This window comes from Thermobia domestica, chromosome 16, assembly GCF_964235325.1.
Source record: "Thermobia domestica chromosome 16, izTheDome1.hap1.1, whole genome shotgun sequence".
Classification (NCBI taxonomy): Eukaryota; Metazoa; Arthropoda; class Insecta; order Zygentoma; family Lepismatidae; genus Thermobia; species Thermobia domestica.
In genome coordinates, this window is record NC_137469.1 from 33,692,455 (window position 1) to 33,836,633 (window position 144,179).

Here is a 144,179-nt window from a genome sequence, read left to right on the forward strand (position 1 = left end):
TCTACTTTCTTCCATTCTAGCTACATGACCCGCCCACCTAAGCCTCCTAGACTTGACGATCCTAACAATGTTGGGTAAACCGTATAAATTATGTAGTTCCTCGTTATGAAGTTTCCGCCATTCCCATTCCCGTTCCTCTTGGGTCCGAATATTCGTCTCAGTATCTTGTTCTCAAATACTTTCAGTCTATGTTCTTCCCTCAGAGTAAGCGACCATGTTTCGCAACCATACAGAACAACAGGCATGATTATCATTTAATATATTTTAAGCTTCAATTCCTCGACAGAATTCACGATGACAAGAGATTTTGAACCGAATAGTAATACGAATTCCCTGCTTTTAGTCGACATTTAATTTCTTCGTGAATACGATTTTCGTCTGTTAATATTGATCCTAGACTATTTAAAACTATCCACTTTATCAAAAGTATTATTTCATATTTTAACGCCTTAACTAAGATATATTTTAAAAAAAAAGAAATTCTCAAAACATTCTTATGAATAAGAATTTCTCAAGATGGAAATTTTATCAAAGTTTTAGTTTTATTCAAAACATGATCTTGAATGGGGTAATCTATGATAAGTGTTAATCACTGTTTATGTTTCAAAACTTGGTGTAATTTTTTTAAACGCATACTGTTAGGTCATTTATTTAAAAATAAATCGAAAATTGATCCTTGAAGTAACATAACCTCTAAAAAGATAATTTCTGCTGGTCGAATGGCAATAACGGAGGCCTGTAGTACATGGGGTCCCGGGTTTCATTCCCGATAGGAGAACATTGTAATTTGAATGCATTAGGATAGTTTGGATTCTATCTTAAACTGGAGACTCACATCTCATATAGCCTGTCATGGGCGCTCGAAGGGCGGGGGGCGACCTCCCTGGCTCACGAAAATGTATACGTAATATAGCAAACCACGTATATTAAATACTAGACGTAATTTAGCAACCATGGAGATGCCCCCTAGAAAGTTTTCTTCGAGCGCCCCTGGCCTCAGTGCTAAAAAGGCATGTTAAAACAACAACTATCTAAAGAGATATGAATGATGTATGTCTTCTACTTTAGTCTTTCTTTCGTGTCAAGGCACGACTATTTCCTACTTTTTTTATTCTAAAGCCTGATTTTTTTCCGCATTTGACCTATATGAGTTTTCATCAAACTATGCTAATTCTTAATAAAGGAAATTACCATTGATTTCATTAAAAAATCAACCACCCAATCAGGAAAAGTTAATAATGTTCATAAAAGTTGATTCAATTTACACTGATTCCTAAAGTAGGATGAACCATTCCAAGACAAAGAGAGGAAGGAAATTTTGTCGTTTCAATTTCAAGAATATTTCCAGCAAGGCACAGTTTTTTTTCTTATTCTTTTCTTTTTGGTAAGATTTTGTTTCTAACTCCTTCCACCAGTTCCTTGTAAGAATCTCTTCTCGACGACTTCGCTTTATTACCCGTCCGTACCTACTCACACCAACATCCATGCTGGTGCTGCTCCCAATGTTTGTACGTAGTCAGAAAGCCTCGAACGCAGCTGGATTCCGACAACCTGCCTAGATATCGCAGGATTGTCGTGTGCACTAATTCCACTGCAAATTCCAGGTCTGTCTCTTTTTCCCTTCCCGCTCACTCCGTTCCAAGTAGACAGAATAACCTAACCATTCTCCGCTGATTTTGTTTCCTATTCAATGCAATTACTTAACTACTAATCTAATTACTTATTCATTCTTAAATCAGTTTAACTAATCGCTTAATTTGGCGAGGGAAACTGTAATCTAGTTATATAATGAATTGTCGTGTTCTTGAGTAAACAACCGTCTCTGTCGAATACAAAACAGCATGAGTCAACAAGAAAAGTCAGAAACTTCAGTGGGGGGAAAACTGTCTTCATTCAACGTCCTCTCTCCCCCAACCACCCCCCGTTAAGGAAAGAGAAAAATAAACGAGAAGATAGAAAGTCATCCAATAGAAACGTCTCGTACATACGAAGCAACCAATAGGAAATCACTATTCGAGACTCGCACCCTTCACTACGGTTGGAACGGTAATTGTTTAATGTGACGAGAGACGCAATTGGATTATACAATGTCACATGACCAGCCCAGCTTTTCATTAACGATTGGTCAGATTAGTGAATAGATTCGTCTTAAAGCTTAAATTCAGGAACATACTCGATCTACCTTCTCCCTTTCCTTTCCCTCTCCCCCGCCCAAAAAGTTATTGGTCTTAATGTAATTTGCGGGAGGGGGTTAAATGTTTGATAGCAATTTTATATATTTTTTATCATTGAGGGAGAAGGATAAAAAAAACGTTCAAAGGAATGTTTGAAGAAGGGAAGAGAACGACGTCTTTTCCTTTCGCGAGTCGAAGTAAAATTTGCGGAATTGGTTAGGATCTGGTTTTCAGAGTTTGGGTACCAATCATGGATAGACGAGGTGACATATATTAGATAGCAAGGACAGACAAAGAAAAACTGAGGAAGCAGAAACGCACAGTGTGGGACTTTAGGAAAAGTCTTTTTTTTTCTCTTATATTTTTTTGAAGTGACTCTATCTCTCCTTGGAGAAATATTGATTGAAGTCGACACTCAAATCTCTGTCTTTTGTCTTCCAGGAAACTAAATTCTCTTAAAAGAAAGCCACTGGCTTCATTCACTCAGATCACCATCCTTACCACCACTTACTTCATCTGCTTATATTAAAACGCTATCGACTTCTCTTCTCAAATACGAGGGTTACTCAAAAAGTAGTAGCGTTATTCGCAATAATGATAATAAATAGCCTATAATAATTTATGAGGAACTTTGAAAAATTAGACGACCTTATAATCTATGGTAGACGCATGAAACTTCTATTTTGTGGTGTCATTTGAGGGAGAATAGAGGGCAATGTCCCCATATTATATATATATATATATATATATATATATATATATATATATATATATATATATATATATATATAGGATGTTAATGAACTATACCGACAAACTGTAAGAGGTGATTCCTTACATCAAAATAACAGAAAAAGTTCATATGGAACCTGTGGTGAAAAGTGCATAGTTTCAGAGCTAGGCTGTCCAAAATCACAAAAAAGACAAATTTCAAGAGGCTCTACTTCGAATTCGAGAGGCTGTGGGTGGTGGTCCTTATTAGCGTAAAGGAACTCTCGCATTTGTAATTAAAAATGCATATTTCATTAATGTTTAATTGGTGTACAGAGTATTCCCTGCAGGGTGAAATTCCCAGACATGCCATCAACCGAATTTTGAGATATACACTGATTTTATGATTGGTCCAAAGTAGGCAAAGATAAGTCTTGATAGCAATGAACACGGAATCATTTTGTACAAAGTTGGAAGTGTTAAGGATCGTCAGCAGCACGGTCTATCGTACTCGGAAAATGCATGTTTCAGTGTTTTCTTTCACGCTTATAAGTGGAGAACACGTGAAATATGCCATGACGAAATACATCACATCTCACGTTATTCCAAACAAATACACACACACACAAAGCATGGAGCTGCAAGTTCCTAACACTTCTGACTTCCCTCTGAAATATTGGATGCCCATTGTTGTCAAGGCTTACCTTCTGCCTAGTTTGGACCCTCCTTGAAATCAGGGTATATCTGAAAACTATTAAAAGCATATCTGAGAATTACACCTTGTAGGAAATACCCTGTATAGCTATTGAAAACTGGTGCATTATGAACTTTTGGAATGTGTATGCATGAGTTCTTTTAAGCTGATAAGGAACACCATCCACAGTTTCTGGAATTCGAAATAGTTCCTGTTGAAATTTAGCTTTCTGCGATTTTGAACAGACCTAGCTCTGACTATGCACTTTTCCCCATATGTCTGGATGAACTTTTTGTCTTATTTTGATGTGAGGAATCACCTCTTACAGTTTGTCGGTTTAGTTCAGTAACACCCAGTATATATATATATATATATATATATATATATATATATATATATATATATATATATATATATATATATATATATATATATATATTCAGGGTATTTCAAAACAATTGACAACGTTTGGGGAGCGATTCCTGACACCAAGATAAGATAAAAAGTATAGACCAAGCTGGGTGCACAAATGCTTCCTCTTTCGGAATTATAGACTGCCGAAAACATGCAAAACGAACTTTAAAGGTCCATAGCTCCAAAACCATGGGACCTACCACAGTCGGGTCAAATTTCACTTAGGAACTAATATGTGCCGTCTTCAAAAATCCACGATGCAGATTCCTGAGATACTTCCGCAATAATTTTTATAGAGGAAGTTTGGTTATGGGTATATAATTTGAAGTAATCATCAACTACCTCAACAGTCTATACATTTTGTCTTATCTTGGTGTCAGGAATCGCTTTCCAAACGTTGTTGGTGTTGCTTTGAAACACCCTTTATATAAATCAATAGTATGGTGTAATACTTTACCTATACCGGTGCACCATGTTGCTGTCCACAACCTGAAATTTGAAATGGCGCTGCTATTTTGATACCAGAATTCGCTATAACTAAATTGAACTTGATTCATATTTGACCAGACCATTAAGTTAAAACCAAATTTTAAACTTTAAGGTTGTTATAAGGTTCTCCAGTTTTTTTTTTTTTTAATTTTCGTCGTTCCCAAAACAGGGGAAAACAGAAAAAGTGTTATCGTGTCTAAAACGACTCTAATATGTATTTTTGCTGCTGTTTCATTACTCAATATTTCATTATAAACCTTATACTATGGTATAAGTCATTTTTTGGGGAAATGTCCAGGAGAAATGATTTACCGTTGTAGATGAATTGTTTCGAGGGGATTTACTCAAGAATGGATTGAATTATTTTGTTCAAATTTCATAAGTGAATATTTCATTAACTTTCCTATAATATAAAATAAGTCAATTCTTTTTTTGAAAAGATATCAAGAGATGGTTTGCTTTTAAAGGTAAGATTTTTTAGAATAAATTTCTCAGAAGTGATTCACAAAAGTGATATTGTTGACAGTTCATTTATAAATGTTTTCTTAACATGCCTGCAATAAGAAAGAAATCCTTTATAATAAATTCTTAAGGGTAATTTACTTTTGAATGTAAGTTTTCTTCGGAGATATTTTCTATATTTTGTAAATAAATAATGGGATATAAGTGGAGTAAGGATTAAAAAAAATTAAAACCAGAATAGTAGTTAACTTTTTTGAGTGTAGTTGTGGTAAAAATAAATATAATCTTTCATATCTATGGATGCTTTAAAAATAGTGATTTTTGGATTTCATCCCTTTGTTAGAGTCTATGTACCGACGGTTAAGAGGCATATCTTTCAAATTATCGAGACCAAATTTTAAAATATTATTAAAATAAGATTATGAATAATATTTCAAATATTTCTTTTACACCAAACTATAAGGGAAGTTTAAAAGTAATTGAAAACAATAGTGATTTTCTGAAACACAATACAGTAGTTTCCCGGCTCGCAGCTACCCGGCCTCCGTACTATCCTAGTTTTATTTTATCGTAATTAAATGAGGAAGGCAAGGGGTTGCATTGGCAACATTGAAAAGGCATTGGAAGCAGGCGTCTTCAACGATCCTCCTACTTATTGTGTACAAAATACAAGTGGTAACTGGAAAACAGCAGCGTTCTACTCCTTGTTCATTGTTTCGTCAATGTGTAACGGACCCCAATACAGTGCTCTTGCCGCGTGTTCCTGATTATAACTGTATAGTACGTACAGTACCGTATTCGTAATTTGTTCTTGGGGGAATACGTACTGTATTATAACAATGAGTTTTGGTATAAAAACTTTGTCTTCTAGTATTGGTGGGGCAAAGAAATGAGTTCATAGAACTCCGGCTCATTCGATCTGCCTTTCCACCACATTAGACCGGATACTCGTGAGTCTACTGCACTCTTGTACATTACCATTTTATACATTTTACACTATTTTCAGGGTTTCACGGAAATACTTTGTCCAAAAATGAGACAACTACCAATTGATTGATCTTACTGAGCTAAACAAAGTGATATGCATGAGTGTTTAACCTCATGCGTAGTTTTTGAGAAAATTGCAAGAAACCAATTTCTTTGTGAACCTAAAAATTGATGCTTGTATGAGAACCATGTCACTTCTTAAGGTAAAACTGTGGCACTGAAATATATCCTCATTTTAAAACTTTTTTTTTTTTTTGACGACGGAAACAATGGCTCAGTGGTAGAGCATTTACTTCTAGTGCGTCGGGTTTCTGGTTCGATCCACGGACAAATAAGTTCGTGGTGGACATTATCGTGTAGTGGGTTTACTCGGTATGTACTCCCGTTTGCTTCCACATTTTGTCCAAGCAATGCTTCCATCATCATTGACTTGACTTAATCACTAGTCTCCCTTAACCAAAAGGGCATAACCGTACGACGCTAAACTGATTGATTTCATTTCATTTTCATTTCTTCTTTATGAGATTGGCAGGGAAACAATACACACCATCAGTGGCGTATTTAGGGGGGCCTCCGGGCTTAGGCCCCCTCCCGAAATCTTACTTACTATAGTAAAGCATATGAAATATCTTGCAGAATTTTCACATTTTCAGGCAAAGTCCCCCCGAAACAAAATCGTAAATACGCCACTGCACACCATGGTTAATGAGATATAGCCAAAAACCAGTGGTTCTCAACCTTTTTTGTCTGACGACACACTACTGAACGTCCAGGGCATCGCGACACATTTGTTTAATATTTTATTATTATTGTTATTAATAATAATAATAATAATAACAATAATAATAATAATAATAAATTATAATAGTGTCACCTTATAAGTTTTTATAATGTAATGACTATGTAGTACTGAACATTATTGCTGCCGCTGGAGACGTTGACTGGTACAGTCTATCTCAACGTTGATTTTAACTAATTACTATTAAATTCTTCACGATTTTTAAATGGGACACAATAGTTGAGATCCGCTGGCCTAAAACTATTAACCCTTAAAATTTTAATTTCTGTTTAACAAAAATATTGTTCAGAAACAAATACATACCGTATTTCTTCGAATATAAAGTGACACCTTTTTGTCAGCTTTTAGACGTCGAAAATTTAGGTGCGACTTAGATTCGCTGGCATCTTGGATTCAATGTATATACTGCAATTTACATATTTATTCATTGCACGTAGGTTACAACATAGAATCTACTGCAGTCTTTAATTTGCTTAAAATTGATGACAGACTGCACAAAGATGGTAATCGCTCACGAACAATGAACGTTTCGTTTTACTGATAAGAAAATGCTTATTGAAATAGGAATGAATTTGTACATTATTTCTGCGCCTTAGATTCGAAGCTTTTTCAAATTAGTTTAAATGAGGTGAAATTTCAGCTGCGCCTTAGATTTGATGGCGCCTTATATTCGAAGAAATACGGTATATCAGTGGATAGATCACATTGAACAGAAGAGAATAATATGCTTAAAGGATAAAATTCTCATGAGTAATTTTCGAGAAAATAGAATATGAAATATACACTTATGGCGCTAAAAGAGTATATCGTTCACTTGGCAATAATAATTGAAAGTTTTTTTTTTTTTTTTTTGCTCAAAGAAATTACTATTTGTTTGTGCATTGCATACGTAGGTACCAAAATATACTGTTAACTACCAAGGGCTTCTTAATACTAATGTAAAAATTTTCAAAACCAAATGTTGTTTAGTTGTGTGTGTATATACCATATAACCATGACAAATTAGAGGTATCAGCACTAGTATTTAGAAATGTTTTTTTACTCTTATTCTAGTGTTTCTATTTCATGATATTTTATGACTTGTAAAAAGTATTTTACAAGACTTGTCGTTTTCAGCAATTGGTCCCAGATTGTATCTATTATTAATTGTGTATTTTCCTAACAGTGACACACACACACACATACTTCTTGTAATATTTCATTAACAATTTTAAAATATTGCATAATTAATTTTTCTCACAACATTAGAGATAGATTGGTGATATTAGCATTTTTTGTTCCGATGATTTTCACGAAAATGACTCAAATGTTTTTTTTTATTCTCCTGATTCCTATTTAGTTATTATTTTTTGTAAAAAATATCTGGATTTACTTTCAAAATAATTTGCTCCACATACGCTCTTATCTTCTATAGAGCTCTTCCGTGGCTAAGCGGTTAGCGTACGCGCCTTTGGCGTGAGAGACCCGGGTTCGATTCCCGGCGGGAGCTCATGTGGTTCGGATTCCACGTTAATCAGTAGGTCCACGTCTCATATAGCCTCGCTGCTGAAAGGGACGCTAAACTAAAATCAACTCAACTCAACTCTTATCTTCTATAGGAAGGTCCCCAATCTTGTTATCTAGCCCCTCCTGGTTCCTGAAATGCTACGTACCTCAAGTCCTCTCCTCCTGCCACTCGTTAGTCTGAACCCTTTTGGTCATAGGGTAAAAACGGTCATAGGTAATGAAAAGTGATTTCCTGGAATCAATTAAGCGCCCCCCCCCAAAATATTCCATGTCCACTCCCATCTATCTACTACAATTGGATGTAACGAGAATATACTACAACTTCCGGTTTCAATATTAGACTATACACGCGAAACTCCTTCGTGCAGTGTTCACGTGATACTGCTACTTCTCTTTAATTCATTTTGAATTTAAAACCCTAGGTGTTAGGCATCCCTCTCGACTTTGCAGTAGAACAGGTTTCATACGACAAAGGGTTAGGGCGATCTTTCAAAAAAAACAACAGAATTTTCACTTCTGGAATTTCTCTCTGGTTCCCATTTTCTTTTTTTTAAATTTCTTTTCTTCGCCTCTTTTTAAGTGAATAACGCAACCAACAATATAGGACATTTTGCAGGTAGGGTATTCAATACTCGCAAAATGTTAATTCTTATTTTCAAGACCTTTTGTAAAATAGAAATTTAAGTAGCCGAAAATTCTGACCTGTATTGAAAACTGCTCATCCATTTTTTTTTACTTATGACAGCACATAATGAACAAATTCCATGGCTCTGGATAAGTAGAGTAACAAATAAAACACAGTTCTGACCAGAGCAGAATGAAATATTTTAAAAACTATACTTACAATGTGTTACAGTTTCAAGGACCTAACGTCCTCTTCATCAAACGAGTGTTTGTGTCTGATGAAGAGGACGTTAGGTCCTTGAAACTGTAACACATTGTAAGTATAGTTTTTAATATATTTCATTCTGCTCTGGTCAGAACTGTGTTTAATGACAGCACATATGGGACTAGTTATCAAGTTTATTTAGTGGCATATTTATAGACATAGTACCTGGCTCACTTTTTATTTATATACAGGGCAAGTCAAAATGATGGACCCGATTTCAGAAATTTATTCTCTGAAATCTTATAAACATATGTTATAGTGAGACGTGTGCTAAAAAGGTAAAGTGGTCAAAAGTTTGCTTCAAACATATCGTATGTGCTCTCGTGCCAAATCTTTTGTAGCATTTTGCGGCCAATATTAGCAATTCATTTCAAGCTTACTGCTGACTCCTAGCGGTAGAAAGTAGAAACACTTGTGGAAACCAAACTTTGAAAGTTAATCTTTTGAAGTGCGTGTCTCGCAATAACATATATTTATTAGATTACACAGAATAAAATTATAAAATTGGATTCATCATTTTGACTTGCCCTGTATATTGTTTCTATTTTTTAATGTCTTTAAATTTTCTACTAAAATATAAAAACAATTAGGAAAATAGACAAGAACCTTAATCTCCTAACATTGTTTTATTAGTATTTCGTAGGTTCATAAGTAAACAAATAATAGCCAAATAATGATGTTTTATTCCCTTGTTTCGATTCATTAACGTAAGTAAACACAGTTAATTTATGAGAAGAAAAATACGCAACAGCAAATACTAATTTTTTTATTGATCTTTTGAAATTTTAATGTTTCACTTTGCGGCACGTCCTTCGTCTTGTGGGTATTTCTACTCTGTTCTTCATAATATTATTAAGTATATTCAGTATATTACACGTCCATTTATGTTCTTCTTGAACATTAATTTTATGTTGAATATGAATTAATTTCAGAGAATAACCATTAAACGTTATTTCATGTTTATATATTCACCCTATATATATATATATATATATATATATATATATATATATATATATATATATATATATATATATATATATATATATATATATATATATATATATATATATATATATACAGGGTGTCCATAAAGTCCTTTGCCACCCCTAAAACTCAGAAACGGTGAAATATATGTCAAAACGAGAAAACACCTGTTTAATCATTTCAAAAGTACCACGTATTGAGTGAAACAAAGTTGTCCCAGGTTCCCTTGGAGGGTCCCAGACGAAGTCCAACTCAAAATTTTCAAATAGCAATGAGGTCAAGTAGTATATCGTTTGAAAGCTATTTTCAAAAGAAAAGTGATGGAATAAGTTTCGATAATCTATAGTAAACCTGTACAAAATGGCGCCAGATCAAAATGTTAATACAGTTTGCATTGAAGTCTTTGAGCACTCCTAGAAATCTGAAATGGGTCAACAGATAACAAAACTGAAAAACACATATGCCATCATTTCAAAAGTATTACGTATAGAGGGAAACAAAGTTGCCCCAGGGTCCCTCCGAGGGTCCCAGACGAAGTCCAACTCAAAATTTTCAAATAGCAATGGGGTCAAGTAGTACCCATTTCCTTCCATTTTCTTCATTCACCATTTCCTTCATTTATCATAATCTCTGTCTCCTTTAGCGTAGCCGGCATAATCGTGGGTCGTAAAATTTAAAGATTTCGTTTCATTTTTTCTATGGGATTTGAATGTGGACGCCGTAAGTATTCATCCAGATATTTTGTCTTCACAATTTGTCTGTGGAACTTAGTGGTAGTGTAGTTGCAAAGCATAGAATTAAAAAATAGATTTTCCTTTTTTTAAAAATACAAAATTCAAACAAATGTAAATCAAATAGGAAAGCATCTTCACTTTTCAAAAGCACTTGTTTCAAAATTACCTACTTGAGGGGCATGAGGAAATTATTTTGAGATGATTGATGTGAAGAAAGGTAGAGTTCCGACAAAGTACACATACATGTTGTACTCCACTACAAACTTCCATTACCTGGGATCGAACCCAGAATCCTTGATACCAGAGAAAAGTGCAGTATAAATGAAACATCGTGCACCTCTTGAATTAAAATATATTCCCTCTCTTCTTTACACCTCCTATAAGTATGTAATGAGAAGTTGAGTCAGGGCCGCCCGAAGAAAAGTTTCTAGGGGAACATCTCCTTGGTTCCTATATTACGTTTGGTATTTTTTATTTGTATTAAGAAAATCTTAAGAAATTTAGAAATATACATGGTACATTTTCGTGATCCAGGGCGGGCCCTGACCCTGCTGCTCCCACCTCCGGGCGCCCATGAGGAGAATCAATACAAATGTCAAAATAAAAAGAAAACATATCAAATTACAGCAAACATTCAACATGTTTGAATCAAGATTGCAAAAGCCCCTCGCTTATTAGCTCACGTTAACAACACTTATTTCTTTAATGTTTTGTTTTAAAATATTATTCCAAGAAGAACGATAATTTTGATTTTAAAAAATTCAATTTTAATGCGCCACTTAACATTTCTAAACATTAACATTCGTCAGACGCTATAAATTTTGTTTATCATGTTTCTGCTGCAATAGCCTGGTCTTTCCCCCTCCCCCCTCTTAACAAAAAAGAAAGAAAAACGATGGTTTTAAAAATATACTTCTTTATTAACAAAGGGACAAGGGTTGCAAGAGAAGAGAGGGAAAGCAGTTAAGACGATCCCTTAATTCTAGCGTCTCTCCGCAAAGTGAGTATTAAATGAGGTAGCAACATTTGCTCTTCCAATTAAAACATTCCGTTCAGAATTAGTCGTAAATTAGATAAATTCCGGTTAGTTTAACTCTTGGTCGCTAGGTGGAGGGAGAGGTTCTTGCGCATTTTCCCCAGAAAAGCAAGGGAAGTTGTCTGTCTGTTGGGATAATACAAGCGAGTCTCAACACCAAAATAGATTTAAACCAGGCAAGCTAGTCTCGACACCAAACTAGATTTAAAACAGTTATATACTGTTGAGCTTGCTTCCTCTACTGTATGTGCGCCCGCTCTCTCTCTCTCTCTTCTCGATTCATTTTACGGTACGAGTAACATAAAAGAAAAAGAAGAAGCAAGCATAGGATGCCATTAAACTGGGATGTTTTAAGTCGTTTATATTGGAATGTTCGTTAGAAGTAACAAGATTCATAATTAATTCAGCCCAATTAACATAACCTATCATTTCTTTATTCGATTATTATTACGAAGCAGGATAACATTTTTATCGATCGCTTTTAATAGAAATCTTTACTCCTGTCGTATTCAATCATAATGTAACGCTATATTCTAATTTTCTAACATTAATGTTCTTACTTGATTTGATCCTAATAGCACTTTGTAAACTATCCGAATACTTAGCGCTTTGATTTGATAGGCGTGATACCAGGTTCGAATCAACGTAAGTATACGGAATTTTGGTTTTGACTCTACAATGGTAATTACAGAGCTTCTTGAATGAAAAAGTATTGAGTTCTGGTCAGGCCCGTAGCCAGCTCAAAAATTTAGGGGGGGCGGTAGAAGTTAGGGGGGCCCGACCCAATCATATTATACTTTATCACCATATTATAGTTCATTTGCAAGCCTACCTTGAAACTTTTAGGGGGTCAGCCAAATTTTAGCGGGGGCCCGGCCTCCCCTAGCTCCCCCGTGGATACGGGCCTGGTTCTGGTCCAGAAAGTCAGAAAAAAATGACGATAGGACCCAGTATATTGGCCACACATTACCCAGCTACAGACGTGTTCAAATTATTAGACTCAACATTCAGTTTCTCAATAGTTTACTGTTCGTACAATATTACGTGAGAAAACACGTTCGAACTTAGTCCAAATTACTACTCTGTCCTAATTTCTACTGGGTGTAGCACATGCTTTTCAATATCAATAAAACAAATGCGTACGTGACATTCAAATATAATTACTATACAGAGTGTATATCCACATTGGAAACAAAAAATGAAATGGAATACTTACAAGAAAATGATCTCTCACACAAAGATTGATATTTCGTATGAAATCCCTTATTCTTTATTAGGTCTACGTCTTTAATCCTTTGTGGCATGCTCTGTACAAGTTAGCACATTTTGCCTTCAATTCAGCATCATGATACCGCAAATTGTTGATATCCTCGATCAACTGATGTTTGCTTGTGATGTGCTTCTTCTTTAGCTTTTCCTTCATGAAGCTCCAAAGGTTTTCGATCGAGTTCATATCAGGACTATTGCCCGGCCACAGAGAACACGAATTTCGTTGTCCTCTGAGAATTTTGTCACAGCTTTGGTCCGGTTGTATGGAGCACCATCATGCATGAAGATAAAGTGTGCATCATCAAACCAGACTGCAATGCAGGGAAGCAGTTCTTCTTGAGGAACTTATAGGTATTGGTGGTGCTCCATTGTTTCCTCAACTATATACAGTGTCCCAGGCCCGGAAACAAACATCACACCCCAGACTATGACTGAAGTAGGATGCTTCACGATTTCTTGGAGACATTCCAACTTGAATTTCTTCCCAGGTCGACGTTGCACATATTGTGAACATTCGTCAGACGAAGACAAATGATTCTCCAATCATCAGCAGTCCAATATTCTAGGCCTCGTGCCCATTCGAGGCGCTTCTTTGCTCTGATTGGAGTAATTTTTGCTTTCTTTATTGGCTTGTGTGCTTTTATTCCCTCAGCACAAAGAATCCTTCGAACACTTTCAGGCGAAATGTCTGCATCATACTTAGCCATTTTTATGCTTAAATCTCCAAAAGTTGCGTTTCTGTTTCCCAGAGCCAATCTTTTTAGTTTTCTGATACCTCTTAGCGATAGCTTTGGTTTTCACCCATTCTTAACAACCCTATTTTGCTAATACATTTCCTTCTTGCTCATTGAAACAGAGATTCTACTCACAGATTTTTGCCCTGCCCCAACCCTACTAGCAATTTGTCATTGTGTATATCTCACTTCCGGCAGAAGTGTTTTTGATAACCTTCACTTTACGCTGAGAAAGAGCTCTAGCTTTTCAAGTTATGCCGCGATTACAGGACTTCATAGTATAAAAGATTAACACACAAAACACGTCAAGATCACTTTAAACTGGCCCATTCGAATTGCTGAACGCTTACGACTGCAACCACAACACTTCAGATTGTAAGTTTTTGACAGAAACCACAATAGCAGAAACACCATTTGAGAACTCTCCGCCCTCACTAATGCCATCTGCTGTTCAACGATGATATCACTATTTCAAGTTTATAGTAAATAAATGAAGGATCCTATATTGATACCATTAAATTACATGTTCTAGAATTCCGAAATTAGGACTGCAACATCAGCTTTGCATTTTTCGAGTGTGAGTCTAATAATTTGAACACGTCTGTAATTGATTGGATTATAAGCAAAGTAAATATTGTTTACCTGGAAAACTTTGTACACTGTGTACGGTATGAAAATATTATGCTGACATCCAGCACTTAACACGGAGTACTGTTTTTATCACATGATTCAAACAGGTAATCTTATTGGGAGTTGACAGAAGAAATTTGATTTCGTCGGTACTACAGATGTGAGTTACTGCATCGGAAGAAGATATCACAACAATCAGCCCGGTAGTTATATTATTCCTAATATAAAATTCTACAACATATGAAGTACTACCCGAAAATCGATTTTCTAAAATTAGACAAAACTTTCGAATAGATTATGTATTGGCATAAAAGCGAGCAATATTTACAGAATATTTGTTAATTCGGAAAGATATCTGCAGAATATTAACAAAAGGGTAAGTATTAATTTTTTAGTTTCACTTCGTACATAAAAGAATCAGCCCCGGACATCTGCACAGGAAACTGTTTCACATGCCTAATAAATAAGTCAAAGCTACCTCTATGCAGGTATGTAGCCAGAATTTCATTTCGGGGAGGGACAACGACATGAAAATCTTTCGTGGTTTATGCTTCAGAAACTTACTTCATAGTCTATAGGTCTGGACGTTGCGTCTAGAAAGCACACACATCTAAATTTATTAAACTTCAATTTATTAATTATCTATTGGTAAGAAAATGAGCCTCACATTTCTCTTTAAAGGATAGGCATACAAGTACTTCAAAACACAATGAAATGAATCCGTTCACCAAAGTAGTTTTCTTTGACCATCATTATTCACTTTCTCAAGTACAAATCACAACTAGTACGGTTTTTAAAAATTAAGTCCAAGTGTGTTCTTAATGTGAGGTGTTTTTCTAAGAATTTCTTCTTCTTAACGAGCCGCGGTGGCTCAGTAGTAGGGCGTTCATCTCTGGTGCTTGGGCTCCCGAGTTCGATCCCAGCCCCTGCCAAGTGAACTTTGTGGTGGACCAACACCGTGTGCATGGGTTTCCTCGGGGTTCTCCCGTTTCCTCCCACTTTCTTCATTCCACAATTTCATTCATTTCTCATACTCACCGTCTCCTTTACCCTAGCAGGCATACCCATGGAACGTAAAAGATTTTATTTTTTCTTCTCCTAAAGTATTATCATACCCACATATATATATGCCTAATAAAAAAAATTCTCACGCCAAAGAAAACAAGAAATAAATTACACGTCAGAGGAAAATTTTTACTTATGCTCAATAATGCTGAGTAGGTACAAGTTATTATCTTTTTCAACGGAAAATATTACAAATTCAACATCATTGTAATCCTCAAATAAGTTTGTTTTTTCTTTTATTTATATTGCTCGCTAAATTCGAATCATAATAAACGTCATCTTTACTCGAATCATTAGTAAATTGTAACTGTGTCAATCTTCCCATCATTATACTGCCTTGCAGAAATTCATACTTTACTCGCCCAATTTGGTGGAATAAATCCCTAGAGTACGGTAGTGGATTTACTCGGAGTAATCATGCCAAGAAACACAACTGTCTCCTACTTGCGATTCAGTACCTATTTACTCCGGAGTAACAGCTTAATCTACGGGAGAAACTCGTCTTACAGGTATTAAATTCCTCTCTACTATTGCAATGCTAAATCTGAGAGTGGATTTGATTAGGATTATTATTTTGTATTCTATTTTCCTTTTTCCACTTCCCTCAGTTTTTCTTTTCACCACTTTATACTTTTGTCCTTGACTAAAATTTCGAAGAGGATATGTCCCACCTGTCCCTCACCCTTGGCTATGTCGCTCCTGCATACCAAGTTTGGTTAGAATCGAATGAGGTTTGTTGATAACTACGATATACTGAATAGTGGCCGTGTGATGGTTTATACAGGGTGAGGCAAAAATATGTTCACATTAAATGAGTGTTCTTTTTGCTTTTACTTTGCAAAGTAAACCATGGCGGGCCCATATTCCATTGAGGAGCAAAGGAAAATAGCTGCCTGCATGGAAGTTTTTCACTCCCCAAGCATCGTACAAGAAAACTTCACGCCCTGAATTGGTAGGATCTACGAGAAGTTTGTGAGGACGGGGTCCGTTCAAGTCGATTGCACGGGAAATAGTGGTAGAAAGAGATCTGTCAGAACTGAAGAAATTATCATCCTCGTCAAGGAAGCGATGGTAGCTAACCCAACCAAGTCCTTGCGCAGACTTTCTCTAGAGACTAGCATTTCTTAAAAGTCAGTGGCTAGAATTTTACACCGTGATTAGGAATGAAGCCATACTACTTGCAGATTGTGCAGCATCTCACAAACGCGGACAAGCAAGCACGTATGAATGCTGCACAAATTATCTTGGAAATGATGTGCATGGAGCAGAAAATTTTGTTCAAATTTTCTGACGAAGCAACATTTCACATCAGCGGTCGTGTGACCAAACACAACTGTGTCATCTGGGCGACCGAGCACTCACAGTAATCGGGATTCCCTCAAGATGAATATTTGGTGCGCAGTGAACAAATTTGGAGTGATTGGACCATTCTTTTTCGAAGAAGAGACCGTAAGGGGAGAGAATTACCTTGTCATGCTCAGCACGTTCATAGAGGAGAACGCGCCACTTGCCATTCTCCAGCAAGGGTACTTTCAGCAAGACGGTACCCCTGCTCATTACAGTCAGATGGTTCGGGATTACCTGAACGACACATTCGGTGAACGTTGGATTGGTAGAGGTGATCCTCTCCCATGGCCTGTACGTTCCACCGACCTTGTTCTCTCCCATGGCCTGTACGTTCCACCGACCTGACGCCATGTGAATTTTGGTTGTGGGTCATGGTCAAGGATCGTGGGTATGCCAGCAAACTTAGCAACTTGGACGACCTGAAGGACCGCATCACTCAAATCATCGCTGCTATAATTGCCCAAATGGCCCAAAGGGCCATACTATCAACAATGGGCAGACTCCGTCAGTGCATTCAGCGGGATGGGAGACAGACTGAAACCCTGTAACCGAATCGTTGCCTTGTAATTTCACGTGAGTAAACCCCTATTTAATGTTAACATCTTTTTGCCTCACCCTGTATACGTATCAGTAAAATCAAATGAAAGATGGAAAAATAAGGAAGTTTGTGTATCTTTAATCTCTGAATGTGATTTTTTTTATTTATTCGGGTTCCGCTATATTTCTTCAGTTGTTATGTTTAGTTCAACTGGGATAAAAGTATTCTATCAGCTATAATAATAATAATAATAATAATAATAATAATAATAATAATAATAATAATAATAATAATAATAATAATAATAATAATAATAATAATAATAATAATAATAATAATAATAATATACTTTCTTGTACATTAAAGTTATCTATATGTATCCTTCTGCCTCATTTGGTAGATAGCATCTCCCGTTGAAACATAGGGGCACTGGTCATTGAAAACCATTTTGTGTTGTATATAATGTCCAATTTTAATTGGCTGGCGGTTTCCAGTGGAAAGCATATAAAAGCTGCATCGCGCATTTCTAGTTGTTATTCTCTATTTTCCCTCCAACCCAACCCAACCCACTCACCACCCCTTCCCTCCTCTCTAAGCGTCCATCCTGACTCCCACCGCCAGCAGCGCCTCTAAGCGTCCACATTTTCCCGGCGTTGGAATAAATTTCCCCGTAGCTGGCTGTTAAGTTTTCCATAGCGCCTGGCTGGGCGGCCTTCTCGTGAAGTAAGATAAATCATGGGTTGTTATAGCCAACGGTCAGTAATGAAGATATAGGAGCCATGGTAGAGACTGTTATAGCAGTTCTAGAGTAACATTCACTTATTTTTGCGGATTTTAGCATTAGCTTTCACTCCCCAGTCTCTAGAGCGCTTGGTCAGAGAAGAGCAATGGTTTTAAAAGTTGGAAGCTTTCTTGCGTCGGACTGAGTCTCCGCGAAGTTTTTTTCCTGATAAAGAAAAAAGAATCTATCAAATAAATCACAAAACATTAGACATAAATAGATTCAAAACGCAGACATCGTTGTTCCTTTTAGAATACAATCTCCAAAAGGTTAAAAGGCGAAATTTTCCAACCGCCAAAATATATTTATTGCGCAAGCCGTTATACCATAAGGTTCCACGTTGGCACAAAGCAGTTAGAGAACGTTCTGCAAGTCCGTAGATTTGGATGGACATTCGATATGAAATGAATAGTGATGCTTCTCGCTTGGTGGAACGGAGCGCCCTCTCTTTGGTTCATCCTTCCTCATCCTCCGCACCCTTCCTCATCCTCATCCTCTTTGCTTCGGCCCAACATTGGAATAAGTATGACTACTCTCAAAGAGTTGCAAAAGTATCTAAATCAAAATGTGACGAAGTATTCCTGACTCGAATGCTGCTCTTTCTGCTCAATACTGAAGGCAGAGTTCAACCACGAAACCATATCCTTTATGCAGGAAATTTCCATATCATCAAAATTTGCTCCTGCATTTTACATGTCTCCTGGTATTAAATATGACATTCTACATTCTTCATATACAGTCTTGGTAATAAATATGATTAGAAAAAATATATATATTGAGACCATTATGAAGTCGATATTTAGTATTTGAAAAATCGAATTTGTTCGTAGATTTTAGTATCAGAAATATTTTTGTTTCTATGTGAACGCTAAAGTGTACTTTAAAAAAAATCCTACCTTTGTTCCAGGTTCGTAGCTAGGAGGTGTCCAGGGGAGCTAACGTCCTCTGTGATTATATATAACTTCATCATCTGAAATTTTAAATTGTTTATTTGGATAAATGTGTCCTTTTAATAATAGTAAAATAATGGCATGTGTGTGTGTGTGTGTGTGTCATGAGCTTTACGTATAAAAAAGAGCCACCTACAGAGGGTCACAAAATGTGATAACAGATATATATTAACTAGGTATAATCACGTACGAAGCCATTTCTAATTTTTTTGACTCGGAGGGGAGGGTCCAGGAGATGAAACGTTACGCAAGTTTATTCTCTAGTTATTTCTAAGAATGCCTTGAGCTCCTTCGTGGCTAAATGGTTAACGTACGCGCCTTTATCTTGGGAGACCTGGGTCTGATTCCCGGCGGGGGCTTGTGAAGTTCGGATCCCACGCTAAGCTGAGATCCACGTCTCCTATAACATCATTGCTGATAGGAACGCTAAACTCAAAATCAAGTCTAAGAACGCCTTGCCTTATGCAACCCATATTGCTTCTATGTTATAGGGGTTACATAACAGCGCAAGATAAACAGAAAGCAACGCTAAAGACGCTCACAAGATTAAAATACAAAATGTTAATATAATGATTTCCACCCGTCTTATCCTGTTTCTTACAGCTATTCTTATGACAAATAACGAATCTTACATCCGCTCCATTGGGGCTTATAGCAAGCAGGCAAAGGAATAATGGGCAGAAATATCAGCAATTCAAGTGATGTGTACTGACGTGGGGCAACGAGCGCCAAAACGTCATTAATTCTTTATTTGTGAAATCACTATTTGGCGCAGTGTGACACGGATTGGATCATGTGATGCAGGTGTCCTTGCTTTGTTTGACAGCAGACGTTGTCCTTCACAGGAACTGATATGCACTTGCAAAAACAACAGAAAACATCTGTAAGTTTTATTCAAGGAATGTAATTTTCATGCTCTTAAAATTTCAAATTTTGATACAATGGGATCGTAGCATATTATATAAATATGATCAGATACTGATATGTATATCGTTGTTTTATTATTTAGTAGCAACCTATTAACAGGCTGACCGAAGTGTTGCCAGTAACAAAGGAAAGAAAAATTGTGTTGGTCTCGGAGCAAAGAGCGACGATTTTTGAAAGTATTACTGTTAATAATCTAATAGATAGGTGTTCCGCAGTCACTAACTGCAGGGAAGGGGCTCGAGATCCTACACCATTAAATTTCCTACACGCCAAGGTAAATATTCTCGTCATGAGTTTTGGAGTTGACTTGATTTTAAGTTTAATGTCCCTTTCAACAGTGAGGCTATATGAGACCGGACCTGCTGATTAACGTGGGATCCGAACCACAAGAGCTCCCGCCGAGAATCGAACCCTGGCCTCCCATGCCAAAGGCGGGTACGTTAACTGCTTAACTACGACCGAGCTCTTAAACGTTTTGGAAACATCGGGATTCGACTCCGATATTTCCCATTTGTGTTGATATTGTGCGGTCAGTATTGAGTTGATTTTAAGTTCAGTCTCTTCCAGCTGTGAGGCTACACGAGACGTGGACCTACAGTTTAACGTGGAATCCGAACCACATGAGCTCACGTCGAGAAACCGTTGTTAAATAAATAATTAGTAATGAGCATATCTGTCGCTGTTTGCTCCATAGTGTAGGGAAACAAGCGCCAAGCAATTGTAGACCTGCCTTTATCATTTAAAAATAATACTAACAGTAAGACTTTTTATGAGTTAATGGTTTTATTATGTTGTCGAAGCTATGTATAAGTTTTGAGTAAAGTTTCAGTCCAATGTGTCTAATGGATTTTTATAGTACTTTTCAGGCCTGTAGCCAGCCCAAAAATGTAGGGGGGACCCGGCTGAAGTTAGGAGGGACCCGGCTGAAGTTAGGGGAACCGATACAACCATAGTATAGTTTATTGCCGTATTATAGTTCATCGCCGTTCATTTGCAAGCCTGCCGTGAAATTTTTAAGGGGGTCGGCAAAAATTTAGAGGGCCCCCTTGACCCCCCTGGATACGGGCCTGGTACTTTTCTATATCCATAAGTGTCTAACATTGCCTCACATCACCCTATATGCATTCTGTACCACACGTTTTCCTTGAACTCTGCCAGGATTGTATCACACTGAATGCATCGACTGATAAACGATTTTATTTGTAGTATCTTATCCACCCCTTACTAATTTTTTATCCACCTCAAGGGTTCCCATCTCTCCAAAATCCATAATGAATCATTCATCAAACTTTTCTGAAATGTACCCACTAAAATACAGGTATAATATATAAGTTCAAACTCTCCCAATTGTTCCGATCTCTAATATCTTCCCCTATTCAGATTACGCCCTCGATTAAAACATCGTTGTTGTATGATTTATACATCTTAATAGAAGTTTCTAATTGTTTCCTGGTTTAAAGGTTAATTCTCCGCTCTCTCATAACATTTCGATGATACAATTTGCGTCAAAACTAGGATCGTCAGATTTTTCAGAGAGAAAAAAATGATTTTTTTGGCGATTTATAATGTTCAATATTGTGCATATCGGGAATTGTAACAATTGTTATAGTATTTGCACCGAGTCATTATAGTATTTGCACCTAGATCTACCGATTTCACCACCCAATAGAACGCGAGGGTGTTCCGCTCGTCAACCCCCACCCATCAAATTTTGTCAGTGTCGCCTGTGATATCTCCCGAAAGTACAGTGTTGTCGGATTGGCGACAAGTTCCATTTTGTTAATTGTTTCTTTATTGCGTTATATGTTCATTGTTACTATCCGTGTTATTGTTACCGTTTTAGAATAATTGTTGGTAATTTTTAAGTGCTTTTTATTTTAAATACTCATTTACTATGTCTTCAAAGTTTGGCAACATTGTTGGTGAATTTCAGCTGTTTGACGTTTCTCCAAGTGTGCGCTCGGGAAGCGGCTTCACGAATTGTACCGAAGTTTTCCGATATATCGACGCTCAAGTAAAATATTTCTATGATTGGTTTAGAGCTCAAACTTTCACGACTCGGCGCAGTACTATAGTCCAAAAACCTCAGTTAAACTTAGTACAAGGGGAAATTTGAGGACATGAGCAGACAAACCCTGGTGTGGGATTTTTAATTGGTGCTGCGATCTATGCCTTGGAGTTCATAAATAAAACATGAGACTTAAAAATGTACAGAAAACAGATTAGAATGGTAAAAAGTGGACAAGGTGTGAGCTTAGGAATAGGGTTATGAGCAGAGTACCTCTCTTTGAAATGCGCTGACTCCTGGTTCCTCAGATCAAGGTCTACCACGATTCCAAAGTTTGATTCCGACCCAGACCCGTAGCCAGCTCAAAAATTTAGGGGGGCCCAGTAGAAGTAAGAGGGGGCCGCCCCAATCATTTTTGTACTTCATCAGCATATTATAGTTTATTTGCAAGCCTACCGTGAAACTTTTAGGGGAGGAGAGCCAAAGTTTAGGGGGGGGCGTGGATACAGGTCTGTCCCGACCGAATAAGTTCGATTGAACTCGTACGAAATACGTATAATTTCCTTGGACTTTTGGGATGTAAAGTAAAGAACGAAAAGTAAAACGTAAAGCTTACGGAAATACTTGTTTTTGGCCACCCTAGTTGTCACCACGCTTTTGCAAAACCCTTACTTACCTTCAGGGGCGGATCCAGGACCGATTTCTGGGGGGGCGATGGGTTGTCATACTGCTACTTTTAAGGGCTCCAAACTTTGGGATGGGTTTTATTTATGTATATAAAATAAGAAAGTTTCCTCTTCTGAGGGGGGGGGCGATCGCACCGATCGCCCCCCTCTGGATCCGCCTCTGCTTACCTTGGAAACAGTTGCTTATTCAATTTCCTAACATCATTGTCGTTGGTTCTAACAATTTCATCGCTATAGCCAGGCGCGCACCCAGATTTTTTTATAAAGCTCGGAGTCCAATACTAGAAGCCCTTACGTCTACGTAGTATTTAACGGATATTATTCTGTACCCGATAAGTAATTGTAAAATACTTCTATCTATATTTTCAAAAAAAATGGTAGAACTAGATTGTTTTTATAAGAGAAAAACACAAAGAAAAACACAAATGAAGTGTAAAATCAAGTGTTCATGCTACATTAATAATTTTCCTGTCAAACAAGTATAGTTTTGTTAACAATGTGTACAAATGTATGTTGAAAAAATGAATTGAAATCTTTAAGTTTAACGTCCCACGGTTATGCCGGTTAGGCTAAAGGAGACGGTGATAATGAGAAATGAGTGAAATGGTGGAATGATGAAAGTGGGAGGAAACGGGAGAACCCCGAGAAAACCCACGAGCATGGTGTTTGTCCACTACAAAGTCCACACGGTGTGAGCTGGGATCGAACCAGGGACCCCAAGCACCGGAAGTGAACGCTCTACCACTGAGTCACCGCGCCCCCAAATGTATGTTGAGTTAGGAAGTTTTGGGGGTCCGAACCAGGACCGTAGCCAGCCCAAAAATGTAGGGAGGCCCGATCCAACCATATAATAGTTCATCACCATATTATAGTTCATTTGCAAGCCTACCGTGAAAATTTTAGGGGGGACAGTAAAAATTTAGGGGGGCCCGGCCCCCCTAGGCACCCTTGGATGCGGGCCTGGTCCGGACTCAGTGGAACCCCCGTGAGTGCACCTCGGATTGTATCCAAGAAATGTTTGGCATTCAAAAACCACGGAATAATTTGGACACAATCTGATGTTGTTATATAAGTCAAATCGGCAAGTCTTTACTTTAAGCAAGGCAGTGACAGGAACTGATTCATCTGACCTGGTTCCCGAAGCAGTTTAGGAATCAGATTGAAGTTACTCGACCCGATCGTGATGTAATGTCACGTGGTATTATCATGGGGATAAAGGTGGAACAAAGCGAGCCCTACGGGACTTCTAACTCCCTTCGCCTTTTTTTTTAATCAATAAAGTTGCGTGTAAAAAGTGGATTATATACCACCTAAAGCAGGAAGTAATCTACACCCCCCCAACACCCCCCTAACACCCCTCCAAATTTCTTTACACACACCCCTGGATGAAAAAGGAATACTCCCCCAAATCCAATTGTATCAATCAGTATCATATAGGTTATTTATTACATCAAGTTAAAAAAGGTTTAGCGTTTAGGAAAGAAGATAATATTCTTATTTATTTATTTCACCTCAAAATACGAAGCGACCTCGTTCTCATGTACGGCTTCGAGAACCACATGACCTCATTGTTTCGGGCGGTGTTTCGATAGAAACAATTGACAAAACAGACCGCTGATACCTACCGTCCTGGGCTCCGCGGTCGTTTCCGAGAAAAGAAATTGATGCACAGATGCAGATTACTGAAATTGGCAACGTCTTGAGCGGTCATTCACCTACCTCCTCCTCAATAAGGAAAAATGTGACAATATAGTAGAGACCTGCACGGGCCGAATTTTTCGGCCTGAGCCCAATCCAGCCCGAACGTACCTAGGCCCGGCCCGGCCCGATAAGTTTTCAAAATTCTTGGCCCAAGCCCGGCCTGGGCCCGATAAATTTTAAAAGTTTTGGGCCCGATTCCGGCCCGATAAATTTTTTAAAAAATTAGCTCGAGCCCCAATCTTTCTCAAAATTTAGTATTAAATTTGACCTAACCCTCAGAAACATTTTCTAAACTTTGGTTCACAACCTGACGCTTGCCTCCCGAATGGTACCATTGCCTCCTAGAACTTTGCCTGTCATCGAGAGAACAAAAACTCCATTCCCTGTAACAAAAATCTAACTTAATTGATTTTTAGCATAAAGTGAAGATGGCAATATTGTTTAGCGATAGGCAAAACATTCCCACTCCTTCTTTTTATATTTTGAGTTCAGTGAAGGTCAAGGTCGGAGCTCAATTTACCGCATAATGCCTGCAATCCTCTATAGTGAAAGTGGAGCCGCTAAGCAACACAAACTGTAAATAGCTATTGCATTCATTGTAACATTTTTCACGGACACACTTCTTCAACGTTTGGCTTTATTCCAATTATCGTTTAACAAAAGTCAATAATTATTAAAGAATTGCAATTGATCGGCCCCAGCCCGACCCGACCTCAAGAGAAATCAGTGTCTGCCAGCCCAAGCCCGCTCCGGCCCAAAGAAATAACAGTGTCGGCCCGCCCAGGCCCGGCCCTGCCCAAAGAAATAACGGAGTAGGCCCGCCCAAGCCCGGCCCGCAGGCCAGGCCCGGCCTGTGCAGGTCTCTACAATATAGTAATAAGCCTACACCAGATTCAGTTGGTAAGTGCTACTCTGGAACAGGCTCGCAACCAGAAGGGGGCCAAAGAGGGCCTGGCCCTCCCTAAATTTTTCATGTCCAGTCCAGAGCTCAATACAAAATGCACAATTTAGATATTTATAAGAGAATTTTTAATGACTTGACCCCTCCTAACATATTCATGGACCCCAAAGCTCTGTGGCTGGTTTCGAGCCTGCTCTGCAAGTGGTGTATCAACGGACGGGAGTTACAAGGGTGTAGTCAAGACGTTTTTAGACATGAAGAGATCGATCAAAGTAAAAATTATATATTTTTTAGACTGAGTCTAGTGTTATGCAGAAACGCATTTGGCGCTAGCTTATTTTTTGTAAAGTATATTTTTATTCACGTAAATTCATTGAGCGGAACACGGCTCATAGCGAGTTACTCTTTTTTAACTAAAATTTACTTTTTTTTCAAGTTGGTCACTAAAAGTTACTTTTTTTCAAATTTGTCACTAAAAGTTACTTTTTTTGAGGGGTAAAGTGACTTTTCCGTGTGATTTATGTTTTGCATTGGCAGTTTCCTAAGAAAAATATAAAAACAAATGGAAAAAGACAGAAATTTGTTACTCATTACCTCTTCTGAAAACTTCAGAACTTGCTGCCACATGTGAAACAGTCAGCTTTATTCTCACTTCCAGTGGCGTCGGAAGTATTTTTCAGCTGGGGAGGCAACCTGCTGTCTAGAAAATAGACGCGGGAATGTAACATAAGTAAGATAATACGAATATATGTTTGTAATGTAACAATAATTAGATTTGATTGGTTAATAATAATAATAATAATAATAATAATAATAATAATAATAATAATAATAATAATAATAATAATAATAATAATAATAATAATAATAATATAATGAAGCTGTAAACAGTTTCGTGAGAGTGAAATTTCCATCTATTAGAGGCATCTTAGTCTACATCTTTAGATTAATTAATCCCGTGTCAGTTTGTTTTGGATTTTGGTCTGGTACAGAAATTTTCAACGACTGAAATCAAGATTAAAAACATATAAAATTGTAAAATTTGTACTGCTCACAATGACTGTTTGTAAGTACAAATTTTACTATTTTATATACTGGTACATATTTTTAACTGTATTGGACATGGTCACACGGACACTATTAAAGAATCTTAAAGCTACTTAAATCACTTGGAAATGAGGAAATTAAAATTATATTTTTATAAATCCAGTTCTGGTGTTTCAGTACACTGTAGTATTAGAAATTGCTATTTAGAATTACAAACTTTGTAGCACCTTGTAGTAGAAAGTAACTTGTACCTTATAAAACAGGCTATATAATTAAGTAAAAAAAGAAAAAATATTTTTTTCTACCTACTTGACTTCGTGCCAGAAATGGAAAAATGGAATTTTCACTAAAGAGTTCATAAAATTTATATAGAAAATTCAATTACACTAATTATCCAGAGTTATTTGTATTTTTTTTTACTACACTTACTTCAGTATATCCAGTTTGTTATTACATTCACCTCTCCTCCAAATGTCATTAAATTCATTTCACTTCACACTAATAAAGTACGACACAATTAATAAGAAATAATTCAAGTTTATATTGAATTTTAAGTGCTATTTTGTAATTTAAATAATTGGTTATAATACGCATAATATTTTCACTTACATAATTCTACATTTATTTCTTTTCAAAATTGACCAATAATATCTTTTCTTTCGCTGGTCTTTGATATGAATTCTCTTTCCATGATGTTTAAATCTGGTCGCTACACATATGCAACAACAGGAGATGAGCCAATCTTTCCTGCGTCATGGACGTCCTCAAATGTCTTTATACTACGCAAACAGTAACATCATTTCAGATTTGGCTTGGGGGGGCAAGACCCCTTGATATATGTAAAATTTCGCGTTTTTCACTGACTTAGTACTATTATATTGATAAAATCTATATAAATCTTACTCATGGGGGGCAAATACCCCTCCCTGCCTTCCCTAAATGACGCCCCTGTACGCAAATAGCTGAATGATCTTTCGCAAATGCTCAAGAAGCTGGCATAGTAAGAACGAAAGTCACTAGACGAACAACTTGGTCGAGAAGACTGCGAACAGTTGGGGTTTCAGCACTAATAGTTTTTAATATTCTGATGGTCATCGGCGACTCAGTCGTCATCAAAGTGGATGGAAGCAGCCTGAGCTGAGCTCATAATCTATCCAGGTTAAAATTCGACAAGTGAACTCCCAATTCCTGCTTGAAATATTCTCTTGAGAGAGGCCCACCAGCACATATAGCTCCTCCAGAAAGTATCTTCTAGAGTTTTATGAGTTGTTTGAGGCCTGGCTGATTGAAACGACACCTTTATTTAACAAAGAGTCAATGATTTCGAAGTACACTTTTCGTAGATCTGATACAGGTTCTAGGGTAGCTGCTAAGAAGGATTATCAGTCTCTGCCAACCTAATTGCTGTTCTCTTTGATCTTGATGAAGTGGGCAATTTTAAGTGTAGTATGTCTGCATTTTCCTTTGCTTCCTTATAGATGGTTTCAAATGCACTGTCCGTTCGTTTCTCAGAGTGTTGCTGCTCTTTTAGCTCCAGAAGCAGAAGCTTCAGAATTTTGAAGCACTTTCGCCAGTTGTACGCAAGGTACAAAAGCACGTATACTAACTATCAGAAAAAATATCATTCCGAATTTGTTCATTCTTTTCAAATGTCCTTTTAGAATAACTTTTTGATAATCACCATTTGTATTACTGGTGATTCTTTTCGAACGTGATTTGAATTCGTTTGTAGTAGATTGAAATCTGATTAGAGATTTTCGCCTAACACACCAGCGAGTAGGACAAACAGGCAATAAATGTTTAGGATTACTTTTGTTGATAGTTTTACAGAGTTCAAGAACAATGTCGGCGTGCGTATATTGTCTATCGTTTTGCAGAATCCAGGTTGATGTTTCAAACGTCTTTCACCATGGCCTGCACGTCACACAAAGGTTCGCATTTTCGTGCTACTTCTTGCAATGGAAGATCTAATGCATGAGTACTGCAATGAATGTATACAGCTTTCGGATGTTGAGTCGAAGTTATCTTCTGCACACCACTCACTCGTCCTGACATGATAGCTGCACCATCATGACACTGTTCGCGTATATTTTCTGCATTCAGGTTAAGTATCGTTAGAATATCTTGGATCGTGAATTCTGTTTCCGATTTTGTGCCATGTGGGGTGATCATTTCCATAAATATTTTGTTGGGTTTCATGAATCAGAGTCAATACAGCGCACACAGATACAACTGTTCTTTCTTTGAAATACCAGTCGTGGAGTCGACTATGATTGCATAAAATGGAGACTCTTTAACTTATGCTACCAAGTCTCTCTATATTGCATGTCCCATAATCTTTAAAATTCTTTCAATCAGTGTAGTATAATACGGAAGCCAGCCAGTTATCCTGTCGATTAATCCATTGGTTGAGAACAGACACATCCATTTTTCTTTCATCCAGGAGTGACATCAAATTACCCGTACTATGCAAATGTCCACTGATTGCTTGACCACTGCGAGCTAAATATCTAACACTACTAGTTATTATAAGCAGTGACTGTCTGTCTTATTCTTGTTTACAAACTTGGTCTGAAAGGAGATCTGAAATAGAGGTTCTGTTTCTGCACTCATATCTGAACCCTTTCACTACCACTGGGATATATGTGTCCCATGATACATTCTCAGAGAACCCCTGTAATTTACCACATTTTATTGCTATTAATCGATGTTCCACTGGTAAAGAGAAGCCCGCTAATGGTTCACAGAATTCTTATTAATATTATCCAATAGACAGTAGTGGAAGTGAACGTGAACAATGAAAGTGATAATGGAACAGATGAAAGTGAGGAACAATGTACTAGTGATAAAGAAGTGGTTGCATGTACTGTAATTTGGAAAAGGATTCCGAAATGTAAAATATTTGTAATCATAAATACGACTCAATTGTTTTTCTGACAATATACATTTCATAATTGAAAATAGAAGATAATCATTCATGTCAATACCACTGGAACATAAAGGTCCCACTTAAAAATATCAGAGGGATACATAATGTCCCTCCCTTCCCACATCGAAAAACGAAACGGTGGAAAATGTTTTCTATATATATTTATACATTTGAAAACAACTTAAAATAGCCATATATTAATGTTTTTCACTCCGAAAAAAATGGCAGTGAAAGAATTAAACGAACGGAACGACAATAGAGTTCGCATATGCTCTGAATTATTAATCCTACCTTACACTTTTTCCTCCTCATTATAAATCTTACTGCACTCTGCATATTGTTTGTAAGAACATTAATTTAACCTTATGGAAAATGTATTTAGTTCCTAAATGTCCTGTTACTCATTTAAACTGTTATATTTTTAAAACTTTAAAATCTCGCTCGACGACTCGTTTCATATTGCAGACTTACGATTACTTAAACACCAATTTTTGAAGAATTTACAGTGTTTTCAGAATGTACACCAATGGAAATAAAGAGAATTTTCAATTCTTTTTCCTAACTTTTTCTGTCTAACATGGGGGCAGAAAACGCGCCCGGTCTCTTGTTTCAAAGAGAAAGATGAATCTGGAATAGATAATTTTTTCCACATTACTATAAAAAGCAAAATTTAGTTCATATAATCAGTGTTGTGTGATGTTTCTACAGTCTGAAAGTGAGGAGGCAAAAAGGGTATCTTGCCCCCTTTGAAAATTTCAGGAGGGGCAACTGCCCCCTTGCCCCCGGTTCCGGCGCCCGTGCTCACTTCAGCTTTTATTCTTTCTAAAGCACAGTGGACGGTTGGTCAATGCTTAAGCTCTCAAGGTGGGGTTGAGAACCCTTCTGTGTCTATTTTCTTCTATCATAATAATCTTTTAGTTTTCTCTCGTAATAATTAACGCTCCGTTCAACGTTGTGTGAGTGTGTTTGTGTGGTTCATCATGTTCGTCTTGTGTCATGCTTCTTGTATGTTCTTCTTAAGAGTAGGTGATGAATTTGAATATTTCACGTTTTTGAGTACTCTTAATGCGAAGTTAAATATAATGTCTGGGATGAAGAAATTCGGAAATAGGCCAGTACTGGTTCCACTTACTCAGAAGCTTTTTACATCTGCTAAGTCTGCTTACCGTAACTACAAAGCATACTTTGAAAACCTAAGAAAGGAGGAAGCTCGAAAAGAAGTAAAGAAGAAACCAAAGAACAAACAAAGAGAGAGGTGATGGAAAAATTTACAAAGGAAAAAACGGGCATGATGAGATTTTGGTCACTTTTTTGTGTGCTTTTGGCCATTTTTGGTCACTTTTCCACTATTTACAAAAGAGCATGCCCTGGGATTATTAAAATTAGGGTATATTAAAGAAGACAAAACAGAAAGATACAACATGTTTGTAAATTGAAAAAAAATGGATTTCTGGAAAACAACTAAATCAATGAATAATTTTCTTATGAAAGATATTCAGTGCCAATAACGTAGCCAGGAAGGGGCAGGAACGGAGATTAAGAGATCAAATAATATTACAACAATTAACGTTAACAACAGGGTTAGAATATTAAATTAAATGAAATTGGAACTATGTACAGTATTAATTACTAAACGAATGTGATTTCAGCGTGGGACGAGGGAATTTTTTCCTAATTAACATTTAAAAAAAAAATCACCCACTAAAACTTGCTGTGGTAAATTAATCGAAATAATAGCAGAATTTTGCGAAATAATTAGACTGCAATAATTCGTATGTAATCAATTCACATGTAATTACTAGGTAAAATAGTGGGTTAATTCCTCACAGTGAAACCTTTCTTAACGGGCATCTCTCAATAATGGACATCTTCGTAAGAGAACAAACTTTCTTATTTTTCCATGCCATAAATATGTGTGATGTGGTGTTATGAGAGAGAACCCTTCCTTTTAGAGACACCTCTCATTTACGGACAAATAATCGGTTCCACCGATGTCCGTTTTGAGAGGTTTCACTGTATTACTTAGTTTAGTAATAATACTAAATGCTCAAATGTGCGAACTTACTTTATTGAACCTACCACTGCAAAGAGTTGATATTATTATTATTATTGTTATTATTATTATTATTATTATTATTATTATTATTATTATTATTATTATTATTATTATTAATAATAATAATAATAATAATAATAATAATAATAATAATAATAATAATAATAATAATAATAATAATAATAATATTGTAATAGTTGCGTAACAAAATATACTGTTTTCTTGTTTGAGTTTGTTTAAAAATTATATCACTATTCTGAGATCACACACCCCCTTTTATTTTGAACACCCCCCTAAGTAAAAATTTCTGGCGTACTTACTGACCTAAAGGGACAGCACCAAAGGCACAAATAGTTCAAGTGACTGAGGCACAAACAGTTCCAGAGTGAATTAGGAACAGCAAGGAACCAGTGACAATCTGTGAATAATACTAACAGTGACAGGACATCACCTCCTTGTCAAAGTAAAGAGTTACCGTCAAATCAGCAATAACACTAGTTAACAAAGGTTTTGTTACATAAAAGGAAATACCTGTTCTCAAAGGAACTTTTTGCGCTGAATTCGAATATGTACTCAGTTTGTCTCCATCACGTACGATTTTCCCGTAACAGAGGGATTTTCGGGAAAATCCCTCAAAAATTTCCCTTTTCGTTTATTTTACACCCCAAGATCTTGTCCCCTTGCATATACTAACATAGAAATTATACCTAAGTATACTTTGATTCATATTTAACAAACCCTCCAAGTTTTGTAATAATCGCTTTATTCTTTCTAGAGAAATAAATAAGTTTGTATGTATACTGTGTTTAATGTTTATTGCACCTTATAGTAATGCTTTCAGATCTCTTAAGTTGAGGTAAAACGTTTTGCTTTATTACCACAAACACATATATAAAATATAATACAATATAATTTACAAGTGTGATAATTTACAATAAACAATAATACAAATGTACCAAAAGGTCATGAAAAGACAATCTAAACTATCACAATATATGAAACTTCCATTGGGTTACAAAAACGTACACTACTTCCTTCTTTTGTAAGAAATGTTGCATTCCCTAACAAGACCCCAACAATAGTCCCCCATCATTGAAGGATCCCATCGTCCCTGGTACCTTTTCTCCATTGCCATTATATCTTGGTGGAATCTTTCCCCTGTTCGTCGCTGAGAGCACCTAGGTTAGCAGGAAAGAAGCTGAGGTGGGAGTGCAAAAAGTGGATTTTTAAAGACATTCTACAACCCAACTCTTTGTATTTCTGTATCATGTCCTGTACGATTTCTGTGTAACTCTCAGCTTTGTTATTGCCCAGAAAGTTGCGCACAACACACTTAAATGCTGTCCAGGCAGCTAGCTCAGCACTGTTTAACTTGCTGTCAAAGCTATCATCAAGCATTAATTTCCTAATTTGGGGACCAATAAACACTCCCGTTGAAATCTTAGCATCACTCAGGTTAGGGAACTTATCTCGCAAATACTTGAAATCTTCACCAGATGGGTCCATGGCTTTGACAAAGTTTTTCATAAGTCCTAACTTGATATGAAGTGGCGGTAGTAATATCTTATTAGGATCTACCAAAGGAGCGTATTTGACGTTGCATTCTCCAGGTACGTAATTCACTCTAGGTTCCCATTCCTTCACTTCATAATGTTTGTCATCAGCTCGGCTATCCCATAAACATAAAAAACATTGCTTCGTGTAACCGCACTGCAGTCCTAATAAAATACCAACTACCTTGAGATCACAACATATTTGCCAACAATGGTCCTTGTAATTTATAAGATTTAGCAAAGTTGACATGGTGTCATAGGATTCCTTAATCTTCACTGAGTGCGCAAGTGGTATAGAAGGTTTTTTATTTCCATTATGTAAAAGGACAGCTTTAACGCTGACCTTTGACACGTCGATAAATAACTTCCATTCTTCTGGAACGTAAGGAATTCCTAGCTCCGCCATCAACCCATTTATATCCGTACATACGCACACATTATCTTGCATTGAGAAATAGCTTGAAAATTGAACATGCCTTTTCCTGTACATTGATATGTTCGTTTCTGCATCCAATAAGTTCCACTGCTGGAGCCTTGATCCCAGAAGTTCCGCCTCTTGTTTTGTCAGGTGCAAATCACGGACTAGGTCATTAAGTTCACATTGCCGGATGAAATGTGGCTCGCGAACACAGTCAGGGATGAACGTTGGATTCTTGGATGTACATGTTGATGTCGATGGTTCATCAAGGTCATGATCATCATCAGAGTCTTTCGGCCATATATCTTCCCAGTTGGTAGGGGGCTCGGGAAGTGAAAGTTCTTTTGCATTCTGTTACATTTGATAACAAATATTGATAACCATTTCACGAACAAAACGAAAAAACTTGGAGAATTGTATATATATGTATTAAGATATACATATACTGTACGTTTTAAAAAAAATATACGTTGGAAGTACATTCTATTTTTATACACGTTTCTAATTTACAGAGAGCAATACAAGTGTGTTGTTGACTATTGTAAATATTCATTTTTATGTCTGTGTTTGTAGTAATAAAGCAAATCGTTTTTACCCCAACTCAGGACATCTGAAAGCATTACTATCAGGTGCATTAAACTGTGCACACAGTATACATACAAATATATTTATTTCTCTAGAAAGAACAAAGCGATTTTTACGAAACTTTTAGGGTTTATTAAATATAAATCAAGGTATACTTAGGTATAATTTCTATGTTACTATATGTAAGGGGACAGGAGCTAGGGGAATAAAATATCTAAAAAGGGAAATTTTTGAGGAAATTTTCCGAAAATCCCTCTGTTACGGGAAAACTGTACGTGATGGAGAGAAACCGAGTGCATATTCGAATTCAGCGCAAAAAGTTCCTTTAAGATCAGGTGATTTTTCTCATGTAACAAACAAAAAGTTTAAATTTGTTAACTAGTGTAATAGTGTCGCCTATCCTTATAGAATGAACGTTGAACGTAGGTAGTTTTCTTCGTACAGTTTGACAGTAGGCTGTCAAATTTAAAATGTAGACCCTACATTTACAGTATTTTGTTTTTCACTTTTCTCCCTTGAAATGATTGTCTAAGACATTATGCACTTGTATTTTCCTAGTCCGTACTTGAATAATTACGTACTTGCCAAATTGATGCGATATAAAACGATTATTCATTGAAAATTACGCACCAACGTATGCTACTGTATAGTAGAGTAGAGCAGCGGAGGTAGAGTAAGGTAGGTTAGGTTAGTAGAGTAGCATAAGTTAGATTATGTTAGAAGAATAGTTAAGTTATATTACTGGAGTAGGTTAATTGAGTAGAATAGAGCAGAGTGTTACGTTAGATTAGTAGAGTAGGTTAGGTTAAGTTAGAGTCCTACAACACTTGTAATGGTTTCACACTGGTAATACTATACTTGTAAATATAAAATGCAGCTTTCCCATACTATGCACAAATACTTTAATCAGAAATTAATACGTAGTCAGTCCTCTTTCATATGTGCTACCTCATTTTATCCATCTTAGAACACTTTTAATGATTGCAGACTAGTAACCATCAGAGATGGAGTGGGTCTAGTTTTCTGAGTGGGTCAGTGGGTCTTGGGTCAACAGCATGTGACCCACCATCTACCGTAACCCACTGCGACCCACCACCCACCGTGACCCACTGCAACCCACCACCCAGCATGACCCACTGCGACCCACTGCAACCCACCACCCAGCATGACCCACAGCGACCCACCGACTCAGTCTGACCTACCGACTCACTCTGCTCACTGCATTATAGACGGTATCTTCTAAAGACTGGTAAATTTGTCTGGGTTTTACTTTCAAAACCTTCATTTCCCTTCCTTTTCCATTTGTTTCTGTCTACTTACCTGAAGCATCTAAGTGAGAAAAGAACTTCAGGCACTTTTGGATATTGATATTTGTAATTGTAATAATAGCAATAGGACGTATACTACTACTTGGTTTTCGAGGCCTGTGAGTTTTTAGAGGAGCTAACCAGGCACGTAACCAGGATTTCGTGAAGGGGGGTGGGTCCGTGACATGAAATACTGTGGTCATCACAAAAGGGGCTCGATCACTCTAAACTATTTTACTGGAACATATATTGGTTCGTTTAGCCAGGATTTCGTAACGGGAGGGGGGGGGGGTGACATGAAATTCTGAAGGCCCAGGAGCTCGATCAATCTAAACTACTTTACTATCAACATATATTGGTTTGTTAGGACAATAAAATGAGGATATGTTGGCAAGTATTTTAATAACAAACTATGAAGAAATTTCGAGCGAAATAATAATAAAAAAAAAGTATTGAAAAAGATTTTGCAATATTTACGTCCTTCTGTTTATTCAAATATAACAATTTTCCTTTCGTTATGACCTCAGTTATTATAAAAAGTACATACTGAATACTGTCTTGTAAACTATCTTCTAATATAAATAAAATAAATGTTTGTTTGTGTGTTTGTCTGTCTGTCTGTCTGTGTGCGGCCTGGAACCAGACGAGTGGACCGAGTTACCAAATTTTGGTCAGGGGTGCCTTGGCCCAGGCCCCAGATCAAGGCGAAGTGTTTTTTTTTAATTTCGAAACAGTGAGGTCTCAGGGGGGCGTTTACCGGAACCGGCTTGGGAACCAGACAAATTGACCGAGAGTTACCAAATTTTAGTCACGAATAACTTGGTCCAGGCTCCAGACCAGAGTTAAACTTTTTGTCGAAATTCGAACCAGGGGGGTCTCAGGGAGGCGTTTACCGGGACATGTAAAAGTAGTAGAAAATGACCGATATTTATTTATTTATTTAACAACCACCAGATACAGCTCAGAGGCCATTTTACATTGAATATCCAACAACATTAACAATGGAAAGGATTTGGGAAGGTATCGGCTAGGGCCTGTTTAGTAGGTGCCATCCCGGCATTTGCCTGGTAGGACTGAGGGAAACCCTGGACAACCTCAGTCAGGATGGTAGGCAGCGAGATTCGAAGCCACGACCTCCCGAATGCAAAGGCAACGCTCTACCACTTGAGCTATTAGTGTCGAATTCATATTTTCGCGGTCGCTGAAATCAATGGTGAAACTCCAGTCGCATTAACTTTCAAATTCATGCTATTCGGCTCCGGGCCGGGGGTCACCGGAGGGGGTGAGATACCAAGACATATAAAAGTAATCCAAAATGACTGATATTAGTGTCAAATCCATAGTTTTCGCGGTCGCTGAAATCAATGATGACACTTCCATTAGCGATGACTTGCAAGTATGCGGGCCGGGAGTCAGCGGGGGGTGGATACCGAGACATGTAAAAAAAAAAAGTCCAAAATGACCGATATTACTATTAAATCCATAATTTTCGCGATTGCTGAGATCAATGGTGATACTCCCACAGGCGTTGACTTCCAAATACAGCCCCTGTGCGAAGCATGTGTATATTCAACTAGTTTTACAATATATGCGTTCCTTTCTCTGTTGAATTAAATGCTAACAGAACTTTCTTTCAACATAATTTTTTGTTTTTATTATTCCCTCAACTACTGTCGGTTCCAAATGACAGGTTAAAGGAGCAACAGAAAATTGTCCTTGAAATAACATGTTTGATACTTCAAGGATGCGATGACGAAAAGTTATGATTAAAAATGTCCACGCTGTTACAGAACGGCACTTATGCTTTCGAAAGCTTGAAATCTCCCTGACTAGTAGCAGGAATTCTGAGAATCCCATAACTTTTCTTGAAATTTCAAATTCCCTGACTCTTCCAGAATACCTCGCTTACCTCGCCACTATATTTCAAGTAATACAAATCTCCTCATAAGAAAGAGTAAGCAAAAGCTTCCTGTAATTCTTTTTAATTTTTAACGCTGATTTTTCTTTTTGTCATTTCATTTTGTTTTATTTTTCCTTAATTTTTCATTTCTGGTCTCGAAGGGGGGGGGGGTCCGGACCCCCTGGACCCCCCCCCTTGGCTACGTTCCTGAGCTAACTACTGGAAAAAAATACATTTTTGAATCACTGTAATATAAAAATTATTATATAAAAAATTGAATGTAACCAGGGCTGGATCCAGGATTGTCTGAGGGAGGTGCACCAATAACCAAGGTATATAAAATAACTACCAAAATAACCAATCACACTGAAACTTCAAAGTAACATGTCACAATATTCTTTATACCTGACAACGACAATATATAGAACGGAGGGAGGGATGAATTTTAAAGAGGATCGCAAGTGTTATGCAGGAAAAAAAATTCTTCTCTCCTCCTGGTTTCTGTTTTCTTCCCTACTTGACAAATGCTATATTGTTTTGCTTGGTGAATCCTTTTCCTTCAACCTTTTGACAATCGACAAACTATTACTTTTGCAAAAAATGTGTTAATATTAGTGTGGTGGTTATAAGTGTGGTCGCCAACTAGACGTAAGTTTGCAAAACTCTGTTTTCTTTTAAGCAAGCTTCTCATTTTAGATAGTGCATATTTACAATGAAGGGGGGTGCACGTGCATCTTTTCACCCCTCCTAAATCCGTCCCTGAATGTAACTATGTGTGCCTAATCATCACGGCCAAAATGCAAAGTCAAATGAAATGCGGTGGCTCAGTGGTAGAGCGTTCACTTCCGGTGCTTGGGGTCCCTGGTTCGATCCCAACTCGCGCCGTGTGGGCTCGCGCCACTTTCTTCATTCCATCATTTCACTCATTTCTCATCATCACCATCTCGTTTAGCCTAACCGGCATAATCGTGGGACGTAAAATTAAAGATTTCATTTCATTTCATTTTACTTCTTACTGAGTATTTCAAAACTGACAGAGAAAAATCGTTATCAGACTTAAGTTTAACAAGCAGATTGTAGATGAGGAGTTGCAGAAATCGGGTAGAAGTATTATCAGTTTCCACGACAGATATTTATAGTCGTGGTGAAGGTAGTTTGGGTTTATCAATTTTAGTGTCTATTGTTCGAACTCATGGAATTACAATTATGAGCATACTTTATGGAGATGCTCTCACAGAGGGTACCCGAGCACCTTTATACGCTATGAAAAATTGACTTTTGAAGTCTTTTGTGAGGAAAATACTGTGAACTGAGAAATCATAAACTTTTCTATAGTGTACAGCCAAGTATTTTCCTGCGAATAGAAGTTTTTTTTTTTTTTGAATGCGTTGAGAAATTAACACTTGCAAGAATATTCTCTTAGTACAAGTATATTTTAGGCACACACTAATTTCCCCCCACCTCGAAGTGCTTCAATTTCCTCACTGACAACACTATACCATTTTATATCGTAAAGGTCAGATCCACCGTTATTGTAACAGAGTGATTCTTGAGCGATTGACCGTAGAAATTCAAACTCCGATTAGTGACAATTTCACAGTCTTGTTTTATTACAAGTGTAAACTTTAGTCAGTAGAGAAGAGGCCGTGGAGCATGTGTCAGAGTTGATGACGATGAATTTTGGTGAGTCAGAGTAGATCACAGTGGATGAGAGTGGTTCATGGTGGGTGGTGGGTCATGGTGGGTCACAGTTGGTGGTGGGTCAGAGTGGGTCACGGTGGATGGTGGGTCACGGTGGCTGATGGGTCAGAGTGGGTCACGGTGGGTGGTGGATCACGGTGGGTGGTGGATGACTGTGGGTCGTGGGTCAGTGGGTTGTGGTGGGTGGTGGGTCACGATGGGTTATGGGTCAGTGGGTCGTGGGTCAAGTTTTGATTGACCCACGCCAACTCTGGTAACCATACACTTGTAAATATAAAATACAATTTTCCTATACTGTGCAGAAATACTGTAATCAAAAATTAATATCTAATACACCCCTTTCTCATGTGCACTCGCTCATTCTACATCCTACAACACTTGTAAAGAGTTCAGACTAGTAACCATACAATTTTTAACATAAAATACGTGTTTCATATACTGTGTAGAAATACTCCGCCGGCGGAATTTATCTTAGAAAGTCCTCTTTCATACGCATTCACTCACTTTAAATGTAAAATTACCATTTTGTATTTGTATGACGCCTATTATAAAACTGCACTTAAATATATTTGTTAAAAAGATGTAACAAGTACTACTACATAAGAATCATAATGTCATCTACAGATGCCACTAGTTATGTCTACATATTCGTCCAATATGAACCATCTTCACACAAATTAGAAGGCTAGATGTTTCTGGAAATTTGAAGTTCTTTAGTCAACTGTTGGTTTTAGTGTGTCAAAATGGCGGCTCTACGATCCGGAATCCAAATTTTAGGGCGTATTTCTCGACAACAGGTAAGATAATTGTAAATAAAGTCGAAAATTTTTAGCTTATTATCCCATCGACATTACGTGATAAAAGGTTTGAAGATATAGACATATTTTTTTAAAAAAAGAAAAAAATATACCAAAGCTTTTCACCCAACGAAATCGTCAACTTTATTAAAGGAGGTAATATTTACAATATTTTTTTTTATAATTTCTTTCAATATTTTATACTTGAATGTTATACATAAAATATATTATTTGTGAATTTTTAAATCGAAAATACACTTTCTTACGTAAACACACATTATTGTCTTGAAAAATGTATGATTAAGCCTAATAACCGTTACATGATCCTACAATTGATTTTTCAGTTTGATTTTCTATGAACGATCAATGGCTAATGTTTAGCAGAAAGGGTCCAGCTAATGTTTCTAAAAAAAATGTTACAATTTCGGTAATTTCTGTTCACATTAGGTTAGGTTCGTTTAGGTGAGTTTGGGTTAGTTTAGGTTTGAGTATAAACGGATCATTTTAAACGAATCATAGTGATCCTGACAATTAATATTAGTTCATAATGAATCGGAATCGCTTATAAGGATTTAGGATGTAAATCTTGTGTTAAGGAAGCTTTAGTATAAGTAGTAGTAGTATTAGTAGTAGTAGTAGTAGTAGTAGTAATAGTAGTAGTAGCAGTAGTAGTAGTAGTAGTAGTTAGTAGCAATAGTAATAGTAGTACTACTACTAGTAGTAGTAGGAACGGGTTAGAAGCCGCAGGGGTTGGTTGAGTTCTGTTCTCGATATAAGTAGTAGTAGTAGTAGTAGTAGTAGTAGTACCGGTAGTAGTAGTAGCAGTAGTAGTAATAACAGTAGTAGTAGTAACGGTAGTAGTAGTAGTAGTAGTAGCAGTAGTAGTAGTAGTGACTCTTCCAGTTCCGGTGACAAAGAACTTGGGGGAGCGGGCTATACACAAGCCTTAGTTTAGGTTAGGTTAGTTTACGTTATGTTAGAGTATATTAATGTAAGAGTCCAGCATAATTTTCCAAGAAATGTTAGAATTTCGCTTATTTCTGCTAATATTACGTTAGTTTAGGTTAGTTTGAGTTACGTTAGGTTAGATTTGGTTACGTTATGTTAGGTCTAAATACTTGTATCATCCATTTCTCCTGTAAAATTTGTGGGTTTTGCATGCTTCTGGACCTCGTCTGTTAAACATAACCCCGATCAAATTTCAGTTCATAACGGATATCAAAACTAACTGCAAGGAGTTTAATATTATTTGTTTTGATTTCATACGAGATAAATGATACCAACCTGATCGGAAGATATCGTTAATGACGTATAAGCGTATTTTTTAAAACTTTTCTGCAAACTAATTAGTAAATTTTGAAACATATTTACCGTAAGTCGAATAAGGTGTTTGAGTTTAATAGAATTTCTAATTTTACGTTAACATTATTACGGAATATATGGTTTTTATAGCTTGTACTCTAAATGTAACAAATTGATAGTTGGTTTTCTTTTATTATTATTATTATTATTATTATTATTATTATTATTATTATTATTATTATTATTATTATTATTATTATTATTATTATTATTATTGAAGTTTTAGTATAGACAAGCTGGTGAATGTTAAAGTGTTGTAATTTAGTCAGGGTTATAAATAATGTGCACAGCTTTACTTTACCATTCCCATCAGAAATGCTGCTTTAAAAGAATTGTACATTTCTCAAAATTGCCCTCTTAGACTTCGTAAAACAATCAGAGTGACTAGATGCTCTTTGTGAACGTTTGCTTTCGGAGAACCATTACTAACGTTTTTTTTTTTTTTCAGTAATTCAAATTTTGCAACTTAATTGACTGTGCCTATATGACTAGAGACAATCAGATTAGATAAGATTAAGATAGGTACTTATTTCAAACTCTATTTTCGGTGCAGATTTATAGTATAGATCCATACATACATTCGTTGCATATACATTTATTTTTCAGTAAATTGACTTCCTGTATATGAAACGATCGTTTTTGATGTGTAGACTTGCATTTATTTGTACAGATTCACTTTAGAAGGGCTTCAATGTACAGGGTAATCACAAAGCCCCATTACCCACTATCGCGTGCCCATATATTCATAGATGGTCACATTGTGTTAATGTTGGATCATGGCAGAGGACAGCTTTGAGGTAATGTGACTATTCTTTACTATTTATTCCAGAGTGTCTGTGTACACTATCGTTTTAATAACATACGATGTAAAATTCTCTTCAACATTGCTGGTGTGATGGCAATAAATGCACGTCGGACAGATCGTTAAGTTCGTCAACGGTCTCGTAACGTGTGGCCGCAAGTTTTTGTTTTATGAATCCCCATAATGCATTGTTGCAAGATGACAGATCAGGACTTCGGGGTGGCCACTCCAAAGGTGCAGGCAAATGGACAGAACCACGTCCAATCTATTTATAAGGGAATGCCTCGTTGAGATATTTTCTAACTGCAATAGTATAGTGGACTGGTGCTCCATCTTACTGGAACCATATACAGGACCGAGCAGTCTCCGATCTTGCAGATATAGAATAAACCAATCACATAACATGGTGAGACATGCAATATGATTCACAGCACCATCAAAGAAATATGGATCTGCCAAATGGGTTGCAGACATTGCAACGCATATCTTGACACGTGGTAGGTTGTGTTCAAGTTTTTCATAAAAATATGGGTTTTCTTTACTCCAGAAATAAACGTTTTTGGCTTTTGCACTGCGATATATATTGCACACTCGTCCGCGAAAAGCACTTTTCCCCTCGAAGGAAGAGTTGTAAAGGCATCGACATTCCACTGTAAATATCCTTTAGGCCAGGGGTTCTCAACCTTTTACACTGGCGTACCACCAAATTATTATCGCCGTAAGTTGTACGTACCACCAACAGCGGCTGGCGTACCACCAGTGGTACACGTACCACAGGTTGAGAAACCCTCCTTTAGGCTAAAGGATGGAGATGATTAACTAAAGTGAATGATTGTGAACTTAAGTATTTGTGTTATCCTACCAGGAATCGAACCCGAGACCACATGAAGTAAGAGCTCACGCGCTAGCCACTAGACAAGCACGAAGGGCTAGAGTAAAGCAAGTTAAGTTATGTCTGTGAAATTAAATCTGAAAGTTCTACTGAATATGACAAACTAGCAGAATGCCCGTTCGCACGGAAAAAATAAGTTTTATGGTAAATACTTGACGTCCCAAGATTATACCCTTTAGGCTAAAGGAGACGAATGACTAATGAAAGTGAATGATTATGAAAGGAATTTGTGAAATGAAGATGTGGGAGGAAAGGGAGAATCTCGAGAAAACCCACGGACACGATTATGACCACGAGTTTCAGGATCAAACTCTATCATCTTCGATAGGGTTGCTCACGACGAAACAGGAATTAAGACTGTCTCGCATTGAAAAACTGTCGTGAAAGTGATATCTCATGTCGGGAAGTGTACTGTTTATATTGATAGAGCTGTCTCGTCTCCTCCCACGGACAGCCCTTGCTATGATCCCTTGAACGTCATAATTAGTTGCCTCTCTAATTATATGTAATTTCAATCAGTGGTGTATTGAAAGGATACAGAGCTTCCTCCCCTTCAGGAAGTCGCGGTCGGAAAGAGGGATTGCCGCCGTCGACGGTGGCAGGCCGCCAGAGGCAGCCGGTATCCATTCGCAGCGGCACGACGATCTACTTGTTCAAAGTTGTCGACCTTTTGCCGAGGCGGCAAGCGGTCGAAAATCGTAAAATAAAATGCCCTTTGCCGACTGTTGCCGACCGTCAGAGTCGGCAAAACAGTCGGAAAGGCCTCTTTCCGACTCCTTATGCCGGCCTCTTTTCTACTGCGGCGCCGGCGCATTTACTGCGCCTTTACGGCTGTTTGCCGGCTGCTAGGCAAGACAACTTTCCGACGGTGGCGCCGGCGCATTTAATGCTCATTTCCGGCTGTTTGCCGAAAATCGCGCTGAAAGACGCCAGCTTACGGCGCCGGCAATCTAACCGCGGCATGGACATATTGTCCGACTGTAGGCGGTAGAATCCTGATGGGGCTTCAAATACTTATAAGTTACCACGGAATAACACTTCACAAATTTAGGCTAAACGCATACTGAACAGAGGACAGGACAGGACAGCCAAGCCGAGGCGCAGTACAGGAAACTGTGAGCAATGGAACAAAGCCTCATCCGCGTACTCACCAGAGCACGCGCTAGATAAAGACCTCTCCAAGATTTTCATTGACACACATGGTCAATGAACCCAGACCTCTCTCTCTCCTCATCCTCTCCTGCCTTTCTCTACCTCGGGTTGACTGTTCTGCCCTCTGGTCAATATGAAGCTAGCCTTACTGCCATCTCCGTAACACCACCTTGCCATTTTCAGTAAACGAAAGCTCTTGCTGTACTACTGATTTCAGTATACCATGGGAGATTCAGATAAAATCATTTATTTCAGAATTCTAAACTTTTTTTTTTCGTAGTACCACTTGGTTGTCACTAAACGTCTAGTGTGGTATACTTCTACGTAAGATTTCTCTGAATGGAATTTTAATATTTTTTTTCGACAGTCTGTCGGATTAGTATGATATTTAAGATATGTTAAATCTGTGGTAAGAGCTCTTTCGTGACTAAGAGGTTAGCGTACTCGTCTTTGGTGTGGGACACCCGGATTCGATTTCCAGCGGGAGTTAATGTGTTTTGGATCCCACATTAAGCTGTAGATCTACGTCTCATATAGTCTGGCTGCTGAAAGGGACGTTAAACTGAAAATAAAATAAAATCAAACATCTGTGGTAAAAGTATTTCCAATCTCAATGATAATGCTCTCACTGTCAGCGAAAGTGGACGAAATTATAGTCACACATAAAAAAGACGAATTAATTATGGCCTGTTCCGTCCATCATATTAATTATTTTGTTCCGTCCATCAGCCATCGTTCGTATCTTCTAGTATAGACAAGGGCGCCCCCCCCCAAAAAAAACTCCTGTGGGTCCCCCTATTGTATTTATGAATATACAATATTTGGCATAATTTGAATGCAATTTGTCTTAAAATCCTCATATATATACCTTCTACATCTGAATGCCCTCCCCCCAAATTTACAGAGAAATCGGCGCCCTTGAGTATAGACAAAAAATTATATTACATTGAAAATAGTGCATGGTATGTTATAATAAGTTAAGTTTGTGCTGGGTAGTTTGGTATTCATTGTTTAAAATTTTAGATTTTAACATAGTATTTAAGGTACTCCATTTCGAAAGTATGCCAAAAATTGCTTTAGAATGTCTTTCTTTTAACAACGAAAAATCTATATAATTTTCTTTTATCATTATCATTCAAGTGGTTTTCAATATTAAAATCATTTTCAATTATTTTTAATTGTTCTACACTTTACTGGTATTCTGTCAAGGGAACTTAGAGAATTCAACAGAATAGAATTACATTTCCCAAAATATAAGAATAGTATTTAAATTTCACGATACATTTGTGCTTTTATTATACATGTTGTACTTTATTGTTCAGTAGTGAGTTCTATATTTTAATAATTCCTGTAAACAATGTTTCCCAACCATTTTTAATTGATGACATACTTTACTAAGAGTCTTCGACCTCACGACACACTTAGATTAAATTAGAATTGAACATCGTAACTGTTCTTGTAGGCGTTGACTGGTACAGTCTCTCTCCAAAGTGACTTTACCTTATTGTCAGGGGATAGCATTTTAAAGAGCAGTTTTCACAGAAAGAAGAGAAAGCCAAAGGTGTTAAGAGGCCTCACCCCGGCGAAATTAAAATACCGCTAATTTTACAGTAATTATGTGATATCTTCAAATAGATAAAAGATAATCGAAATGTGGAACAAGAGCGCCCTAGACAATATCATTTTACATGAGATACCGTTATCACAACTCACTTATCTGCTTTCAATTTCGAGCCATTTTGAATTCGGCGTTTATTTTCGCGTTTCTAACACGAAAACGGAAAGCTCACTAGGTGACTTACGATAACGGTACCTCACTCAAAATAACATTGTCTAGGGCGCTCTTGTTCCACATTTCAATTATCTTTTTATCTATTTGAAGATATTACATAATTACTGTAAAATTAGCGGTATTTTAATTTTGCCGGGATGAGACCTCTTAAAATAAAGCGAGGAAGGGACAAAAACCCTCAACTATTTTCACAACTTTTTTTTTATTTAATTAAAAACAATTTAATAGAAACTACAGTGAAACCCCGATAACTCGGAGCTGAAGGGAATAGACAAAAATTGCAGTTATCGAGTAATCAAGGTGGCCACAACAAAAGTTCGAGATTCCGTGTTCCTTATTAAAAGTGACTATATGACCTCGATAACTCGAAGTTTTGTTTGTTCAACCTCTAGAACTCGAAGTTGTGCAAGTTCCCCAAATTACTAGCATATCTAGACATGAGTAAAACGCAATTACAGTACATACTAGCAACAATGGCAGGACTGCAACAATGACAGTTACGTAAAAGCATAGAGTTATAGGTTTGAGTTATCGAGATCATATCAAGAGAAATTCGAATTATAGAGCTCTGCTGCATGAGGTACTTGGTTCGATCCCAGCTCGCGTCAAGTGAACTTTGTGGATTTTCTCGGGGTTCTTCCGTTCCCTCCCACTTTCCCCATTCGACCATATCCTTCATTTCTTATCATCACCGTATCCTTTAGCCTAGCCGGCATAATCGTGGAACATAAAACTTAAAGATTTCATTTTTTTCGAATTATAGAGGTAAACTTTGACTTGTAGAGATTCGAAAATACGAAAGTTCGAGTTACCGAGGATTTAAAATACAATTATAAAACAATTAAAATTCGACTTTAATTTTTAAACATTCGACTTATAGAGGTTATTTTCACATTGAGTGTTGCGGAGAGTTCAAGGGAATGTGAAAAAATTCGAGTTATCAAAGAAATCGAGTTACCGAGGTCCACCTGTACTTTCCTCTTTCTGTAATATGCAGGTTGTTTCAAAATGAATATCGTGGTCTTAAGGCTTTGTGGTATTTATTACAATTAACTTACTACAATTATAAATAATATATCAAATGAAAGAGCAACTCAAACAGTTTTGTACGCACGCATGCGCATGCACTGTTTCCTTTGTCTGCGATTACAAAACGCTAGTAGCAAAGATGGCGACTAGTGAGCAGAAAGCTTTTTGTGGTTTAGATGTTGCAAAGACTGAGTCTGTAGTTACAGTGCACCCGTCTCTGTAGAGAATTTTAAGGAGACGCTTACAACTATATCCTTATCGTTTGCAATTGCTACGAGCTCTAAAGCCTACAGACTACGGTTTATGAGCTAACTTTGCGAATGAAATGTTGTTGCATGACGATGAAGATTTCCTGGATCGTGTCGTGGTTCAATGATGAATCGACAAGTCACTTAAGTAGCGATGTGAACACTCATAATGTTCGCATCTTGGGGTTAGCAAGTCCCCACGAGATTGTACAGTTCCAACGAGACTTCCCTAAATTTAAATGTGTTTTGTGCCATATCTCGGCGGAAAGTTTATGGGTCTTATTTCGCATGGCCTCCACGTTCACCAAATCTGACGCCCTGCGATTTTTGCCTTTAGGGATTCATATAGGATCATGTGTATGTGCCTCCGCTACTAGTTAACCTACCCTACTTAAGAAAGAGGACTGAAGCAGTTGTTGCAACACTTACTTCAAACGCCTGATCAAGGTTTGGGAAGAACTCGCGTTTTGAATGTGTTTTGTGCCATATCTCGGCGGAAAGTTTATGGGTCTTATTTCGCATGGCCTCCACGTTCACCAAATCTGACGCCCTGCGATTTTTGCCTTTAGGGATTCATATAGGATCATGTGTATGTGCCTCCGCTACTAGTTAACCTACCCTACTTAAGAAAGAGGACTGAAGCAGTTGTTGCAACACTTACTTCAAACGCCTGATCAAGGTTTGGGAAGAACTCGCGTTTTGAATGTGTTTTGTGCCATATCTCGGCGGAAAGTTTATGGGTCTTATTTCGCATGGCCTCCACGTTCACCAAATCTGACGCCCTGCGATTTTTGCCTTTAGGGATTCATATAGGATCATGTGTATGTGCCTCCGCTACTAGTTAACCTACCCTACTTAAGAAAGAGGACTGAAGCAGTTGTTGCAACACTTACTTCAAACGCCTGATCAAGGTTTGGGAAGAACTCGCGTTTTGAATGTGTTTTGTGCCATATCTCGGCGGAAAGTTTATGGGTCTTATTTCGCATGGCCTCCACGTTCACCAAATCTGACGCCCTGCGATTTTTGCCTTTAGGGATTCATATAGGATCATGTGTATGTGCCTCCGCTACTAGTTAACCTACCCTACTTAAGAAAGAGGACTGAAGCAGTTGTTGCAACACTTACTTCAAACGCCTGATCAAGGTTTGGGAAGAACTCGCGTTTTGAATGTGTTTTGTGCCATATCTCGGCGGAAAGTTTATGGGTCTTATTTCGCATGGCCTCCACGTTCACCAAATCTGACGCCCTGCGATTTTTACCTTTAGGGATTCATAAAGGATCATGTGTATGTGCCTCCGCTACTAGTTGACCTACCCTACTTAAGAAAGAGGACTGAAGCACTTGTTGCAACACTTACTTCAAACGCCTGATCAAGGTTTGGGAAGAACTCGCGTATTGACTCGATGTGTGACGTGTGAAGAATGGTGTTCACATTGAACACTTATAGCAAAAACTGTTTGAGTTGGATGTTTTATTTATAATTGTACGTTAAATGTAATAAATACTACAAAGCCTTCAAACATCGACATCCATTTAGAAACACCCTGTACTATATGTGAAGTAGACTTTATACCTATATTATTTATAGAAAGGCAAAACATAAGTACCGTAATATGAGGCTACTTTGATACCTTTAGAACACGTAAAACTGGGTAAATTTAGAACACGTATTCTGTTATGGCAAACAAAAAAGATGTTTGGTAACGACCGAAGCGTGAAGTTCGGAGGGGCGGTAAAAAAAAATGAGTTTCATTCAGTCAAAGAGGTACCAGAATTACGTATATGTCAGAGGTGTCGAATGGGGCTACTACGACATTCACGTTCATATTTGAGTAGAATGAATGGAAACTGATGTAGTCTGAAAGAAAAATAACAGTTTCGTGCAGAAAACTTACGGATATCCTTATTTGTGTTACAATGAATGTGCGCCTTAGGAATGAATGTACAAAGTGGGTACACAGCAACTACATATTACACGAGATATAAATTAACGGAGAATAGGGCTGGATTAACCCATCTGAAGGCCCGGGCCTAGAAAAAAATATGTGGCCCTGCTGACTTCATATAATGCATTTATGTGAAAGTACAGTAGCAAAGTTAAGGGAATATGTTTGATATTTTTGGTCATATTTTATTTTATAATGATGATTTTATCTTCATGATTATTAATTTTAGATAGCCAGTTGAGATTTCAATCAGAGTGGAGGCCCGGGGCTATAGCCCCCTAAGCCCCTCCCTTAATCCGGCCCTGTCGAAGAATTTCACCGGGAGTACCAAAAAACAGAAAGAACACAGAGGCAGAAATAAACACAAATGTACAAAGACAGAACAGAAACAAATGTCCTGTATAAAATCTTTGTTGTTTGTACAGTCGCCACTACTGTAATTGTCCCATCCTGAGAATCGTCGCAGCGGAGATTAATGTAATTTCCATCATTACAAGGATTCCAAGTTCAGCAACTGCATATTACATACTCAACCCAGTCAGTTGCAACCAAGGATCTTATAAAATAGAGAATTTTCCCCCATATATATCTTCATCCTATTAAATAATGAAGCCAAAAAACAACCGAGCATCGGCACGTCTGATTGGCTGCTCTCGTTTCCGACATCGTCTGATTGGCTACTTTCGTTTCCGCAATGTTTGTTGGCTCAAAACATTGCGATCCTATTGGGCGGGGTGGCAAAACTGTGACGTATGACTTCAAGATTTTGTTGTAAGGGCACATCCTCTATTTTATAAGATCCTTGGTTGCAACCCTTAATTCCTTCCGTTTACGCAACAAATACCGCAAATTGATGTAGCCTTGGTCTTTTTTAGTTCTACGGTCACCCGGTCTTGACCTCCGTTGCGTTTGAGTACCATAAAGACAGGCAGTTAGTGTCTTACGTGGGGATGCAGTACTGCCAGAGCTATAGCTAGAAGAGAGCGAGCGAGGCGGTTGCCCCGGGCGCAGATGGCAAGGGGCGCCAAATGAGCAAGAAGAAAGAAAAGGTGCGGGAAAAGAGAAAACGACGCGGCGCCCCGTAAAATAATTGGCGCCCTATTAAATCAATATTGTTATCAGATTGCAAAGAAATACATTTGTTAAAAATTTTCTTTCTCACTCCGCTCGCAACTAAAAATTTTCAGTAAGATTTACAATAAGATTTTACTTATTACTTAAAGAAAGTTACTATACAGGGGTGCCCACAAAGGGGGCTATGAAACTGCGTCATTGAAATATTTGGGGGGTTAAAAATCTATATAATATGTTTGGGGGTGTAAAAATTAATCGAAAAGATTTTTTTCATGGAAGAACACCTACGGATAGACAATTGAGGGGAGTGCGTCATGGACATGAGGGGGTGGGCACCACTATACTATATACAATTTGTTACTGATGATGGATATAGAAGGTATCGAGTAATGAATTATAATGTTCGCAGAAGCGTTTCCAAAATAGGAAACGATCAGTCTGAAGTACATGTTCAGCGTGTGATCGTGATGAGTTTTCTTAGATAATCACGGTTTTCTTCGCAATCGGATTAATCACGATGGTGAGAATGAAGGTATGAAAATGAGTGGAGTGTAGAGACACGCAAGATGCTGTTTGTGCGGAAATATTAAAAATTAAGGTAAAGAAGGGGGAATAACAACATATTCAAAATCGTAGAGTAGGGCTAAAAGGGTCAGAACTTAACCTAACGAATTTCGTCTTTTATAAAGACTAATCACTACCAGTGTTTTTTTTATTCCATTGACATGTGAAATGGGTTCCAATTTGACGGAATTTATTCGGATTATTTCTCCAGCAAACTAGTTGTATCACCAGTACATGTTTTCTGTGCATATGTGTCAGTTGTCCTGTGTTTTATCTATCTACATACAGACAAAACATAAACCTTCTAAATTTCCGTTATATTTCACAAAATATTTTTACCATAAGAAAAACTAACTCACTAACTAACTCTATGGCCTATAGAACCCCGAGGTTCAATACCGCATACATAAAACCTCTTTAATGACTTCTGTCCTTACCCAACTATATCCAATTTCTACTTTGTATTTCTATTTCTGCGAGATTTATCTTAATATTGTCCTTCCATCTGCGTCTAGGTCTTCCTAATGGACGTTTTCCGATTGGATTTCCAGTGAAAACTTTGAAAGCGTTCTTACTTTCTTTCATTCTCGCTACACAACCTGCCCATTTGAGCCTTCTAGACTTAATGACTATAACAATGTGTGGTAAAGGATGTAAATTATGCAGTACCTCGTTATGAAGTTTCCGCCATTCTCGATTGTCGTTCCTCCTGGGTTCGAATATTTGTCCCAGGATTTTATTCTCAAATGTTTTCCATTTGCGTTTTTTTTTCCTGGAAGTAAGCGACCATGTTTCGAAACCATACAGAACAACAGGCATGATTATCGTTCTATATATTTTGATCTTCAAATTCCTCGACGGAATTCGCGACGACAAAAGAAGTTGAACTGAATAATGACAGGAATTCCCTCCTTTCAGCCGACATTTAATTTCTTCATGATGATTTTGGTCTGTTAATATTGTTCCTAGATACTTGAAATTATCCACTTTATCGATAATATTATTTGATACTTTGACGCATCCATAATTGACAGTATTACGATCCTAGTGAACTTCCATGTATTTAGTTTTCTCTGCTTTTACTTCTATCCCTGCACGTATTTAATAATGTCTGCGTTTCTTTCTATTGTTCTCCTATTATCCCCTATTAAATTTACAGCATCAGCGTACGCCATAACCTGGTGAATACCATTCAGTTCTAGGCCCTGGTTGCTATCTTTGATTTTCCTTATAACGTACTCCAGAATAAAGTTGAATAATAATGTTGACAAAGCAGCTCCTTGTTTCAAGCCATTCTCGACGAGGAAGCTCGTGGACAAGAATTTTCCTTCTCCGATTTTACTTTGGGTTTCTTTTAAACACATCTTAATTAATCTAACTAGCTTTTTCGGTATTCCAATTTTTGCAAGAATGATGTATAATATTTATTTCCTAATAGAAGCATAAGCCTTTCTAAAATCAAAAAATAATTGATGTACCCGGGTATTCTAATTTCTTTTCGAGTATTTGTCGAATGGTAAATATCTGGTCCATAGTTGATTGATTTCGTCTAAATCCACACTAATAATCTCCAATAATTTCATCCGCGTATGGGATCAATCTCGCTAATAAAATGTTTCAGAGGGTTTTATAGGATGTCGACACAAGAGAAATTCCTCGATAATTATTACAATTCGCTTTGTCACCTTTCTTGTGAATGGGAACAATGATTGATTGTCTCCACTCTTGGGGTAATTCCTCCTTTTTCCAGATAAGAAGAATGAGTTTGTGTATCTTGTTCCACAATTTTCCCCTCTAGTTAAAATTAACCCAGCCGGAATTTCGCCTACACCCGGAGATTTTTGTTTCTTTAATTTCTTTATAGCAATTTCTACTTCTGTTCGGCTAGGCTCTGAAATTTATAGTTCTGCTGTGCATTTCCCTTTCCCCACAAACATTAGTTTTTGGCTGCGTGTTAAGCAAACAGTCAAAGATATCCTTCCATCTATTCAAGATGTTTTCTGTATCAATAACAAGTGTTCCGTTGTCTCTCTTTAATATATACGCGCCAGGTTTATACCCTTTCTTAAATTCGTTGATGCCCTTGAATATGTCTCGACTTTTTTTTCTTTTACTATTATCTTCAAGTTCATTAATTTAAGCTTTCAAAAAATCGCGTTTCTCTATTCTTAACATTTTGGAAATTTCCCGTCTGATGTCAACGAAATTTAGTATAGTTATATCATTCCGATTTTATAGCCAACGCAGTTTCGGCTATTTTCCCTTCTCCGTTATTTTGGTGCATTTCTGGTCTAACCATGATTTGTTTCTACATATTTCCGCATGCCTCAATTTTTCTCTTGCTGAAATTTTAATGCTTTCCATAGTTTGAACCCAACTGTCCTCAACATTAGTGCTCTCAAAATCTTCTAAAAACGAGAATCTACTACACTTCAATCTGGTTCTCTTCTAATTTCTTTAAACTAAACCTCTCCGTTTACAGATGTTGAATATTCTCTTTATTCAACGATAATCTCTCTCTCTTGTTATCGCTGCTACCAGATAATGATCAGTGTCACAGTCGGGTCCTCTGAAGCAGGGAACATCAATTATGCTAGACTGTCTTCTTTTATCTACTAAAACGTAATCAATTTGATTGTATGTTCTTTCATCTGGCGAGGTCCATGTGTGTTTATGAACGTCGCGATCTGGCCATTTTGTTTTCTTCACGATAAGGTTTTTGGATATTCCAAAGTTAACGAAACTAACGCCGCCCGCCGTTGTCATTACTTCCCTTATGCAGACTATCTGTTCCTATAGCCAGTTTGAAAATATCCTGTTGCTCTACCTTCATATTGAAATCATCTAATAGAATTTTCATATGGTATCGCGGGACTTGGTCTAATACCCGTGATGCTTTTTCTTAAAAAGTGTATTTTATATCGTCATCCTTATCTTCTGTGTTGGGGCATGTACATTCAAAACAATGTCACACCACCAACCCTTAAGAGTAATAAAATAAAGTTTATCATTAACAAATTCAACCCGTTTAATTGCTGATATTAGAAGAGTCGAAATTAAAATGCTACTTGTGTGGCAACATACAGAATAAAATTACAAAAGTTTGCAATTATTACTGGAAATTAATGATGTCACTCATTTCGAACATTTTAAAAGCACATAGTTTCTCATGTATTGAAATTTCGTTTCTTATCGATAGTATGAAATATTACAAATAGTTGTACTGTAAATTTCCATAGCTGATTTCCAAGTGGACTTCAGACCTGTATACAACCAACGGTAGGATACTTTTGACAAGTTTAACAGAAAGCCAAAATACGCCTCTTGAAAGCAGCTTATTTGTAAAAGAATACATAATGATTGCTTTTGTCTGTTGGAATGGTCTGTCCAAGCAGCATGAAAAAATCAACATAGCATAACAACAAAAGCTGCTTCTCTTTTGTATATATAAAAAAAAAAACTTTGATGTGGTGAGTTTAGAGGAGCGCCGAATTCTATTTCGCCCCGGGCCCCGAAATCTCTAGCTACGGTTCTGAGTACCGCACCACTGTTTGATTGCTGACGAAGAATCCTTTGTTGTGTCTAATTAGCCTCGGTCCCCATGTTGTTAATGTAAATGCGTTTCTATTAGCAAGTAAAACACCTTTGTAGATGGCTAAGTTTCTTTCCATATCCACAGAGACCAGTGAGGCAAGCTTCGTGTTTACTCGGAATGTCAACCGTGTAAATGTTTCAAATTCGACAACATTCGGACTGCGTACCGAGACTCCCGCATTTACTCGGCCTACGGTCTTCCACTCTTCATATCACTAACGTATATATAATCTTAAGGGATTTCGACACATCACCGTCTTATTATAACAATTACAACTCCAACCATTTTTCTTGCCGCAGATTTTCTTTCCTTCTAAGGGAAGCCTCGAAAACCGCTGAAATATACGTATCTTTAACACATTGATCGCCATGTGTATCACAGGTGATACACACAGCGTGTTCCACCTATGCCTCGTGTATCATTTCTGATACATAACGAACGTTCTTTTCACCGCCACGTGTACACGATCTGATACACAGGCTGGTATATTTAACACATCTTACCTGTAGTTAGGGCGCTGGAAAATCATATTGTAGCAGTAATTCTGGCGCAGTTGAATACTTTTCTTTAAGTAGGTATTCCGTCTACACTTTGTGTATCATTTCTGATACACATCAACTTGGCGCTGACAGTAAAATTTACAAAAAAAAAAAAAAAATACTCTGGCGATCAATATGTTAATTAACATATTTCTGCTCTTAAGGGATTTCGAGATATGGCCACTTATTTTGACAAATGCAACCCCCAACTTTTGTTGCACCTCTTTCTTCCCACTGAATCACGTCCTTAATTACTTTAATTTAAAGCTTAATTATAATTTCCATGCCTCTACCTTAAAGGATTTCGAAATATGGCCATCTTATTTAAATAATTACAACCCCAACTCTTTTTCTGGCCCGCCTTTTCCCTTCCTTTATTGAGGAAATATTAAAACATATATAATTCCCACCCCCTTTTCTTCCCTTCTAGGTCAAATATTTAAAAAAAAACGCTGAAAGATATATCTAATTATTTTAAATACCAAATTTCGTGTCTCTGACCTCCAGAGATTCTGAAATATGAACATTTTAAGACAATAATTGCCACTCATATTTCTCCCCCCTTCCCTGTCGATTTCCAAAAATCCATCTTTAGTCGGGATTTAGATCACAAGTCCTATGCCCTGTTCAAATTTCAAGTTTCTAGCTTAAACTGTTTCATCTGGGCGTTGAATTACCTAGGAAAATACGTGTTTCAGTGTTTTTTTTTTTTTTACTTAACCTAGAACAGTGGTTTTCAACCTAACTCCTATCACGATCCCCATTTTATCACATCCTTTTGCCAGCGACCCCCTTATAATTTCTGGCTCGTAATAAGTTTGTGTGGGATTTTTAATATATCTATTGCGGAGATCTCACGATATTCATTTATTTCTATAATAGTAGAATCCATTTCTTGTATACTATATAGTGGATACAGTAACTTCCCTAAAAGCGAATGGATTAAAACCAAATTTGGTAAGTTCATTCATTATTACAAATATTGAATCCGATCCGTCATACTGTTTCAAAATGTTGGCCGTTTGAAAATTTTAAAACTTTATAACTCCCTTACTTTTGGATCATATGATAAAAAATAAAGTGAAACCCTTTCGCGACCCCCAGGTTGAGAAACCCTGACCTAGAAGGAAGGAAAAAGGATTGGAGTAGTCCACTAAAATGCCTATACGAAATGTTTGATTTCGAATTCAAACGTATTGTATATAAAAGACGGAGGAAGAGAAACGCAAAATAATGTCCACGGTATTACGTACAGGTATTTGCTGATATATATATATAAGAATTACAAACTTTCCCTCAGTCAAAAATCCTAAGGACGCTCCTAAACCAACCAAGACTCATCTTGAATTTATTTTTAGATTTCGTGATTACTGCAAAAATAATTTAAAAGCGAAAAAAAGTTCATATAATATACATATTGGTTTTTACTATAGTTACGTGTTTTATGATAAAAGAAATAAAACTTATTTGTATGCTCATTTTCAATGCAGACGGGATCTCTTTCTCCTTGGAATATCTGCTTTCATCCTTGAATGGAACACTCTGCCATCTATTGCGCGGAAACTAAAACACTTGAAATTAAGAATCATGGAAAAACATGCTCTTATTGTTGTATTTTCTTTTTACCAATAATGAAAGAAAAATACGTTATTGTTAAACAGGATAACTTCCTTATTAAAGTGAGACTTAATATTACTTATCAATTATTTTTCTTGTACATACATCTAGTTAAACACAGCACACAACCAGAACGCTAAGACAGGTGGGAGCAGGGGAAAGGGCGCCGATTTCTCTGTAAATTTGGGGGGCATTCAGGTGCAGAAGGTATATGTATGAAGATTTTAAGACAAATTGCACTCAAATTATGCCAAAAATTGTATATTCATAAATACAATAGGGGGCCCACATGAATTTTGTGGGGCCCAGGCCCCTTCGGCCCCCTTCAGGATTGACACCCTTGAGCAGAGGCATCGGGCTTTTAAAGTTAGTGAGGATGCTCTAATTCACAATCCGCAACCGAGAGTCTTGGAATATAGCTACGTAGAATATCCCGAGGTTTAGTGGGAAGGGTTCCGGGTGTCCCCTTTGGGAAAATTTTGAATATTAATCCTCCTGAAAATGCACTTTTCGGTACTTTGAATGGTAGAATTTTCATTCATTTTTTAAACTAATTTTTACACAGTGTAAAATGTTTTTGAATACGAGTATGGCGGTGTAACCAGGGATGTTCTAGGGTTCTAAGACCCTATCTTAACTTTAGTAACGCCATCCTGAACGCTAAACTTTCGATTTATAGATTTTTGAAAGGAAAGAAAGCAAATGCAGTTAGTTAAATAGAACAAAATTTAACGCATATTTTTGTGTAGTAATAATATGTACGCTCACGTAATTAACCCTAGAAAAACCAGGGGGATCAATTTTGCCCGCGAGTTCTTTTTTTTATTTAGTTTGTATGGATTAATATGTATTCAGGATTCTCTTTTTTTGTTATTGTTCCTTTTGATGAAATGTTCATTTTCGCTTTTTTCTCAACAAATATCCTACATGTTTTTTTTTTTTTTTTTTTTTTTTTTTTGTAAAAGTAATAATTCATGTTATGCGGCCGATTTGACAACCACTTGGTCACAGGTGCTACCCATCTTAGTTTTCCCCTTGCATTACTTTTTAAAAAAATATTTGTTTTCTCCTTTATACAAACACTTAGGCTTTCATAGAACTTATCAAGTGTTAGTTTATAGTACCGGTACTAGTTTTCTGCATAGATTATAAGAAATTTGGTATAATATTTAAGCAGTTTTACGCACTGTATTTAGCTTTTTTTTTTTTTTACAAATAAAAAGCACAATTCCTTGAAAAGTTTCTTTTTATGAAATTTGTATTGTACAGTCATGCCAAAAGAAATTTACTCGCCAGAAGCGGCTGATATTCATTCGGCAGATTAGTGAAGTGTATGGAGAAAACATTATGTGCGAAGGAATGGTATGAAAATGGGCCTTTAAAGATGGCCGCACAAATGTTCATGATGAGGAACAAAGTGGGCGAACAAGTCTTCGGTGATGACAGATGATTAAAAGCTCTAAAGTAGGGATGGCCAGATCCGGATATTTTTGGATCCGGATATCCGGATCCACTTGGGTCCGGATATCCGGACACTGGATCCGGATCCGAAAAACGGATCTTGGATCCGGATCCGAAAAAATGGATCTTGGATCCGGATCCGAAAAAACGGATCTTGGATCCGGATCCGAAAAAACGGATCTTGGATCCGGATCCGAAAAAACGGATCTTGGATCCGGATCCGAAAAAACGGATCTTGGATCCGGATCCGAAAAACCGAATCTTGGATCCGGATACGAAAATTCGGATCTTGGATCCGGATCCGAAATTTCGGATCTTGGATCCAGACCTGAAAAACCGGATCTTGGATCCGGATTCGAAACTCCGTGTCAGAAAATTCTGGTGTTCCGAATCAGCAAAATTTTCTAAATTATTGACAAAGTGATTTTCATTCCTATGCTTAAAATAAGATTTTAAGACACTTTTGGTATCTGATCGTGTGACAGCCTTGCGTTCTCTTCATTCTGTTAATATTTGGTTTTCGTGCCTTAATATGTCACAATTACTCCAAATTTGATTGAGTAAAACTTTGAACTTAGGTGAGAGCAATCTCATTGTCAGATTCGATTCTAGTGGAAATACTTGACCGAAAAGGTAGTAAATCTTTTTTAAAGCGGTCGTCCTGATGGAAATTTGTCTTTTGTTTTCTGTAACACTAGTCAAATGCTGGGATGAAACCTTAGTCTCAAGCCCAAGCTTCTTCATTAGGCTCAGGCTGCTTAATTTTCTAATTCTTTCTGAGTTATTGTGGTCACTGAATGAGGCCATTTTCTAGTCGTGATGGGCTAGGCCATTGCTAATAGAACAGCCCATAAAATATAGATAAAATCAAATTAAGGAGCAACTTCCTTTTCTTGCTCTTGATGAGCTTTTTTTCTTTCTTTAAAAATACGTTTCTCTGTGACCGTACCACTCCAGTGAGAATTAAGAATTGTAGTAGAGATAAAGTTCTAAATGGCAATTAATGTATCAAAATCAATGTATTAATGTACTGTATGTGTATACAAAATATCATATGGAGCCTCGAGCAGTAACACGTATCTTTGTAATTAGTAATCCACTACTATTAACTCTGCATAGGTTGTATAAGGAGCTATATCATTCATGTAAACACATAGGCGGATGCAGGGGGAGGGTGAAAAGTCGTTCGCCTCTACCCAGCGCCACCATTAACAGTGTACTTTAGTAGTAATTTGTGGCAATTTCAGATCATCTAAGTAATTTTTCACTGCTAGCATCCCCAACCGCCCCCTAAGAATCCATCCGCCCCCTCCAGGAGTCCGTTCTGGATTCGGCCCTGCGCAAACATAATATACAACTCATTCAAGAGTACATTTTGGTAGCTTTTTAAAATTTGTATCTTAAAAGATTGTCATTTCTCGTGGCTACTTATGCAATTTTGTCCACAGGCATACATGCAATTTCCAGTCATTACGCAAATACATTTATATACTTAATACCTCGGCTAGTTGGGGGCTTCGCCACTAGACCCCCGTTACTAGGGCCTCGCACCACAAAAACCTCTAATCATAATCAATTTAAAAAGAAATGTATGGGGATTTGCCCTTAGATCCTCTGATATCTCATTTGATCGGCCTATGACCTCGTACCTCATAAACCTACAACCATACCGAATCTCAGTTCAAATATCAAATTGTATGTAATAACATTCCGGTATCCCGAGACATACCGAATTTCAGTGCGAGAACATGGGGGCTTTCCCCCCAGCCCACACATTTGCTCGGTCTACGGCCTTGCACATCATACGCCTGCAAACATAACGATTTTTTAAGGGGGCGCGGTGGCTCAGTGGTAGAGCGTTCACCTCCGGTGCTTGGGTCCCTGGCTCGATCCCAGCTCGCGCCGTGTGGACTTTGTGGTGGACAAACACCATGCTCGTGGCTTTTCTCGGGGTTTTCCCGTTTCCTCCCACTTTTTTCATTTCATTTATTTCTCATAATCACCGTCTCCTTTAGCCTAACCGGTATAAGCGTGGGACGTAAAACTCAAGGATTTCATTTCATAACGAATTTTTGTTCAAATAACAAGTTTCATTTCTCTAACATTCCAGGATTCCGAGATATAAAAGTCTTTTCTCCCCGCCCCTTTTCTTCCCCTCTAAGACATACATAAAATAACGCTTAAGTGCGTACCTAATTATTTCAAATGTAAAGTCCAAATACCAAATTCTATGCTCCTAACCTTCAGAGGTTCCCAGATATCGACATGTTATTATAATAATTACAATCCCCACCCTCTTTCCTTTCCATCTCTTTTCTTTTCCTTTTTACTAAAACGTCAAAAAACACTGAAACGCATGTCAAATTATTTTCAATGAGAAATGCAAATACCAAATTTCAAGTCTCTAACCTTAAAGGATATAACATATTAATACAATAATTGTAATCCCCCACTTAATTTTCTTCTCGCACTTTTTCTTCCCTTCTGGGCCACATATCAAAAAAACGTTGAAATACGTATCTAATTATTTTAGGTGAGAAGTCCAAATACCAAATTCCATGTTCCTAACCCTTTAAGTTTCCGAGATATAGGCATATTATTATACTAATTGCAATAATTGCAATTACCACCCGTTCTTTTACTTTCTACATCTTCCCTGCCCCTTCTAATTTAAATATCAAAAACCACTTAAACAAGTATCAAATTATTTTCAATGAGAAACTCAAATACCAAATTTCAAGTATCTAACGTTAAGAATCATCAATATTTTCCACCCCGTTTCCCCCCTTCCTCGTCGAATTTCCCAAAGTCCTTCCTTAGTGGTATCCTACGTCACACAGCCTATAAACTGTCCAAATTTCAAGTTTGTAGCTTAAGCAATTTGGCCTGTACGGTGATCTGTCACTCACTCACTCAGGACTTTGCCCTTTTTATGTAGAGAGATTTAAGATTTTATGGGAAAGCCATGGATGTTGTCCTAAGGCCGCCAGTGTCTTAGAAATGTAATAGCTTTGCTATAAACTTTAAGCAACCAACTGACTGATCTGCGTCTATATGTATTATGTAAAATGCCGCTTATGATATTTATTTTGCTCGTAATAAAACAATAGAAATAATGACGAAAATTCAAAGACATCCATATTTTTAGCGTAATCCTATAGGAGTTCAGATCATTGAATTAATCATAAGAGCCGACTGTATAAGATAGACTACATTAAATTCCAATGTGGCACAAAGAAAATATGCAGCATTACTATGCAGTTTTTCAACGTTATAACTCATTCTGAAAATATTATCATAGGTCTCACAAACAATCGAGTTTTAATCCTAATTCGATTAATATATAACAAAAGGCAGATCTATACAACTACTGACTTGAGATGAAAGTGGCATACTTGTAGTAGGTTTAAAGATATACTAAGACTAAATGATGGGGTGTGCGCAACAGTGGTCTAACCCCGAAAAATGTGAAAATGAGATTTTCATGTAATCTTTTGTCATTTAAATTGAATTGTCTTCCCACTGTTAGATAAAATTCACCTAGTAAATTTTATACACATGGATTGAGTTCTGGGTCTCAATCTAAGGCCTAAAATATTCAAAACAGGAGTCCGAATCTGAACTTCGAAATTTCGGGTGTGGATCCAGGAACCGAATATCCGGATAAGGATCCAATATTCGAAACTTCGGATCCGGATCCGAGATCCGGATCCGTCTGGCCATCCCTACTCTAAAGGCTCTAAGACATCTTTAAAGGTTCTAAGCCATTTCCATATCATTACATCGCTGTAGAAGAAAACAAGTCACCGGTAACCTATCATCATAAGGAGACTTATCCTAAATTATTCATTTCCATACCATTCCATCGCTGTAGAAGAAAACAAGTTACCGGTAACCTATCATCATAAGGAGACTTATCCTAAATTATACATTTCCATACCATTCCATCGCTGTAGAAGAAAACAAGTCAACGGTAACCTATCATCATAAGGAGACTTATCCTAAATTATACATTGAATGTGCATTATATTACTGACCACCCTTGTTGCTTTTCTTGCAAGAATTACAACCGATAGAAAGCATGTCCTTAGGCTATACGCCCATGATACATTCATGCCTAGACGGCCTCATTGCAAACAAGTGATCGTCCCTGTGTTTGCTACATGTTTGTGCTTTTGCACAGTGGCTGTTCTCTACGCTAGGGTTCGATCTCGGTTATCACAACATTCTAAACGGCACGCAATTACCCTTCCCCCTCCAAAAAAAATCAGCAAGAATTTGAAGCATCGCTAGAACAATACCCCAATATATGGTGTGTTTATATATATGGACGGTTCCGAAGATGAGAATTCTGTTGATTTGCCTTCGTTACGGCGACGTCGGCTCAGAATTTAGTCTGCATTAAGTTTACCCTCAACCATGCGATTCACCTTTCGCTATGATGTGTTTATGTGCACTGACTCGCAAAGCGTCTTAGAAAACCTCAACTGTTTTTAGTAAAGATACTCTTGTGCAAGACATTTTTATGAGATGCAATTAACTACAGCATCACGGTTATGTCCTCATTTTCTACTGGGTATTGAGATACGACAACATTCAGAGAAATAAAGTATTGCATGTCAGCGTTCTCTTCCATGCTTTGCTCTCTGTAACTACTTAGCTCAACAGATATGCTCGCACTGACAAGCGGATCGGAACCAGACCAACGAAAATAAGCACCGTTCTATAGAACCTATTTTGAACAATTAGGAAATGCGACGTACTAGTCGCAGAAGTGGCACTTGCGTATTGGACACAATCATCAAACTCATTCCTATTTTTAGTGTTTGAGGTTAACCATTCGTATCGTCCTGCTGAGTATTCGGCACATTCTTGTACAATGTCCAGAATATTCAGACCTCAGAAAATATTGGGTTTTGGTAGATAATGTTGTGCGAGGATCAGTGAAAAAGTTAGTTGCAATGCTTAAGAAAATAAAACAGGATAGAAATTTTACAATAACTTTATTTGTATCGTAAAGTTCCATTCACAGTCTACTTTTCAATCAAATTACCTCCGTTATTTAAGCACTTGTCGAGGCGTGGTACAAGTTTTTCTATGTTCTGCAAAAAAATCCTGTTCACTGTCCGATAACCGTTGTTGGGCTGCAGCTTTCACCTCGCAATCCGAATGGTGTCCTCGCTTTGCAATTTCCTCTTTCAAGTGACCAAACACATGGAAGTCACGCGATGAAAGTTGGTTTCACACTTCCCACCTAAACTTTGTCAGAGTCGCAGTTAATGGTCTTCTCAGCATCGTCAATATCTTTACGTCCATTCTCAAACATGTTGCACCACTTCGCGATAGCTTGACGTGACATTGTATTTTCACCATACACTACATGCAACTGCCAATTAATGTCAGTGGAGTTACACTTTTTCACCCACACAAAACGAATCACTGCACGCATTTCCAATTTGAACGCCACTTGTAGCTGTTGAGACATGTTTACGACTGTTTATCAGAACACTTCCATTTGCCTCGTGAAAGCCGCTACGTCACACGATACAGCTATATGTCCGATACAGCTATATGTCAGCTATATTGCCACACAGTTTCATCAAAATAGCCTTTGACCGAAAATATTTACGAAGGAGTGCAACTATTGGCCTTTCCATGACCTCTGTTTTAATTTTTTGTACAAATGCTTAGTTATTGTATTTGATAATTACTTATTTTGTTTTATTGAATATTTGTTCGAGATTTTATTCTTTTGTATGTTTTTCACAAGTCAAGCTTTTATTTACTGTATTTGTATTTGAAATCCTTTTGTAAAAAGAATTTTTCGGTCACTGGTCTTTTCATACCAGGAAAAAAACTTCGGTGCTGACGTTCTCATTAAACCCTCCAATCAAATAATCAACCAGTTCTGACCTTGACGCTGCCTTTGATGGACCAAATAGGTATTAACCACATCAGTTACGTAATGAATGAGAAATACGTAAAAGTAATTTTAATACTTAAAATAAGAAGTAAATAAATAAAAGTAAATACAACTTTAAATATGTCATATCTATATCTATATCTATATATATCTATATCTATCTATCTATCTATCTATCTATCTATCTATCTATCTATCTATCTATATATATATATATATATATATATATATATATATATATATATATATATATATATATATATATATATATATATATATATATATATAGTATATAGTATATTTGCAATGTAGTTTATTTTTCTTAATCTTGTTTCAAAAGGCCGAAGAAGCTACGGTATTATGGCTCTCCAAAAGAAGCAAAGATCCAGAAATATCTCCGCAAATCCAAACTGAAGAAGCAGAGCCGCCACAAAATTTTAGTGAAAAAGTTTCAACATTAGAAGCCTCTACAAGAAAAGAGTATGAGTTGACGGACCAAATATTCACCGATCCAAACGTTATCGCTCAGACCACACAGTTACCTCCACCGTTGACACAATCTGAATCTCTCAATGAGGATGCGTTGATTAACGTGGAGACAATAAGTACAGTGTCTACTGTAACAGAACACACTATTCAAGATGCTGACACTTCAGCAACACCTGAAGTTAGCGATGTATCTGTTCCAGCAGCTCAGAGATTTCTGGCTCAACAGCACTTATCACAGCAACCTGGACATGCTCTTTCAGGTTGTGTTGTACCGGAATGGTTACTAGATAAAAATTACAACTTACTTCGTTTCAAAGATGTAAAATACCTTATTCAAAAAAGGTTATTCTGTTCCAGTTGCAAAAAGAAGCCTACTAAGAAAAAGAGTTCTTGTCCTGAAAATCCTAAACCAAAAGTCATCAGCGGAGATTTTTGTGAAGAACAAGGTCCTCAGCTTCCAGAAGAGGAAATGAAGAAATTACAATCGTGTAACCTAAGATGCCAATCCAAACCTGCAAAATTCGAGAACAAAGAAAAGTTTAAGTATGGTGTAACACGGTCTACAAGAACAGTTGGATTAAAACCTCCACCTTTCTGTCCTGGTAACGCAATAAACCCATGTTGCCCACCACAAGATCCAGTTTGTCCACCGGAAGGACCAGCTCCATTTAAAATTTTACCGCAAGAGGGAGAGTGTGACATCCCTCAAACTGGTTTTCAATGTGCTAACAAACCAAAGTTACCGGCAAAAAAAGTATGCGAGGAAAGTCCGAGACCTCCGAAGGATGTATGCGAACAAATGGCTGGAAAGACTAAAATAATTGTGCAGGATTTGAACCGACAATGCGAACTTGAGCCTGGTGTTTCTTCTGACCCAGATATCAAATTGAAATCATGTGTTCATGGTTCCTCAAAAGCAAATACTACCATAAAAAGTAGCGTTTCTAGGAGGGGATCAAAGGGGAGTAAATCAGGAGGCTGCTCAGGCTGTGGATCAGGTAAAACTACACAAAATACAGTGTATTTACCAATGGTCGAATCAACGAGAAATGCATCAACTGGTCATTCATCAAGTAGTTGCGGTATGGGCGACAAGGAAAAGCCATGCAAGGACGAAGAAAAACCCAAAACTCCTGCAGATGCATGCAAGCAAAAAATCAAAGAAAAAGAGTTTCAAAGAACATTGTGTAACCAAGGGTACAGATGTACTCCAAAGATATTACCATTGCCTCAGAAATATAACCCTTGTGACCCTCCACCGCCACCAGAACCAATCGTGAGTGTTGCAGGAGTACGACCAGATCATCGACCATGCTCTGAAGATGCTTGTCCGCCTATACGGAACATGAAAATGCTCCCTCTTTGTCATGATATACCCGAGATCGATGATATCGATACGAAATACTTGAAAGTAAAGAGACCACCAGAAATTATCAGCGCTGAACCAAAACGAATGAAAGTGCAAGGAGTTCAACCCACTCGGAAAGCACATTCAAGAGGATTTAATAACGGGGAATCAAACCCTGAAGTATGCAAAACTTCTAAACCTGGTCCTGACAAAGCAGCAGTGAAAACTCCAGATCCTTGTGTTTACACTCCAAAATTACCTGGGAACACAATCACAGAGAAAATAGTTGCCAAGGTAATGAAAGAGAAGATTAGAACTAACCCATTGTGTCAGAAAAAAGAGGAGCCGTGCACCAAGTTCCGAAAGTCTCAAAGAAATGCATGTAAGCAGACCCAACCAACACCGATAAGCACATGCAACGATGGAAAAATCTGCCCTGATCCTCTAAATAAATCTGGACAGCCTGATGGTGTTCCCTGTGTAGAAACAGATTGCAGGAAAGTAGAATATGACACTATATGTGATGAACTGGAAGCCAAGAGAGGACAAACTCCAAAACATTGTCACGAGAAGGATAAAAAATCTGGCGGATGTGACGAAGATGGAAGCAGTAGATGTGGTTCTTCTTCGTGTAAAAAAAAACTCCAAATTTGGAATAGAAGTAAATTTATAGAAATCCAAAAGCAAAATCTAAAAAAAGATCTTCATACTTTATCACAAAATCCAAAGATAAAACGAGAAAATACTGAGAAAAATCTAAAAAAAGAATTAGCTAAAGAAACCAATAATCCGCGTCATAATGTAAAAATATATCCAGCTCATGCTACGATCAAATACTCCGAAAGCGTTGAAAAAAATATTAATCTCGGACGCGTAACAGAAAATACTCAAAATAAAAATAAACCACGATCGATTTCCAAAGCTGCAAAACATAAACATCGCTCCGTTAAAAGTTCAATCAGAAGGAAGAGATATGATTCACAAGCTAAATGTACCGAAATAAATAACACAACCGATTTAACACTTGACGAGGTATTTAAAAAATTCAAACTCGAAAATTTGTTGCACAATATCCAAAATATTTTGACCAAGGAAACAGCTCTGGCTCTGAAAGGGTTATGTGAATCCAAAAACACCAATCCACAAGTGGCCGCTTCAGTTTTAGAGAAGGTTCTTCAGGAAATCAAAGAGAATATAGCAACATTGAAAGCATCCTCACAGATGGGCCAAGAAAACAAGGAAAACGTTCCAAATAAAGAAGTTACCGCTGAAGTCAAGCAACAGTCGAATCAGCCAATTAGAGATATAATTTCAGACATCAATAGACCAAAAACTATCACGGAAAACAGCCAACAGTCTACTTCAATTTCTTCAAGTCAACCTGTCGAAGCTTCAACTTCTAAAATGAAGTCAACTGAAGTCAAGCAGGAAAATATCCAACAAAACAAATTTACTGAACACAAAGCAGTTTGTAAAAGTAAGTCACAAAGAGAAACAACAACTTATCATAAAAAGTCACATGTGACAGCTACTGGATCTAGTTTCACGAATAAAATATCTGAACAGTCAAATAAAACTAATGACCAAATTCAAAAACAGCGTAAAAGAAAAAGATGTACAGGTCCTCAGAAAAATACTTCTTTCAATGAACTATCAAAACAGTTTTCTTATTATGATTCAATTGCTGGAGGAAAGACTAATTGGAAAACATATGAGAAGAATGGAAAAAACAATAAAGCAGGAGCGAATCGTACGTCATATGGAAAATATAAAGAAAAAAGAACGAAAAGTGGCAAATCTCAAATTCGTGAGTCGAACCGGATATCTCAAAGAAAATTATACTCAAAAGAAACAGATAATATGGAAATGTTCTCAAGTAATAAACAGTCAAGGCTTTCAGAACTCGACACGGCAATGTCTAAAGAACTCTCTAGAGGTTCAGGCAATGAATACAAAAGTGATTACAAAAATACTCAGCAAAAATCTTATCTTAACGAGAAAGCCATTGAAGAATATGAAGAAAATATAGGTGCTAAAAAAGAACATACAAATGTATTGAATTTACAAACCAAACAAGGAATCCAATATCACGCAAGTAAATCTACAACGAATCAAAATTATTCACATAATCCAGAGAACAATAAGAGAAACACGAAAGATAATTCTGGGGATTCAATTCTTAAAGACCAAGCCAACACAAACAAAAATAAAGTTCAAGCATCGAGCAGTGCATGTTCTAATGTAGAAACTCCATTGTTACGTAGTTCACGCGCCGAAATCGACCTTCGAAAAGTAGGCACACTCGAGGAGGAAACTGGAAACAGACACCAAATGAAACCAGCAATTAACAAACAAAAGACTCACGAAAGTAAAAGAAATGAAAAGAAAGAAACAAATAAAATGTTAATTGATTCACATAATAAGCAAATTAACAGACAAAACATAACTAAAATTGTGAAAAGTGATAACGATGTACAAGAAATAGCTGACAAACTTCGTCATGGTAAGCAAACTAGTGATACAGTTCATATAAAGAAACAGGACGTCGGTACTAATTCAATGAAAGCGCAGTTTGCAAATGATGCAGACGAAGAGAATAATTTACTAAACAGCTCGCATGCAAAAGCCAATGCTCGGGATGCAGATGGATTTATAAAAGAATCACAACAAACAGAAATTTTATCTGAGGATAAATCATCAACAGGCACTCAAAGACAATCGCATCTTAAAGAAAATGAAGTGCTTATCGATTCATATAATAACCAATGTACTTCAAGTGAACTTACGCAGACTATGGCAAGCTCTCACGAACAAAGAAATGTACTATCTCATCCGAAAACCAGTGATATACACTCAAAAGATCAAAGAATATCTTGTATAAATAAATACACAGTACAAAAGACGCCGTTTGGTGTTGGTTTATATGAAATAACTACATCTGAAAGTAATTCACAAACTGCACTACGCACTCAAATGAACTTTTCAAACTTAAATGAGAATAATCCAGCAAAACTGAAATCTACTCTTGATGGTGATGTAAATAAAACCTCAAGAACATTAAAGAACAAGAACAATCATGAATATTCAAATAATGATAGCAACTGGGAAGATTGCTTGCCGTCGAGTGCAACAGTCAAGACAAAATCAAACGATAAGAAGTTACTAGGTGCGAGCAGTGAACTGTCTTCGAACCAGTGCTCTTCTGAAGATCAAGATTTGTCTTGCGTAGTTAAAGCAGAAATGAAAAGGGATGATTCACGAACTTACCACAGTGATCAGAAATCAAATGTTTACTTGGGTGAAAAATACACTGCAAATTCAGCAAATATGAATAACTCAGAAGCTTCAAACAATATGGAGACAGAAAATAAATTAAGTAATATCTACAACTCGAAAGATATGACTGAAAATCATGGAACTCCAGAAACAACTAAACCAAAGTTGAAATATGAGGAAGTAACAGCAACAAGTGATGAGAAGAATTCAAGAGATTTTTCTACTGAAAGTCAAGTGCAGTATTGTGCTGACAAGAATAAAGCACAACAAGCAAGTTCTAATCAATGTTTGAGGGAAGTGATAACTGACGCCACTATTTTGCAAACTGGATTAGATAATCCAAACCCAAATGTACATTTGAGTGAAAGACACAAATTAAAATACCAGCATTGTTCAAAGAAGTCTTGCTTTGATGACAGAGAAAATAGTAATTGTGAAGGAACTTCAAATAACGTGAATAATCATGAGTACAGCTGGAAAGATGTGAATGGTAATTCTATGTTGTCAAAAGCAACAGCAGCTTCAAAGTTGGACAATATGAACACAGCGGAGACCAGAAATCAAGAATTTCGTGAAGTTGAAAAGTTAAGTAGTGCAGACAATTGTCGTAAGCAGCCAAACTCACATATGAAGTCATTTGAAGTAGCTAATATACGAACTGGTCTGAACACTCGAGAGCAGCATAAGAGTATTGATGAACGGTATGATGGAAAAGATCTACCTTCCATGAACTTTGGCGACAAACGAAATAGAAACTCACAATCTTCGAAGAACATGAAGAATCATCAAAGGTTATGCAGTGATGACGATTTGAAAGGAGTGAAAGAATCTTATTTACCATCAGAACTAGAATCAAAATTGAATAACAAGGAAACAAATGAAAGGAAACAGATGCATTCCAATAGAACTCCTTTTACTGTTTTATCAGAAAAAACTGCGATTAACAAAAATGTAAATCCAGAGACAATACAGAATCATGTTAACAAAAACAATAATGATATTCCTAAGTGCAAAGAAAGAGCTTATGCATATAACAATGTTAACGAAATAGATGTTAGAACTTACCTATCGCACACTGATTCAGTTGGTACCCAATCTTACAGCAGACTTATATCGGTTTTGGGCAAGGATCTTCGACGGCCACCTCCTGTACAAAAGAACAACACAGAAATGGATTCCAATAATAAAATTTCTGCAGATAATAGTAAAACAAGTACAGATAAAAATAGGCAACAGGATCCTCAAGACTATAGCCGATACTCAGGAAACGATGAATTAAGTCCAAAACCTGAGGAGAAATGTTTGTCATCGACTAATGCCAAGGCTGATTTTCAAGACAACATGACTGCACACAAAGACATTGAGAAGAATAGTGCTTATCAACAATATGATACTCCAGTGTCTGTATTTGGGTTTCATGCTAATGAAGAATCTCCAAAGTGCATGCCCTACAATGAGAACCCTTGCTCCAATATTCATGAAACACAAGGATCATGCCTCTACCCATCCATGAACAAAATAGCGTATGATAAAATTAACGCTGATACAGACAGCAATAATATTGGGTTTCAAGAGAGTACAAAGTTATGCACTGAAGACGATAACAAATCCTATGGAAAACCATTTCAAAATCAGTCAAATAGTTCTAAGATCGAATCTTCAGTTAATAGCGACAACAGGCCATTGTATGCTACAGATAACGGTAGTCGAGCTCAATTTTTAAATGATATCAAGCTACAACGATCAGAAAAATGGAATAACAACAAGTGTTTTGCGTCAAGTTCTAACAAAACACACAAGATTAAATCTAAATCAGAGGATGTGAATGATGGTCTTGGGATATCATCTTTAGAACAATCGCAGCAAAGTAAATCTGCAGCTAGAATTTCTAATTGGTCACCAAGCAGCTGTGGTGATCAACCTATTAATTCACCGACCAGTCGAGATATTTCTAATAAAGGTTCAGAAGCTGCACTAAGTTCAAAAACGAACAAACGACTAGCAAGTTCATTTAGGACAGAAAATAGATCATATCACGAAGTTTCCACTTCAAAAGAGAATAGGAACTCTGCAAATAACATGAAGGAGAACTACTTTGTACAGCATGTTGAACAAGGAGTGAAGTCTGAGTCAACACAAAGGGAGTTTTACGGAGGAGAGTTTACCAAAGAACAAAATTATGTATTGCCAGGATCAGAATGTTTCTCATCGGAACACAAACCTCATATTGTAGAAAACAAATACGTACATTCACAAAAATCTTCACATTCTAACACAGAATCTTCAAACGAATCTAATTTTTATACTGCTTTCTCAAGGAGAGAAAAGAAGAAAAGAATATCAGCAAATATCCCACGTGATTCGCAGCCTGGCTCAAAATCACAAGCATTTATAAAAATGCAGTCACCTGTTAAACTTGTGAAACACACTTGGCAAGATCAATTTAAACGTTCTATTCAGTACAAGTTAGCAAGAACTTCTAAAAGTAATTATCTTGCTAATAAGCTCAAGTACAAGACGTTTCGCAGAAATTTTGGACTGTCTACACGTAAATATATCGAACCTCCTTTTATGGCGTATATTCCCCGCCTGAAACAATATTCAACTTCTACAGCACAAGGCCAGAAACAGGATGGGGAGTTTGAGATTGTGGTATTGTCTGGTGGTAAATGTGTTCGAATCAAAGGAGGAGACAAACCTTTACAGATTGCATATGTGGGAAAAGAAGAAAAAGAGACAGACATGATGTTATATGGAAAGCAAACAAACTACAGTGTTCGCAGGAGTGAAACAGAAATTGAAAAGGATAACTTAGAGACAACTGATGTGTGCCAAGTAAACAGAGAGGATAGCAACATAAACGCACAAACGAATATTAGAAAAATAAAATATCTACCGAAAATTAATAGAAGAGAACATGAATTACATGTGTTCAGTGATGATTTTGTAGAAAAAGTGAAAAACTATGTTGAATATTATAAGAAAGTTGCCATCGAGAACTTCGAACAGATAAAATCAACGTTCACTGAAAGACAATCACACGCAAGATACAATAAAGATCCTTTATTATATTACCAAAAACTGAAAAAACAACATGTCAAAGCCACCCAAGGACTAGTGGAAAATAATGACAAATTTCCAACTCAAAAGGATTATAAAAATATGTTGGCACCCAAAAGCACTTACGGTAAAAATAAGACGAAAGAAAAGATAACTTATAATGTGTTTGATAAGCAAGTTCAACCAAACAGCATGGAACTTAAAGAAGCCGCACCTTTTCAGAAGCCAACTACGAAAATAGAAACGCATAAACTTTCAGAGCTTCATTTAATGAAAGAGAAAGCGGAGTTGGAAACACGTCAATATCGAAGGGAGTTTTATCACGATGACACGAATATAAGGCTACGTGAGTATGAAGAAAACAGATTTCCAGGCATTAAAACAAGAAGATATGACCTAAATGTAGTTCCGAGCCAAGCCACGAAGCAAAGTCCTGCACAAGTTGCGTTCAAAATAAACTCTATACCAAGAAAGCCTAAGAAGTCTAGAATTATGCAAAAATATAAAGAATCCAAGTCTTTCCCACCTATTATTGATAGAGGGGTGCCAATTACCGTCAATAGATTACCCAACGTTACTTTTAATTATGTTAGTGGTGAAACGATGAAAGACAATTGTGCTCAAGTGTCAGTCAATACAGGCGTTTATGGTGCATCAATACCATCATTAAATACACCAGAATTTATTTTTAATAACACACGATCGTATAATAAAGAACCTTTACCTGTAAATGATGTGAAAGTTTGCATTTCACAAGAAGGAAAGATTGGGTGCGATGAAAATTCGGTACATAATAAATCTGAAATAGAATGTAAACCAAAGTCAAAATCATCCTTTCATTTCAGCAATATCGAAGATTTAATAAGCTCTTCAGTTGGCGTTAATACAAGGCGAGCGGCGCATATTCACATGGGATGTGTCGCAAATTATCCAGCTCAAGGCGACAAAGTGACCAAAAATATTACAAGAGGAATGAAATCATTTTCTAAATGCAAATGGAAAGCAACAGCACAACCTACTTTCTTTACTAGAGCATTCGTGAAAAGAACACCAACGGCTGCTTTGTTTGAAGCAGAACCTACAGATATTTTGATAGAAGCAGAAACAAAATCTCGTCGAAGAAGGCAAGGAAGAAGAGGGCATCCATTAGTACAGAGAAGAAGATCAGTGAATACAAAGGCTAAACAACATCAGCGGCCAAAGGAAAATTCACCTCCCAATAACCAACAAAGAGAAGATGATGAACATACTCAAGCTATCAGTGACCATGCTGTAGGTTTTGTTCCAATTGCTGCAGAAGTTGGAAAGCGAACATATCGTAATTGTAGGAGGGCAAGTGCTCTCAAAGACACAGGCAACATACCTACACACATAGAAGAACCTTGCCTAGATGTAGAAATGGAAACAACTATTGTAGAGAACGAAGTGGTGTATGAAGTAGCGAGTAGACCTACGAAAATCCAAAATCCTTCAATGCCTCAAATATATTTATCAAAACATTATCATGGCGTTTCTTCGAATAAGTATTTGCCAACAGGATCAGTACTTAAATCAAAAGATGAACAAATGATGTCTTTCCGCAGTGAAAAGTCAAGCGATGAATTGGATGAATCTGTAAAAACTTACTCGCACGAAAACCCATCTCTTGGTGAACACAACAAGACCAGATCTTCAGAAATTTATAAACAAGAACTGCAACAATCCCCAATAAAGGATGGTGAAGCAAGAAAGAGCACTTTATTGAATAAAATAATAAAAACTTCTAAAGGAGTATTTATCAAACAAGAGCTAACAGAGCACAAACCTAATGAAGAAAATGTAGATAAATTTGATAATAAAAATTCCAAGATGTTAAGTGAAACTTCTAAGCACTCCACTGATAATCCAGGTCCTGAGCAGAAATATTCACAACTCTTAATTCAGAGGAGCAAATTAAAGACAGCAAATTTCATCACTCCGGAGGGTACTGAGACATCAAATTCTTTGGAGAAAGAAAAAGAAGAGGAATCTCAACAGAAGTCTTCATATATGAGGAACGAAAATACGATAAATGAAGTTGAACCACAAAATGAAGAATGTGTATTAAAAAAACCGGAGCATCCGCCCAAGAAGAAATTTCTTGACTCTCAATTCATATCACCAAATGTGGTCGAACTTGATCAGGACAGCTTTAACGATAAAGAAGATCTAAAGGTATGGAGCAAAATTGGCAGGGAAAAAAATCATCATGAGGAAGGATTTGGTGCCAATATCAGAAACATATTTACGATATACCCTGTATGTAAACTAAAGCAGAAAGAAGTTCATGAGCCACTATATAGTGTGCAAGCAGAAGCTGAAACAACCGGCTGCGGCACAATAACCACAGAGTATGATTTCAGAGATAGTCAAGACGAATACAAAAATTTGAAAGAATGCACATCTAAAAAGGCAGAAGACTTTGATGATATACCTGAAGAGAGCAAGACATATGAAGGTATGAGAGAAACTAAAGACGGTAGAGATGAAATTAAAACTAAGTTGGAAGAAAAGTCTGCATTTCTACGAAAAGAATTAGAGTATATGGGATTCAATGCAGAAGAAGTGGAAGAGGAAATACATAAATTTTTAAAGGACGAAAATACAACAGAATTAAAAGCTGACCCTCTTGAATCAAGTTTTCAACTGGATAAGAAAGAAACATTAGCATTGCCAGAATCTAAGAATATGGGTGATGGAACGAATTTTGTAAATATTGTTACGCCAGAGTTGATGCCAAAACAGCATAGTAATGTCCCCAAACGACCTCAATCACAGGACAAACATATTAGCAACTCTGCCTGGTCTGATACTATTAAAGATTCTGTTCTGGCAAGCAAGAAACCTGTAACTTCGTTACTTGAAAAATACTCTGACAACAACAAAGAAGTGAATGCTCAGAAATCAGTGAAGGATGATACTAGTTTTATTCGAAACAATGAGGACACAGAAAATGAACTGAAAAAAGTCCATTCTCCATACGATGTTATTAATTATTTAGACTCTACCATTAAAGATGAGTTTGCTGGTGAAAATTCAAACAATATTCTGTCAGCACAAGCAGAGAATGCTAATGTACAGCACCAGAATCTCTCCAAAATGGAGAATAAAAAAAGATCTGATACTTTGGAAGAAGCAACTTCTAAGCAAAGCTACTCTTCTGTTGTAGCAAACCAAGAAGACAACCCTTGTTATGACAAGATATTTAAAAGTGCTCTACCAAAGCCGACTATAAGGCCTTCATTGTCTGCTCAAAGAGAACATCTTGAGACATATTATAAGGATGAAGAGCAAGAACAAAATAGTAAGAAATTTGCTAACGTAACTGTACCACAAGTTAAATCATATGAACGAAGGGAAAATGCAGTGGAAAATTTGACAAACGTCATTTCAAGGAGTCCTATAAAACCAGCAGAAAAAGTTGACGAGTACACGAATCTGTCAAGAAAAAGACAGTGTCAAAACTCAGAAGAATTTATAAGTATCCGAAAATCACCACCAGAAAATAAACCATACGAGAAAACCCTACAGCAAACAAAACAAAGTAATCGTAAGTTGTTACATGAAGACATTCAGAATAAGCCTTCTAATCAGGAGTATATCATGTTAAATGAAGAACCTGGGAGGACTTATAAACATAAAGAAGTTCATAACGAGTCACTGAGTAATAACTTCAAACAAATTTATTCTCCATTAGACAACAACAGTGAGCATGGAACATACGAACAATTGGAATATATGAAAGAAAGATTTCCAAGAGAAGACAAGATGAAAGGAGAATCAAGAACAGAAGTAAACGCGCAGTACTCGAATATTCAAAAAGATTCTGATTACCAGTCTTACGTTACAGCAACAGAAGATGTGCCTGCATATAAAAGTTTAATAAAACAACTACCACCAAGAGAAAGTGTAAGATGCATAACGCCACTAAGGAAACCGTTATATAATGAAGAGAAAAATAAAATTGAAGAAATGAAACTGAACCAGACGGTCCTATATCTTAGGGGATTGAATGCAGATGATAATATTTCATTGGAAGATTCTGTTTCAAACCAAAGTTCATCAGGCAATTATTATTCAACAGATGAAGTTATATCTACGACAAAACCTAGCGTAGCGCAAAGTTCTGGGAGTACCTTGACAATGATGAACCAAAGATGGTCACGGAGATATGAGGAAAGTCGTCGAATGCCAAAAAATAATTTTGACAGATCTGAATATGGAGATAGTTCTACCAGTGAAATGCATTTCTCATCATTTAATTCAAAACATTATTACTCAACAGATACAACAGAATACGATATGGAAGTACAACAAGAATCAAAACCACCCATAAAACAATATGAAATTCCAATAAAGATGACGCCTCAAGTGGATAAACAAAGTACAGATTCAGATAAGATGCCTGCCATAATTCGCCATCCTCGTAAAAATAAGCGATGTATTAATTTTTGTTGTCAACCCATGAAAAGTAATATAAAGTTGCCTACGTCATGTAAAAGAAGAAAATCTTTTGTCTCCAGATTGAGAAGATCTTACAGTACAGCTACGTTTCTAGAATCGCACACGATACTCAATAACAACTTTAAAGATAGTGAGGTCATTTTAACTATATCTGCTGAAAACAAAGATTTAAATCAGGCAACTGGCTCTTGTTCTGTAAGAAATCCTTGCACTACACAGTGTGCTCAAGTTAGTGCGGTACAATTATCAAGGAATAGTGGTTTACATCAAGAGTCAATTGAACAATTGAATAGTGCAAAGTTATCTTGTAAAATCCCCATTGAAGAACGATTTAAACATATTTCTAATACGAATACTGCTTACAAGAAGCTTCCAACCACACTGCTAAGTGTAGAACAAGGGGAAACACGAAAAGAGTTTGACAAGTGTGGCAAGATGATATCCGGAAAGAAAACGGAAATAACTGAAAAGACAACATCCAATATAATGAGCAAGAGTCAACAGAATATTAAAGAATTACATAGCATATTTGATAATGCAGGCCCAGTTAAAGGTTCTCCAAATAACTTTCAAAAACAACAAATTCAAATCCCATCTTTCTTGACGGATGCAATTAAAAACTATGGATGGAGTGAGTCTACATATGTAAAACAATGCAAAATACGTACCACGAATCAAGGAAGTTTTATTGAGATTCTCTTCGGCAATAGTGAATACGATTTATTGATGAAAAGTGGTTCTTTTGAAGGCGAAAATCAGTCGGAAAAATATTGCACATTGCCAAACAAGAGTTTTAATAACGATGTATGTAGACACATTCCAGCCGACTCTTCTTCAGGAGATTTTGTTGTTACGATCAATATCAAGCCCTGTTCAAAACAATCAAATCTCGATCTTGAAGAGTTCATAGAATCTTCATTAGGAAAGCACCCAAAAGAAATTTTATTCAGAAACCAGGAGAAGAAGCGAAGAAATATAAGGTGCAGAATGAATAAATCTACTGCTCGACGCCCTTTAGCTTCAATTCTTGCCACTAAAAATAGATTCAAACTTTCAAAAAACGACCATTCCTCGTTAATGGAAGAAAAAAATGAAAAGTTTCAATTCCAGAGAACCTCTCTGAAGAAGAAGAATAAACGCCTCTCTAAAAAGATACTATCAACCAACTATGTAACTGTTAGTTCTCTTCCATTATCAAAAAACGAAATGATTGCTCCAATGTTTGTGAGGCGGTTTAGCAGGAAATCTGATGAAAGTGACAAACTTAATATCCCAGAAGAGATGTCTCCCGACACATCTAAAATCAACGAAAATATGGAAATAAAGCCTGCTGCTGATCTTCAACTTCAGAAAAGTGGAAAAAACACATCTAGTGGCACCACGGAAAGTCATAAATTTTCCATGTCTCATGGTGAGGAGGACTACGTATCTCCTGTTTATGAACGAAGAATAAAAACTAGAAGTTCATATATCACCAGAAATCTAAGAAGTGATGGGAATAAGTTCTCGTCTAACCAAGATTTGGCTTATGTCGTTGTTAGCAAAGATACGAGCAAAGCAGAAGACAATGTTTCAACAAATGATTCAGTTGCTTCTGATACTGCCTCACAAAATGTATTAAAACAGCCTGAGATAGAGGCAAAGTCACGTATTCCTGATTTAAGAAGATCAAAAATTATTTCTAATCTAGGTGAAAGAATTGAGGATGATTCTGATATTGAAGAAGCTGGAGTTAGCAAAGATCTAAGATTTTCTCAACAGAAAAGGGAAACTGAATTTCAGAAGCCCGCCAACAAGAAAGATGTTCTTACTAAAGAGGAGGTTGTAGCCAAAATTCGTAGGCGGATGAAAGATTTGTATGAAAAATCACCTTCTACTCTGTATGGTGGGAACCAAGCATCTGAACAGAAAAGAGAAATTAAGGTAAAAGAGCCCATTACTAAAGCAAGTGTTCTGACTAAAGAAGAAGATGTTTTAAATATGGGAAAGCGGATAGAAGATGAGCCTGATGAACCACATTCTTCGCTAGAAAATAGACCATTGCCAGTAGAAAAAGCCACAAAAAAGGATGACAATAAGATGTCCACTATAACAGAAGAAATCATTTTAAATGTTGGGAAGCGCATTGAAGATTCATCAACAGAGCCCTCTTTCTCCCATCAACAGTCAAAGTCAGAAAGACAAGAAGCGGTGACTGTGAAAGATGTAGGAGCAGCTGGAAAAGAACTTGAATTTGAAGACAAGTTGCAACAAGGAGGAAAGAAAGATTCACTGTCAATAAATGAAATAATATCGAATATTGGGAAGAAGATAACGGACGCTGTGGAAGATGCTTTGATAATACAGCAGAAGCGGCAAGAGCTACGAAACCAACAGCCAAAATCAGCTTCGGACAAACCACAACAGCAATCAGTGGGTGCTACATTCCCACCAGATAAACAGAAAGATGAGGCGGAGATCATTTCTAGATTAGGAAAAAGAATAAGCACTGAGCAAGAAGAAGATGAACTCCAGTTGGTAGATCACCGTTCAGTAAAAGAAAGATCTGAAGTAAAAAAGGAACTTGCACCTGAAAAATCAGCTACGGTCGGGAATAAATCAAATCAAGCCAATTCTTCTTTATCTTCTGGAGTAAATAAACCAGTTTCCTCTTCTGGTGTAAATAAACCAATTTCTTCTTCTAGTATAAATGGGCCAGTTCAAGGTGCACCTTCCCGTTCGCCGTATCCAAGAAATCGGAAGAAAATGAGCAAACCCTATTCCCAAAAGAAAAAGAAGAAAGGATCAGGCAGTGGTCATGGAGCAATGGCAGGCAAACCTTTCCGACCACAAACGCCTCCGTATGGAGCAAAATCTGGTCGATACGCCAAGTCACCTGCAGTTAAGAAGTTGCCTAAAAAGCCTACCCTTGTTGACAGAATTAATAAGTCAAAGGTTGACGATAAGGCAACAAAATTTTCTCGAGTTGCGAATGAAGAACTGTATATCAGAAATCCTATTTCTCGCTCTTCAATATCAAGGATAAACAAACAAAAAGAAGCCAAATGGGAACAAAGAGAAGCAGAAGCTCCTAAAAATATATCTTACCAAGATCTTGAATCAAAAGAGCTCCAGAAAAAATCAATGGTTAATGTAACTGCTTCCGTGGGCAATGAAAATAATCTTCAGTCATCTTTTAATCCTAAAACAGGTACAAAAGAAGACAATAATATGACATACTCTGGTAAAATGAGAGAAGCTAGTCCAACTGGCAGTATACCGAAAACCAGTTCAGTATCACGAATAGACCAAGCAAAACTATCAACCTCGGCTAAGGTTGACGATAAGGTAACAAAATTTTCTCGAGTTGCGAATGAAGAACTGTATATCAGAAATCCTATTTCTCGCTCTTCAATATCAAGGATAAACAAACAAAAAGAAGCTAATTGGGAACAAAGAGAAGCAGAAGCTCCTAAAAATATATCTTACCAAGATCTTGAATCAAAAGAGCTCCAGAAGAAATCAATGGTTAATGTAACTGCTTCCATGGGCAATGAAAATAATCTCCAGTCATCTTTTAATCCTAAAACAGGTACAAAAGAAGACAATAATATGACATACTCTGGTAAAATGAGAGAAGCTAGTCCTACTGGCAGTATACCGAAAACCAGTTCAGTATCACGAATAGACCAAGCAAAACTATCAACCTCGGCTAAACAATTAGCAGTTGAGTTTTCTCTTCCTAAATTAGCAACTGATAACAAAAACTGTACAGGTGACATCGCTATACCCCGATGTAGCAGTAAACCAAACAGAATGCTTAAAGAGGAATTTCAAAGAAGGACTGTTAAAGAACAATTAACTTTTAAATGGTTAACTTCTCCAACTAATAATGCAGGATCAAAATCAATGACCAGAGAAAGTACATATGTCCAAGAGATGAAATCGCCGACCTCTCGACGTGAGTCAAGTTTCAAGAAGAATGCTGAATTTACTAAAGTAGATAACGTCATCTCAAACTTCAGAAAGTGGGATATTGACAGAAATAATGTGAGAGACGATACAAAAGGTTTGCATACAGAAAGGCGTAGATTCTTGTCTAGAATAGCACAGACACCTGCCAGAAAAGCTTTGAGGTCAATCAGTTTTCTCCACGCCCTTACTAGGAACTCAATGACTAAAATCGAACAACTAGGCTACTGGAAGTCATATAATAGAACGTTTTCACCCGAAATGTTTTTTGCTGCAATGTCAAATTTGATGCACAACCAACAGGATCATATGAGTGCACAATATCTAACCATTAACCAAGTATGTAACATTCACACACAAGCCAGTCTCAGTAGTAGTAATAAGATGAAAACTTACGGTTATGGATACACTGAAAAAAGAGTCCGTAAAACTTCAACGAAAGAAGAAGTGGCTAATACATCAAAGAAGGACTCTCCAGCAGTAACTATCAACAAACCAAAACATTATCCTAACAAACATTGCCGTATGCCGTATAAGAATTATGGAGAACAAAACAAATCCTACTACATCACTTCAGGTATAACAACACCAGAAAAGTATAGGGTTAAACATAACTTTCTGCGTAGTAGCGAAACCTTACCTGGTGCTACTCTGAAGCAAGTTACAAAAAATACATCAAAACAATCGCCATTTTCTAGAAATGTGCTCAGTACTTTACGTAGAACTCAAGCATTACAAGCACCTATAAAGTCTCGCAGAGCATATAAGAAGTGCAAAGTAACTAACATAGTACTCAAGAAACAAACAACAGGTTCTTCTCCAAAAACTCCATTGAAAATTAGTGATAAAGAAGTTGTTACATCAAACATTAAGAAACATGCAAAACCTCATGACCAAATATCAAATAATCAAATGTTTTATGGACCTATTAGGATTCCTTTAGCTTCTGGAGATAGACCACTTAAATCTCTACGCATTCCCATAACAACCAAGACAGTCTTTACAATTCCAGTTGAGAAGGAAAAAGCTACTGCTAAGGCGTCACCAAGACCTACGAAACAAAAGAAGAAAGCTTCTTCTACAAATAATAGGGAAACATATTTTAGAAAATGTTTTCCACTACACACTTTATTCTCGTCTCAACGTGAACAGAACTTATTTTCTCTAAGACAAAACCCCACGTGCGTAGCAGCATCAATTTCAACATCTCAATCAATGCGAACATTGGATTCCAAAATACCATTAACTTATAACAAGAGCACTCGACAATTGCAACTAATTTCTCCTGGTAGGATCTGTAGAAACCTCGCAGAGAGTATTCCAGATAAATTTATTTCAAAAAACATTCTCAAAGAGGAAAATGAAGTGAAAGCAAAGTCAGTCAATGATACGTTACCAAGCTCGCAAAAGATGCGACCATCAAGCCATCAAATAACGGGAGAATTAGACTCAACTTGTTCTCAGAACGTAGGCCAAACTTCCACAACCGGATTGTCTATTCAAGAAAAGAATCTCAAGTTAGCTGAAAGCACTATAAACAATATCTGCTCTATTATATCACGACATTCCTTAACAAAATCTGAAACAGGAAAATCCAGCACACTAGCTAAGTCAACAGCATCGGTTGACGGCCAACAAAATAGAAAATCCGTGCTTGAGTTCAACGAAGATACCAATATTCTAGTAAATAAACGAAGTGACGCTGGAGGTAAAGACAAAGAGCAAGCATCTACAACTCGAACTGGAGACCCGATAAATTCGACAAGAGTGGACTTATGGAAGTCTGTAAATACGACTTCAAATTATTTTAATGACAAGAATCGAAAACCACATAATCAAGAGGTGCATATATTATATGAAAGTAGTCAACTACGTAAAGTATTTCCAGCTGGGAAAAAGAGAATCTTAGATCAAGAAGAGAGTACGACCAATTTGTCACGGAGAAATAATATGGAGTTTTCATCAAAGTCACCCAAGCGAACAAAACAAAGGACAAGCAGATCACGAAAGAAGATACGCGTTAGTCCAATGGCTGGAAAACAAATTTACTCTTCAGCTAATAATATTCAGATAAAAGAAAACGTGAGCTCGAAACAAAATGTATCTAAACTTCCAGCAGATAGTCCATCAACGGATGTGACAGAACTAGTAAGTGAAAGAGAAATTAACCAAATTGCAGACATGAGTGATAAGAAGGACAGCCCCCATTTCTTGCCACGAGAGTTGAAACCTTCTTATCAAAAGGAAGATAGTGCTACTATAACAACTGAAAAACCGAATCAGACAGAAATTACAGACAAAATGCTGCTACACACTAAGCGACCGAAAGAGAAAGTTAGACAAAGAGATACAAACTTCAACAATGTGAAGCCTTTTGCTGTCAAAGATCCTCTCGATGAAGATACAGAGATTGAAGTGATATATGCAAAATCGCCAAAGGAACATTCTAACAAATCACGTAGGGAGCAGCGAAAGATCTCAAAGATCTTATCAGCGAGCTTATTAAGAATTCCTTCCTATCCCCACACACCAAGTAAACATGAACTAAATGTGTTAATGAAGAGATTAAGTGAACTTAAAACCGCTCCTGAAGATCAGCAACACAAGTTTATAGTAGTATCTAATACTAAGAAAATAGTGCGAAAGCGTAAGAAAATAAAACATCCATCATTAATCGTTGACAATAATCCATTTGTATTATCACGCAAAATTACTGAAGATAAATCAAAGGTCTCGAAAGAAATGTCGGAACCTCTTGTATACACCAGCTCGACACAGAAGTTCGATGTACAACCTACTGCTAATAAAGAAGTTGAAGTGTTACCTGAAAAGGAGTGTCAATCATCCAAAACGTTTCCAGTTGCTGGAAAAAGTCACGAAGCTTTGCTTAAAGGTCCAGGAAAGTATCAAGTAGAGATTCGAAGTTCCGAAGAGGGAAGTAAACGAAAAAGTCGATTAATTATTTCACAATGTGATTCTGATCTAAAATCTAACGCGAGCGACGACAAAGAAGTATATTATGACTCTGTAAGTAGACAAGTCTCCGACTCAACTAATAAAGTTGAAGAAACTGCTGACGCTGAAACGGGAAATGATTTGGTGCAAAGGTACACATTAACAAAACAAGAACATGATATTTTACAGAAAGCCCTTCTGGAGATAACACAAACGCGTCCTTTTAGCAAAGAACTAACTGGAAAATATAGAGATAATATAGAGAGTCAGTATGATAATATGAAGAAGAAAGACAACGTGGCGTCAGGAATAGATAGTAAAAGAAAGTCTAGCGACAACTTAACCACTATCCGTGATCCATCAGATGTTTGGAAAGTGGCATCGGCGCTCAGGGATGAGCAACTGAAGTCAAAATTTAGAAAACTTGTAGAAGAATCTAAATCAAACTATGACATGATACGAAGGAAATTATCACCTGTAGTTCTAGCCATAGCTGAACAATACGAGAACAAATTCAAGTCGGCCAGGAACATACAGAAATATAATAAGACTGAAGATTTAATGGAACATGAACTATTACACAATACCATGGAAGTTAAATCTACACCTGTAGTAAAGGAGAAGTGGCCATTCTTTCCAGAAGAAACAAAAGATATTTCTCAAGAAGAACACACTTCTGTTGCAAGAGAGAAGTTATCTCCATGTACAGAAAACACACAACCAAATCAACAGTCGATAGAACCTATTTTAAACAGCTATTGTCGAGAAGCAGAACATAGTCCTGTTGGAGATAAAACCATACAGACAAATAAAAACCAAGTATCTTCGACTGTGGATAATACGCAATCGCATCTACAGCAGATAGAGAACAATATTTCAAAGAACATAGAAGTACCACTACCTGTTTCGAAACAAGTGCCACCACCGGGTGGTATAGGAAGGCAGAATTTCTCTCCAAAAAGAGTTAAAAGCCCAAACTGTAAGTCATCTTCTATTGTAAGACGTACCATTTCATATCCTGAGCAAACACGCAAAGCTATTACTGCCGCTAAAGAAAGGCAAGAGAGAAAGTTACAATCCAGGATAAGATCTGATAGCCTACATGCAGTACGTCGAAAGCGAAAGAGAACGACGCCCAAGAAACAAGCGAAATATATGACAAGTAGAAAGCGTCTTGATAAAATAGTAAGTCATATTGGTTCAAAGGATGTATGGGGCGAAGAGTTGAGCTCAAGAATCACGAAACCTGTAACTTCTTATCATAGTGCAAAAGATCCAGAAAATGTAGAGACTGGGTTTGACTCCCGAAAATCCATACCAGAACCTATACAGGAAGAGCACGAAAAACACGAAAGGAAAAGACACAAAAAAGACGAAAAACCAGTAACCAGAGGAGATAAATGTTGCAAGACTCATAATAATCCGAACGTGTCTCCTACCATAGTCCAACATAAGAATAGGCATGAAGACGGCCAAGAAAGGATATCACAACAGGCAAATAACATATTGGTTGCAAAAGGTTCTGCTCAGGTAACATCATATTCTTCGGAGAAAGGTTCCGTCCCAGGAAACATATCTCAAAGATATCTCAAGAAAACGATTCAAGAAACAGTGACCATATTGAAAAGTAAAGATTCGTCGAGACTTTATGAAACGAACTCCATAACTCAGTCTAAAACCATGAAAACTATGTCTCCTAATGACTATACAAAAACTGTCACAGCTTTATTAGACCAAATTGAGCTGTCATATTTACAACATCCATTACTTCAATCTAAAACTCCATTCAGAGAAAAAATTCTTACAAAAAGTGAAACAGAGAAGGGGAAACATTCATCGGGTCAATTTCATACTACAATTTTCAATAGAGGGAACGTAATAACAGATCAAGTTGAGCAACTCACTGGTTCATATATGAATGATACCACGCAAGGAGAAGAACATGAATGTTTAGTAGAACCAGCAACCAAAACATCAGCTAAAGAACAGAAGTATGTGTCATGTTCACCGAAGCTTTCGTTTGAAAAAAATAGTGAAGGGAGTGATTCATTGTTTAAGAAGGGAAACACACAGGAAAGTCCCAATCATACAATATATAGAATACCGGGGAATTCGAAGAAACGCCTATCAACCAAGATGTCAGCTAGCATTAACCCAGATATAGAGACAAGGATTTTATTTTCAGCAAACAAAGAGAATGTGTTCTCGCTTTACAACTCTAAAACTGTCAAGAATGATATGTTACGATCTTTTCCCAGAGCAAAGAGAGCTGGTGAATTTTGGCAAGAGATCGTGAAGAACCTGTCACGTCAGCGTGAAGATCGAAGACTCTTAGCCTTTTGTAGTAATTTCTCACCTGTCAGTTGTGATGAATTGGGTAAAAAGAAAATTACTAAAACCTCGTCCGATCTAAAGAACGTTTCTCCTGCGCCGTTCAAATCACAGAAACACTCTCGACACAATCACCCGACAAAATTACCTCCAACCGATCGAAAATTTAAATTATCCAAGCAAGTAGCCCCTCTTTCTCAAGGTAAAGTAAGTGGGAAAATGGCGTTACAAGAAAGACAAACACAAGATTTCAAAGTAGGAAAAAACAAACAGATACCAACACCAGTTTCACAAGACTTGAAACAGAGTCAGATTGGAGTAACAAATAATTCTCCAACAAAAAACCAACTGCAGGATCGTGTTGGGAGATCGAACAACAAAGATCAGAAACGTGTCGAGAGACGTGTACGTGAGACTAAACAGCTTCCATTTTTGGATAAAAGAATAGTAATACAAAAAACTACCAATTCAGTTCAAGCTGCGCAAAAAGATAAACCATCTACTTCCAACTTGCAAACAAAGAGTGATGATCTGACACGTGAATCGTCAACTAAGTTAGAAAAGCACAAGAGAAACGATTTGTTGCAAACATCGAAAAGAGTACGTTCTTATTATAAAATCAAAAAAGTTCCAAAGAACTACCGGCTAATATCTCGCACCACTGTAGTAGATCCTCTGGTTCTAAATCTAGGCTCACCTTCAAGAATATTGCCAGATAAACGCGCTCCTCACAGAACTTCACGTAACTTTTCAACACCAGAGATCAAACCGACTACTCGTCCGCCCAGGAAAACTAACTTTAGACACCGATTAGTTGTTAAGACAGTAAACAAAGAAAATTATCCTACTAAGAAAGACCATGTAAGCCGAGAAAAGAAAGTACAACTGAAGCCCCAAATATTTGATGATCCATTAGCCAAAAGACATTTAGATCCTAATGAACTACATTCTACACCTGTATTGCATTCTAAGTTACCAAGGATACAGTCAAAAGCCGAAATCATGGGACAACTGAAGACAAAAAATGTAAAACCAAAATCTGTAACAGGTCCTGCTAATATTAATGTGCTCGACGTCGCTGCTCCAAGCAAAATGTCTAATGTAAAACGTAACCAATCTCCAGTCGAAAATTTTATAAGTAGCATAACGGATCTAGCTTCTACACTTCAATCACAACCTCCAAATATGACAACTAAGAAAGAACCTGCAAATCAAACATCTGTTCCTAGTAACGCCGAAAATACAATAGACGTATTTAATAAGTTATACCCAAGTATACATATATGTAACACATCAAGTAGTTCAAAGAAACCTGTCGAAATTAATACTATAGGCAATATTAACAGAATCGTTGCAGTTGAACCCGAAAAAGCAGAAGACGCTATGAAAATTGAAGTCGCAACATTTCAACGACACACTTCGAATATCAAATCTAGATGTAAACAATTATCATCGGAAAAGATACCTAAAAGTAAACCATCTCTTCACGTTACTACGTTAGGAATAACAGAATCACAAATCAAAGAAATTACAAAATTAAATCATGAATTGTTGACACCAAAAAGGAAAAATATGGCGAAAAAGTCGGGGACAAATGACATCTTAACGGAAACAAGGAGCAACATTGTTAATAAACCACCAAGTTTGACTCAAACTAAAACGCAAGCTAGTAATTCTGTAGACCCCGAGAAACAAGTAATAGAAACCAGAGAATCTTCATACAAGCCGCGTGATGTAGAATTTCTCCCTGCTTCTGAAGCACAAGCTGTGGACATTGTGTTAGTAAAGCAGTTGACGAAGAGGAAGACAAAATTGCCAAAAAATCCTCTCCACGACAGAAAAAACCAAGCCGAGAAGAGTTACGACAGAAAAAGAGAAACTCAACACGCTGCTTACAGAGAAACTCAAACATTAAATACCATTACGTCTTCACACACTCAATCACCTACGATAAAACGAGCAACACCAAAAATTGAGAGCTCTTTCATAAACGAAGAATTCTTTCTGGATACAGATACAAAATCATCTCTAAAGAATAACGAAGCGAATAAGAATGGTCCTTTGGACATATCAGAATTCCAAGAAAAGTCAACTGAATCGGTGACAGTAGCCAAAACAAGCAAAGAATTCGGAGACTTATTCTCCCTCAACAAAATGTTTGACTTCAGCTTTGGGAAGTCGGCAGTGCGGGCTCTTGCGAACACAACATCAATCTGGAAATATTTCGTTCCTGGACAGCAGGTAAAGGAAAAGAGCACTCATAAGTCATTGGCTGAGGAGATCAAACGAGAGGCTTCATCGTGCACCATAGAGGACAAGCCGAAAAGTGCCCACAGACTACAAGCGGAAGAATTGGCAAATCAATCAGGTAAATACACACGTTGTTAAACTTTATATTCTTTTTTTAAAAAAAAATAAACTTAGAAAATAAAACTTCACAGTGATGGGAGTTTCTTCCAATTAGTTGCTTTTTATTTACTTATTTGTTTATTTAAGATAAGATGTGTCCGAGGATATATATATATATATATATATATGTTGATGAAAGGGAATTCAGTACGAACATTTAAATGAAAATTATGTATAAATAAATATGATTTTTTTTTCAACTTCAGTTATAGTTGATCATAGGGTATGATTTGTTATCATCCAGTTCTAATGCAATTATCTAAATTATTTCATATACACCAAGCCTTAGAAAGTGTCTTCCTTTTAGAATAGAATTGGTGAAACCTATAATGGTAATAAATGTCCAACATCAGTGAGTCTTAACATTTGACATTTTATAATAATAAAATTGGAAATTTTAGTATTACGTAAATCGCCCCATTCCACCCCTTTATAGGAAACAGGGTGTCTATCGGTCACGAAAGTCACGAATGTCACGAAATCAGAAAATGGTCATGAAAGTCACGAAAAAGTCACGAAATTTAGCTTTTGGGTCACGATTTTTTTTTTTTTAACTGTTCAAATGTAAGTACAGATTGTAAAATTTTGTTCTATAAAACGTCAAAGTTCACCACCAAAAATGTCTGATCAGCTTTAGACACTACCAAATCGCAAGCAAAGTACGTTTCTATCGCATGGATGAAAATTCTGCCTAATTCGCACCCAAATTCGCTCTTGAAAATATTAGGAAATTTTATGATTTGGTAAAGAAAAGGTCACGAAAAAGTCACGATATTTCATTTTGGGATTTTAGTAGACACCCTGGGAAAGCAGAATTTTCGAAGACGCTTGAAAGTGTTCAATTATTTTTAATGAAAAGTTTCGAGTGTATACATATGTATAAACAGATATTTCAGGGGAAGAAATCAGTACTTTGGGAAATTGTAGAATGGTCGATTCAAAGTAAAAGTACATAGGAGCATGGGACCTATTCTCAAAAGTTTGTAAGCTACAGGTTGTGAACTATTCTTAACATTATCTTACTTATTATTCACACTTTATTTGTTCTATAGACCTGAGACATAACACACTTGAAAGGTGATTGAATGGACATTCCAACGGAATGCACGATGTGGCAGTGGTATTTTTGGAAGAAAAGTTAGAAAAATTTGGGAAAGTTAAGATTATTTAACGGAATTAGGTGGCAACACTGATTCCCGAAATTCTCTCAATAACTTCCTTTCCAAAGACACCACTGTTACATATTCCGTACCATTGGAAAGAACATTCTATCACCTTCTGAATGTGGTACGTCTCACCTTTGTAAAATATCTACAGGGTGATCAATAAGCAACAATAATAATACACAAGCTGCAGCTCTCAAAGTGTTGAGAAAAGGACCCATGTTCATATAAACTTTTTTTGGTTAGAGTTGCACATACTATTTCCCAAAGTATTGAACATCCCCTGAAACACCCGAAAATCCTTTTTTAACCTTACTTTCGTGACAAAGGGAATTTTGTTTCCGAATTTCATGTTTGTAGTTGTAGTAGTGTTGCTGGGCGTTGATGATTCGAGTTACTTTTACTCTTTTATCCATTAGTATAGATTAAATACTGGTATTTTGATATAATTATCATTTAAAATTATCCAGCCATTTATATTTGTTAGCTATTCTTTATATAGTACCAGTAGTGCCAATAATAATTAACCATTGGTAGTCAAAATTAGAAGAGGATATGTACGCCCCCCCCCCGTGACCTGACGTAATTTCAAAAATACATTAATAGTTCTTCCGGAAAAAAAAAACTGTAATAGAGGATTAACTTCATCTTAATGAAATTAATTCTAACCAATTGTATTAAGTATTAGTCCAAACATCAAAAATTACATTTTCTTGGCTTTTCTATTTCATATTCCAATTCCCTCACATTTTCGATTGAAGTTGTTCCCTGAATTTCTTGACCAATGATTTGTGTTACTTCATTTCACCAGTGTTTCTCTAACTTTTTTTTTTTTTTTAAATTTTAAGTAAGAAGTATTCTTGTTAGTCAGATTGTTCTACGGACCACACGACTTTTATTTCCTTCGAAAGTAAATCCTTAATTTTATTTTATATCTTTGGAGAATGCAAGGGTTGCCACAAAAGTCATGACAATTCTTTTTTTATTTTTTAAATTTTATTTTATTTTATTTATTATTTTAATGAACATATGCAAAAAGCAAGAAATTCTGAAATATGCAAATGGAAGGTTAGTACATATGTAAACTTTACATGTAGGAAGTTGAATGAACATACATATCTCCATCAGAATATAGCACGAGAAAAGTGAATACTACGAGTCGTTCGTTTCATACGTGTTGCAACCCATACAGTAGCGTATGTGCAGGTTCTTTTCGCGTGATAGGGATGGGCAGTACTCGGGTATCCATCATATTCGCCAAACTTATCACCTTGCGATTTCGGCCCCTGATCCAAAAAACTTATTTCTATCCCAAAAGATCCAATATATTTCAACATAGCCAAACCCAAGCTATCAGTTAACTCAGTAAGATGTACAAAAAAAAAAAAAAAAAAAAAAAATGAAGGAGTTATTGTGTGGAACACATGTGCGAAACGAAAAATTCGTTGAACTTACGTTTTCATAAACTATATATCCTGATGGGGACATGTATGTTCATTGAACTACCTACGTGTAAGCTTACATATGTGCTAACCTTCCATTTGCATATCTCAGAATTTTTTGCTTCGTTCCTATTTTCATTAAAAATAATAATAAGTAATTTATTTTTTAGAAATAAAAAAGATATCATGACTTTTGTGGAAACCCTTGTATTCTCGAAAGATACAAAATAAAATTATAAGTTTACTTTCGAAGGACTTTTCCGGTGATCCTCAAATATTAATATCAACTTATAATATTAAATAGTATTAAATGGAACTGCCTTAATTTTATGTTGGCATTAATGGAAGGAAATACATAATAGGATTTTTTTTGTAATTGGAGACTATTAAGAATATTTTATAGGCAGAAAAAATAATAAATTACATAAAATGTCAGTTCTAAGAAAGGTAATGACAGCAAACGCTAGCTTATGTAATTTCCAAACTCTGTGGTTCTCAGGTGTTAAATGTGATGCGAAATTTATTTATTTATTTATTTATTTATTTTACATCTGTTTTTGGTTTAAAAGATCCAGTATATTTCAATCAAAAATTTCCTTGTACACCTTATATCTGGAAAACTACATATACTGTAGCCAAAACCAAACTATCATTTAACTCGGTATGATGCGCTTATTTCGTTAAAAAAAAAAAAAAAAAAAAAAAAAACTCGATTTAGAGGAAATTCAAAAATTTTGGGGTCTCTGATCCAAAAATGCCTCAAAAGATCCAATATATTTCAATCAAAAAAATTCTTGTAGGTCCTTATATCTGGAGAGCTACATATATTGTAGCCAAACCCAAACTATCATTTAACTCGGTATGATGCGTTTATACCGTAGAAAATAATTTTAAAAAAACTCGATTTAGGGGACGTTCAAAAATTTTGTGTGTGTGAGCTCCTCCGTGGCTAAGCGGTTAGCGTACGCGCCTTTGGCGTGGGAAGCCCGGGTTCGATTCCCGGCGGGAGCTCATGTGGTTCGGATTCCACGTTAATCAGTAGGTCCACGTCTCATATAGCCTCGCGGCTGCAAGAGACGCTAAACTAAAATCAACTCAACTCAACTCAAAAATTTTGTGGCCCCTGATCCAAAAAACTAATTACTATCCCAAAAGATCCAATATATTTCAACATAGCCAAACCCAAGCTATCAGTTAACTCAGTAAGATGTGCTTATTCCGTAGAAAATACGAAAACTCGATTTAGGGGCCGTTCAAAAATTTTATGGCTCTTAATCCTAAAACTAATTATTGGCCAAAATCGCAATCTTTTAATCCATTTTTGCTTTTCCTAAAATTCTTGTTCTGTTTTGGATTAATGTTTTACCTAAGAGGAGCACAAGAGCAGACTTTGAGGATCACTTGCGGTCCACGGACCACAGTTTGTTTGAGAAATGCTGACTTAAGCAAATAAAATATTCTGATACTTCTTACCAACATCAAATCCTCTTACTTTTTCTACGATAGTGTAATTCCCTGAATTTCCTGTTCAATAACAATATTTCGTGACTTCTTTATTACCAAAGCAAATTTCTTATCTTGTCCTAATTTGTCTGACTTCAGCTAATGTAAGGCAGCCGTGAAATAAGAATTGCTCACATTGCGAGTTTTGTTTTGTTACAAAAATACTGCATTGTTATTGTGCTGCCAAAATGTCTTGAGCCGTGGCCAAAATTCGAACTAAAGCTCACACCCTCACACACCCACGCGTTGAGCCAATAAGGGTTGAGCTGTTGCTAAGCGAGAGAAAGTGAGTGGAATTCCTTCAGCTGATAACAGCGCTTGCAACGGAAGACTAGGGATCAAGTCAATGTGGCATTAGTTTAGTCTATACTAATACGCTTATGCTATACATCGTAGATAATACGTACTAATTTCATCTACAGCATCAGTAATGAATATTGTTGGAATGTTGCTTTTAAATGAGAGTAAAATAAGCAAGAATGTTGTTACAGGCTTAAGCCCTTTATTTGTGAATATTAATAATGTATACATAAAATACACGTTTTTGTCAACATTATTGTTAGCCAGTATTGAAATAATGCCTACAAAATGTGATCAAAAGTACAGTAAATGTAGTTGCACAGTGCCATCTATCGATATTGTATATCTTTCAACTAGTAAGCCCAGTAGCCTAAACCTTTAGTACAGTCAGTGTTGAGTTTGAACGAGTTGTAACATGTTAGTTAACTTCCAGAGGCAGAAGAGTGAGGACGTGTTAAGAGTATCTATCGCTCGCCAACATTGTTTTGTTCTAGGCTGCAAAAAAGTATCAAAGAAACTCACGAAATGTCCAAATCAGTATGTGACGATGAAGTGACGGTATTGAAGACTGTTTACAAGTGGTATGAGCGATTCAAAAGCTGCAAGGAGTCGGTTGAAAACGAGCAACGATCAAAACATCCTTCGACGTCAAAAACAGATGAAAATGTGCAAAAAGTGGCACAAATGATTTGTTCAAACAGGGGAATAAATATTCGAGAGCTTTCCGGAGCACTAAACATCTCGTATGAGTCCATGAAAAGCATTTTAACCGCCGCTTAAATGGGCAAATGGCTTCCTTCTTCACAACGAAAACGCGCCGTGACACACCTTGCTTTTGATCCGCAAGTTTCTGGCCAATATATATATATATATATATATATATATATATATATATATATATATATATATATATATATATATATTCTTGTCTGTCCATATTCGTTGTACTCTCCAGATATAGCATCATACAACTTCTGGCTCTTCCCAAAAATTAAAACTGTACTTAAAACGTTTTTACACTATTCCTGACATTGAAAGGGCCACGACAGAGCAGCTGAACGCTCTTCCAAAAGAAGTCTTACAGAAATACTTCCAGTCGTGGATTGAACGTTGAGATTAGTGCATTGCTAAACAAGGACAATACTGTGAAGGAGATTAAATCAAATTCCATGTAGGCTTATTACTTTATTTCTAATAAAATTATTCACCGTATTTTTTGGTCACACCTCGTATTTAATTACGACTAGTTTACAGTTTGTACTTCCTGAATTAACAGTAGAAATGTTGGAAACAATTTAATGTTTACGTTAGTTGAGTAATTTGAGATATTTTTAATCTTGCCTTTTACGGTCACTACTTTGATATTGTTATCGGAAGATTATTTTATTTTGTAAGTCAGTCAGAATAGAGTTATCAAGTGTAGCACTACTTTGATATTGTTATCGGAAGATTATTTTATTTTGTAAGTCAGTCAGAATAGAGTTATCAAGTGTAGCACTACTTTGATATTGTTATCGGAAGATTATTTTATTTTGTAAGGCAGTCAGAATAGAGTTATCAAGTGTAGATATCTTTTAGTTAACTTAGTGGTAAGGCCGTCCCTGATGATTGAAAAATGCAACGTGTGATTGAGGACTTCTTCGCAAAGCAGCTTCCAGATGTTTTCTTTTTCTTTTTCATTCTTTTCTTTTCGCCATAGACTCCAGTCGTAGGCTGAACAATAGCAAAAATGTGGGACTATTTTAATTATTTATTTAGGTTTATTTTATTTTATTTGGAAAGGACGCATCTGATGTGGATATTTCATTTGCTCCAACCTAATATAAAAATTGTCCTTCCCCCTCGGAAGCGGAATTTTCGAAAATGCTGGAACACACGTTCACTAATTTTTAATGAGAATTTTATATTACCGAGTTTCATCTCCCTAATTACAATTAAGTAAATCTTACCTTGCATCCAGTGAATTAGATAATTCAAACTATTGCTATTCACTGATAACTTTGTCTCCTTTATTTTAGTTTTTCAGTGTACATCATGTAGTGTTTATGAGCAATTATTTGTATCTTTAACTTATGGGATTCTTTAAATACTGTACTATGGATATAAATTTAAAATTCCCTCCTTCTCCATAGGATATGAATTTTAGTCAAATTGACATGGTAAAACCCACTTCGAGGTAGGTACTATGTTCAAAAATTCATTTCAAACGTTTCAGCCGTTTTTCCATAATGATATATAGTAAACAGCATCCATTTCATTTACATAGATTATTGAAACTTCAGATATTTACTTTTATAGAATGCAGAATGTGTGGAATAAATTCCAAGTTACCATTTTATTTTCTAACTGTGACAAATTAATTCCTATCAGGAAATAGTAGAATGCCTTTTCTACTAAACTACTACTGCTATGAGGTATCTGTTAGAAGAGCATGATTGCTACTAAGCTACTGAGCGCTTACGATAGCTTAGTACAGAGGTGGTTTCTCTTGGTGTGCAATTAGTGTGTTATCACCGAATAAAATTGAAAAAAAAAAAAAGTTTTCTTTTGTATAAGTACAAATGATGGAACTAAAGAACTACACTGATTGCACTATTAACTTAAACTTTCCAATGTGACTAATGCCGAAATTACTAATTTATGCCGAAATTTTCAATAGAAACCCCTATCTTCGTCAGCGGTTTATTTTTTCACGTAAACACTGTTGTTTTAATCACATCACATCATTATAATGGAAGCCATGAAATGTTATAAAAACAGCAATGTTTGTTTATGTAAAAGTAAGTCGCTGAAGAAGGCGACGAGTTTCTATTGAAAAGTTGACATTAATAAATATTTAGACTCATTCCTGAATATAAGTTAATTGTACAAATGATGTGATTATATAATATTAGAACTACGAATGTTTTTCTTTAGTATTGTAAATGTTTACAATATTAAGATCCAACTAAAACAGGCACACGAGAGTCCTTTTCATGAGTCCTGTTCAAAATCTTTACAGTTGTGTGCGTCATAAAATGGAGACAAAGCAAACAATACAAGTATTCACAAGCGCCCTCTCATGTCCGAGTCTCTACCTCGCGTGCTTTATGTGTACGTGGTTCATTGTTCCTAGTAGGGATACATATAGGCCTACGCTTATGGCAGCAAATTTCCAGGAATTGCATATTTTTAAAAAAATCGATGTTGCAGTATAGTATGCAGAAGAAAAAGGCTGTCAACGACAGAAATTTAACGGAGATCTACACGAAATAGGATGTTGCTATTTCAGCACTACCAAGTTTTCTCGTTACATCGATACTTGCACTCGGAGCTGAGGCTATTGCTTATTGGCTACCAGCATAATACGATCAAATAGAGAGGTCGCGGTGGCTCAGTGGTAGAGCGTTCACCTCTGGTGCTTGGGGTCCCGGGTTCAATCCCCGCCCCCGCCAAGTGAACTTTGTGGTGGACAAATGCCATGTGCGTGGGTTTCCTCGGAGTTCTCCCGTTTCCTCGCACCTTCTTCATTCCACCATTTCATTCATTACTCATCATCACCGTCTCCTTTAGCCTAACCGGCATAAACGTGGGACGTAAGACTCAAAGATTTCATTTCATTTTTACGATCAAATAGAGGGGAGAAAACAAATTTTTCTTGAACCCAGGGCCGTAAAATACCTGAATATGGATCTGGATATACGTATCGGGTACAAACCCGAGTTCTGGTTCTGATCTCACTTTAAGAAGTAGACCCCGTCTCACAGAGTCTTGATACTGAAGAAGGAAATTAAACTCAAATTAATTAATTATTAGTGCTTATAAATTATTTTTATCATTCTAGTATTTCTTCCTGCTTCATATTATTTACAATTTGTAATAGATACCTGTAAAATTGTTAATGAGCCCAAATTACTCATTTCTTTATTCACTGATTGCAATAACTTCAGTGCATTACAGGACTAACACTGCGCTTACGCCTTGTATCTCCCTCACCGTGTATAAGCCTAGCAAAGACCTTGTAGCAACTCAACGACTTGTGTAAAATTTTCTCCTTGTTATTCATGAAACTTTGTGCACGTAAGCCTAATTAAATGAAAGATTGGAATTAAAAGTAAGAAATTTATAAATATTAAATAGAATGTGTATAAACTTACACATGGAGATGGGAATTGACATAGTATTCCTTCCAAGATTGTATTCTGGAAAATATTAACGGTCAGAAATCTTCCGAATGCTTTAAGCTTACATTGGAAAAAGGCATTTTGAATAATTTTTCTCTCTTTTTAAGAGTTTTTTTTAAACATATTGTTTTAAGGAGGGGGACACAGTCACAATTTCGCCTTTACCAGTGCCGTAAGTCGTAAGACAGGGGACATCCTAGAGGGAATCTGCCTCTTTTAGCAGGCAATTGAGTAGAACCTTGTCTCTCTCTGTATGACTACAGATATGGTTTGAAAGCCCAACAGCGCAGATTTGTTTGTTTGTTTGTTTGTAAATAATGAATTAAAGCCTTTCTATTTTAAAGTGTGCCCCTTCTGTCGCTGGTGTCAATGTGTGCTTTCCTGTACCTCCCTCGAAAGTGGAAGGACAGGTTGCTGCGGCCGAGATCTTTCAATTGTTGGATGCAGAAGCATTGCCTCAATGAATTATTTCACGGACTTCGCTATGCTCTGTCTTGTTAGCCATTCTAAGTAGCCTACGATCTTCACTCGTCAAGACCAAACGGCTGAATGACAAATTTGCAACACGGCCGAGGTTATTCATTTCTTTTCCTTAAGCAAAAAGAGGCTTTCCTCCGTCAGAGGGCGGAGGGGGTGGGTCCGAAATATGTTTCACATATTTTTTGAGGGCACACCTGAAATAGACAGACTTTAACAATATTTATTCTATCTGTGGTGTCCTCTTAAAGCTTCCAACGGGTCGAACGAAGAATTTAACAATAGACTTTTTCTCTCATTTTTTCATTTAGTAAAGCCAGAGCCTGATGATTTCGCTAATTCCATTAATAACCTTTTAAATCTCGAGAATCAAGATCCAACCCATCCTAAATCAGAAGACAAGGCGTAAGAATCCGCTGCTACAGAAAACAATTTTAAAAATAAATAGTTGTGCTGTGAAGTGCTCTGTCCTTCATTCAGTTTTTGTTATAAAAACCAACAAGAAAGGTAAGTAGGCAAAATCTTAAAATCCCTGTTGATGACAGGTAAATGGTATCGTAACATATTGATATTAGAGGTCTGCACGGCCTCGGGCCGTAAATTTTTAAATATACAACTACATTTCTCGGGCCTTTTTGGGCCTAACTTTCTAAATACACTGTACAACGATGTTTATGGGACTGTTCTTTCTGGAGAACTTTTAAAGCACAACTGCAAAATTAAACTCCTAATTGCTGTCAATAAAAATACAATTTTGCGTTAATTATTAAGTTTCTGTAAGTCGTCCCTATTCCGGGCTCATTTGATTATCACACCGGGCCGGACCGGACCCGGACTAAAATTATGGGCCGTGCAGACCTCTAGTTGATATAGGTCATTTTAAAGAATGGAGAGGATCCTGGCTCTTTTTCTTCCATAAGCATTGTACTGATCAGTAATATCAAACTTATATTACAATTACAAGCCTAATTAATTTTTTGAACATAGTTAGTACCTACCTGGAAATAGATTTCTATTTTGTCACTTCAATTATAATGCGTATCGCCAGGAGAGAAGTAATAGTTCAAAATATATGCCAAAAATAAAATATCTCAGGAGCCCCTCAAGTAAGGAAGATAAAAAGTCGCTATATAAATTCCTTATTAAAAATGAACGGAAACATGCTCCAGCCTTTTCAAAAATTTCGCACTTAAGAGGGAAGAGCAGGGGTAAAAGTGGATCTGAAATGGTAGGGAGATGCATGACGTCACGCCATCCCCCGTGCCTATCTTTGCCCATTGTATTTTTTTTAGGAAATGGAGGGACGCCACAGATATTTTCTGGAAGTGGGGGAACGGCGTCCCCTTGCGTTACCCCTCACTTTTACCCCTGGGAACGAGGGTAATATGTATACATGTCACGGATAAATGGCTGAACAGTTTGAAACGAATTTTTGACCATATTTAATGCTTAACTGGAAACTGGGTTTCTATAATGTCACTTTGCCACTTTGATTAAAATGCCCATTTTAAGGCGAAGGAAGGGTTAGAAATTTCTGCCAAGAATAGAGTATGACGATCTGCTCAAGTTCAGATGATAAACTAGAAATATATATATACATACTCCTCATTAGAAATAAGTGGACACATGACCAGACATTTTCGACAATTCTGTTTCTAAAAGGGTTTCATAATTTCTATAATTCTTTCTTCATATTAAAATTGAAGGAAATTTTATACATTTTCCTGACTTGAGAGGGCTCATGAGATAATTTATTTTTGAATAAATTTGGAACCCTTTTTTTCTCGTAGAATAAGCATGTTAATCGAAGCGATATGATAAAAAAAAAAAAAGTTTCAAAATAGCTATGTTCCAAAATTCATTTCAAACGATTCAGCCATCTTCCCATAATGCATCCCAAATAAAGTCACCTTCATTTTTATTTCTTTGATAGGCCTACTTTTTCCTAGTCCGTATATAGTTAAATAAAGTTATATGTTGTATTATATCTTATGTCCATTTCTAAGCAAATTTTATTTTCCATATCTTTACATATTATAAGAATTTTGTAGCTATTCTATCTCTTTAAATTAGTTTTGTATATAATTTCCATATATTGAAACATTTCCCCACATATTTAATTTTCCCTCAACTACTATGTTTCTTTCTGTTGTTTTATGGTTTGTTTGGTGTTAAAAGTCAGACCCATATTTTCACTGAAGCTTTGTGAGACATGGACATGAGTTCCTCGGATTCGAACTATGTGTACCCTCACACTAGGAATCCATACAGAGCGTGGAAAAACTGACCACAAAACACAAGAGTTCTACATCTTCTTGGTGTTAGGGATGTAATATACCAGCTGGAAATTTATCTAGTTCAAATCCTATGATAAACTGTAGGTCTACGTCTCACCATGAAAAACAACGTTAAACCAAAACAATCAAAAGGTATGTTTCGCCGGAAAAAAATAATTATTTTACAAGTATCTTTTCCTACTGTAAATCTCAATAACAAAAAATTTACTCGAATTTCTTCAGGCCTTGGAAACAACGGAGGATTAAGGTTAATCTTAACGGTTTGATAACTTCTTTGTGTAATTGGAATTTTGCGATCAAATTAATGTAAAGCAAAATCTATTAATGCAAGGTACACTCATGGTCCAAAATTATTGTCACGTGTCTATAAATATGTTGTTATAGGAGTATAATTTGATAACGAATTCGACCGGTATTTCTTATAATGTTAGTATGTGTATAATCGGCAAAGACATGTATGTGGCAAATTTCATGTCAAAAGAGCAGTAAATAAGGACAATAAAACGAAAATAAAACTTTCTTGTCCATTTAGCAACATTTTGTATTACTCATTCTAATTTTCGTATTTGTAATTATTTTCCTTTGAAATTTATCACAAATATACATTTCCCGATTATACACATAGTTTCAGTATTAAAAGCACAATGCAAAATCATTATCTAATTATATTCTTGCAAGAAGACATTTATAGATATGCGACAATCATTTTAGACATGAGTGTACATTAATGAAGCTCTTTTACTTAAAATTGCCAACTATCGTAACGTACCCCTTACCCTTTACAGAGACCTAATCCGACTGGTTATCGATGGAAAAAAAATCTTTTTTTTTTCCATAGTTTCCAAGCTACTCCAACTAAACTGAAAATTAACAACAGAACATCCATACGTATGAGTTATGAGTCAATTTACGTGTTTTGTAAATAAATAAATAAATAAATAAATAAATAAATAAATAAATAAATAAAATAAAATAAAAAATTAATTTACACCTTCGCTTACACCTGGCAACACTGTGTGGCTCCTAGTGTACTTCAATCGTTGCTTCCTAGTTAAAAAATATATGCATGAACAAGGCTTTACTTTGATACAACCATTATTTATGTATCACTTCCGGTTCAAAAGTTCTAATATCCCAAACTCCAGGTTGCGTTGTATGTTGTACTCCCTGTAGTAAGTATATCATCAGAAAGGTACAATGTAAAAGACATTAAAGTTTATATGGCTCTTTGTTTCACAATCTTCTCATTGGTCCTACTTCAATTATGTAACTTATATTTACAAAATTTATTTTTACCCTGAACAATGGGGTCTGAAATAGTGCGAAATACATTGGTTTGAAAAGTTGACTTCAGTTTTTTTTTTTTTTTTTTTTTTTTTGTTTGTTTGTTTGTTCAAATTGCTTTCCCCACTAAAATCTTCCATTATTGATAATAGTAATTTAATATAAATCAGTGATGGTAAATGGCTGTCTGCAAATAAAAATTAAGTTCGTCCAGAACTTATTAAATTTCTAAAGAACCTATAATGTTTATTTATTTAATTTAGCGAGGTGCCATTTCAAAGGTTTTCCTTAAATGTCATTATTTCGTAATCTGGTCATTTATCTTTTACTTTCCTATCATCATTTCTTTTTTTCTAAGTTTTAGCTTTTTTTTTTTTTTCGGATACTGCACTTTGTCTTTTCCATCTTAGCTACGAATCTTTATTTACATGTCATATAATGTTTTTTAAACCTTTATTTTATTGTTGTTATTATTATTATTTTACGATATCGACTGCATATAGGTATAGCTTGTATTGCTGGTGGATTTTGTCTCCTGATAAATATAATCTAAGACTGTTGTATATATATGGAGTTACATGTATCATGTGTCTGCTGTCAAGGCGCACCTGTGGCTATGTATGCTGTTTGCTGCCTAACATACATTATTATTATTATTATTATTATTATTATTATTATTATTATTATTATTATTATTATTATTATTATTATTATTAATAATAATAATAATAATAATAATACTTGAGTAATAGTAATACGTATGTTCTTAAATTGATATTCTTGTAAATTAATTGTTATTTATCTATTAATTTTTAATTTGCCTGCCCACCAAGTGTGGTTTTTATTTTCTTCTTGCTGTCATTAGTCCTAAGTTCATTGAAAAATTCGTTATCACTGCTATAAGTAAATAGGATCTGTTTTTAACAAATAATTTTCCATACGTACTATATTATATAGCTACTATAATGAAAATACATCTTTTAGGGAAGCATAAGCACATTCTAAACATTTATATTGCAGTCAATCTCTGAACTTTTGAACAAATATTCACACGCTTTTTTTTTTCTCCACATTGTGACCAAATTTTCAAGAACATTCTCTGTGATTTTTGTTTTTAAATGTAACTGCAACTAATTAGATTTTTCTCATTAGGATTATTTCATTTGAATTTATTTCAGATACCAAAACTACTACACCATCTAAAGGACATCTACGACGCACTAAATAACATTCTTGGCAGTAATTGTCTCGTGTGTACGTCTTCTTAATTACAAAAAAATCTGGGAGAAAAAGTGGTTAACTTGTGTGAAAGATAAAATCAAACCTTCATCAAGTCCATCAAAATCATACTCTTTCTTTCTTAAACTTTAATTCAATGCACGTAAAAGAGTCATAATTGTTTCAAAATAAACAAGTGGAAAAATAAGACAAATTATTTTTATTCCTTAAAATATATTCTGTAGTACAGTATCTGTGAATGAATATGTATTTATCGTTTAGAAAGAGAGATAAACCGAATTATTTTTTGTTTAAATAAGAACACTATCCATGCCTTTGGATTGGATATTGTAACAAAGACTGACCAAAGCTTCAACACACACTGTATTTTAAACTATAATGTGTTACGGTTTCGGATATCTAGCATATCCTTCATCAGCATATATATATATACATGCTGATATCTAGCATATATATATATATGTCTGTATCTTCATTTATTTTCTATAGTGTCTGGTGAAGGATATGTTAGATATACGAAACTGGAACACATTATAGTTTAAAATAGAGTGTGTTGAAGTCTTGCTATTTTTATTATTATTATTATTATTATTATTATTATTATTATTATTATTATTATTATTATTATTATTATTATTATTACTTGAAGTAATCTATCCATCTTTCATTAATTTCTAAAAGTAAAACTTCCAGGTTCCAGGTAAATTAGATTAGATTTATTAATCTTTCTGTGGATCATATTACATATACATTTGTACAAAATGGTATAGAACTCGTCAGTATATAAAATAGATACAATACTTAGAACAAATACAATGCTCTTCTTTAATAACTTGTGAAAATATATAGTACAGGTTAAACCAATCCTACAATCTATATAACAAGAATACATATATGGACTTTACTATTCATATATGGACTATATTTACTATTTTATTTACTAATTACTTTGTACAGAGTGTTTCAAAACAACACCGACAACATTTGGAAGATGATTTCTGACACCAAAATAAGACAAAAAGTATTTGGGTGCACAACTACTTCCTTTCGGAGTTATAGGCTGTCGAAAGTATATAAAAAAATAAATGAATTTTGAAAGATCCCTAGCTCCAATACTATGGGACATACCAAAGTCGAGTCAAGATTTTGTTTAGGAACTAGTATGTGCCCTAATCCATGTTTCAGAATCCTGCGGTACTTCCGTAACAATTTTTAAGTTGGTGAGCACTTCAAATTATATGCCCGTAGCCAAACAGCCTTTACAAAAATTGTTGCGTGAGTATCTTATGAATCTAAAAAAGAGTATTTTTTGGATAGCGCACATATTAGTTATTAAGTTAAGTCTTGACCCGACTACGGTAGGTCCCATAGTTTTGGAGGTATGGACCTTTATACTTAAGTTTTTCATGTTATCGGCAACCTATAACTCCGAAATTACGGATTTCTGCATCCAGGTTTTTCTATACTTTTCGTCTTATCTTGGTGTCAGGTATCACCTCCTAAACGTTGTCGATGTTGTTTTAAAACGTCCTGTATATTTGTGTTTACCATCTGATATGCATGTTTGTATTTACCATCTGGTATATGCAGTAGAGATTAATCATTTTTCGAAGTTTCATAATGGGCTGTTAAGGTATTCATCTACTGTAAAATGTGTTATTTAATAGCAGTTTGCTCACTGAATTGACAAAGAAGCTCTTTTCATGAGTATTTTTTATGTACCTAGGTAGCTTATTATTATTCAACTTTGTCCTGGAATACACTATTAGGAAAATCAAAGATAGCAACCGGGGCCTAGAGTTGAACAGTGTTCACCAGGTTATGGCGTATGCTGATGTAAATTTAATAGGGGATGATAGGAGAACAATAGAAAGAAATGCAGAGGTCTTATTAAACACTTGTAGTGACTTGGGTTTAGAAGTAAATGCAGAGAAAACTAAATACATGAAAGTGCATCGGGACCGTAATACGGCACATTATGGATGCGTTAAAATATTAAATAAAAGTTTTGATTAAGTGGATACTTTCAAATATCTAGGATCCATATTAACAGACGAAGACCATAGTCATGAATTAAATATCGACTAAAAGCAGGGAATTCGTGTTATTATGCAGTTCAAAATCTTTTGTCGTCGCGAATTCCGTCGAGGAATTTGAAGCTTAAAATATATAAAACGATAGTCAGGCCTATTGTTCTGTATGGCTGAGAAACATGATCGCTTACTCTGAGGGAAGAACATAGACGGAAAATATTTGAGAACAAGATCCTGAGGCGAATATTCGGACCCAAGAAGGACGGGAATGAGGAATGGCGGAAACTTCATAATTTATATGGTTTAACAAACATTGTTAGGGTCGTAAGTCTAGTATTCTTAGGTGGGCAGGTCATGTAGCTAGAATGGAAGAAAGTAGAAACGCTTTCAGAGTCTTGACTGGAAGATCAATCGGAAAACGACCATTAGGAAGACCTAGGCGCAGATGAGAGGAAATATTAAGATGGATCTCGCAGGAATAGGAATACAAAATAGAAACTGGACCCAGTTGGCCAAATATAGAAGTCAGTGGAGAGCTTTTGTGAAAGCGGCATCGAACCCCCGGGTTCCATAGGCTATAGAGTTAGTTTAGTTAGATAGTTAGATAGTTTATTATACAGTTTTACACCCATATAAGTGCTACCATTATACACCCATATAGATACTACCATTATACACCCATATAGATGCTACCATTATACACCCATATAAATGCTACCATTATACAACCATATAGATGCTACCATTATACAACCATATAGATGCTACCATTAGGGGAAGGCGTTGTACCTGTGAACACTTTTCGAGTCTTTGAAATTTTGGTGCTAATATGCAGCACATTCCCCGATTTTTGTCGTACATTTGAAGAGTCATCTCTTTCCTATCAGAGAGGATGATTTTTAAACGTGTTACATAATTACAATAGCTTTTATAAGATAAAATAAGAACAAATCCGTTTTGTTCACAGGTACATTATGGTCGTGTACCTTTGAACAGACTCTCTTGTACCTTTGAACAGTGATAATTACAATGTTTCTGCGGCAATAATATAAAAAGAAACCACAAATATTAACAGTTATAAATTGCAATAAAAGATTTAGCTATAAAAAGCTCCCCAGAATTAAAATTTTATCAATTAAATTAAAAATTGAAGAGAAGTTCTAACAAAAACTTGTGAACAATAAAGTTGAGCATATACAACTCTTAACATTATGTTATATAATAAGTGAATATATAGAAACTACCTAAAATTATAATTAATAACTTTATATCCTAACCTAACCTATATAAAATATATCAATTGTTTTAACTACTTACATTGTCTAGCTTTAAACAGTATTATTTATCGTTCAAAGGTACACGATGCATTAATGTTCATAGGTACAAGAGGGTCACCATTACGAAAAAAAGTTATCCACTAGCTTAAATATTGAACAGAAGTTAAAACTAAAAATATTACTGTATTTACCAATGATTCTACCCCAAGTTTGGACAAATAAATATCACAAGTTGCGAAAACCGAAGAGCACAAAACTCAAAAGGTAACTACAAAAAATCTTCGTTTTGGGGGTGAAAAAATTAAAAGGAACATTACTCGACACAACACTCAGTAAACAACAGCCAAACGCGTTTGTAGTGTTCTTTTTTTTTTTTTTTTTTTTCATTTAATCTTTCAAATGAATTTTAATCACTGCACCTAGATAGCTCTGAATTCGAGAAAAGCACAGGTGTTCAAAGGTACATTGTTTCAAAGGTATAACGCCTTCCCCTATACACCCTTATGGATGCTACCATTATACACCCATATACATGCTACCATTATATACCCATATAAATGCTACCATTATATACCCATATAGATACTACCATTATATACCCATATAAATGCTACCATTATATACCCATATAGATACTACCATCATATACCCATATAAATGCTACCATTATATACCCATATAGATACTACCATCATATAACCATATAGATGCGACCATTATACACCCATATAGATGCTACCATTGTATACCCATATAGATTCTACCATTATACACCCATATAGATACTACCATTAGACACCCATATAGATGCTACCATTATACTCCCATATAAATACTACTATTAGACACCCATATAGAGGCTAGCATTATACATCTATATAGATGCTACTATTAGACACCCATATAGGTGCTACCATTATATACCCATATAGATGCTACTATTATACACGCATATAGATGCTACCATTATACACCCATATAGATGCTACCATTATATACCCATATAGATTCTACCATTATACACCCATATAGAGGCTAGCATTGTACACCCATATAGATGCTACCATTATATACCCATATAGATCCTACCATTATATACAAATATATATCCTACCATTATATACCCATATAGATGCTACAATTACATACCCATATAGATGCTACCATCATACAACCATATAAATCCTACCATTATACACCCATATAGATGCTACCATTATACACCCATATACATGCTACTATTATATACCCATATGGATGCGACCATCATACACCCATTGTAGATGCTACCATTAGACACCCATATAGATGCTACCCAAATGCTACCACTATACTTACGACATGTAAAGTATTTATGTTTATGAATAGCATAGTCTTATTCAGCAGTTCAGTGTTTTATTTCTGTTCTTATTTGCAAGACGTGCAGCAATGTTGTGTTGTCAGATACTTACGTTCTGTTCTAATTTCTGCAATTACTTCTAAATATCTAGCTTTCAGCTCTCACTTAAAACTTTGGACACAATTATTTAAGTGAAGCATGAAGTCATCAAGAAGATGAAAAGGAATGAAGTCACTGAGGAAGAACACTTTTCATACTACATTTTTCTTTTTCTTTTTTTTTTTCTTTCTTTTTAATGATTGTCATGGTCTTAAAATCAGTGAATTTGAATTTAGTTATAATCTTTAATTTTCTGCATTATTAACGACAGCAAGATCAACAACATATTTGCTCTCACATTTTTTCTTTGCGCTAAGAGTAATAACACATTGTTTGATTAAGCTGTTTTAAGTTTTCTTAACCTATATATCCCTTACTTGAAATTCCGATTCCTGAAAATATCATGTAACTGCAAACTTTCGACTCTTTCCTTGAGCACCATTGGTCTTATCGTCACGGGAACAAATAACTTCGTTGCTGACGTTTCCACTAAATTGTAATCAATCAATCTGCCCTGGAGTCTTGTTCGCGGAGGACAAAAATTTGAGCTAAGATAAAAAAAATCAAGGAAATACGAGGCGCATCCAGAAAGTAACTTTCCCACCCGTCCCATAGCTAGGAAACTGTATTTTACGCAAAGTGACTGCATGCACGCGAGAGAGTAAGATCCTAGCATGGCAGATGTTCTAGCGGAACTTCCCTAAAGCTCTCAGTAGCATCGTGGCAGTGGTTGAAGATAAACATTCTCATTCCAGCTCCCGTCGCGTGTGAAGTGCGACCAGTGATAAAGTTTTTGAATGCACTGGGGATAGCGCCGATTGAAATCCATTGTCAGAACAAGCGGCGTGGGATGCTTAGTGCTGATCTGCTGCACGATGATGCCCGCCCACTCACACAGCTCGCCAGACAACAGATCTCCTGCAGTAGTCCGGCTTTGACATTTTGGATCATCCACCGTATAGCCCGGACCTCGCTCCGAGCGATTACAATTTGTTCCTACACCTCAAGAGATTCCTGTCAGGTCAGCATCAGCATTTTCAGAATGACGGAGAGACAGAGGAGGTTGTCAAACGGTGGTTCCTATCTCAGGCGGCCGAGTTCTATGACACAGGTATAAACAAGTTGGTCCCACGGTATGACAAATGTCTGAATTCCGGTGGTGAATATGTTGAAATATAGCCAAACATATTCTGTATCTGGCACGATAAAAGTTTTCATTCAATTGTGGTTTGCTTCTGTTCAAGGCCTGTGGGAAATTTACTTTCTGGATGCGCCTCGTATAAACGAACAAACTTACCAGGTTAGAACAATGCAAAGCTCTTTTTTTTCTTTCGTTCTTTCTTTCTTTTTTCGACTGAAATCGGCAAGATATCTTTCACACTGTTCTACCCCGGTGAATCCATTCTTTTATATTTCTTTGATGACTTTTTTAAATTACTTTTAATCAGTGTGTGCGAATTAGATAATCTATATTGGGGGGGGGGATAAAATTAGGCCAAAGGACATAATCTGAAGGTTCAAATTTCAAAATGAGACAATAAATGCCTTACCCCCATATATATATATATATATATATATATATATATATATATATATATATATATATATATATATATATATGTGTGTGTGTGTGTGTGTGTGTGTGTGTGTGTGTGTGTAACATCTGTAATAAATAAGAGATTTATTAATTTAATAAATCTACCGACAATAACTATGGACATATATATTGTCTGACATACACACACCCCACTAAACCTTTCTGAACGTGTTTTAATGTTGTACTCACTCTTGTCCCCGTAGCTCTCTAAGGTTTATTTAGTTAATAATTTGGCTTGAGCGATAGCCATGATCAGAAGCATATGTTAATTTTTCCACTCATATTGAAAGCTTCCACTTTGCATTAATACATACAGGTTGCGAAAAGAAACCTACTTCAGTCTTGTGAAAACCACTAAAATTATCAGTTAAACCGGACTTTTTTTTTTTTTTTTTAAGAAAATCTAGCTATTAGCCTATCAAATAAGAAATGGATTGTTGCTGGTCCCGATTTCTCACATCAAGGTCAAATCGAAGGCCAAATATTTAAAATCTCTCAATTCAAATTTCGAGCTTGTGCTTCTACTTCCCGCTAAAGCTGTGCTCATCACGACTTTTTTTCTCCAAATATCGATTCCGTGATGGGCACGGAAAGTCAGCAATTAAAAATTACTTTACTGTTAGGTTGAAGATGAGTTGATTCACTATGGGGTACGTTATTCAAATAAAGTAAAACATTACAGTGAAGTTTTTCAGACAACATTAATTGCGTGGACAGCAAACTGTACAGCGAAAAGATGGAAAAATGAAGGGTTAACTTTAAAAAAAAAAAAAAAAAAAAAAAAACGCTCCAGTTGAAATGCTTATACAGACACGGACAATGACACGGAGAACCAGTCGTATTAACAAATGCTGAAACAAATCTTGAATTATTCGCTTATTCACCTAAAAATCACCTTCATTAACATGTTTGCTCACTAGGAGCGTATCACCCAGCTTGTACGTTAACATATACTTACGAGAGAATACCTATATCTCAGATTTTGAGTACAGTTTCAAAAGTTCATTTCCGTAAACTGTAAAAGCAGTGATTACTATGCTAATTATCACAAATTAAATGCAACTTTTGAGTTGCATACACACAACCAATAGGGAATGAAGACCATGTGCTAACAAAGAGTACACTGGAAAATGAAATAACATGTTATAACAAAAATTAAAATAAGATGATAATCAATACAAATATAGAGGATGAATATGACATATCCGAACTTCGCCAAGTATGGTAGAAAAAGCTATTTGTTTACTTCTTCTTGGCCAACCGCTAAGAACATTTATAAATCTATATGTGACTTTGCTATACGCAATTAGTACATTCAAATTCACAAACGATGACGAACTGAAGGGTACGAAGGTACAGTTGCAAGTAACAACCGTAGTCATAATAATATAGTTCTACTAAACAACGTTGAAAACAGTGGGTAATTAGGTGGTAAGTAGAAATGACCAAAACTGAACAGTTTACATCGATCACTTTGAAATACAGCTAGAAGATTAAATTTACAAGAAATAACAAAAATCAGTGAAATTTGGAGTTATACTAAGCATAGTTTGAGGGAGAAAGCGAGCATCCCCGGTGGGGATACTACACCTGACTTCTTTGGGGGGGAACAAAATGTGATTGAGGGGGAAAATCCCCCTCATCCCCCTGGTAATTCGCACCCTGCTTTTAATTTACTCTTTAGCCTTCGCGAACAAGAATCCAGGGGAGAGCCGAAAGCTCAAAAATGTAAAGAATTTTCAAAGTAAATTGATATTAATCAAATCATTATTTAAAAATATATTGATTTATATTGAAATATTGATTTTTATATATATATATATATATATATATATATATATATATATATATATATATATATATATATATATATAAAATTAGTTTCTAAAGTTCTTTAAACATTATGGCCAGTGAAAACCTATGTTTTATTTTCACTTAAAAAAAAGTACTCCCTGAGAAACTCCGAAATTCACTAATTATGAACGTATCGGCGAAAAAATATTGCTTTCCTCAACACACATACCCCTTCAGAAAACTAACGTTACCTGTAGAACTAATACATTCACAATGTTAGTTCACAGACAACGTTATTTTTCTGAAATGATAAGTGATGAGGAAGACTTTTTTTTTGTCAAAACGTTCAAAATCAAGTTTAGATGATTAATTAAATATACAACCTATTAAATCAAGTACTAGCTATGTTAGTTTTTCTTCAAAATGCAAATTAAAATTACATACTTCTTTCACTGGCCTTAAATTCCTTAGTAGGTTAGTTTTACATATCGCTATACAGTTGAATTTGCGGCTGCGTGACAAGTGAATCCCAGCTATAGATTAGACACCATGTTGTATCTGTGTACACTGTTCTTTTCCATCAAGTCTATTGCTGTGTATTTTCTCTTATTACTTCCTATTTTTACCGTGGTAAGAACGTATACGTGATGATTCTTAATGTAAATATTAATAAAAATACATTGTTGCGAAAAATAAGGAAAATGACCTATCCGGTTGCAATAATGTGAACAGACTTCCCGAAAGTAGGGGTGTTCGATAAGGCTGAAGACCTATCGAACTTCGGGAGTGAAAATTTATCGAGTTGTCATCGGTTACTCGAAATCGTTCGAGTATTTGAAATTATCGAAGTTTCGGGTATTATCGAAATTTCGAGTATTATTGAAGTTTCGAGTATTATCGAAGTTTCGGGTATTATCGACATTTCGAGTATTATCGAAGTTTCGGGTATTATCGAAATTTCGAGTATTATCGAAGTTTCGGGTATTATCAACATTTCGAGTATTATCGAAGTTTCGGGTATTATCAAAAGTAGTGATGAACAGTTCGGTTCCTTCACCTCTCCAATGATTTCTTCTTGCAGCCAAACTATTCAAACAACTTTTTTCATCTTGTAAGTTATTGCAAAGTTGTATTTGTCCAAATCTTATGTAAAATTATTTTTCTGCCTGCCCCATTATTGGCGCAATCGCCAAAGTGACTATTAGTAGACTAATGTTGTCTTGGATTCCAATTCCATTCGGGTGATGTATGTTTTCTCTTCCTCTTTCTCTCTTCTGACAGACTGCTTAAACCTTGTACAGATCTGTGGGGAAAAAACTTTTCCTTCAATACATTGCTAAGGAGAGAAGTTTTAAAATGAACACTCTGCTTATATGTAATACATATTATATACAACTATGATAACCTCGAATACATCGTTTCTTTCGAACACTTCGATAATGCCGAACCCTTCTAAATATTCAAGCGACTCGACAAATGCGATCATATTGATATCTTTCTGTATTTGCTGCTTTCAAACAATTCGAGATTCTCGAACAGTTCGAGTGTCTCAAAGTTGTCTAATGTTTCCTATATTTCGAGTGCCTCGAACACTTCGAGAGTCCCGAACATTTCGGGAGTCTCGATCATTTCGAGAGTCTCGAAAGTTCGATAATTCGATAAAATTAAAATTCTTTATCGATGAAACGGTTTTGAAATTTTATCGAATTGTTATCGATTACTCGATTATCGGAACAGCCCTACCCGGAAAATGACTGCAATTCAGCTCAAATGTAGAAGAAACTATATAGATTCTATATTCCAAAAGCAAATTGTTCTAAAATGGGTGGAACCTAGTCAAAAAAGCACGATATATTAACATTAATGTCAATGGAAAATCAATGAAAAACAAATAATTTCTCCACTTATCTCAAAAACTGTGGAAGGAGATGGCTGAAATTCAGCTTAAATCTAAGCGAGATTATATACATCCTATATTCTAAAAGCAAATTGTCCTAGAATGGATGAAACATAGTCAAAAAAGCATGAAAAATTAACATTAATGTTAATGAAAAATCAATGAAAAACAATTCCTCCACTTATCTCAAAAACCAAAAAAGGGAGATGACTAAAGTTCAGCTTAAATATAGAACGGACTATGTAGATTATACATTCAAAAAAGAAATTGTCGTAAAGCGGATGAAACATAGGCAAAAAAGCATGAAAAATTAACATTAATGTTAATGAAAAATCAATGAAAAACAAATAATTTCTCCACTTATCTCCAATTATCTGTGGAGGGAGATGGCTGAAATTCAGCTTAAATCTAAAAGAGATTTTATACATCCTATATTCTAAAAGTAAATTGTCCTAGAATGGATGAAACATAGTCAAAAAAGCATGAAAAATTAACATTAATTTTAATGAAAAATCAATGAAAAATTAATTTTAATGAAAAATCAATGAAAAACAATTCCTCCACTTATCTCAAAAACCAAAAAAGGGAGATGACTAAAGTTCAGCTTAAATATAGAACGGACTATGTAGATTATACATTCAAAAAAGAAATTGTCGTAAAGCGGATGAAACATAGGCAAAAAAGCATGAAAAATTAACATTAATGTTAATGAAAAATCAATGAAAAACAAATAATTTCTCCACTTATCTCCAATTATCTGTGGAGGGAGATGGCTGAAATTCAGCTTAAATCTAAAAGAGATTTTATACATCCTATATTCTAAAAGTAAATTGTCCTAGAATGGATGAAACATAGTCAAAAAAGCATGAAAAATTAACATTAATTTTAATGAAAAATCAATGAAAAACAATTCCTCCACTTATCTCAGAAACCAAAAAAAAAAAAAAGGAGATGACTAAAGTTCAGCTTAAATATACAACGGACTATGTAGATTATACATTCAAAAAAGAAATTGTCCTAAAATAGATGGAACATAGTGAAAAAATCACGAAACATGAATATGAAAGTCAATTGAAAATCAATTTAAAAAATTAGATTGTCCACATATCTCAAAAACTACAATAAGGAGATGGCTAATTGAGAGCTTATTGCAAAGACATAATGAAGAGCTTAAAAGCGATGTATAGCACTTAAGGAAATATGAATAGAACATTGTCAAAATTCAAGTTGTTTGAATAAAATTAATAATAATGATAAAGTATATATATATATATATATAGGGTTTGTCGGGGAAGTAATAGGACTGATTTTATTCCGCCATGACTGTACTTCGGAGCGTGCGCGCACCGACTGGATCCGGTAGAGGGCGTTCCTAGCTAACGAACGAGCGGCTGGTCAGTTGTCTCCGAGCACACGGAGAGTCAGGACAGGCTTTTTCGCGCGTCGTGTTTCTGTGCGTGGTGCAAGCCGAAAATGCAGCGTTCGTTAAAGCAGAGATACGCGATTAAATTCTGTGTTAAACTCGGTAAATCTGCGACAGAGACGTTTGATATGATCAAGCAGGCTTCCCCATATGATGCTTTAGCAAGAAGTTGTGTGTTTCGGTGGCACAAGGCCTTTTCGGAGGGCCGGGAAGAGGTCGCCGATGAAAACCATGCTGGAAGACCTTCGACTTCGACAAACACCGACAATGTGACTCGTGTGCGTGAAGTTTTGAACTCAGACCGTCGACTAAGTATTCGTTTAATTGCCCAGATGTTAAATTTACCAAAAACTGTGGTTCATAAAATTGTGGCGGAGTATTTGAACATGCACAAGGTGTGCGCGAAGATTGTCCCAAAAGTGCTCACTGACGACCAGAAATTGCGGCGAGTGGAATTGTGCCAAGAAAATTTGAACATGTGTGAAAGTGACCTCCAATTTTTGAATAACGTAATCACAGGTGACGAATCATGGATCTTTGAGTATGATCCCGAGACAAAGAGGCAATCTTCCTAGTGGCACACGCCGGCGTCTCCTCGCCCAAAGAAGGAAAGAATGAGCAAATCCAAAGTGAAAACGATGTCCATTGTCTTTTTTGACATCAAAGGCATCGTCTACCATGAATTTGTTCCTCCTGGACAAACCGTCAACGCCAAGCTTTACGTGGAAGTGCTCAAGAGACTCAAACGAAGGGTCAATCGGGCCCGACCAGACATCGGAGCCGACTGGAAGTTACACCACGACAACGCCCCGGCTCACACCGCCTCTCTTGTGAACAGCTACCTGACCAAGGCCGGCATCCCAACGCTTCCGCAGCCGTCCTACAGCCCAGATGTGGCCCCCCGGACTTCTTTTTGTTTCCTCGCCTAAAACGCCCCATGAAAGGCAAGCATTTTGAGACGACAGAGGAGATCCAAGCAGCTTGCACCACGGCTCTCAAGGCTATTCCGGAGAATGACTTCCGTGACGCCTTCAATGCTTGGAAATCGCGCTGGCAGCGCTGCATCGACGCAGAAGGAGGCTATTTTGAAAGTTTTTAAAGAATTGTAACGATTGACTCAATAAATTTTTTAAATCGACTCAGTCCTATTACTTTCCGGACAAACCCTATATATATATATATATATATATATATATATATATATATATATATATATATATATATATATTCTTCGAATTACCCCGGGCGCCCCATACTAAGGGTACGTGCTTGGAAATATCTCACATCTAGATTTGGAATCTCCAGGCTCGATTTAGCACGCAAGGGGATTTTTGACCTGATCATGTGATACAGTCTGGTCCTTAAGGCAAACCCGATAGATCCATAGAAATCTATAATATTTTATCAAATATTTCTCAAATCTATCTTAAATTAAACCTAAATAATGTAAGCTATCTTTTCTTTCTTTCTAATTCCTTCATAAGCTTTATCTTGAGATTTATGCTATTAACTATTGTAGAAGAAACTGCAATTGTAAATCGGTTTTATACTTTAGAATTCCATTGTCAACATAACGAAAATAATTTATTTATTTACTAGTATTCCATGTATAATCAACGAGGTCAATTTATACTGGAATAGTTATTTAAGAATTTTAAAAAGAATGGAAAGGAAAGTGAAAGGCACTGTATCAAAAGCTAAGAACATTACCATTTCCACATATACGTATATTCTCGAAACATCATTCATACATATGAATAAACAAAATTTTCCGCTAAATTTGGATCTACACCAATACAACATTTGCACTATCAATCATTTATAAACAAAATTTCCGACAAACAAAAACTCAAAATTTATTACATATCCAGGAATAAAGCTGTTATTAACTGTTAAATTACATGAGACAAATGCCAAATTCCCGGTTTAAGAGACATCTTAAATTATTGTTACATGATCACATATTCTATAGCATATTAGGTATAGAGGTATATAGCTATACCTCTATAGTAGAGGTATATTTAATGAGATTTTTATGTATAGGATCAAGATTAAAATGTATTTGTGCTGTCAAAATATATATTAAATAAATAAATAAAATAAAGTTTATATGTAAATGTATCTTCGCAACATTTGATGCCAAAGCTAAGAAAAAACTGGAAAAACCTAAGAGTGTTCAGCCAAAGGATTCGAATCCGTTTCGTCTCAATTGTGAAGCAACTAAAACTATTAATTTATGGCCGCTACGATCGTTCGAAGTCTACACATTTAAGTTCAACAGATTTCAGATTCAAATTGATTCGTTAATGATGCCATCAAGAGGATAGGAAGTTTCCGGTTTGTTACGTACACTTTCCACAAAAATATGAAGAAGTATTTTCCCAGATGTTACACGAGTACCAACAGTATTATAATTTTGTATATGTATAAATGTGAGAACTTGTTGAATTTTAAACAATTTTGTTTACAGTATATATACAGTATACAGTACAGTTTACAGTATACAGTATATATATTTCGCCAACTTTGTCTATACTGTCATGTGAAGATAATAACCACAGAGCAAATTCGTTTTATCGTAACTTTTGGCAATCTTATACGTATTGCCAGAATTTTTCACTGAAGTAAACCACAATGGGAGCCTCAAGATACTTGTGTTTACAAGTAATATGTTAGTGTGTACATATATATTGATGATATTCAGAACCGTATTTAACATTTTTGTCACCCCGTGTCATTAATAACTTTCTATCCCTTTCGTATCAATAAATACTGATGTGAATTGGATAATCAATATTTAAGTGGGTTTATAAGCATTAAAAACTGTAGCTTATAAGCGTTTTACACACTTTTCCAGTTTTTCCAGTAACTCTTTAAGAACAGGGACAAAAACAGAAAAAACATTGAGGACAGTAAAAATCACAAACACTATTCGCACGTTCTTCCCTTGCCTGAAATAAAACAATAAAATATGGCGAACATGCAATTTTTGGTATTTCATCTTCTCTCTGTTGTCAAATCCAGAGTTGGAGTGGGTCAGTGGGTCAAATGGATCAACTTTTCTGAGTGGGTCGTGGGTCAACAGCATGTGACCCACTGCGACCCACCACCCACTATGACCTACCAACTCACTCTGCTCACTGCATTGTAGACAGCATCTTTCTGAATAACTAATTATTTCACCCTCGACCCTAGTCATAGAAACTAAAAACACGTTTCTAATTGATTGCAGCTTCCAATTGTCCAAACCTTCTGGTGTATGTATTATGTATTATAGTAGTAATAGAAGAAAATTGTCTCTTTGTTGGAATTGAAGAAGAAAATTGAAGAAGCAGTTGATGTTAAATGTATATCATGGCAGGCATGGTGAAACAAAACGAGCCCTGCGGGGCTTCTAACCCGTTCCTACTACTACTGCTACTACTACAAATACTACTACCACCCTTACTCTTACTACTACTACTAGTACTACTTATACTGTGGTTTCGTATAGCAAAACTGCACACGTATCATAATCACTTTTTGAGTATTATTTTCATCTTATTTCAGTGAAAAAAGTGTTGAAAATTTAAAAAATTGAAAATAAAAATAAAATACTTTCCTTGGCCCGGGTTTGAACCCACACCAAAACCAATAATAATTACTAGTCCATTTAGTACGCTCGGCCACGAAGACCGCCAGTAACAGGGACTTGATTTTTGCTGGGGGCAGCGATGGCTCAGTTGTAGAGCCTTTACCTCTAGTGCTCGGGGTCGCGGATTCGATCCCAGCCCCCTCCCAGTGAACTTTGTGGTCGACAAACACCGTGTGCGTGGGTTTTCTCGGGGTTCTCCCGTTTCCTCCTACTTTTTTCATTTCATTCATTTCTCATAATCACCGTCTCCTTTAGCCTAACCGGCATAACCGAGGGACGTAAAAGTCAAATATTTCATTTCATTTTTGATTTTTGCTATATTTATGCTACATGGCGAGAAATGTATAACTCCAACTAATCAGAACCGCGTATTTAGCTCCTATGAGTAGCGTAGATCGTGATTTAAAAATTAGCTTCTGAACACTGGTGAATTTGTCTACGTTTTACTTTCAAGGCCTCCATTTCCCCTTTTCATTTGTTTCTGTTTACTTACCTGAGATGAGTATCTCTAAGTGAAAAAAAGTACTTGAGGCATTTTTGGATATTGATATTTGTAATTGTAATAATAGCAATACGACTTATACTACTACTTGGCTTTCAAGACACATAGCCTTTGAGCTTTAGAGGAGCTTACTACTGGAAAAAATACATTTTTGAATCACTGTAATATATAAATTATTATATAAAAAATGAATGTAACTTTGTGTGCCTAATCATCACAGCCAAATTGCAGTCAAATCAAATGACTTTTGTTATATAGTATTTGGCATCCCTTAATCCAAACTGGGATGTTATCATATGCTTTCATTACAATAATATCCTAAGGGATAGTGGGGATCCGAATTTTTGCGGGAAAAAATGAATATCTCACAAGTCATTGAACTTACGGAGCTGAAATTCAGTATATTAACTCTTTATTGAAAATGAACAGAACGTCTCCTAGCATTCTTTAAAAGTTTCTTTTATGGGGAGGGGCGGCACTTGCTATATTTGGTGAATTGATAGTTTGTAAAAATAATCAAAAATGATCGATATTAGTTGAGAAACGAATTGAGAAACAAAAAATACAATGCTTTGCATCACATATCCATATATGCTTACCATGCGCTTTCTACTATAATAATCGCTGAAGCTTGTTTATTATATGGAGCGCTTAGAGCACAGGGCAATCAACCCATAAAGTTGTGAGAAAAATATACATAAAATTTGTAATGTAGGCTTCTGTACGTTGGTCTACTTACCTTGATTTGGGACTTTCAAATTTCATCCATTTTTCCACTGGAAAGTATCGATAATTCAACAAGAAAATAATTATACCATGATAATTTAATTGAAATTCATCGTAATTTTAACCATGACAAACACTTTACCATTTTTTATCGTGAAGGTCAGATCCACCGTTATTACAACAGAGCGGTGCTTGAGCCATTGACCGTAGAAATTCAAACTCCGATTAGTTAGAATTTTACAATCTGGTTTTGTTACTCTTTAGTCGGTAGAGAAGAGGCGGTGGATCATGTGTCAGAGTTGATGACAATGCGTTTTGGTGGGTCAGTGGTTCATGGTGAGTGGAGAGTTAGAGTTGGTCACGGACGTGGTGGGTCATGGTGGGTCGTGGGTCAGAGTGGGTCTGTGGGTCGTGCGTCAAGTTTTCATTGACCCACGGCATCTCTGGTCAAATCTGTAAAACCAAAGCAAACAAAGAGCAATATTAATACACAAAGCACCCAACATCTTAGCTATTCATGACATAACTATTGCATGATTCAAATAACTCTAGTATATCCACAAATCATCATTTGTCATATTTTACCGAAATACGACATGACATTTCCGACAACCTGATACTTTAAATGTTGTCCATAAGCAAAGTTCTTTGATCTCATCACTTATTCAGTTACCCTCTTATGATCATCAAAACCTTTAGGGTACTTCCCATAGATATAGAAAGGTAAAATGTGGCATGCTCCAGGCTTGTGTAGCATGCAAGTAAACAAATAAAAAGCAACAGGATATTTCCCTTCCCCAAACCCCCTACAATGGAGTGTGTTGATTATTCAACAAAAAGACTTGAAATCCAATCAGAAAATTCATAAAAAATAAAATATGTAGCCAAATCTCGACTTTGCATTAATAATAATAATAATAATAATAATAATAATAATAATAATAATAATAATAATAATAATAATAATAATAACTTTATTTTAAGTGCTATGAACTGCTCATAAGCAAAAATACAGCACTATGTTAAAATCATTATATAATCATTTTAAACAGACCAGAAATTATATAACGTAAAATGACTATTAGAGCAGGTTGTCTATTGTCAGAAGATTAATATATTAAAATTATAAGCTTCAAACTGATATATAAAACAAAAATAAAAGAAAGCTGTCAGTCTCAAAATATACGATTAAAAGAACTATGCAAATTAAAGTCTTATTTAACTACCATTTGAAATAATGAAACAACCTTACTTAAAATTTGACCTTGACATGCAAAAATCTCTTTCACTTATTGTCATATTTTAACGTAAAAGACTGGTTCTTTGAGTAAAAGATTATAACATAAAAATACGCTGAATATACACAATAAGAATAAAATAAAGATAAGCAGCTAGAACCCTTGTCATAAAGTTAAAACAGTTTAATTTTGTAAGAAATGTTCTGATATTTATCCTAACATTTGTTCATTTTAAATTGTAAGACATTGTCATCCTTCTTAGTATTTCACGTTTTAAGTTTAATGCAACCAATGTCGATTGATTCCTAACACTATAAGTCGGCACTCTTATTCCTATATTTTCTAAGCAATATTCGCTACTATATTTATTTTCCAACACCATTTGAGTAAATAATTTATCAGTAACTTTCCTCCTTTCCGATAGTTCTTGAAGCCCCCAAAATGTTAACCAATATCCATATTCATGTGCATAGTAATCATTTTTCATTTTATAACACAGTAGCCTTACGAAACATTTCTGTACAGCTTCGATTTTGTTAACAAGTGTGTTGGATAGACTATTCCAGACAACTGAACCAAATTCTAATTTAGATCTAACAAGTGTCTTATACAAGTATACATACGAACTACCATTTATAAAATCAGGCCATTGATAAAATATAAAACCTATTTTTTTTCTTGCTGATTGCACAACGTCATTTATGTGAATAGCAAATTTTAATTGTCTGTCATACAAAATACCGAGATCTTTAATTTGCTTAACTTTGTCTATTGTTACTCCATTGATTTTATACTTGCTAACAAAATATTGAGTTTTATTAGTGAATGTCATATGCTTAGTTTTCTCAGAGTTGATCATTAATAAATTATTTTCACACCAATGATTTACTGTATCTAAATCTTTCTGCAGCAGATAATTATCATACTCGTTATTAACTACTCTAAAAAGCTTTATGTCATCTGCGTATAAAAGTATTTTTGAGTATTCGACTTTTGCTGGTAAATCATTGATAAATAGAGAAAAAAGAAGTGGCCCCAGGGGAGATCCCTGAGGTATCCCCTTCCCTATTTGACCTTGACTAGATTTTACATTCCCTATCTTTACTTTAAAAGTTCTATTTGATAAGTAACTTTGAAACCAACTAATATATGATAATGATAGGCCACTGTTTGATAACTTACTTAGAAGTAATTTGTGATCAATGGAATCAAAAGCCTTTGACATATCGATATATATAACATCTACCTGCAGATTACTTTTTAGTGCAAAGTATGTATAATCAGTAAAATGGATAAGATTTGTTGCAATTGATCTACCTTTATAGAAACCATGTTGCATATCACTTAATATATTCTTTACATTAAAATATAAATGTTTGTGCACAATTATTTCAAAAATCTTAGAGAAAACACTTACTAAACTTATAGGCCTATAATTTTTTACGTCGTTTTGATCACCATGTTTGTATATTGGCACTACGTATGACTGCTTCCATTTTGAAGGAAATATTCCCGTTTTTAACGACGCGTTATATATGTTTACTAAATTTGACGCCACTTCATTGCTACAGCCTTTAATTACATAATATGGAACGTTATCAGGTCCAAGTGTAGTACTCCCTTTAATTTTACTAATTGTTTCAATTACACCTTTTTGCGTAATGGATGGAATACAAATCGACATATAATTATCATTATTTTCTGTCAGTTTCGTAACCTTACATTTTTTACTTTGGTTGGAGTCAAAATTAAAAGAATTATAAAATACGACTTTAAAACATTCTGCTATGTCAGTAATTTCTAACAATGATGTATCATTATACTTCATCTGTTTTGGTATTTGTTTATTGTGTGATTTTTTGAAAGATCTCCAGAAGTACACACTGTCTTTACAAATACTGTTCTCCAATGATAAGAAGTAAACTTTTCTAGCCTCTATATATTTCTTTCTGACCACCTTTCTTAAATCGGAGTACCTCTGATACCAGGTTTTATTATTTGATTGTCTAGCCTTTACAAAATATTTTGTTTTCTTATTTATCAATGATTTAAGATCTCTAGTCATCCACGGGTCTCTATATGTTGTATTATTATTATACAGCTTCTTCGGTACGTAAGAATCAAAAACTTCATATATATTGTCATACAAGGTTTCAGACATTTTATCGACATTGTTGGTAGGATCATTAATTTCTTTTATATTCTTTATTCCGTAATAAACCTGTAAGAAATCCGCTTTCTTAAAGTCTAATAAAGTCGAATAAAGTCCGCTTTCTTAAATAATAATAATAATAATAATAATAATAATAATAATAATAATAATAATAATAATAATAATAATAAGGGAATAACAGAATTACAATATCAATTAAGTAAACAATGCCTTCGAATAAAGAAAAAATAATAAATGCCACGTAGGGATTCGAACCCGGGTCGCTGCTTTCGCACTTTGCCATCAATTCATCATACAAAGATAACAAAATAAACTAGTAGTTATGTTAGATAAACATAGCACACACTATTTCTACACGTGTTGATATAATTCAAATAATGTGAAATTAATTTCTGCCGTCTATTTTTCTTTGGAAATTAGAAGTTACGATGAGGAAGAATAGTAGTAATGTAAATCGGGAGCAGTTAAAAACGATGAGGTAGCCTCAACTTGAAGAACATTTCGTGATATTTTCCTCATTGGCAAAGGTCTATATAATTTGTTTTAGAGTTCAAGAAGGAAATCTCGATTAAATCATTGCGACACTCATAAGGAACGTCTCCTTATACGAGCATTAGAACGATTTTAACTAGCTAAAATCTGGATGGTGATCAGAAAAATGGAAACACCTGTAGTTGGCAACACATCAGATGTATGGGTTGGCAGTGGTGTCGTGGCGCCCGCAGCGCCGGACCGCTGGTGGTGGTGTGTTAGGTCGGTCTCCATATTACGTCAGGCGCAGTGGAACAGCAGTGTCCAGTGGCTGCAGCAGACGGAGGTAGTGTAAAATGGGAGACCTCTCAGATTTTCAAAGAGGGCAAATTGTTGGTGCGCGCTTATGTGAAGTGAGTGTGACAGCAGTGGCTACTGTGTTAGGTGTGTTGCGTGGGACAGTATCGAAGGTAATGACGGCCTACACAACATACGGGAAAATCACATCGGGGAAGCAGAACAGTGGGCGGAAGAAAATCATGAGTGACAGGTCACGCCGGGTATTAAAGCGCATTGTCACGCAGAACCGTCGTGCCACTGCGTAGCAAGTGACAGAGGAACTCAATCAGCACCTCCCACACCCTGTTTCGACAATCACAGTCCGCCGCGAATTATATGACATGAACTTACGGGGCCAAACCGCTCATCAGGGACCATAACGCTTTCGCACGCCGCAAATGGTGCCGCGACCATGGAACTTGGACCGTTGAGGACTGGAAACGTGTGATATGGTCGGATGAGTCATCCTTCACCCTATTCCCAACCACGGGTCGTGTTTATGTGTGGAGAACGCCCAAAGAAGCTTATGATCTGCAGTGTCTCCGCCCAACTGTGAAACATGGCGGCGGCTCGGAGATGCTGTGGGCCGACATATCATGGTTTTCATTGGGTCCTGTGGTCACACTTAGCGGACGAATCACTGCCAACGATTATGTCTCAATTTTAGGAGACCACTTGCATCCTATGGTCAGGATGTTGTTCCCGGACAATGACGCCATCTTCCAGGATGATAATGCACCCATTCACACAGCTGGCGCTGTTGCAGCGTGGTTTGAGGAACATCGGGATGAAGTTCAACACCTCCCCTGGCCCGCCCAATCCCCAGATCTCAACATAATTGAACATCTGTGGTCCGTCTTGGAAACACGACTCCGGTGACGATTTCCACCTCCATCCTCTCTCACAGAACTGGCCGATGCCCTGCACGAGGAATGGTGTAAAATTCCACTTGTTACCATTCACGACCTCTATGCCTCCATCCCACGACGCATCAAGGCTGTTCTGAAGGCGAAAGGTGGCCCAACACGATATCAATCTGGTAAGTTGCAATTTCGTTCAGGTGTTTCCATTTTTCTGATCACCATCTGTATCTTACAGGCATGATAATTTTGATTTTATAAAGATTTCAGTCTGAGACGGGAATGGTGAATGGCGGAAAGTTTATAACGAGAAACTTCATAATTTATACCGTTTACCAAACCTCGTAAGGCCCATTAAATCTAAGAGGCTCAGGTGGGTTAGTCACAGGTAGCCAGAATAAAAGAAAGTAGGAAAGCTTTCAAAGTCTTGACTGGAAGACCAATCGGAAAACGACCATTAGGAAGACCTAGGCGCAGATGGGAGGACAATATTAAGATGGATCTCGCAGAGATAGGAATAAAAAGTAAAAACTGGATCCAATTGGCTAAGGAAAGAAGTCAGTGGAGAGCTTTTGTGAACGCGGCATTGAACCTCCGGGTTCCATAGGACTTTCCTATATATATATCCACTTCAGACAAAAAATAACTCACATCAAAGAAAGAATGAATATGCACTGGTTCCTCTATACGTATAGTGTTGTATATCACACTAGACATCAGCGCTACTTCTTGAATTGTTCTTTTTCCTAACCTTTTTTTCTTTTTGGCTTATGCATATTAACTGTATTACGACATACAACATAATTAGTAATTATACTAAATAAATTAAATATTCTTTGAATTTTAAATTTTTATTCCATGGGTTTTTATATGCGATTCGTTATAACTAGACAACGAACTGACCTAACAAGGGAACCTTCCGAAAATGATAGTTGCAGTGAAAGATGTGACCTATACCAATTGAAAGAGCTGTAACAGAGAGTAGCATTTCCAAAAAATTAGCTGCCCATAGCAATAGGTTCAAGAAATCACATCAGTTGCGGGACCAAATGTTAAAGTGAGCATCTGATAACACAAGCTCTGTAACGTAGCGCACAAAGTTCTTGTATGGTCTAAAAAAACAAACATCAAGTGATTGTATCAGACCCATACAACCAGGAGGGACCAGCTCAACTTTGAAATTCACTCCGGATGGAACATGCTCGTAGAGCAAGTTGGTGTCTTTGTTCGCTGTCCAAGAATCAACAAGTAGCACAACATCAGTTAGGTTTCTTTCTGCCAAACTTGGCCGAAACACGTTGGCATAAAACACGCTTAAATCACTCTTCCGCATGTTTGCGGTTGTATTTGGGAAGGCCTTAATATTCGGAAGAGTTCGGGAAACTGCAAGGTTGGATAAGGGGGGAAAAGTGCAAATTCCGCAAAAAAAAGGGAGGGGACACGGCAAAATACAAATGCTGACAAGTGATGTATAGAAAGATACTTGCCACAATAGGGAACAAATGAAGGCCACCAGTGGGCTTAACAGTGTTGCCAACTGCAATGAAAAGTACATGTTTTGCAAAGAACACTATATGAAGTGAGTGCAATATTCAGTGCCAACCTGTCATGTAGAACATAAGATATGACGTGTATAATCAGTGGCATAATCTAACAAAAGAAATAGAAAAAAACAGAAGTACGACAAATACGGAGAAGACGGAGTTGGCCATAATGCGCCACATTTGATCACGAGCTGTCCATATTAGAATGAACAAAACAAGAAAGCATTAGCTATGCAGGAAACCGACGTACCTAGAATCGAAAAGAAAAACGAGTTCCAGAGTTGGCAACAGTGATCATGAAAATCCAGACAATTCTAATATAGTTAAGCCACTCGCTTCACAAAAAGAAAATTCCGGCAACAGGCATTAGCCTTCGCATCATTTGTGCATGCTCGTCAACATTGTACGTGCAATTGTTCGATTTGACAATGATCCAAACACAAGATACATTTGCAGTGAGCACAGTGGAATACTGCCAATCCATCACACATGGTACAATGATCGACTGTGAATGTCTCGAAACAGTACTCTAGAGATGTCGGAATCTTTGGTGGTCTTTCTATCACATATCCACACCTGTAGAAAGCATACATAATAAAAGGCTTGAATAAACATGCCGTAAACTGGTAATGGGTTAAGGCTTGAAGTTTCAGAAAATTCTCGCGGGACCAAATGTTAAAGTGAGCATCTGATAACACAAGCTCTGTAACGTAGCGCACAAAGTTCTTGTATGGTCTAAAAAACAAACATCAAGTTGTTGTATCAGACCCATACAACCAGGAGGGACCAGCTCAACTTTGAAATTCACTCCGGATGGAACATGCTCGTAGAGCAAGTTGGTGTCTTTGTTCGCTGTCCAAGAATCAACAAGTAGCACAACATCAGTTAGGTTTCTTTCTGCCAAACTTGGCCGAAACACGTTGGCATAAAACACGCTTAAATCACTCTTCCGCATGTTTGCGGTTGTATTTGGGAAGGCCTTAATATTCGGAAGAGTTGACAAAAAGTCAAAATGGCCGCCAAAAATATCTGCTCGGTGACAAGAACAACGTGCATTTTTGGTGGCCATTTGGAAACCCGTGCTTCGTATATCAAATGTTTCTTATAGGCGGTGTTACATCTATCGAAAGAAATATCATCCGCTCCCTGTTCAAATTCGAAATGTTGCGTTTGACCCCTCGAGCCTTATGATGGGGGCCCTGGGGGACTTGCTTCTCACAAACTTTTCTTGGCCCTCGACATGGGTACATTCCTGTGTAATTGGATTTGCAACATCTCTTTCCGCTTCGCAGGAATTTGAGATCACAATGTTCGATGCCATGTTAAGACACAACATATATTTGTGGCGGCCATTTTGAAAACCATTCTCCATATAGCAAATGTTTTCTATAGGTATTGTTGCACATTCCATGATCTATCGAAAGAGGTACCACTCGGTCCCTGTTGCCATTTTAAAGTTTGAAGTTTTCTCCTGGAGCCCTATAATGGGGATCCTGTGGGCACTTGCTTCTTACAGACTTTTATCATCACCTGACATTGGTACATTCCTGCACAACTAGATCCGTCACATTTTTGTTCGTTTTGGTGGGACACCCTGTATATTCCCACATACGACCCAACCATGACATAATGTTCACTACTTCTATTATTTTACTACCACGGTTGGCTCAACCAAACCAGTTCATGTTCCCCGACTTGACACTGCCTCAATCACTCCAGCATTGATGCATTCCGAGTGATGCCTATTGCCGGAATTTTCTTTTTGTGAAGCGAGTGGCCTAACTATATTAGAATTATCTGGATTTTCATGATCAATGTTGCCAACTTTTGAACTCGTTTTTCTTTTCGACTCTAGGTACGTTGGTTTCCTGCATAGTTGGTGCTTTCTTGTTTTGTTCATTCTAATATGCACAGCTCGTGATCAAATGTGGCGCATTATGGCCAACTCCGTCTTTTCCGTAGTTTTCGTACTTCTGTTTTTTTCTATTTCTTTTGTTAGATTATACCACTGATTATACACGCCATATCTTATGTTCTACATGACAAGTTGTCACTGAATATCGAACTCACTTCATATAGTGCTCTTTGCAAAACATGTACTTTTCGTTGGAGTTGGCAACACTGTTAATCCCACTGGTGGCCTTCATTTGTTCCCTATTGTGGCAAGTCTCTTTCTATACATCACTTGTCAGCATTTGTATTTTGCCGTGTCTCCCTTTTTTACGGAATTTGCACTTTTCCCCCCTTATCCAACCTTGCTGTTTCCCGAGCTTCCACTCCTTATATTTCTTGAACCTACTGTTATGGGCAGCTAATATTTTGGGAATGCTAATCTCTGTTGCAACTCTTTCAATTGGCATAGGTCACATCTTTCACTGCAACTATCATTTTCGGAAGGTTCCCTTGTAAGTTACAGGAATCATGAAACATATCTTCGATTATATTTTCTTCAGCATTACAAGACTTTATTCACATCTACACTTGTTAATAGTTTGTGTAATTAATTGAACAAGCATATTAAATGCTAAAATGAGTATTTTAAGGATAAACATCCAAGGCCTTGTGATACTTATGTTAGGCTTTTTGCCATATATTTTATATTCTAAACCAACTGAAGAATCTGTTTGGATTGCACCCGATGAGCAAACACTGAAATCAACACCAGTGAATAAAGAATAAAATAAAAATTGAATAAAAGAATAACTGGAAAAGTCTATATTATGTGTATTTTGTTGAAATAAATACATTCAGAATTGGCATATTGTTCTGATGGCAATTGGTTGTCAGTTATAAGAATTGATCAGTCACGACTACTAGCCAGTCACTAGCCACAATTTGTTTCACTTCTAATATGTGAACAAAAGATAGTCCATGATTGACCAATTATATGCATTTTCCATTCTAATGCCTAAATATGTAAATAAATTGGTTTCGTATCCAAACAAGATACTATATACAACATTATAAAGCTGTCAATTTCGTTAAGTAGTACTAATCCTGTGGTGAAACTTGATTATTATTATTATTTATTGCAGCGTTTATTGTTATTATTTATGTCTGTATCATTTCTGAGGAGCAGAAAAGGCGGAAAGATTTTGTGTAATAAGGAATTCGTCTATCGTATAGACAGAGAAATGAAACATAACACATATTGGAAGTGTAATAAATGGTGTAGAGCTATGATAGTTCTCTGTGAGAAATGAAGTAGTGTCTAAGTCAGGAATACCACACACACGTGGACCAACTATTATGAGGCCAACACCATCCGAATATATATTCATGTTTATTCAGCAAATGCAGTCGGAGCAGATGGAAAATAAGAAGACGATGCAGTTGTTGGAGATTAGGAATCGTGGGGTGCAGCAAAAACAAAAGTGGAAAAGGTTGAATGACAGAGTCAATATAATCAAAGATAGCTTATGAAACTAAGAAATTTCTTTATAATTTCTCCATAAATACATGGCAAAAAGCCTAACATATCACAAAGCCATGGATGTTTCTCATTTTAGCATTCCTATTATGTGCATATGTGTGATTCAGAAGTGTTCACCGCTTAGAAATGAATGTAATATATTGTAAATTTGTGATTATGTGTTTTTGACAAAGGCTAACTACCGTTATTTCTGCTGCTAGACGACGACTTGTGTCTATTCACACTGTGTAGTTATAATATTGTATATTTGAAATACGAGTATCTTTTATTATAGGCCCAGTTACGTGAGATGAGTAACTTTTTGTTTTTTTTAAACAAACTTAGTTGTTCATTGTGATAAGTTGTTAATATGATTCCAGTAGATTTTTTTGATGTAAGGTTTTTTGTATAATTGAAATATTTCATGTTATAGTTACTTGAAATAAATGTGGCTTCTGTATGTAAGTGTCTGTCACTTCTTTATGTATGAGTATGGTAACACTGTCTGATCTTCTATGTAGAGGATATTTCCTTCCTGATAAGATCGTTAGGTGTAATGGAAATTAGACCAAATGGGAACTGGTATTTCACCTAAAATGGCGGATGTGATTATTACCTTTGATTGACAGCTGATAAAGTATTAGACAAAATAGGTATTAGGCCAAATGACGAGTAAATCATTTGTTTTACCATTCGAAGAGTGAAATATTATGTTTATTTTTTTCTAGTGAGGAATGTGTTAAAATTTTGAATCTGTTTAGTGTATTTAAAATTTATTTCAGAAAAAAAAAATATCACAGAATTAAAGGCATTTATGTTTCTATAACCTATTTTATTTTAACATAGTCAGGAGCAATATTACGACATTCTGATAACAAACTTTATATATATATATATTATATATATAAGATAGAACAATTGCAAACAGTTACATTTTACGACCTTAATTTGAAATTTATGAACTAATATCACATCATTATGTTTTCAGCTACACAGAGGAATCTTAAAACTCTACGAAATATTTAACAGCATTTGTAGTTTTGTTATCTTGAAGATTTAATAGCGTATTTTATTTCAGTCATGAAGTCATATTTACAAAATCATAAAAGCATTTAGTGCTACGAAGGATATTCCGTTTGTGTACTTTTGTACAGTTTGCTCAGGATCTTGGAAGTAATTGCTGTATCATGGTATGTGAAGAAATACGAGAGACATTCTTGGTATATTTTCTTATACGCATACATCAGACTTTTACATATTTACTTTAACAAGATTGTGAATATATAAAGGGTATATTATATATTAATGAACATTTTATGCTACCAAGTAGAGTACGCATTTCAGATACTACATGAGTACTGTTTTATTACGTCTCAAAGACATATATTTTGCTACGTAACGCATATTTTGTCACCTATTGCCAGTGGTGCTACTCTATTTTTTTTTTTTTTAACAAACGGTATATATATGAGAGATAAAGATAGTAGATAAATATGATTCTCTTAGGAAACAAATCATACAAGGTAGACAAAACCAAATGTTTTACTGCATTTGACCTGCATCTCGTCTACATATTATGAGCTAAAATAACATATAATTACTATACTTTCAAAAATCGTGAAAAAATTCAAGAGATCGTAAAGACTATCAGTCAATAGGGAGGAAAAAAGGAAAATATACACATAACTCTGTTAGGAAGCAAACCATACAACGTAGATGAAAGGAAATCTTTTACTAGATACCACAAGTGACAAATAGCGACATCTACAGCATCCTAGTACAAAGTGGTGTGATGAAATTATGTAGCACTGCGAATATATTGAAAATGAATTGTCCAAGATAGATGGTTGTCAAAAGGAATTGGAAAGACCTTCATCCAGCAATGGATCGGTAATTGACGATAATGGTAAGTATGTGTTTCAAATATAAATAACCCTCACCACATCACTCATATAACCCCAGTTCTCATTCTTGATATATTAGGAATAAACACTTATACCTTGTTCTGAGATATCATATGTTTAACCCTATAGCTATAAGAATTTCTAAAGACAAAGATAAAATAAAATTTACCGTTCCCCACTCCGCCAGTAATCTTCTGATATGTACAGAGCAAAGCAAGGTTATTTAGATAGGTCATTTGTTTTTGGCTGTGAAAAATTTGTATCCAACAAGCTCTCCCTTCCAGCTGCCTGCCTGCCTGTGTGTGTGAGAGAGAGAGTTTATGACGGTATAACAAACAGTTCTGCGAACTCGAAACATTTTAACAACCGCTGCGAACCGGCTGAATAGCACCATTGCTTATTGCATGTTCCAGTTATGAATGTTACTAATAAAAGTTTGTATTTTTAACACAACTACTATATGAAACTTCATTTATTGAGCAATTATTATCTATAATATCTTTCCATTATATTACTATGAACTAATTGATCCTTTTTACAGACGTCTATATTATGTATTCATCTTTAAGACTATCAGTATTGTAAAATTAGAAGCAATATAATGCCAACTACAAATAAATATATTTTGATAACTTTAAGCATGTTAATACTAATTTACATCTTTTTTCAGAATTACAGTATGACATGATTAGTCTATTACTATTTAAACATTTATAATGTCAATAGATCGAAATGTATTTCAGTAGTTTGTTTAATAACAACTAATTTATATTTCAGACAATACGAAATCACGCTCACGTATTCTATCATTCTACTTCCTAATTTCCTTTAAGCTTCCAAGCTTTCGACTCTCACCTATCTTGGTCACGGATGTTAAAAAAAAAAAGAATAGAAACATCAAGGAATAAAAATGGAACGGACTTACCAAAGGAAGAACTGTGTTGTACGGAAACACGTCAAGTACGTAGGAGAGTCGAAATTCACCGTTGAGAAAGAGGAGAACGGCAGTCGTACGTATTTAGATCTTAATATTTAGAAGACATGACAATAAATTCATCATCAGTGTCCACCACAAGCCCACAGCCGGTACACAGTACATTCATTACAAGTCTGCAACAACGTAAACATTTGGAAGAATTTCTTTTTGCGTGCCATACATCTTACTTCCTTAAAAACAGATTTACAGACAGAGACTGAATACCTGATGAAACTAGATAGTTTGAATAGGTATCTAACCCCATTATTAAACAATTGATATAATCAGGTTAAAAGAAATTTAAGTTCCGATAAACCTGAAACCAACATAAAAAAGAAAAAAAGGTTGGATTTCCTATTTTTCCCAGATTGACACCTGCATTAAATAGAATCTATGCACAATATGGTTTTCGTACAGCCTTAACCCCACCCCACCCCCCACCCCCGAAATTTTGGAAAAGAACATTTTACCCAATTTAAGAATTATTACACGGATCTCAATGAAAAATTTAGTATTTGTGAAATTAAATGCAGTTGCCAAGAAAGTTATATAGGCAAAACGAAAAAAAATCTAAAAGTCCGAGTAAAGGAGCACTTTAGAGATTCAAAAGCGGAAAAATCCGGTGTCAGGTTTATCGAAATATTTAAAAGAAACGCAACACAGGGTAGAAGATTCAAAATTTTTATTTGGAGCTAGAAATGAAGTAAAGAGAATGTTTTTTTGAAAATTTATTTATACATTTAAAAAAAAATTTAGACAAGGGATGGTTGAGTGGGAGGCGGTAATTACAAAATTTTCACATCATTGGCATGACAATAAAAATAACATGAGTTGCCAACCTTCCAACAAGGAACACAAGGAAGGAGCACAAATTGAATTGAATTGATTTTGAGTTTAACTTCCCTTTCAGCAGCGAGGCTATATGAGATGGGACCTACTGATTAACGCGTATTTCGAACCACATGACCTCCCGCTGGGAATCAAACCTGGGGCTCCCACGCCGAGCACAAATTGACTCCGACATATTTTAGTTTCATCTTCATCTGGGGACCATTGACGGATTTGACAACGTGTTTCCGTACATCGCAGCTCTTCACTTGGTAAGTCCGATTTTTTCATTCCTTGATGTTTCTATTCTTTTTCATCCTGTTTCTAACCTCCGCAACAAAAACTCCAGGGGAGAATCTAGAGCTTGGAACTATAAAAATTCAGGAATTACAGAAATCAGTAAGTAGAATGATAATTTACATCTTCTCCAGAATTACGGTATGACATGATTACTTTAAAACGTTTTTAATGTCAACAGGTCGAAATGTATTTCAGTAATCTGTTTTAATAACAACTAATTTATAATTTCTCTTGGTAACTTTTACATTATCTTATACACATTAGACATTCAAAAGGTATAGGAAGTAATAAATATAACTCTAACCAACACGAATTACATACATGCAATGATTGGAAGTTTCGAATGTTTCACATCCATATATTGGAGGAACAGAATTTATACAAATACTTGCCTGATGAATATTTTTCGGACAATTTTCCAGTTATCCATTTTTTTTTTTTTTTTTGAAAAAGAATATTTTTTTTATTTTACTACACAGATTTCCTGTTTTTATTTACACAAAACAGTTTCACGTAATTCTCTCTCATGTACATGCATAAAATTATTTTACGTATTCAATATACATTTACAGGTTAGTAGAGGTGTCATCATGATCATAGGTATTCTGCCATTATTGGCAGCTCACTTGCTGCAACTGAGAAGCTTCCATGCTCCATGGTCTTCCGCTAACCTCTTCGTCTTCACGCACGATTTTTCTATTTTGATATCGTCCATTAATTTTAATCTCCTTCTCCCCATCCTCTCTTTCCTGCCACCATATCCTCTTGCACATCCCTCATGATACAGTTCCTTCTTATCCAATATCCCAACTAGTTTCTCTTCCACTTCTTAATCTATATATATAAAAGAGAACGTACAAAATTTTGCCCGCTCATCACGCTAATACGGCTGAACCAATTTCTTTCATTTTTGGGGGGTTATTAGGATTTGGACCCTAGATGGTTTTTATCATATCACTTTAATTTTTAATTACCAGTGTCTTGAGATAATTGACCATTCAAGTGTCCATAACGTACAAATCCTTTGTTATTAGTTCATCATAGGTAAAAATAAACGTATTTATATGCAACCCGCATGACCGTGTCACTCGGCGGGTTAACATAAATGACAGGCGATATACAGCGGAAAATACCTTGAATCTTCTGTTTAAAATTTTTTAATTGATTTGCTTATTTTTACAGACACTTTTACAATATGCCAGCACCGGGATGACCGCAGCGAAGCGGGGCGGGTTAACATAAATGACAGGCGATATAATGTTAAGATTTACTGCAATCTTCTATGGTTTTTATCATATCACTTGAAAGCGAAAAAGTAAAAATTATCTAAGTAACAAAGTTTATTGCGTTCCGGGGTGACCGCAGCGAAGCGGGGTGAACGCTGCTAGTAATATTTAAAATTGTTTTTTCTCCGCCACCAATTTTAACATCCTCTCCACACTCACATTTCGAAAGCTTCCAGTCGCTTTTCATCTTTCTAACATAATGACCATTATTTCTGGCCTATACAGTATAATACTCTACACGAAGCATTTTATGAGTCTTTTTCTCAACTCTTTATTCAAGGTTTCATAAAATAGTATTTTCTTGCTTCTAAAGGCCTCTTTCGCCATTCCTATCCTTGATTTTATTTCACGTTCACATTTCATATCATCACTAATAATACTACTCAGGTATCGAAAACTTGTCATCTGTTCTATTTTCTCTCTTCCTACTTCTATATTTGACACTGATAACTCTGTTCCAATCACCATGGCTTTTGTCATTCTCAACACTTATTTTCATCCCATATTCTTCACAGCCCTTCCTAAAGTTTTCTAACACCTTATTAATTTTTTTCTTCAGATTCTGCAACAAGCACCATAGCACTGCAAATCTTATTCCTACTGAAATATCGTCTTCATTGTGCAGGCTCGTTTCACTCTCTCTTCTAGATATATATTAAACATTGTTAGATATTGTTGGCGAGAGACAGCATCCCTGTTCAACTTTTCTTCCAATTGCACTCTCCTCTGTCATTTCCTCCTCTATTCTAACACTTACTTGTTGGTCCATATATACGTTTCTTATGAATATTCGATCTTTCCATTTCAGTCCAACCTTCTTTAGAAATTCCAACAACAATTTCCAATTTTACGCGGCCAAAAGCCTTTTATAGATTTATAAATACCACGTACACCTCTTTCCCTTCTTGTGTCGATATTTAATTTTTATACTTTCTTTCGGAAATTTTAATAAATGTTCATTTTATAGAAGTTAATTAAAATTTTTAACATTTTATGTGTATTTTTTGCTAATATTCACATATATATTTTGACTTTATTTAAAAAGTTATATAGATATTGAATAAAAAATTACCAAATTATGGACATATAAACTTTTATAATCTTATAAAAAATCCTATGTGTATTAGCATTTATTTAAAGTGTATTATTTTAAAATAAATTTAAAATAAATAATGACTGACTAAACGAACAAAGTACTCTATATATTTGAAAGTAATAAGCAGTATACCCTCTAATAAACATCTTTTTTACTAAATAAATTTCTCACACAGTACTTCGTAATGAAAATAAAAATTCAAAAGAGGATCGAGAATTACATTCTCGTAATGTTGAAAAAATATCTTCACACCGTGAATTTATTTCCTTTATCCCCACTTCAAAAGGATATTGTAATCATGTTATCAACATAGAACTTCCGTCGAGGGAACAGAATTTCTGAAGAAAGGATACTCTTTAATGGAATCTTCCGTGGATAATTGGAACCAGGAATCTCTAAAAGACAAATGAACTTTCACGTTTCAAATGAAATTAATATCGTCTTCAATATTTACTAACGATTGAGAAACACATATTTCGTTCATATACGTGAGTCGATCAATATAAAAATTTCCCTAAGCTGTAAAATATTTCTTCTTTAAGTACACTTGTAAGCAGGGACGTATGCAGGGGGTTGGTCCAGGGGGTCCGGATCCCCCCAAATCCGGACTTTTTTTGTAAATTTAGTATAATTTTAGGGGCAATTTTACAATTTTTAATATAATTTAAACTGAAATTGTGTTTGGACCCCACCCGGAAAGCTTTGGACCCCTCCCGAAATAAATTTCTGCGTACGTCCCTGCTTGTAAGGTATACATACATGTGTAGGTGGGTCTTTCTTCACCTCTCCACATAATCCCCATTGAGATTCAGGCATTTGTCTCACTGTTGCACCAATTTGTACAAACCTTTTGCAAAAAAAAATAGGGCTCTGGCTATTCAGTACTTGTTCATCTGTTTCGAAACGTTCATCTTGCAACGCAGACTTTAACACCGGAAGAAGATGGAAATAACTAGGCGCTAAATTGGGAGTGTACGGAAAGTGGGGCAGCCGTTTCCACTTTTTTTTTTTTTTTTTTTTTTTTTTTTTTTTTTTTTTTTTTTTTTTACGTGCTGAGTTGGGGTGGAAATGATCATGAAGAGGAAACCAGGACTTATGTCGAATTGCGCTTCCCTGAAGACGAGTTCGGGTTCTACATAAGCGACCTGGTCTCCTGCCAACTTCTTTTTTTTCCGAAGGGTTTGGACAAATTTGATGCAACGATAAGACAAATGCCTGAATCTCAATGGGGATTATGTGGAGAAGTGAGGAAAGATCCACTCTTACTATGTACGTATATTTTACAAATGTACGTATGTATTATCTTAATTTTTTTTTACACCTTAGGGAAATGTATATATTGGACGACCCACGTATTTCTTCATTAATTATATAATTTGCAGTGATATCATTTTATCAAGATTTTCGATGACAATTTTTTATCTGATGAAGTATAGTATGAAAGAATTTTTATTTTTTTTTTTTTCTCCAACCTTTTCATTATTCCAACTCGAAATTCAAATTAATCATATCACCTGGAAAGGAAATGCTGCCTTCTCCACTAGCTCAAACTTAGCTTAATGTCACATTTACTAAGACTAGACAAGTCCTGAAGGTCTTCGGCATATATACGGAAAAAAAGTTCCACATATGAATAAATCCAGGATCACAGAAGTTTTAGTAGTAATTACTGTATTAGATGCGTACTTTGTACACATCCTGTACCTCGAGAACATGACGTGATTCGCCAATTCTGATGCTTTCTCTGAATTCAGCGTCATCGAGTTAGTGAAGGACAATGATACACCATCGACTTTTTACGTCCCATCGAGTTTTACGTGGGACGTAAAACTCAAAGATAAAAAAATCTTTTAACAGTAAATGAAAACCTGGTATTACAGCACGCACATAGGAAAACCACACCTGGAACGCAAGGGGTTAATAAAGATATCATCATTATCATCATAGGTATTCTGCCCTTACTGGCAGGTCACTTGCAGCAGCTGAGAAGCTTCCATGCTCCACGGTCCTCCGCTAACCTCTTCGTCTTCACGTATAATCTTACTGTTTTTATATCATCCATTAATTGTAGTCTCCTTCGCCCCCTCCCTCTCTTTCCCGCCACCATACCCTCTATGACGTCCCTCATGATACAATTTCTTCTTAGGCAATGTCCAACCAGTTTCTCTTCCTCTTCTTAACAACATCTAAAAGTATTCTTTTTTTCCCCCACCATTTCTAACACCCACTCATTCGTTTTCCGCTTGACCCAATTAATTCTTTCCATCCTTCTCCACACCTATATTTTGAAGGCTTGCAGTCGTTTTTCATCACTTTTACGTTATGTCCACGTCTCCAACCCCATATAGTACAACACTCCACACGAAGCATTTTATGAGTCTTTTTCTCAACTCTCTATTCAAGGTCCCACAAAATAAACTTTTCTTTCTCCTTAAGGCTTCTTTCGCCATTCCTATCCTTGCTTTTATTTCACGTTCGCACTTCATGTCATTACTAAGAATACTATCCAGATATCGAAAACTATTCACTTGTTCTATTTGCTCCCCTCCCGCTTTTATACTTGACACAGACCTTTTCGTTCCAGTCACCATAGCTTTTGTCTTTCTAACATTTATTTTCATCCCATATTCTTCAAAGCCTATCCTCAGGTTTTTTTAACATTTTATTGATTTCCTTTTCAGATTCTGCAACAGGCGCCATATCGTCTGCAAATCTTATGCATCTAATCATTCTACCTCCTATCGAAATGCCGTCATCATAATAAAGATAAGAGCGGGTTAAAAGGTTCAAGATGGTTTCTAAGATGCTTAATCTTTTACCATCTCTAGGAATAGACGTTTAGATCTTTATGTATTAGAAGCATGTATTTGAACTTTTCATCTAAAATAACTAAGCATGTGTTTCAACGCTTTTCAATACTTGGCCTAGAAGAAAAAGGAGTGAGGATTGCAATTATTACAATAAGATACCGATTTCTCGGAATCCCTTAAAATAAACATTTCATAGATTGGAGCACTTCTAGTAAGATCTACCAGCTAGTGCCATTTTGTGTGCTTATTGTGAAACGAATCAAGTATTTTCTTTTATTTGTTTCATTCTGCAACATCAGGAGACGCAACCAAATGAATAAGTGTCTTGTGCTTTAGCTGAAACAATACTCTATGTTGTAGTTCAATATTTATAATATGTAACGTTTCATTGCGCAGTAGTTAAAGGAAGGAGCTAAAATATGTGCTAACTTTCGGGTGATGATCCACCTTAAAACTTTGTATTTTATTTAGGGTTAGACGACTATGAGTATTAAAGGGTGTATGATATGTGTTGTAATAAAAGTAATAGTCAGAAAGAAGGTAGAAGGGGAACTAAATGGAGCCATACATAAACCTATTACTACAGAAATTTCTTTTATGAAGTATCATTGTATTTTACTATTGTTTGTGTATATATAATGTGTGCTAGTTTAAATGTATGTATTGGTTTTTAAAACTGAATAAAGATAAGAGGGAGTGAAAGTGGTTCCTAAGATGCTTAATTTTTTTACCAGCTTTGGGAATACGCCTTTGGACCTTTCTGTTAAAAACTTGAAATTCGGTATTTGCACTATTTATTTAAAACAATAAAAATTGTGTTTCAGATTATTTTGTTTTAATGTTGAGCTCGAAAAAATGAAACGAGATCTTTGAGTTTTACGTCCCACGGTTATGCCGGTTAGGCTAAAGGAGACGGTGATGATGAGTAATGAATGAAATGGTGGAATGAAGAAAGTGGGAGGAAACGGAAGAACCCCACGCACACGGTGTTTGTCCACCACAAAGTTCACTTGGCGGAGGCTGGGATCAATACCGGAACCCCAAGCACCAGAGGTGAATGCTCTACCACTGAGCCACCGCGGCCCTAATGTTGAGCTCGAGTGGAAAGTAAAAGGAGTGGGAGTAGTATTCTGAGATGCCCAAATGAGGCGTTCGAATTTCGTGCGAAATGAAATCTTTTGAATTTAACGTCCCACGAATATGCCCTTTAGGCTAAGGGAGAAGATGATTAAAGCAAGTGAATGACAATGGAAGAATTGGTGGAATGAGAAAGTGGGAGGAAGCGGGAGTACCCCGAGAATACCTACGGACACGATGTTGTCCACCACAAACTTACTTGATCGGGAATCGAACCAGGAACTCGACGCACAAGAGGTAAGCGCTCTACCACTGAGCCACTGAGCCTCCCTGAATTTCATGTAGGTTCAGACAATTCTATGAAAGATCCAGGAGAAAGAATTCAGGATATTGCCCGAAGTAGCACTCGGGGAGGGTAGATAAACAATTGTATTTCGGTGATTGAATTATTATCACTCCAAAGTATCAACTGAATTAAAATATAAAATAAAGCATGCTAGAACAACTCAATTTTTATTCTCGTGTTTTATTTTCTCTAATTTTCTTTTTCTTTTAATTTAAATGTCTGAGAAACATTCTTGCAAAAATTGTTATTTGAGGAGATTTTCAGGGCAAGAACGTCTATGTCCCAAGAATACCACTTAAAACTTTGTCAACAGATAAACTAATATATTTTTTTTTATATTGCAATTAATTACTTTCCTTACCTCATTAATATAATCAGCGATACTATTTAAGGATATGAATTCACACATGTTTTGTACCAATTTATATATATACCCTCATCTAATTACATACCCTCGTCTCGTTTAATAGTACATATACTACGTCTAATATTTAATGTACTATTAACTGTACTGTTTCGGTGTTCCCTGACACCTTCCTCATCCAATTCGGAATCACAAACGAGAGTAAATTTTGAGAAATCAAGATTGTCAGTGAGTTTCCTGAACTGCTGAGGAAGGTGTCAGAGAACACCGAAATAAGACGGTTGATGGTATTATACATTACATATTAAACGTAGTAAATAGAAGAGTACATATACACGTAATCAGGGATATTTTGTTCCACCCTGGGATGAAATTTTCATTGTTTCAAACTGAAACACCTTGCAATAATTCACATTCTGCTGCGAAATCATTTATTATATTTTATGAAGGTACTTTTACTTCAATCTGTTTCCTAATGTACTTTCGAACAAAAGCAGACAATCCATCAAGCAAATACTGAAAGGAAAAATGACAAACATGTAAAATACTTACTGTATATAAAAACAACGTCTTAATAAGACATATTCCTCCTAGTCTAAAATATACTAAAAGTAATCTGTAATGTTCCATCATTACAAATATTTTAGATACATATCAGCAGGATTATTTTATTATATTATTAGACCAGGAACATTAGAGTCTAACTACTACATCAATTCAAATTAAAAATAAATCACCTGTAGATTGAGAATAAGCCACTGTATTATAGCTACAAATATATCTTTTCTTTATTTTGAAAATGTCGTTCCTAGTTCTTTGAAGGTTCGTGTTCTATTGGCTCCTACACATTTCTCAACTCTTAACCCCTTCACATATAACTTTTGTCGGAATTTTTTTGCAATGCTGTAAACATCTATGCTTATTCTGGCGCTTACTTAAACTAACAGATATTCACAAAGCACAGGAAATCTGTAAGCTTCTCTCTTCTATTGACAGCAAGCGGGATACAGCCGCTCAAACATCGAAACGCGTGACACGCGTCAAAATACGGAAGTGAAAAGTGAAAAGCAACGCGTCCAGCGCGTCAAAATATGGCAAGGGGTTAATTGTAACACATTGAAAATTTGTCAACATCCATATTGTATTTTATTGTAGCTTCGTCCTTTGTCATACATTTAGCAGTGTATTACAATACATCTCAAGTGGATACGTCATTTATATATAAACACAAAAGTAAAATAAACAAAGATAATATAAATTACACACTAGGTTACTAACTATGCCTTACATTTTGCATATCATTATTATAACTTGCATTTTTCATGATAACATTATTAAAAATAAAGCTAGATAACTTTTTTATTACTTGCAGAGTATCTAAAAATCCTTGCATATATGACAAGTAATGACAGTGATTTACTATAGATCATTAAAATTTTAGTGTAGTTAGCAATTCATGTATTCCTCTACCGAGTAAAAGCAATGTTATAATAAATATTTTTGGAGTTCTTTTTTGTAAATTTAGCAACAGAGTCCTGAGTCTTTATATCTTTGGGAAGTTTATTGTAAAGCATGATATCCGCGTATTTACACCTTTTTTGATATAATACTGTTCTGTGTTCTATAATAGAAAAGTTTTGTTTGTTTCTTGTATCATGATTATGCTGTTTGTCTGCTTTACAAATATCAGTAAATTTAAGATATACAAACAGGGTACTGGAAGTATACGAAGTTTTCGAAATATTAGTTTGCAGTGATCTTTTGGTTTAGCAATTTATTTATTTGATTTATCTCATTTTCCGCCGTAAAATCTCTGCGTTCTTGGCTTCGTCAAGAGATACATGCTTACAATTAATAATACAAATATTATAAAAATAATTTATAATAATACAAAATAATATATATAATACAATATTATAATAATACAAAATATATACGAAACAATAAAACTAAACTAAAAGTTTATTTTTTTTAAAAAAATATATAAATTGTACTTTGTTTCATGTATTTCAACATTCAAATAAATCTTAATATTTATGTTACAGAAAAAGATCAGACTGAAGGTATTCATCTAAACTATAGAAAAGATGTTTATGTAACAGTAAATTGAGGTGTGTTGTAAACTGCAAGTTTGGCATTTGTTTGACACAATCTGGCAATTTATTATATAGTTTTATTCTTATGTGACGTAACGAATTTTGAGTTTTTGTTAGACGGCAATTTTGTACATGAATATGATTGGTTATTCTGGTGTTGTATTGGTATAAGTCGAAATTAAGTTGGAAGTTTCAGTTGCCATCATTCTTAGCATTCTTTTCTGTATTGTAAAAATTACTTGTTTGTATTTTCCCAAAATAAAATTCCGTATGTTAAATTCGACTGAAATTAAATTCAAAGTAAATTGTTTTTAAAGCAGAATCTTTTAACACATTTACAACTGAATGGAACAGTTATAGAAAAATTTTATTCAGTTATCTCTGGATGTGGTAAGAATCTTGAAAGATTGAATATGATTAAGACGATTGAGTAAATAATTCCATGATTTTGATTCAATGACTAGAGCAACTGGCAACACTTCACAAGCTTAAGATGATGACTCAACATAGATTATGCATTAGCCTAAATGTTCTCCGTTTTTTGTATAATTTATTTCAAGTACAATCTATATATATATAAAATTGAAAAGCACTATGTTTGTGACTCTAAATCTCCTGAACCGCCCCACCGATCTCGATCAAATTTGTAACATGGATGAGTTTCAAGGCTGGGCTGGTTTTAGGCTATTCACTTTGATAGTAGAACTGGGGGTGAGGGAGGATAGGGGTGTAAAAAATAAATAAAACTTAATAACTCTTGAGCCACTCGACCGATCTTGATCAAATTTTCGACATAGATGAGGTTCAGGCCTGGGATCGTTTGTATGATTTAAATTTGACGGAGCAACGTGGGGGAGGAGAAGGAAGGGAAGATTTATAAAAATCAATTTATATAAGACAGAAAGTGACTATTTTGTAACTTAATAACTCTTGAACTATCTGACCGATCTCAATCAAATTTTCAAGATATATGAGTTTGGCATTTGTTTTACACAATCTGGCAATTTATTATATAGTTTTATTCCTATGTGGCGAAATGAATTTTGAGTTTTTGTTAGACGGAAATTTTGTACATGAATATGATTGGTTGTTCTAGTGTTGTATCGGTGTAGGTCGGAATTGAGTTGGAAGTTTCAGTTGTCATCATGCTTATTATACGTTTCTGTATTGTAAAAAATACTTTCCATTTGTGTCTATTTCCCCAAAATATAACTCCATATGTTAAATTCGACTGAAATTAAATTTAAAGTAAATCGTTTTTAAAACAGAATCTTTTAACACTTTATAACTGAATGATACAGTTATAGAAAAATTTTATTTAGTTATCTCTGGATGTGGTAAGAATCTTGAAACATTGAATATGGTTAAGACGATTAAGTAAATGATTCCATGATTTTGATTCAATGACAAGAGCAACTAGCAACACTTCACAAGCTTAAGATGGCGATTGAGATGATGACTTAACGTAGATTATACATTAGCTTAAATGTTCTCCGTTTTTTTTTTTTTTTTTTGTATAATTTCTTACAAATACAATAAATTAAATATATATGAAATTAAGTTCAAATTCCTGTTCGTTTTATTTCTGGGCACATTGAACTATAAAAATAAACTAGCTCGCCCGAAGCAACGTACAACATCAACTTGTAAGAAAACCCTTCACGTAGAAAATTTTAAAATAAATATTCGTAATTGGAAAAACTTCATGTTTTATTTCTCTGTATTTTTCTGTTCTATATATATTTTTTTAGTTTGTTTCTGATATTTTTAGATTTCCAAATTATGTACGAAAATTAAGTACGAAAAGTCATAAAACGGCAATTTCCATCTGTCTGCCTGTCTGTTAACAGAATCAGAGCAAAAGCAGTAAGAGGTAGTGAGAGCTAGTTTTTTTTTAGAATCGATTCCATATTCTCGTTTAATCCTCTTTTCAAACCAAAATTGTAGAAGCAACGATTTCTGGCTTGAACGTTGATCACTATAGAGTTGAAACACTAACAGATAGTGAGAATCGTTATATTGTAGTCGATTCAGCGTCCCAAGAACGGATTTTATCTCCACCCCTATATATCTCTAATATAACCGGAAATCGTAGATATCGAGTAGCATTTCCGGTTTCAGTATTGATTTCCATAGAGCAAAAGCTGTAGAAACTAGCGAAAAATAGCTTTTTGATATGAATTCGTTGTCTCAAGAATAAGCTTCATCTGGATTTTTACCCCTCTATTCAAGCAAGAAGCAGTGGCGGCATTAGTGGGTAGGCCGGGCCTACCCAAAAATTTTAAAAAATATATAAACGCTAAAAGATACAATAAAAAGTAAACATATTTTCCACCATTTATATTCATCATCATCATAGATATTCTCCTTTATTGGCAGGTCACTTGCCGCAGCTGAGAAGCTTCCATGCTCCACGGTCCTCCGCTAACCTTTTCGTCTTCGCATATGATCTTTCTGTTTTAATATCATCCATTAATTGTAGTCTCCTTTGCCTCCTCCCTCTCTTTCCCGCCACCATACCTTCTAGGACGTCCCTCATGATACAATCTCTTAGGCAATGTCCCAACCAGTTTCTCTTCCTCTTCCTAATAATATATAAAAGTGTTCTTTTCACACCCACCATTTCTAACACTCTCTCATTCGTTTTCCGCTCTACCCAACTAATTCTTTCCATTCTTCTCCACACCCACATTTCGAAGGCTACCATTAATGGTAGATAATTATTTAACAAATAGCATCAACCACTACTGTAAAAGTAATTTCCTACTGTCATTAATCAATCAAATGTGTATATGTATCCATAAGAGATGAAGCGGACCTACTCAAAATTAAAATCCTAAAGCCGCCACTGGCTGCAAGTG

General features: G+C 36.0%; 1 protein-coding gene across 1 annotated transcript; it reads left to right on the forward strand.

The window, feature by feature from the left end:
- The first annotated feature begins 39,607 nt into the window (after positions 1 to 39,607).
- LOC145672445 (uncharacterized) lies at positions 39,608 to 102,077 on the forward strand. Its single transcript, XM_081741599.1, has 3 exons — positions 39,608 to 39,712; positions 64,049 to 87,968; positions 101,817 to 102,077. The coding sequence occupies exons 1-3, from the start codon at positions 39,659 to 39,661 to the stop codon at positions 101,864 to 101,866; spliced, it is 24,024 nt and encodes an 8,007-aa protein (XP_081597725.1). The 5' UTR covers positions 39,608 to 39,658; the 3' UTR covers positions 101,867 to 102,077.
- The last annotated feature ends 42,102 nt before the right edge of the window (positions 102,078 to 144,179 follow it).

Excerpts from the sequence above, each read along its gene's own strand:
- LOC145672445 (XM_081741599.1), top strand. The coding sequence starts at position 39,659 with ATGGCGGCTCTACGATCCGGAATCCAAATTTTAGGGCGTATTTCTCGA. Across the intron at positions 39,713-64,048 it reads GGCGTATTTCTCGACAACAG|GCCGAAGAAGCTACGGTATT; the intron begins GTAAGATAATTG and ends TTGTTTCAAAAG. Across the intron at positions 87,969-101,816 it reads AGAATTGGCAAATCAATCAG|ATACCAAAACTACTACACCA; the intron begins GTAAATACACAC and ends AATTTATTTCAG.